Consider the following 110,678-nt stretch of genomic DNA (forward strand, 5'->3'; position numbering starts at 1 on the left):
GAGGATCCTGGCTCAACGCGGAAGCTCAGAGCCGGCTGGGTGCGTTGGCCGCAACGCAGTCGCGGTGCCCCTGGGGAGATGCATGCTTGAATTAAATAAAGCTAGACCGACTCTTGTCCTGTGCAAAGGACAATGCCGTCTCTTAGATATGCGCCCTCACTGACTACATCCAAGCACTGAACTAGCATTGTAGCTCAGTGGTGGAACACCTGCTTTGCATGCAGAAGGTCTTAGGCTCATCACCCTAGGCTGCACGAAAAGTATTTATACAGGGAAGAGTACCCCTGTGAACATGCAAAGGGTCATTCTTTCAGTTCTTTCTTCAGCACTGCCAGCAACAGGAACTGGCTTTGACACTATCTGCTCCACTTCATTAAACTGTGGGCTACCAAAAATCATACACATCCTCTTGCCACCATGAGACTGTTCCCTTATCAGATGATGCAGCGAGGGGCGGCTGGGGTGGGATAAAGCCTTGGTTCTTCGCCGCTGCGGGAGAAAAAAGTCACAGGATAGGGGACTACTTCTTCAGCCTGAAAAATCTCAGCTTTTTTCAAAACCGGGGACAAAGTTCCAGTCCTTAAGGCTGCAAATATATATCTGAAAGCAATATGGCTGAATAAGACTCCTGGCTCCTTCTCCCTTCCCAATTATGCTCGCAAAACCAGTCTAAGTTATGCAATTAAGAGAAAGCATTGACATTCTGCAAAGTCATCCAATTTGTGGGATTTATGGGGGGCAAAGAATTCTACTACAGTAACATAGTCAAAACCCCCCCCAATGGATTGCACATACAAAGACTTGCTTATAATCTTATTGGTTGCATCACCAAGTATGTGGTTTGAATACTCTTAAAACATTATATGAAAATGTGAAGTATGGCTGTTAGTGCAGATTAGCAAGTCTCTTTAACTGCACAGTACTGCATTCTGCTTCTTTTCTATGTGCAGGGAGCGTTTGTATTTGGAGAAGTGGATGTATCCCTCATATGAGCCCCCACTCACAGCCTGAAGTGCAGCAGCCCCAGTACAGTTTCATGACCTCCGTAAAAGGATTAAACCACTGGAGAGAAATAGAAGGGTGTGAAGGTCAGGTCTCTCCACTGTATTCTCACGCAAAAATAAATTATTCACCCTCTGATCAGCTTCTCACGTGCTGCGTTTCCTCACAGAACGAAACAGCCTGCTCTCTTATTCAAACTCACACACTTCTCCTCCAGGGAGTCTTATTTGTCTCAAAGCCATATGTTCACCCATATCCACCACCACACCCCAGTTGCAGGTAATTTGGCGCTGTGGAGCGCTTGTCCTGATCAGCTCAAAGCTGATGAGGTTAGACATGGTGGAGGATGGTCCATTTGGGCAAGTGGAGCACTGCCCCACCAACCTCAGAATGTTCTCAGCCAGCTTCCACCCTCCTGCCTTCTTATGTTAAACCAGTCCAGGTAGATAGCCCTGGCTGTCTCCTTCTTCTTCTTCCGTAGTCTCAGCGTCACCACTTTATCTGCCTTCCACCCAACTAGTCCCAAGGGGCACAGTCTGGAGGGATAAGGGCTCCCTGATTCACTCATTGTGGGCTGTTTACCTGTAATCTCCCTGGAAAAGGAGAAATGTGCCCACCATAACAGACTCTTCTTCCACGGTAATCTTGACCCCATTAACTTTTGGCTCCTGTCCACTCCTTTCCCCAAACTTGCAACTAGATATGCTGGAACAGGTGCAGAGGAGACCAGCCAAGATGCCCAAGGGTCTGGAAACCACACCTTGAGAAGAAAGGTTGAGGGAGTTCGGTATGTTTAGCCTGGAAAAGAGATGTGATAGCCGTCTTCAAATATACCTCAAGGGCTGTGCCATGGAAGATGTAGCAAGCTTGTTTTCTCCTGCTTGGGAGAATAGGACTCAAACCAATGGCTTTAAGTTACAACAAATGAGATTTCAACTAAACATCAGGAATAACTTTCTGGCAGTAAGAGCTGTTTGGCAGTGGAATGGACCTTGGAGGTTTTTAAGCAGAGGTTGGATGGCCATTGTCATAGATGCTTTACTTGAGATTCCTGCATTGCAGGAGGTTGGACTAGAGGACCCTTGATATCCCTTCCAACTCTACAATTCTATGATCACTGTCATAAATAGAAATCAACATATCTCTAAGCAGGCCAATAGGCTGATGAATCAAGGGAGCAGCAGCACATCACCCAATCAGTTGTGTGCAGAACACACAGCTGTCCCTTTTGCATGCTACATTTTCACAGTCTTCACATTTTCCCAGCTAATCCCAAGTACATCTTGGGTGCACATCAGAGCTAAACAAAATATCCCATGGGAAGTGTCCAAGACAGTCAGAGGAGATGTGATATGGAGCCTCCCCTTTGTGCAAAGAGGGGGAGCCCCAAAGAAAACCAAACATACCTGCCTTTGTTTTCATACAGAATGATCAGTGCAGGATATTTTAATTTCCCAACAAACAAACACAAAACAATTGGTTTCTGAGTTGTTGCACAGAAAAAACTAAGAGCTCCATTAATGGATCCAAAAATTATTTTATTTTTAGGTTCTAACAGGAAGGGCACTTGCTAATACTGTATATAGATAGATGCAGAAATAGATAAAGTATTTTTAAAGTTAATTTTATCATACATGTTATTTACTAATCATATTATTTATTTATTTCATACTGCTTGATTGTAAATAACAAACGAACCCTTAAAACAGTTTATGAAAAGAGAGACTATCTGTAAAAACATTTTTTTAAAAAAGCAGTTTAAAACAGTCAAATAATAATTAAAATCAGTGATAAGCTAAACAAAAATTAAAACATTCTACATATCTGGGTAGGCTTGTCTAAGCAATAATGTTTTATGCAGGCTCCAAAACGAGTAACAGTGAGGCACCTGCCTAATTGTCAATAGGTGCTGCCACTTATCGATTTCTTACAAATATGGAACAGGTATTATGTGGTGGCACCTGTAATAGGGCCAATTCTGCAGGTCAAAGCAGTTGAGTGGGCACATGTGGGGAAAGGCAACCTCTCCAGTTAACTAGTCCCAGGTTGTTAAGGGCTTTAACACCTTGAACTTGGCCCAGTAGCAAATCAGCAACCAGTGCAGGCCTCTGAGCTGTTACACCCTGAGGGGCTCACTCCTGTCAGCAACCTTGATGCAGTATTGTCCTCATATTACAATTTATATCTGGTTCAGCAATTGCACATAAAATGAAAAAAGATATTTCTACACAAATTTCCCAGTCTGACACCACATTTATAATTAATATTTTGACATACATACTGACTATATATATGTAAAGGGACCCCTGAACATTAGGTCCAGTCATGACCGACTCTGGGGTTGCGGCGCTCATCTCGCTTTATTGGCCAAGGGAGCTGGCGTACAGCTTCCAGATCACGTGGCCAGCATGACTAAGCCGCTTCTGACGAACCAGAGCAGTGCATGGAAACGCTGTTTACCTTCCCACCAGAGCTGTACCTATTTATCTACTTGCACTTTGGCGTGCTTTCGAACTGCTAGGTTGGCAGGAGCAGGGACCGAGCAACGGGAGCTCACCCCGTCACGGGGATTTGAACCGCTGACCTTCTGATCGGCAAGTCCTAGGCTCTGTGGTTTAACCCACAGCGCCACCCGCGTCCCTATATATAAACTTTAAATAAATTATTGTTTAAACATGGTGAATCCATACCTTTTGGGGGGAACAACCCCAAATTGTTTTTTTGGGGGGGAGGGGGAACCTAACCCAAAGCTAGTTTTGTTTTTTTAAAAATAATTTTTATTAAGTTTTACATTTTGACTTCAACACAATCATCATTATCACAGGAAAAAAATAAAGCATATGCAAGTCCCAATCTCTCTCCCCCCCCCCCACTCCTCCCCTGACTTCCCTCAACTTCCTCTTCTGGTTCTTTAAATATCAGTTTCTCCTGCTTGTTTTATTCTGCCTTAATTTTGTATTCTTTTAGCTAAATGTCATTGCATTCTTGTCATTTTTATACCACATTTTTCAAAATTACATCTCACGTTTTATTATTTTCCCAGTTATTGCCTCTTCGTTTTTATGCTCGTTTTCTTAATTGTAAGTGCTTAGTCAAACCCTGCTAGTGAGTCCACTTCTTTACACTGTTTCTGTAAGTACACCATAAATGGTTCCCATTCTTTTTTTTAAAGTCTCTGTTGTCCTTGTCTCTAAGTTTTCCAGTGAGCTTCGCCATTTCAGCATATTTCATCAGTTTTACTTGCCATTCTTCTTTCGTTGGTATCTTGTCATCTTTCCATTTTTGGGCTAGTAATATCCTAGCCGATGTTCTAAAGGTACTCTTGCCCGTACGGGCCAGTAGTGTCCGACTCTAAGGTTGTGCGCCCATCTCACTTAAGAGGCCAGGGGCCAGCGCTGTCCGCAGACACTTCTGGGTCATGTGGCCAGCGTGACGAAGCTGCTCTGGCAAGCCGGCACCAGCGCAGCACATGGAAACGCCGTTTACCTTCCCGCTAGAAAGCGGTCCCTATTTATCTACTTGCACTTAAGAGTGCTTTCGAACTGCTAGGTGGGCAGGAGCTGGGACCAAACTACGGGAGCTCACCCCACTGCAGGGATTCGAACCGCCAACCATGCGATCGGCAAGTCCTAGGCGCTGAGGTTTTACCCACAGCGCCACCCGCGTCCCTTAGCCAATGTTCTAGCAAACATAAATAAAAACTATTTATGTATGCTAGAACATCGGCTAGGATATTTTTTTTACCTGCAATGCCTAGCAATAAAGCTTCTGGTCTTTTAACAAATGACAAAGCTAGCTTTTTAAAAAAAATGTATTTTTATATTAAAGAATTTCTTGGTTTACAAAAGTATGTACAATGTCTCTCTCTCTTGAGCTGTTTCCGTATGGCAAGCCTAGTCTTGGTGACAGAGTGCCAGTCAGAATAGAACATAATAACATAAGGAGAGCCTGCTGGGTGAGGCCAATGGCCCATCTAGCATCCTGTTCTCACAGTGGCCAGCCAGATGCTCCTTATGGGAAACCAGCAAGCAGGACCTGAGCACAAGAGCAGTCTCCTCTCTTGCAGTCTCCAGCAACTGGCATTCGGAAGCACTGCTGCCCAGGACTGTGGAGGGAGAGCTTCGCCATCATGGCTAGTAGCCATCAACAGCCCTCTCCTCCAAAAACTGGTGTAGAGTAATCCTCTTTTAAAGCCAATCCATGTTGGTGGTCCATTCCCGCCACCAATGCGGTTTCAGTATGCACTGTGTGAGATCCAGCGCTGAGGGCCTTCTGGCAGTTCCCTCATTGTGAGAAGTGAGGTTACAGGGAACCAGACAGAGGACCTTCTTGGTAGTGGCACCTGCCCTGTGAACACCCTCCCACCAGATGTGAAGAAATAAGCAGCTTTCTTCTGTTTAAAAGACATCTGAAGGTTTAGGGAAGTTTTTAATATTTAATGCTGTATTGTTTTTAACACTTGATTAGAAGCCGCCCAGAGTGGCTGGGGAAACTCAGCCAGATGGGCAGGGTATAAATAAATTATTATTATTATTATTATTATTATTATTATTATTATTATTACTACTACTACTACTACTACTACTACTACTACTACTAATACTACTACTAATACTACTTCGTTTTATCTGTCCTGAATCTTCCAACAATAAATAAATTAGACTGTGCTAAGCGGACCGCTGGTCTGATCTATGGTGGCACAGAGGTCAGTGAACGGTGGTGTGGCTAGCCTGGGCTGGTGGTGGTGGGGCTTCCAAGCCCTTGGACTCTCAGTCAATGCCCGACCTAGCTGACCGCTGGCACCTGGCCTAGCCAGGACCCCACCAACAGACGAAGGGAGCTGCCTGAGGAAAGCTGTGCCAACCTGATAATCCGATGTAGCATTGCATGGGTCTTTCCAGGCTGCCTTCAGCACTGACCAGATCAGGGGTGCCTTGAATAAAGGGGGAGGTGAGGCGAGGTAATTTGAACGGCAAGGCTCATCAACTTTGGGGGGTCCCGGCGAGACCCCTTCGGCCCCTAGGGACCAGATTCGGCCCACTTAAACGTCAGCAAAGTGGCTGCAAGGGGGACTTTTGTTTCTTTGAATCGCTTATCCAGGACGACGACAACCACCAGAGCATCCGCATTGCTACCTGCCAGTCACAGCCGAAGTTTTCAGACAAATAGATCCCCGCCCGCTGATCAGGCTTCACGCCCCCTGAGCAGATGTTCCCCCAAGACGACCCGCCCCCCCCTTCGTTCCCAGCGAGGCGGCACGATCGATCAATCAAGGGCTGAGACGCGGCTGTGCTCCAAACCCGCTCATTAGCAGACACCCAAATATCATAATTGGGAGGGAATTATGCCAATCAGGGAAATGTGCGTCTGTTTACTCTGCATGTTGTGATTTTCTGGGTTGTTTCGGCGTTGGGGGAAGAGAACAGCGATGATACAGGGAGATGTGTCAAGGGGAGCGAGTGGTCTCACAAGGTCGGGTTGCCGATTTCAAAAATCGGGTGGGTGGGGCCAGAGGGCGGGGCCAAGGCAGAACAGGTGGAATGTGACAGCCTCGTGGACAGAACCTCGTGGGTTCTGCCACTTGAACATCCCGCTCTCCACTCAAAGCCATTTTGATCTTTTATCCTAGGATAATGAAAGGTAGGCTCTAATTACTGCCACCATTTTCACAAAAGGCCCCTATGCCTTTAACCTGACCATGGCACGATCGGCAGAAATTCAAAGGGCAAAGGCTTCTATCTGCAAAAGCTTTCCCTAATGAATTTCTGGCCCTTGCACAAGCTTTGAAGTCTTTGTTTTTAAAAACCAAAGGAACCTTGCTCACGCAATTTATGGCGCGCGGGAGTCTCTGTTGTTCTCAACCCGCACGAAACAGGACTCCATTATATACCCATTTTGCAGAGTGGGGACCAAGGTTGGCAGACAGCGATGTGCCCACACAAGTCCTACGTGATAGAGCTTGAACCTCAAACCAGATGTTGGAGCTCCAGGCTCCGGGCACTGACTTTTTTGCCCATTGAGCTGGTGTCAAAGGCAGAGCACCTAGAGCCACGTTGTTTTTCTGGTCAGTTGGCAACCCTCCTGTCTTATGCCTCTTCTGGACAAGAACATAAACATCTCTCGCCCTCTAAAATTGGCAGGATGGCCTGGAAGAGTACCAGCCCCTCCTCCTGTCTGGCGTTCCTTATATTTCTTTTCACTTACCCTCTTTCACGGTTTCCAAGCTCCGCTTCTGCTCTCCAGGGGAGAACGGCCAACGGAGCAATTAACTTGATCTCAGTCCTTCAGAGGATGAGAGGGAGGCGGGGAAGAGGAAGAGGAGGGAAGGGGGAGAGAAACCGTTTGCAAACGGGGGTCGCGATAGATAAGCAAAGTTATGTTTTCGTCAGAATTGTCGCCATATTACAGTGGTTATAAGCCTTGCCATGCACTCTTTGAGTGGTTCCGCATACCTGGAATGTGTCCCTGAGCTCTGATAATGCTTCTCGCTGCCTGGATAGAGGACTGAGACATGTGCGTGTCTGTAGAAACTAGCCTACTGTACAAAAGGGAAACTTCGCATTCTTCTTTCCACCTGCTTCTGCCTAACAACAGAACAACAACAAATTGATTTGCAATTAGATGGTATTGCCCCTTTCTTCCCCAATAGAAGCTCCTGCAGAGAAAGTGAACAGCTCAGGATTTTCTTAAAATTTTAAAGAAGCGTTCTGCTTTGGTCTAGCACAGGAATGGGGAACACCTCAGGCCTAGAAGCCGAATGCAGCCCTTCGGGTCTCTCTGTCTGGTTCTCAGGCCCCTCCCCAGACCACACCTCTCACCAGTCTTGCTTCACACTTTCCTTTAGTGTTTCCAGCCTGGCTGGGACTTGTCCTTCACTTGCCAGGACAGAGGTCTTTTTTGTGTTTGTGTGTGAGTGTTTTTTTGTTAAAGCTGCCTATCGTACAAAGGTAAAATCTGCATTTTTTGCTCTGCCCACTAGTCCCACCCACCCCTGGCATATGGCCCCCAGAAGGGAGTGCGGCCCCTCGGGACGGATAAGGTTCCCCACCCCTGCTTTGATTGCTCATATTGGGTTCAATCAGCTTGAAAGACAAGGAAAGAGGAGGTCACTGAGCCCTGACATAGCTGGCTTTTTATTGCCAGCAACATTAATAAACCTCCCAATGAAATTAAAAGGATAATGGGCACTGGATGCCAACATTGTTTTGATGGATCTCCTCGAGGATATATTAAGACAAGAGGACGTGGAAATAATTTTAAAATGTAATGACTGCAGCAAAATTATTAATTGCAGAGCGTTGGAGGCAACAAAAAGATACCAACAAACTGGAATGTGTTTTTTTTAAAAAAAACACACACAACCACCACCAGGAATCTCTCATGTTGACATCTTTGATTATTAGAAATGGTAGAAGAGGAAAGCCAAATAAGTTAAAATGAAGAGGTGCCTCCAGATGTTGCTGAACCACAACTTCCATCAGCCCTAGCAAGCATGGCCAATGGCCCACAATGATGGTTGTTGTAGTTCAGCAACATCTGGATGGCCACAGGCTCCCCACACCTGCAGTGAATTTATTAGCTTAGGGGAGGGCTGCCCCCCCCAGGTGTTGCAGGACTACAGATCTCAACTGTCCCAGCTGGCATGAGTGATGGTGAGAACTACAGTCCACCAACATATAGAGGACACCACCTTGGCCAGCCGTGACTTTAGACTATATAAGGCAATGGTGGATGGAGGAAGAGATCAGTTTTCTGAAATGTGTTTATGTGCATGTGTATTTAAATTTAAACAGGTTTCTGGTCCTCATGAAGATATGCTTACAGGTGCATCATGTTACATGCTCCTAGGCAGCATAGCAAGGTTGTGTGGTGTCTTGCGTGGGATGAAACGCGTCTATGGTGCAGCTTGACGAAACCGGAAGTCTTCAAATGCTGAACAGCAGGGGAACATTGTGTATGTGAGTATGTGTGCGTTTTCACAAAGAATATGGTACTTCAGAGATTATCAGTGTGTAGGCAATGGGGAGATGGAATTCAAATGTGACATTTCTTCCCACCCTAAAGAAACAGATGGATGAGTTGGGACACTGGCACAGTCTCTGAATATGGATAGATTTCACTCACGTCCCGATTAAATGCATCAGAGGGCAGAACAGAACCTTCCCCTAAGTCAAGCTGGCTGGTGCCACGTAGGGACGGCTGCAGTAGTGGCCAGTGCCCCTTGAGTCTGGTAGCACAGAAGGCAGGGAGCCTGAAGAGCAGGAGTCAAAGCCAATGATAAGAACGTAAGAAGAGCTCTGCTGGATCAGGCCAATGGTCTATCTAGTGCAGCATCCTGTTCTCACAGGGGCTGGCCAGATGCAACAATGGGAAGCCCACAATGGGCATGCAAAGAAGAGCATCTCTCTCCCCCTGTGGCCTCCAGCAACTGATCTTCCAAAGTATTACTGCTTCCAAAGAGTCAGAGCATATCCATTATGACTAGTAGCAACTGGCAATCTTATTACCCTCCATGGAGGTGTCCCAATTTGTTTTAAAGCCCTCCAAATTGGTGGCCATCACGGCCTCCTGCTGGAACAAGTTCCATAGTTTTAACTATATGTTGCATGAAGTACGGTAGGTGTTTTCTTTTATCTGTTCTAAATCTTCCAACATCCAGCTTCACTGGGTGCTCACAAGTTCCATTGTTAAGGGAGAGGAACACAAACTTTCCTCTCTCCACTCTTTCCACACCACACATCATTTTATAAACTTATATCATGTTGCCTCAAAACACTGCCACGTTTTCTCATGGGGGGCGGGGAGTCGCTCCATCGCCTTGATCATTTCAGTTGCCTTTTTCTGCGCTGAGGGCAGGGTGTTGCAGTTTTGAAAAGGTGACAGACAGATGACTTTGCAGCCTGACACAGCTTCTCATGCTGAAGGCCCCCAACAAAGGAGTGTATGGAAATAGCATTTTACTAATGTGTTGAGATCAGCACACCTAAAGGTGGAGGCAGGTTGCACCATCAGTGTAGCAAACTGGAGAGGGGAAAAGAAAAGAAAGGTAGAAGCTGGGATATTATTTCCACCACTGCATAATTTGGTTCTCTCCCTGCCCTCTGGAGCTTCTGTCTCAGGTGAGGCAGGTTCTCAGTTACAGAGAGAGAGCACCCTTTCCCACTGGGCAGCATGACAACTGCAGGCTTTGGGAAAAGAGGAATTTTTATTTTCCAGGGTTAATTTGCCTTAAGTTGCTTTTGCAGTTCCACTTTACATGCCATGGCATAACCAGGATTTATTGGGGACAGGCAGTTTTTATGTTGGGGTGTGTGGAACTCAGTTATCTACAATGCAATTGGTCAGTTAGTTAAGTATTTTTATTTATTTGCTTGATATAGGTAGGGGCAACTGCACCCCCTGGCTACGCCCATGTTACATGCTTCTATTTGTATCTTTAATAGTAATAGTAATTTATTATTTGTACCCCGCCCAACTGGCTGGGTTTCCCCAGCCACTCTGGGTGGCTTCCAACAAAGATAAAAAATACATTAAAATGTCACACATTAAAAACTTCCCTGAACAGGGCTGCCTTCAGATGTCTTCTAAATGTCAGGTAGTTATCTCTTTGACATCTGATGGGAGGGTGTTCCACAGGGCTGGTGCCACTACCGAGAAGGCCCTCTGCCTGGTTCCCTGTAGCTTTGCTTCTCGCAATGAGGGAACCACCAGAAGGCCCTCGGTGCTGGACCTCAGCGTCCGGGCAGAACGATGTAGGTGGAGACGCTCCTTTAGGTATACTGGGCCAAGGCCGTTTAGGGCTTTCAAGGTGAGCACCAACACGTTGAATTGTGCTCAGAAACATACTGGGAGCCAATGTACGTCTTTCAAGACCGGTGTTATGTGGTCTCAGCGGCTGCCCTCAGTCACCAGTCTAGCTGCCGCATTCTGGATTGGTTGTAACTTCTGGGTCACCTTCAAAGGTAGCCCCACGTAGAGCGCATTGCAGTAGTCCAAGCAGGAGATAACCAGAGCATGCACCACTCTGGCGAGACAGCCTGCGGGCAGGTAGGGTCTTATAACCAGCAGGTAGAGCAGCATTCAGTGTCTCTTGGAAGAGCAGGTGACTACAGTTTCTCCCTCTGATGCTCCAGGAACTCCCCACCCCCACCCCCACCTCTGCTCCACAGTCTCCAAAAGCAATGAGGGCCAGTGTGACGTGGAAGCATGAATATAGGAATTAAATTGAGATGAAAATTCAAATTTCTGCTTGGCTACAATGCTTGCTGTTTAAGTTTGGGGCTGGTCACCCTTGCTCAGAACTGGCCAACCTCACAGAATAGTGATAGGGATGCGGAGTGAACCGGTGCGGGGGGGGGGGGGAGTGAATAAATGAGGCAAGCTATATCTACTCACAAAGGGGCTGGCTCAGAGTACATGGTGCCTGAGGCAAGAGGGAATAAGTCCTTCTACTCTTCATTTTCTTTAAGATGGGCCACAGCCCTTTGGGAGGTTCTCCTGCAGAAGCCCAATGAACAGGAGCTGTGCAAGAGCCCTGTGGCTGAGGAAAGACTGCAACACAGTAGCTCTAGGTTCAACCCCCAGCATTTTCAGGAAGGGCTGGTCCCCTGGTCGAAATCCGGGAGAGCCACTGCCAGTCAGTGTAGACAGTACTGGCCTAGATGGACCGAAAGGTATAAAGCAGCTTCCTAATTTCTAAAGCAGCTCTTACACCTTTCAGTGAAGTTTGCCCTAGAGAATGCCCCTGTGGGTCTGATAAATCCCTGAAGCTGCTACCCTTAACAGCAACCCCCATAATATATTATACCACCTTAACCCACAGAGACCCCCCCTCCACCAACATGCCTTGCCACCCGAGGCTCAGGGCAGAGAGTGAATTTGGCCAACAGCACAAAAGAGGTTCAAGTTGTTGGATTTTTATTTTTTTTAAAAAACATCTGAACACACAGAGTGACAAGACAGCCCAACATTGCTAAGATGGAACAAGGTTGTCCAGATGGCCAGAGGCAGGAGTGCCCCCCTCTGTGTGGAAATGCCACAAGTGTCAAGTGAGCCAAGGACTCCCAGACGGAGCTTCAGAGAAAGGCAGAAGGGCAAGAAAAGTCCTTCTCCCTGCTCTGCTGTGGAGAGCAGGACCAGCTAAGGCATCTCAATCGGTGGCGTCTTCTTAGCGAGATTGCTTGCCACAACCACTGCTGGGCAACACAGCTCCCAACAGATGGTTTTGTTTTCACACCGTGTCGGAGTCGAGCAAGGAACATCCAGACTCATTCTGCATGCTAACATTCAGGCTTCTTACTAATTGCTGGCAAAACCTTTCACACACGCCCTCCCTCCCATTGCAGATGCTGGTTCAAGAACTAAATGGGGGGGGGACAGTAATTTAAGAGTGCTGAAACCCCCTTCTCCACCCACCCTTTAAAAATACAGACATGCACACTCGCTTTCTCTCTGTTGTCGCCATCTTGTTCACAAGGACAAACAGGCATACAAAATGCACTGTTCACTCCACACGCCCAGCCTGCAGGAATTCAGTGCTGCCCTGGGATCTGTTTGGGTCAAGCTGCTGGTGAAAGGTTTCTGGAGAGCTGCATTTGAGAAATGGTGGAAGGGGAGAGTTTAGCCATGGTCAGGAGCCCTTTCACTCTTGCTACCCATGCTGGGTTTAGGCAAGAAAGAAAGAATGAAAAAAAGGCACCACTTTCATCTCAGAACAAGGAAGCGTTGTAATGGCAAAGAGAGGAGGCTTTGTAATGAATGGGAAAGGATTTCCTGAGCCACTTGGGAGCCCCCCAAAGCAGCTCAGCTCAGCTCGGTACCACTGCTTCCTTGGCTGTCCTGGCTGATGATGCTGATACGCTTTCTGCGCCGGAGTTCTTGGTCCTGCTAGGAGCAAGAAAAGAAGACAAAAGGTTTTCACTCACACTGTTAGGCCCCAGAGGTCACTGACAAAGGGCTCCCCTCTGGGCTCTGCCGTCCAGGGCCAAAAGCTCACATGTAAGGGGGAGGAGCAAGCATGAGCTGTATGCCTCTTGAGCTTCCTGGGAGTGTGCTGTGTGCAATTTGGCATAGTTAAGACTGTAAAAAGCAGAACCCTGCTGGATCACATCCTGCCCCCCCCCACCAAGAGCGAGGAGCTGCTGAACCTGGCTCATTTGACATTCTCACCTGGGAAGTGGTCTTCCTGCCAAAGCCCTATTGCTTGGTCTTACCCCGCTAGAGCCAAGCAACTTGCCAGAGGAGGAGAAGCGGCAGTTTCTTTGCTGAGTGGGGAGGAAGAGAAGCCTCTTTCTCCTAGCACAGAGCAGGGGAGCAGAGCACGGGGGGGGGGAGGGAGAGAGAGAGAGAGCGCGCAGGGCGGAGGTACAAAGGTGGCCTACTTTTGCCTCTGCCCATGAGCATCCCAGGTATGTTGCTCCTGACAGAATAAATTTCTCAACGTAAGGCAGCTCCCTGGCCCCAATCTAGGTCAGCATCCTGATTTTTCTAGCTGTTGTATCAACCTGTGTTCAGTGGGTGATGCAGGGTAGAATTATTTGGAGAAAGAAGGGGAAAAAACTTCTGTCTCTTGCCACTTACTACACATAACACCTACCATCTCTATCATGTTTCCCTGTCAGATATCTTTTACCAAGTTCAAAAAACTTGCTTCAGCCTCTAGTCACTGGGAAGGTACTTCAAGCAGCCCACAATTGCAGATTTCATTTTTGTAAAAAAAGAACACCTCTCATAGGTACGCATTAGTTTCTAGTCCTCATAATTGCAAATGTAAATGCAGCCACATCTGAGCTATCCTACTGTTGCCTCAACTCCTTATAGGTTTAGAAGTGGTGTGCATGTGTGCAGTTTTTCACTAGATATAGCTCACACAGTAGCAAGTGTGTCTTCACAGCTCTAAAAGTCAGAAAGGAGTATAACAGGAACAGAATTCTACCCTTTCCATCTCGAATCCCACTCCTACAACATGTTATAAGATATAAAATAAAGATTACCCCTGAATGTTTACAGAGTATTTTTTCCCCTGCAACTGAGGAGCCAGTGGAAGCCTTCTAGTCACGTAATGATGTCTAAGACCCCTTTTGGCAAAATAAGCTCCACCTCCCTCTTGTATTGGCTCCACTGCATTATGGGAAGACAGTGGCCAAACCAGTAGGGCCCAGGGGAGCTCTTACGGAGTCGGAGTCGTCTTCAGTGTGGTTGCTCAGGAAATTGACATAGTCGTCCTTGTGGCTGCCGAGAACTTCCTCCTCATACTCCGTCTGATAGTCGGACTCATCTGAACAGAAGGCAGGTAAGCGGGAGAGACTCATTCAGCCCAGAGGTGGGGGAAGGCACAGCTGGTTTCCCCATGATGTGGGGTGAAGCACCTGCCTCAGGTGATGGAAGTGCAAGAGGCAGCCCTCTGCCTGCCCAACTGCTTCCACTGCCACCAAGAGGAACGTGTTCCAGTGTGTGGCACTGCCACTTGTCTTCAGCGCCAAATGAATTGCAACACTTTGAGGCGCACCCTGGCTCCCACTGAGCTTGGCAAGGGCTGGCGGTGGAAGTGGGGTGCAGTTTAGTGGGCCAGGAGGTGGCAATTCCTGTTTCATCTCAGGCGGCAAAATGGCTGGGTCACCTCTGGGGGAGGGGACAGCAGGAAAAGCAGGAACCCAAGGGCTACGTGGATGGGCATTGCCCACGTGCCTCAACCCTCTCCTAAAAACATGAACAGATTTCCTGGGGATCCTTGAGCAACAAACACAACAAAGAAAGGAACTGGAGTTTTGGTTTTTGGGGCAGCCGTGATCCCCACCCGCAACTCACCATCCACTATGACAGCCTTGACTGGCTCAATTCGGGAGACAATTTCCGCCAGGTCTGTGAAAGAAGTTGTGGGACAGGTCACCACCTGGAAGAGAAGAGATGGATGCTTAAGAAGAGCCTGGCTTCTGGGTCTGGGTCAGGCCAGTGGCCCATCTCATCAAGCATCCTGTTCTCACAGTGGCCAACCAGATGCCCCAAAGAGGAAGCTCCCAAGGGACACCTGAGTGCAGCCACCCTCTTCCCGCTGACACTTGTTCATGCTGCTACCGCCAAGGGTGTCTTCATCCATTACGTTCTTTATTGTTATTAATTCAATTTATTAGTTGCTTGACACACGTGAAGAGCCTCCAAGCGGCTTTCAGAATTTTAAAAGCAGAAAGCATGACATAAGATTGCAAGGAAACAGTACTGCATTACAATAAAATAACAAAAAAAACCAAACCCGAAGAAAGCCTGAAGCTGATAAAGCAGCAGCAAAAACAACAGCATCAACAGGCAGCAAAGTATTATGATGTGCCAAGTGCTTGTGAGATGAGAAGTTTCACCTGGAGCCAAAAAAGGTGTTTGTGAAAGCGCCACACTGACCTCCCTGGGGAGAGTGTTCTACAGGCAGGGGAGCCACAACTGAAAAGGCCCTTCCCCTTGTTGCAACCCAGTGTGAGAGCCAGTGATGGTGCAGCTGGACTAGGACTTGGGAGACCAGGGTTCCCACTCTGTCATGAAGCTCACCGAGTATGACCTTGAGGCAGTCACCGCCTCTCAGCTGCACCCACCTCACAGGGTTGTTGTGGGGATTAAATGAAGAGAGCGGAGAACGCTGGATGACACCTTGAGCGCCTTGGAGAAGAAGGTTTTACATAAAGGCAAGAAATGAAAATAAGATGATAAACCCTCCGAACCTCCCTCAGAGGAGGCACCTGGGGGAAGGCCTCATATGAATATATTTCCCCCCCCCCAGCAATTATAATAGCATGCTCAACCTCATGCTGGAAAATGAAGCCTAACAGGGAGGGCTGGGGCAGTGCAGGGGCTAGGAGACTGAAAGTGATGCATGAAAAATGCCATCTGCTACGAGCTCACTAGGATGCTTCGGGTGCAAGGCACAAGGGATAGGAGTTGCAAGCTGAAACATCTGGAGGGCACCAGGTTGGGTGAAGGCTGTACTCCTGACCAAGCTGCTCCTCTGCCCCTATCTAGGAGACTGGAAGAGGGAGTGCTTGAGCCAAGCCACACAGAGCCACGGCAATGCTGGAGGGCCAGGATCAGATGCCCTGCAGCGGAGGAAGGGAACATCTGGTTGTAGGAGCATTAATTAAAGGCTGCCAGCCCAAGAGTCACTAAATCTTAAAAATAGTTACAGAGGCCACTCCGCTGGCTGGCTAAGAGCTATTGAACTGAGCCACGAGGCAGTAAGATCAATCCCCTGCTACAAAGGGCAGGTCCTTTAATGAGATATGTTATCTCCGTATTACAGCGGACATTCAAAATGTGGTGACTCAACGCTCCAATCCAGGGCACATTGTTCACTGTCAAGAACTCAGAGGGATGCCGGAGAATGCTGACAGTCAACGGCATTCGCTTGCACATATAAAAAAATTGAAGACAAGCATGAAGGGTGCGGGGGAGGAGGATATATTTTACATATCTAGGTTTGAGTTGTCACTAAATTCATATTGGATTGTCAACATTCATGCACTGCATCCAGGGCTGTGTTATTCAGCAATTCTGAAGAAGTCATGGCATTTTTACTTCTTTGATGTAGAAGACATGGGAGATTGAAAGTAGATTCTCATCTTCCTGAGAACCCAGCGCAGCAGGTTCGAACATCTCCTTATTAAAAAAGGAGCAACTTTCTAGATCTCATGGCTGTGAAGATAAGCTTGGAAACACGTGAGGCATTTCAGAAGCCAAAGGGTAGCTCAAAGAGATTCCTAGTGACTAGGGCTCTAAGGCCTTGCCCCTCCCTCCATCAACTATTCAGGATAAATTATGCAAGGTAAGATAAATTTTAAAAAGTTGCTCAATGTGCTTAATATGTTATAAAATTAAGCATTTCTTGGGGTAAAAATCTGATTGGGCATGGAACTTATTTTTAGCATTAATTATGCCATGCCCTACAACACACAGCCAATGGAACCAGCTGCCACATGGGGTGCAAGGCAGCCCCCATGTCCCAGCTGGTGTGTGTAGCTAGATGTATATTGAGTGACTTTCCAGGTCTCCATTTCATTTCCATAGCACTCTGTCTGGGGCCTGCTCTTAACAGTCAAAGGGGTGGCAGGAGGCTGAGCCTGCAGGAGACCCCTAGCAACTGGATGAGTCACAACCAGCAGAGAGGGAAGCACACAGGAGATGCTGCAATCACTTAAATAATTATGTTCCCTAAACCCAGAAGCAGCTATGAAGAGACGGGGTGGAAGAGTGGGGAATCCACAAGACATTCAAGCCTCACTGAGATATGGTGCAAATATGCACCATACATTTAAAGCACATTGCTTTCCCCAAAGAATCCTGCAAACTGAAGCTTAATGGTGTTGGGAACTGTAGTTCTGTGGGGAGTAAACTACAGCTCATGATTCTTCGGGGGGAAGCCATGTGCTTTCAATGTGACCCTAGGCTACTCTAACCCACAGAGAAAACTAGATCACTTGGGACATCAGCCTCTTTCCCTGTCCACTTTATCCTACCATGACTGAAAGAGATCGAATGAAAGCTCTCTCTTCACAGCACCTCCTGTGCACCATGTTCAATTAACGGAGGTGCGTAAAGCCAGATGCTCTCAACAGCAGCCTCTCAAGCGTGCAGCTCCCTATGGAGATTCGGAGCCCTGAGTTCTGCAGGGAAGACTTGCAGCTAAATCAAGAGAAGGGTGAGGTGTTTATCTTTTGTATTTTAAAAACTCAGTTTTAAAATGAGATCTCCACCCCACCCCACCCATCATTCTAAACACAATTTATTGCTACTTGCTGTAAGCCTCTGGAGATAGTGCAGAATACACAAAGAAGAATTTATTTGTTTGTTTACTCTGAATCTCTGCCTGCTTTTCAAAACAGGACCATGTCAGAAGGTAGCTTGCAATTAGATGACTGTGATAACATTTACTTACTTACTTACTTACTCCTTTTATGTCCCACCTTTTTTCTCTAAGGAATTCTCCCCTTCCTCATTTAATTCCCACAACAACCCTGGGAGGTGGCTTAGGCTGGGAGGCAATGACAGTCCCAAGGTCACACAGTGACCTTTATGGACGAGTGGGGATTTGAACCCGGGTCTCCCAGGTCCTAGCCTCACACTCTAACACCACTGCACCACACTGGCTTTGTAAGTCGGGGATGTGTTAGTGCGTTGGTTCAGCACAGACTCTTGTGGCAATTAGTGACATGGTCCAGCAGTTGAAACTGGTCTGTTAAAGTGAATGGGGCATTGCCCCACCAACCACAATCAGCCCTCACCTGCCTGCCTTCTTACTTACAGCCAATCAGTGGCTGGCTCCACCTACTGTTGGTCTCCCTGCCTTCCACACTACCACTCTCAAGGGGTGCCAGTCACCATTGCAATCCAGGATCTTCTCTCCAGAGGACCCAAGGGGCATATTTAAAAACAAACAAACCCTCTGCCATAAAACCACTATGAACTTTGCGAAGCAATCATGTTAGGGGAGCAATAATTTGAAAAATGAAAAAAAGACAAAAGCTCAATACTATCACTAATTTGGAAGTGGAAGGAAAGAACATTCAGAATCCAGTGGAAATTAGAAAATGCTTCCAGAGGTATTTTAAAGAGTTATATACACAAGGGCCACAGAAAGAGTTTGATATAGACCAATTTTTAAAAACAAATGGATTACAAAAAATCTCTCATGAAAATAAGATAATGCTGAACTACAAAATTACAGAACAGGAGGTAGAAGGTGCCATTCAGAATATGCAGTTGGGTAAATCTCCAGGGCCGGATGGCTTAACCTCAAAATACTATAGATCTTTGAAAGATTGGTTAATTCAACCACTACAAGAGGTTTGTAATGAAATTTTGGAGGGGAAAAAAAGCGCCAGAGTCATGGAAGGAAGTCTACATTACACTTATACCGAAAACGGAGTCTGAAAAGACACAACTTAAGAACTACCGCCCCATATCCCTGCTCAATGTGGATTACAAAATTTTTGTTGATATTTTGGTTAATAGATTAAAAAAAGTATTAGTGGAAGAGATACATAAGGACCAAGCTGGCTTTCTCCCAGGTAGACACTTGTCTGACAACACGAGGAACATAATTAACATATTGGAGAAGTTGCAAGTGAACATTAATACCAAAGCAGTTTTAATTTTTATAGATGCGGAGAAAGCCTTTGACAATAGATGCGGAGAAAGCCTTTGACAATATTTCTTGGAATTTTATGAAGAAAAATCTTCGGGGGATGGGGGTGGGTCAAGGGTTTGAAAATGGTATAAGTGCAATTTATTCAGAACAAAAGGCTAAGCTAATAGTCAATAATGTGATGACAGAGGAATTTAAGATAGAGAAAGGGACATGAAAAGGCTGCCCAATTTCCCCATTGCTTTTTATTTCGGTCCTGGAGGTTTTGTTAAATATGATTAGAAGGGACCGTCTGATAAAAGGTATCCAGGTTGGAGCCAAACAATACAAATTGAAAGCTTTTGCAGATGACCTAGTTTTGACGTTACAGGAGCCAGAATCTAGTATGAAAAGAGTATTAGAACTAATTCAAGAATTTGGTCATGTGGCAGGATTTAAGCTGAACAAGTCAAAAACTAAAGTTCTTGAGAAAAATTTAACATCGATTGAGAAAGAGAGGTTTCAGAAGGAGACAGGTTTAACATTAGTTAAGAAAGTAAAATATCTGGGGGTTAATATGACGGCTAAGAACTTAAATTTATTTAAAGATAATTATGATAAATGTTGGACAGAAGTGAAAAAAGACTTAGTAATATGGTCAAATTTGAAGCTTTCCTTGTTGGGTCGAATTGCAGCTATAAAGATGAATGTATTGCCAAAAATGTTATTTTTGTTTCAATCATTGCAAATTTTGGACAAGATGGACTGTTTCAAGAAGTGGCAGAGAGATATTTCTAGATTTGTCTGGCAGGGCAAGAAGCCCAGAATAAAATTTAAAATATTAACTGATGCAAAGGAAAGAGGCGGATTTGCCCTGCCAGACCTTAAACTTTACTATGAATCAGCAGCATTCTGCTGGTTGAAAGACTGGCTGCTTCTTGAGAACACAGACATTTTGGACCTAGAAGGTTTTAACAATGTTTTTGGGTGGCATGCATATTTGTGGTACGACAAGGTTAAAGCACATAAAGCATTTAAAAACCATCAGGAAAGCATTGTTCAATGTCTGGATAAGATATAAAGACTTACTGGAAAATAAAACCCCAAGGTGGTTGTCACCAATGGAAGCGAAGGCTCAGAAAAAGCTCAATATGGAGGCCAAATGGCCGAAATATTGGGAAATATTGGAACAAGATGGAGATAAATTGAAATTGCAGAGTTTTGAGAAATTAAAAGATAAAGTACAAGACTGGCTTCATTATTATCAAATAAGAGAGGCCTATAATTTGGACAAAAAAGTTGGCTTCCAGGTGGAAAAATCAAAATTGGAAACAGAATTGTTAGATCCCAAAACTAAGATACTTTCAAGAATGTATAACTTGCTGTTAAAATGGAATACGCAGGATGAAACGGTTAAATCTGCTATGATTAAATGGGCACAAGATATTGGTCATAACATTATGTTTGCGGACTGGGAACAGTTGTGGACCACCGGTATGAAATTTACGGCATGTAATGCCTTAAGAGAGAATATTATGAAAATGATATACAGGTGGTACATGACACCAGTCAAGCTTGCAAAAATATATCATTTGCCCGATAACAAATGTTGGAAATGTAAAGAAAATGAAGGTACTTTCTTTCACCTTTGGTGGACGTGCCCAAAGATTAAGGCTTTCTGGGAGATGATCTATAATGAAATGAAAAAGGTATTTAAATATACCTTCCTGAAGAAACCAGAGGCCTTTCTCCTGGGCATAGTCGGCCAATTGGTGCCAAAGAAGGATAGAACTTTCTTCATGTATGCAACAACAGCAGCAAGAATACTCATTGCAAAGTATTGGAAGACACAAGATTTACCCACCCTGGAAGAGTGGTAGATGAAGGTGATGGACTATATGGAATTAGCGGAAATGACGGGCAGAATCCGAGACCTGGGAGAAGAGTTGGTGGAAGAAGATTGGAAGAAATTTAAAGACTATCTTCAGAAACACTGTAAAATTAATGAATGTTAAAAATGATATTGGATTGAAAATAAGAGGTATTAGCAACAAAGTTAATGAGAATATGCAAAAATGAGTTGATAATGGATGAAAATATAGAGTTATAATATGTTAAGATATAGAGTTAAGATAAACGAAAGAGGGTAAGGATTTGCTGATTTGATTATTTAAATGGGAATACAAAAAGGGGAGGTCACGGAAACAAGCTAATGAGTTTAAAGTTACAAAAAATGGATTTGTTTTTAACTCTTTTGTATCCATTCGTTTTTTGTACTTTGTATTTTTATTCTTCTTTTTTCTTTTTTATGTATTTTTGTATGTTTTCTTTTTTTATCTTTTTCTCTTATTTCTTTTATGTTTTTGTAAAATTTCAATAAATATTATACAAAAATAATAATAATTTGAAAAAGGACGTTAGGAAGAGCCACTGGGATACTCACTCCTGGAAGCTTGGATTTGCAGAGTTCCTGTCTGTCCTTCAGCATCTTGTCCAGGACACCACTCCTGCACCAGACATTAAATACTGTTCTCCCGTGCTGATAGCCCACCTCCTGGAAGGAAGGAAGGAAGGAAGGAAGGAAGGAAGGAAGGAAGGAAGGAAACCATCAGCCACTATAGCTGAGCTGATTTCCTGCGGTAGCCCAAGAGGACAGAAATGGAACCCATTTGCCTCATGGCTCTTCTGAAATGTGTTGCTGAACTATGTTAAGAAGAAATGTCTCTGTTGCAAAGACTCTCACTCACAATCCTGTTGCTATAAGCATGCCTTTTGCCTGTGTCTTTTGCATGGGGCTGGGACATGTGGAGTGGCTCCAATGCTTGCTGATGGCTCTTTGATGAATCCAAAATAGCTCCATTTTTTATAACTAGTTGCTGACAAGTTTCTCACTGGAATGTTTTTCAGCCAAAGACTGGTTTTATTGGATTAATCTATTTAAAGAATTTTAATCCTGATCCTCGGGGTTACTTTAAAGATCACTTTAAAATAAAAAGTGGGGGCATTCCCTCTCATCAGGCTAATAATCTAAAAAGGCATGACATACAAGGGGGAAAATATCTTGTGACAAGCAAGTAATTTGAGGCCGCCAAGCCAAGAAGGCACCCCTCTCCCCCCCACTGCCTTAGCTTCCTCTGACCCCAACGCACACAGATTTCATCAAACTTCCCGAAGTCCAAGGTGCCATAGCGATCGATGGGTGGCCGGATGTATTCGCAGTATTCGCTGCTCTTGACCATCTCCAGCTGCCGGACACAGCACACGTAGGCAAGCCGGGTCTGGATCTCGGCCATGTTCAGCACCTGCCAAAAATGTCAAGTATCATTAAGCTCCCACAAGAGAATGGGCAGCACCACCCATCTTGGCTGACCGAAATTCTAACTTTTATTACCTCCCAGGCCCCAAACCCTGGCAATTTGTTTAGTGAGTGTGCTATAAATCAGGCATGGAGAATATCAGCCCTCCAGATGTTGCCAAACAACCAGTCATTCCTGGCTATACCTAGTGTGGATGATGGGTGTTGCAGTTTATCTACACAGGATTTGTCATGGTAGAGCCTTAATCCCTTTAATGAAAGTAATTCTCAGAGGACTGCAACTCTAGGCATGGAGCCATGACATTTAAAGCAGGTTTGAAACTGGCTTGTGTGGGTGGGTGGTGAAGACATGGCTACTCTGTCAGATATTTATTGCCATGGCACAACTTACACAGGTTACAACCATGTCTGTCTGGCCTCATCATGGCATGGTGTGGAGGAAAACAGCACGTAAGGCCTTATTTTCCATCTGTGCAATCAAAGCTTTGAAGGGTCATTGTGAACTCTAATGCAGCCTTGCAAAATATGTTATCACAAATGGTCACTAGCTCAGAAAGAAATAATAACAACCAGCCCAAATCGGTGTTAGGAAAATTAAAAGGCATAGTTCTCTTTCAGGCTGTTAAAAACCTTTCCAGGTATAACACTAAACCCCCACACCAAACCTTTGCCTGATCCCCTGGAATCAACCACAAATTGCCACAGATGATTGGGCTAGCAGCTATTTAGGGGCAATTCTATCCTAGGCATACCTTCACTTTCTCCACCAAGGGGTTCCACCGCTTCCACAGCAGCCACCAGCCAGAGAGTGCGTCGCCATAATTGGTGAGGTTTGTCTCATCCCTGCTCCCCACATCAATGGCAATGACCACCTTTGCCCCCATAGACCTAGCAACATCCGCTGTCAAGGTGACAAAAACAAAGAATCATCCCCTGCCCCCTATCATCCCCTGCCCCCTTCCTAGAACACCTTCTACTCTGCTTGCTGGGCAGCCTACTGCTTGGCATGAGTTCATTATTCCTGGCAGGGTCTTTGCCACACATCATCCACGCTGGACATTTGTGGGCGCTGCTCCAAGGAGGGCAATATTACCTTCCAAAATGCTCTCAGAAGATTCTTTCCCTCTCAGCAGAATTAGGGTAATTTATAGGCCTTCTTTGTTCCAGTAATTCACTTCTAAACCCAAACATGAAAAAGCATTTCTCCTCCTGACGGGAGAAAGAAAAGGCCCTTTGCAGAGAACAGTGACTCAGTATCCCTCAGGGAGGCGAGGGTGAGAAGACAAGAGGAACAGCAAAGTGAAAGAGGCCCACAAAATCGTGACAGGTATGTCATTTTCGATTCCACTTGGTGGAGAAGATGCTCAGCAGGGTTTAAAGGCTACCAGGGTATGTTGTACCTGGAACATCACTGTGAGCGGTCAAGAGACATTTGGATAAGCCTACTTGTACCCTCACTTCCTTCACCTCCCTTTCCCTGCTCCTTTATTGGAGGGGGGTGGGAATCGGGTTTTATATAAAAAGGAGGAAACACTAAAAAAAAGTATTAATTTTAGATGCTTCCATACTGGCATGTTTCAAGAGCACTCAGCATTGCTATTTATTCCTCTTAACCACAACAAAGTTGAGGGCTGGTGAAAGTGTCAGACTGGTAATGCAGAGACCTGGGTTCAAATCTTCACTTGGACACATGAAGCTCATAGCATGCACCATTGGGACAATCACTCTGCCTAACCCACCCCACAAGGTTTGTTGTGACGATAAAACAGGGAAAAAGAGGGAGCCCATAGGGAGAGATTGGGAACTTCAGTAGCCCTCCATATGTTATTGGACTACAACTCCCATCAACCCCTGACCATTGGCTGTACTACCTGGCATTGGTGGGAGTTGTAGACCAACAATGACTGGTGTGTTGGTGATGGCTGGGTTAGAGTGTTGGAACAGGAACAAGGGGACCCTGCATTTGAATCCCAACTCAATCATAAAGTTCACTAAATGATCTAGAGCCAATCTCTCACATAAACACACAGTTTTTCCTCTGGCTAACCTTCTTTCATAGGGTTTTGAATACATCAGCAATAGCCGACCTTAGGATGAGCCTTATAAAGGAGCAGCAGTTCAGTCCCAGCTGCAAACCCTGCCTTCGTTGAAAGGTGCCTTTTGAGGGTAAAGGGGGCCTATTCTGCTCCAGTCAGATGGCATGGGGAAGACTCTGAACACAAAAAGAGCCCTCCTGGATCAAGCCAATGGCCCATTCAGTCCAGCATCCTGTTCTCACAGTGGCCAAGCTGGTGCCCATGGGAAACTCTGGTTGTACTGAGGCTTCTGTGATGGGAGTCCTCTGAGCCAGAGAACTGGGCAAGGAAGTACCCTTGGGCTGGAGGGGCACAGGTACCACACTCAACTTGTGTGTGTGTGTTTTGTGTGCAGCTGTGCTCCTTACTCAGAGCCTTCAATCTCATTCAGGAACCTGCTCTCATGTCCTGGCTGCAAACTTGTTTCTGAAAAGACTGGGAGTGGGTGAAGGTTAATGGGGACACCTATCGCAAATATTTGGGGTGTTGGGGATCAGCAGGGACACACAGCCCACACACTGAACCAGACAGCTTTAAAAAAGGATGCAATTAGAGCCTCTGTACAGTTTGATCTTCTCTTCCCACCATATGTAAGTCTCAAAATTTGAATTTATGTCTCTGCGAGTTGCAACCCCCCCAATAAATTCAGGAGTTGGGGCTAGAAGTAGGATCCAGCTGCAAATAAGCAGAAAATAGGTTGCAGTTACATCAGTACCTGGGAGGTTGTTGATGTAGCCGCCGTCCATCAGGAGATGCCCGTCTTTTGGATCGCAGAGGGGGGGCAAGTAGCCGGAAAGTGACATGCTGGCCCGGATGTACCGCCACAGGCAGCCTGGCAGGGGGGAAGTCAGAGAAAGGATCCATCTTCTCTGAAGGAAAAGCAGCAGCAGCCCAACTGCTGCTCTCTAACCCAACCAGCCCCGCTTTTTGAGTGCAACAGCAGCTCTCCCCACTTGTGATTCCTGGCAACTGGCAACCAGAGACGCACTGCCTCTGATAGTGGAGAGAGAACATAGCCAGCCCTCGAATGCATCTGTGGGAACTTCAAACCTATGCTGTAAGTACAGTGGGAAAGTGGTCCAAGGGCTACAGCTGCTTTAAATGAGACAAGCACTGTGAGCCCTTCACAGATATACTTACCATCTGTGTGGACTCTCATTGCTGAGGCAGTGATATCTGTTGTGATGATGAAGTAAGGAATCCAAAGATCCTACAGCACAGAAAACAACTTGTTTTAAAACGCCAATTCCCAAACTGTGTGTGTGAGCGCACCATGAGAAATAAATTAGTATTAAAAATATTTTAAAACCCGAAGCGGCAGATAGACCCAACCACACAGGAATCTGTTGGTTAGACCTCTGCATGAGTCGCAGGAAGCAGGGCAGGCCAATCAGCTTTTGCCAAAGTCAAATTGCTCCTACATATTTTTGGGACTGGGTACAACTGACTAAACACTTCCAGTGGGGAGATCCAGCAAATAAACTCATTTCCTCACCCCCGCCTCAAGCATCAACATCATTAATGAAAGTGACAAGCATGACACGGTCTCTTCAGAATGCCTGTGTATGCCTTCCAATCTGGAGGCACACCTAGGTTAGAGAGTCATGCAGAAAAATAGCATGCCCTTTGAGTGTTGGTAGTTGCTTCTTCTACACTTGTAAACTATTTCCAAGTATAAAAAACACACCTCCAGTTTTAATTCTATTGGGGAAATGTGTGCCTACCAAAAAACAGTGTGGAGCGTTCCTGCCGAGGGCTCCAGCAGCCAACTATGATCTCCTCTAGGATGCTCTATTCCATCCCCCATGTTTTCCACCACCCTTCTGTCAGTCAGCATTCTGTAGCCGCAGAGCACACTTAGGCCTCATTGGGTTGCTGTATTTTTGTCCCCAACCCACCCACCAGATTTTGTTGTTTCTGTGAATCTTGGGCCCTTGCTGAGCCTTCCCCTCTTGCACATGGGTGGAGCAGTTTCGGCTATGTTCACTTTGGTACTCACACATAAACAATAGAAACAGAAATAGAGGGAGGATTATTAAAGCAATCCTCTTGACATTTGCTGGCATTTCTGAATGGGACTCTGAGAAGCAACATTTATCTTTGCAAGCGATAAACAACTGAGAACTGGAAGCCACAGGAAAGCATCCTTGACAAGAGGAGATGGACTTAAAATGTGATCCTGAAATAAACTTGGATGGAGAAGCATTGGGAATGTGCATGCTGACTGCTCAAAATCTCCTTAAGCAAGAGCCAACTGGGGCAGGGGGAGGGGGAGGACATATATAAAGGAACATCAGTACAGAGCTGGATTAGTGCACACACAGAGGCACAATCTGGGTTGGAACAACTTAAATCCATCCCTGCATGATGAACTTTAGCCCTCTTCCAAGACCACACACCAACATATTATAAGGATTCTTCCTTACAGCTATGGAGAGGATCAAGAAATTCAAAGCTGGGCTGATTTAAGCACTGGCAGTGGCTACATAATCTGTAGCAGCAAAAAAAAAAAAAAAAAAAAGGTGGAAATGGAGGATACTATCTGTGGGCATGTTTCAAACACCACAGATGCTCCTGCAGGGCACATCTGCAACAGCAACCGTAAGGCAGAAGTGGTGTGTCTCCTCCCCATCCCTGCACACACATCTGAGTTGCATGTGCTTACACTGATAACAACACAAAGTGTAGTTTGCTTACTACCTAGCTTGCTGCAAAGGCAACAACTCCAACATAAAGTGGGTTAAACCCTTAAGTTTAACAAGGGCTCAAGTTTCATCTCTTCCCCCCACCCCCCACCCCCATGGAAACAATGACTGGTCTGCAACACGCTGATGAGTGTTGCTTGTTTGGTAGGGAAAGCTTCTAAAGGCGGGGGCAAAACAGGGCTTTCTTGGGTAAAAAGTTAAAGAGGGAATGGATGATGATGATGATGATGATGATAAGTGTGGCATATTGGCTAGAGTTCTGGACCAGGGCCTGGGAAACCAGGGTCCAAATTCCCACTCAGCCATGAAGTTCACTGAGTGACCTTGGCCCGGTCACTCCCTCTCAGTCTAACCTACTCCTCAGGGTTGTTCTGGGGATTAAATGAGGAGGGGAAGAAACATGTGTGCCATCTTGAGCTCCTTGGAGAAGATGGGATATAAATGCAATAATAAATAAATGAATGAATGAATGAATGAATGAATGATAGATAAAATATTGGGGGGGCAGCTCAGAGAGGGGATCAGCTGCAGTGCCTGAAAGATGTGTTGCTATCATATTGTGTTGTTGAAAGAGGCTAAAGCAGCCACTTGGTTCTGTGGTTCTAAAACAAACTTATCCAACATCAGGTCCATAGATGCTGTTGGGTCTACAACTTCCATCACAGGCGGGATGGCTATTGCCACAGTGGTGGGCTTTTTCACTAGTGTCATCTGTGTAGAATCAAAGGTGAAAATGTTCCAGAAGCCCTGCAAACACCATACTGGTAGTCAGGATAATCCTGAAAATAACTGGTAGTTGTTGCAAGGATTAGCTCACATTACTTGCTTTGATAAACACTAATTGGCTTGCTTTGATGACATGCTTATCTGTGGGCTTTGGAAGCTTGGTTTGTGGCCTAGGGAGGGGAGCTAGCTGTGAGACTTGGATACTTGCCACATCAGCAGGTGGAATGATGGAAGATTCTGGCTAAATTGACATATTCTGTCTTTTGTATAAGTAATGCTTAACATATTAGCACTTTGCAGACAAGTCAAGATGGCATTTCACTGCTGCAGTGACCGACCCGTGTATGAAACAGCAGTGGGGCTTTACAGGCTGCTTTGTAAGTTTCCACCCTTCTTTAATAAAGCACCAGAACTGGCCATTTTGGCATCCTTCTTTGGTATCCCTGCATCAAACCACCCACACAGGCTTGCGGTTCAGAACAGCACCCAACTCCCAAGACTGGTTGGAAAGTGAACTGGATTAATCAGAGGCTGGTTGTCTTATGCTAAGTCAGTCTATTCGTTCATCTAGCTCAGTATTGTTTACCCTGACTAGCAGCAGCTCTCAGAGGTTTCAGAGAGGGGGTCTCTTTCAGTCCTACCTGGAGATGCCATTGAGGATTAAACCTGGAATGCAAAGCTGATGCACTACCTGCTGGATGCAAAGCTGATGCACTACCACCGAGCGATGGCTCCTTCCCTTGCACAATAGCTTACTGGGAGATGCCAACCCAACCTCGTAAGCCTGTTGCAGTCTTCTGTTCGCACTCTGGTTGGCCACCACCATTTGCCATGCTTGCAGCACACATCACTTACTTCGATCTGCTTGTCTTTGAAGATGTTACAGACGCCATTATTGAAGGAAGCTCCGGAGAACATGGAGGTGATTGGGTATGTCAAGTCCAGGATTGTCCGGAACACCGAATTCATGTTCTAAAGAGAAGTCAAGGCTACCTTTTATATTGAGAAAGAACACCAAAAACCCAGCTGAGATAAAATCCCCTTCACCTAAACTAATGAAGTGCAAAGAGTTTGAAACATTCTACCCTAACAGAATCACGAGGCACTGATGAGTCTACAGAGGATTCTGGGACATATTTCAGAGCATCCATGCTGTTAGAGGGGCAGCCTATGACATCTGAATACCCCCATGTGTGAACCTAGTGCACCCAGAATACACTCAACCACCATCACCCCTTGCATGCCTGGCAAGCTGATACAATCTGGAGAAATTTGCTCTCTGTTACAGATATTTTTCATCGGAGACACTGTGAAAGTTTCCCCAAAGAACCCAAGCTTCTCTGGCAGACTGTTTTAGAACTCCAGGTCTTAAACAATATTAAAAGCAATCTATGAAACAAAACAAATGTAATAGTCAAGGGAGAGAAAGGAACATAGGAAGCTCTATTATACTGAGTTACCCCAATGGTCCATCTAGCTCAGTACTGTCTGCACTGAATGGCAGCGGTTTTCCAGGATTTCAAGCAGGCATCTCTGTTAACCCTATATCTGGGGATGCCAGCAGGGATTGAACCTGGGACTTTCTACATGCAAGACAGATGCTATACCACTGAGCTATGGTCCTTCCCCCAGATATATGAGAAAGAGGAAAGGGGCTTGCTAAGTGGTTCATCTCAGGTTTGTTACACAAAGGATAGTTTGAGCAGTTGGGAGGTGGAATTGCAGCATCTACAGCCACACACCCCTTTGGGGAACACTATTTATCTCCCAACATCAGATATATTAAGGGAAGGGTTATAGTTTGTTTACTTTTTTATTATTTGTATTCCGCTCTTCATCTATAGATCTCAAGGTGGTTCGCAGCATAAAAATACAATATAGAAACACAAAACACATAACAAAAACAAGAACAAACCAATAACCCCTCTCCCCACTCCCCATTCCCAAACACATTTAATATGGAGTTCATAGGTAGAGAGCATATGTGATGCATGCAGTTAAGAGGATGGGAGAGACTCCACTCTGGAGAGCCACTGGACGTAAGAACATAAGAGCCCTGGTGGATCAGGCCAATGACCCATCTAGTTCAGCATCCTGTTCTCACAGTGGCCAACCATAGATGTCTAGATCAGGGATAGGCAAACTAAGGCCCGGGGACCAGATCTGGCCCAGTCGCCTTCTCAATCTGGCCAGCAGACGGTCTGGGAATCAGCGTGTTTTTACATGAGTAGAATGTGTCCTTTTATTTAAAATGCACCTCTGGGTTACTTGTGGGGCCTGCCTGGTGTTTGCACATGAGTAGAATGTGTGTTTTTATTTAAAATGCATCTCTGGGTGGGGCATAGGAATTTGTTCATTCCCCCCCAAAAAATATAGTCGGACCCCCCACAAGGTCTGAGGGACGGTGGTCCAGCCCACTGCTGAAAAAGTTGCTGACCCCTGGTCTAGATGCTTTAATGAGAAGCCCACAAGCAGCACCTGAGCACGACAGCAACTTTCCCCACTTATGATTCTCAACAACGTAATGCCTCTGATGGGAGGCCAGACATGCCATCATGCCTAGTAGCCATTGATAGCCTTTTCCTCCATGAATTTGTCCAATCCTCTTTTAAAGCATGTTCTATAGTTTAACTATATGTTGCATAAAGAAATAGGAAATTTATTTTATCTGTCCTCAATCTTCCAACAAATGATAGCTTGCAGGGTAGATCCTGGCATTGTTCCCCAGGATCATGAAATCTGGCTCCCAGCTAGCACGGCAGATTTAGGGGTGGAGGAAGCGGGGTGCGGTGGCATTGGAACTCCCCAGGTGTCACCACTGAGGGGGGTGACAAAATGCTGGGCGGCACTCACCACGGGCCTGTCATGTGCCCGAGCCATGCCTCTCTCCTGGGAGTGACGTGATGGCTTGGGCGCCCGCAGGCTCTATACTGCCCGAAATGGTCCGCCCGCTGCCTCCCCCACAGCTGTCGGGCAGCTGAGTGGGAGGAGGCAGGCAGACTCCTCAGAGGCCCCACGGAGCATCCTGCCCTGGCTTGCCCCACCCTGCGGTCAGCTGGCCCCACCCCTGGGCGCAGGGCACACGCGCCACCCCAGGCGCTCAATCGGCTTGCTCCGCCGCTGCATAGGAAGCTGCCTTATAGCGAGTCAGACCATTGGGTACATCTAGATCAGTATTTTCTGACCACCACCAGCAGTTCTCCAGGGTTTTAGGGCAGGGGACATTTGCAGCCCTACCTGGAAAACCTGAGGCATTCCTGCATGCAGATGCTCAGTCTCTAAATTACAAAACCCTTCCCCATACACTCAGTTTCACTTGTAAGGGAAAAAACAGCAAGGAGACCCCCTGTGCATTTCACGTGTGTGTGGTGTGTGTGTGTGTGTTCACATTGCTGCTTCATGTGAAATTTAGAAAGGAAAAAATCTTATTACTGATGCAACTCTTGAGGGGCATCTTTTGCAAAGAATGCTCCTCCTTCTAAGCGCTTATGTTCCATACCATGCTGACAGGGGATGCCAGATTTACTATATAATGCTGGGCGATTCACAAGGGGGTGGACTGGATCTTTTCTGGCCCTCTAACTAGTAGCTGGGAAAACACAGCACCCCCTCAAGAAAACTGAGGTGTCACTCCCGGGAGTGAACCCATTGAGGCAGAAAAGAAGGGTCCACTTTCCTCTGCACCAGCTGAGTTTTAAGTCCAGTTCTGCAACTGGAACAAATCCACATGTACAGAGCTTCTGTCCCCTGGGGGCTTAGTGAGTGCTTCAGCTCAGCTTACCCAACCACTGTGTTTTTTGTTCCTGAGCCCTGAGCACTCAAGGCTTGACAAATGAAACCCAGATGACAGACGTTGCCTGGAAAAGCGTCAGAAATGGCCCTTCCATTTGTTATTCAGTAATCCCGTCAACCTGGTTTGTGCTGCTCTTTCACAAGTGGGCAGGGGGGGCAGGGAGGAAGCACTTCTAAAAATATCTAAAAGCCTTTTCAACCTGCAGTCATTTCTCATGGCAGTTTTAGCAATGGGGCAACAGGTGGGAGCTATTTAGCAAAGACAAGAGAGTGTGGAGACCTGAGGGCCAGGCTGTTCTCTGGCTGGCAGCCCCTGTTCTGCAGCCAAACCTCCACAGCAGTCTTAGGAGTGCTAAGTGCCAAAAAATGAGAATCCAGCACCCAAAATAAAGTCAGGAACTGGCTCCCTTTGGGCCCTGCTCCTGTCACGTAGTTTGCATCCCCTGCTCAGGTGGGTACAGAAAAGCTTCTGCAATGCATGACATGCTGGTCAGTTTCCAGTTTTGCGAACAGGGAGAGTTGCTGTTGTTCATTCAGCTACTGGGCCAAAGTGTGCCTAGCAAGCGAATCAATAAGCAGAAGCAGAGAACAATGCCCCTCTAAAGGTCTCTTGGGACCGATTCCCTTGTGTAAGATACATCGGGTTATTTCTTTTAAAATTTAATTTAAATTAAATTAAAGGCAGAAACAAAGAAACCTGCTGGGGTGCCTCAGTCCTCTCTCTAAGGCAGAGACAAAATGAATGGACACATTTCATCAAGATTTTTCACTCCCCTCATTGTGTGGTCAACTGTTTTGGTGTGATGGAAAGGTTTACCCATTCAGCGTACGGGTTAGAAAGCACTGTCGTCACTGAGATTTGGCTTTGAAATGGTGCTGCAAACCTGTTGGCTGATGTCACTGTGCCAACTCTGTGGTTTTTGATACGCTGAATAAAGTAGCCAGCAAGAACCATCTTTTATAAAACCAAACCAAACCACAGCTTCTAGGAAGGGTGAAACAGTGCCAAAAAGATAAGGATTTTTGGGAGGCGGATGTCTTTTGTAGAACTTACCACTTACCGGAAAAAGCCCTTTCTGCACTGGAAAAAGTTTTCCTAATGAAAACTAAATCTAGTGACAACTACACCAGGGATGGCCAACCTGGGACCATCCTAGCCTCTCCCGCTTTGTACACCTGAAAGTTATTGCTGGGGGAGGGGGAAGAGTTGCTCATTGAAGCTCCTTTATATCAGATGCAGAAAAGTTCTAAAGCAAAGCAGAAGTAGGAAGGGCTTGGGTGCCCCCCCTTCCTCGCATCACCAATATTAGAAGATGGGAAATGGTGAGAAGTGAAGGAGGAAGATCCTGTCACTGGCAATTCACCAGAAACATTTGAGTTCTGTTCCCCTGCCTCTCTCCATCTCTTTGGACAAAAAAATAATAATTAAATGGAAACCAGGAGGTTGTTCTCTGGCTCCCCATTGGTCCCCAAATCATTTAACTTTTGGACTGGAGATGCTCCAGTCTGATTAATCAGGATACAGAGGTGATGAATGGAATAGAATAGAACTGAATAAAATAGAATAAAATAATACTCTGGAGGAGAGAGTGGTGCAAATCTCTCTCTTTTCCCTCTCATTTAAGGCAGGCCTGACAGTCTCTCTTGGAAATCCCCTAGAAACTAATCCTCTCTCACTAGATAAATCAAAGGGGAAATGCTTCTAAGTGACAGGAAGACATAGCGCAACTGGATGCTCAATGGAGCCAGACACAAAGCATATGCTTGGTGGAAAAGCAACACTCCCAGTTCGGAGCTATCAGACGTAGGTTCCTTGTATGAAACCTCTTAATTTTGGCAGAAGACTGGTGGTGCTGAGAGACCAAAAAATCCCCCACACAGAGCGTGTTCTCAGCAACCCCCCCCCTTTTTTCTTGGAACTCCTGTTCACCAAGAGTTTTCTTTTAAGAAAAATAAAAACTACTAGATACAAAGAATTACCTCTGTCAATCACTCCTACCCACAAAATGACAGCATGTGGAATGAGAAAAAGAGAAAGTTATAAGAAACGTCACAAAAAGAAGAAAACAAACAGATGTGGACAAGACGTAAGCCCAGCCTTCCTTCCTTAACGTGGTGGCCTCCAAATGGGGCTAGACTAAAACTAGAATGGCTCTGCCAGTCCTTGGCTCTCTGGCACCACCTATCTTGGGCTCCCTGCCTTCTGCCCTACCAATCCCAAATGGACACCAACCATCACCACTTGGATATAACAACTTTTTGGTGCCCCATTTAGGTTATTTTCCTTTTGTAATATTTTATTAAGTTTCCATTTCATAATATTTAAATACATCCTTATTTATTATCCTTACTATTTGCTCATATCAGCTAATCGACTTCCCTCCCTCTCGCCTCATGGTTTTCATAATTCATTTCTGAGACATAGCATTTGTACCTCTTCCTATTTACATTTCACTTATTCTAATTATCAGAAATTTTAAATAAATATAAAAAGGTAATAATCATTGCCATTACAAGTCTTTTTATATCAACCCTACTAGTGTTATTAATTGTTTACAATGGTCCTTCAAATATTGTATAGATTTACTCCAGTCTTTTTGGAAAGCTTGATAACACTGGTTTCGGATTTTCCCGGTCAGCTTTGCCAATTCTGCATATTCCATCATCTTCATCTGCCACTCTTCTAACGTTGGTATTTCTTGTTGTTTCCATTTTGGGGCTAAAAGAGTCCTTGCTGCCGTTGTTGCATACATAAACAATTTTTGATCTTTTTTTGGAATTTCCTTGCCTACTGTACCCTATAAGAATGCTTCTGATTTTTTAACAAATGTATTTCTATACATTTTCTTTAACTCTTTATATACATTTCCCAGAAATCTTTCACCTTACTACATGTCCACCACATATGATAGAAATTCCCTTCCTTTTCCTTACATTTCCAACATTCCTTATTTTTTTGTTTTACACATTTTAGAAAGCTTAGTTGGTGTCAAATACCATCTATACATCATTTTCAACACATTACCTTTTAATGCACTACAGGCAGTAAATTTAATTCCTTCATTCCATAACCTTTCCCATGATTCTAATTGAATACAGTGGTATCTCGTGTTACAGACTTCAGGTTACAGATGCTTCAGGTTACAGACTCCGCTAACCCAGAAATAGTACCTCGGGTTAAGAACTTTGCTTCAGGATGAGAACCGAAATTGCGCGGCGGTGGCAGCAGGAGGCCCTATTAGCTAAAGTGGTGCTTCAGGTTAAGAACAGTTTCAGGTTAAGAACGGACCTCCAGAATGAATTAAGTTCTTAACCCGAGGTACCACTATATAACCAAAATCTTTAGCCCATTGTATCATAACCACTTTTAACTTCTTCATCTTTAGTATGCCATTCTAATAATAATTTATACATTTTCGACAATGATCCAGCAACTCTGTTTCTAGCTTGGATTTTATCGTTTCAAAGCCCATATGCTTTTTATCCTCATTAAACACATCATTTACCTGGTGATATTGCAACCAATCTGTCGTTAAATCTTTTATTTCATCTAATGTTTTTAATTTTAGCTTATTGTCTACTTCTATCAATAAATCTCTGTATGTGGCCCACTTTCCTTTCATATTTAATCTCTTTACTGATATTGCTTCTACTTTGAGAGCTACCAAGGAATTTGTTCCATTCCAACAAGCTTTTATATCTATTCCATACCTCATAAATTGATTTTCTTATCATGTGGTTCAGGAATCCTCTATGCACTTTAACTTTATCATACCATAAACAAGCATGCCAACCATATCTGTTATCATATCATTCTAAATCTAACAAATCTGTATTCTATAATAATATCCAATCTCTCAACTAGCATAGGCAGGACACTTCATAATATATCTTCAAGTCTGGCAATGAGAATCCACCTCTTTCCTTTATATCTGTAAGTAATTTATATTTAGTTCTTTGTTTCTTCCTTTGCCAGATAAACTTTGATAATATTTTTTGCCACTCCCTGAATTGTCCTACCCCACTGATCACTGGGATTATTTGAAATAAAAACAACATTTTAGGTAACACATTCATCTTTACAGCCGATATTCTTCCCCACACTTCTAAATCTCTCTTCACTCCATTCTAAACAGGTATGTACCGTAATTTTTCTTATACAAATTAATATTTATTGCAGTTAACCATATTCCCAAATATTTCACCTTTTTAACAATTGATATTTCAGTCTTGTGTTGCAACTCTTCTATCTTATCTCTATCTAAATTTTAAACTAACATTTTTGTTTTGGCTTTGTTAAGTCTAAAACCAGCTAATTGCCCAAATTCTTCCATCCTCTCCAGTGCTTCTGGTACACTGGATAAGGGTTCTTCTAATGTTAATACAAGGTCATCAGTAAAAGACTTTTAATTTATATTCTTTGGAACAAACTCTAATTCCTTTTACACTTTTAATCACTTTTAAATTCTTTGTCAGGACCTCTAGGACCGTTATAAGGGTGACAACGGGCATCCCTGTCTTGTTCCTTTTGTTATTTCAAAATTTTCAGTTAAAACATTATTAACTATTAATTTTGACTTCTGTTCTGAATATACAGCTTCTATTCCTCTAAGGAAAGACTGCCTCATGTCCATTAATTCCAAATTTTTCTTCATAAAATACCAAGAGATATTATCAAACGCTTTTTGGGCATCAATAAACATTAAAGCAGATTGCTTATCAATCCTGGTCTCCAGATATTCTACTATATCAATTATATTTCTTACATTATCTTTCATCTGTCAACCAGGAAGAAAGCCTGCTTGATCCTTGTGTATCACCTCCGTCAAAATTTATTTTAACCTATTTGCTAAGATACTAGCAAATAGCTTATAATCATTATTTAACAGTGATATTGGTCTATAATTTTTTACTTTAAGTAAATCCGTATCTTGCTTTGGAATCAATGTTATGTATGCATCCTTCCATGTCATTGGAATCTTTCCTTTCATTACTTCTCTTAAGGGTAATGTCAGTTGTTCACTCATTTTTTTGTAGTATGTTGCCGTAAGTCAATCCGGGCCTGGTGCTCTCCCACTCTTCACTTGTTTTATAGCTGTTTGTACTTCGATATTCATTATTAAAGAATTCAGTTGTTCCTTTTTGTCATACGGAATCTTCTGTAATTTGTTCTGGTCCAGGTAATCCACTATTTTTTCTTTTATAAGTCTTTATAACATTTCTGGAAATTCTTCTTACTCTCTCTCGGATTTTCAATTCTTTTATCTTTATTTAGTTTAGTTTATTCTACCATATTCTTCCTTTCTCCATATCTAAGCCAATCCTTTGCTTTTGCACTACTAAAGGCTTGATCAAAACATCCCACCACCCTTCCAATAAAAAGATAGTAGAGGCCTCTGGCTATAGGGTGGACTATAAATTCTAATAATAATAATAATAATAATAATAATAATTTTATTATTAATAATATTAAAAGCCATAAAAGCTTTCCTATTGATGTGCGGCATGAACAGCAAGGAACAGCTCCCCTGGGGAAGTGCCCTGCCAACCCCAACCCCATCCCCATCAGGTCTGACCAACGTCTCGTTCTCTGCCAGCTTCTTTATGGCCTCAGTAGCTTTCTACCACGAAGGGGTGTGAAAACAGACAAAGATATTTTAACTATGTCACCTTCTTCCAGCTAAGCATCTAAGTCAGGAGTGAGGAACTCAGGCCACGCCCTCTTCCCCCAAGGCCATACCTCTCCCCAGCCCTGCACTGCACCCTCCCTGGGTGCTTTCGCCTAGTTGAAATGTGTCCCTCAGCTTTGATTGTGCCTCTGGCATGCCAGAATGATGACACTGGTACGTGAGTGTGGGCTTGAGTGCTGACCCCCACTTCATTTAATCCACAGATGCATGCCCATAAATGTATCTATATGTCTTCCAAAGCATAACGGCACATAGCACATACCGTTAGAACTCGTCAATAAAGGCTCACGTCCGGCAGAGCTTTAAATTTAAAGGGGCAAGCTGTCAAAACATCTGCTGTCAAAATTGTTGTGCCATAGTGCCCCTAGAGGTCAGTTCAGCATAATAGCAGGCAATACCTCTGGTTTCTAAGATTAAGATAACTCACTGCACCAATGTAACAAGCAGCTCAGCAGGATGGGGATACTTTCTATCTTAACTGGAAACAATTAATCAAGCTTTTTTAACTAAGGAAATTGTGTATACATACATATATATATATGAATGAAATACTGTTTAAAACAGTTTGTAAATGCTTTATTCTGTATACAGTGGTACCACGGGTTAAGAACTTAATTTGTTCTGGAGGTCCATTCTTAACCTGAAACTGTTCTTAACCTGAAGCACCACTTTAGCTAATGGGGCCTCCCACTGCCGCCGTGCCGCTACTGTGTGATTTCTGTTCTCATCCTGAAGCAAAATTCTTAACCCGAGGTACTATTTCTGGGTTAGCGGAGTCTGTAACACGAAGCACCTGTAACCCGAGGTACCACTATAACTAACTTCCAAAATATCATGCATTCTGGGAAACTGCTGCCGTCATAATAACCCCCTGAGCACAGGAGCAGGTAGGCTGAAACCTGTCGGGGAAGCGTTTGGGCAGGGTTTCTCCAACACAAAGGATATTGATGGAGGTGACTGATAAGATAAGTAGCAACATTTGCCTAGAGCAGTGATGGCGAACCTTTTCGAGATCGAGTGCCGAAACTGCAACCCAAAACCCACTTATTTATCGCAAAGTGCCAACACGGCAATTTAACCTATATATCTCATTTTTTTCTGTGTGTTTCATGTTTCTTCTTTATGACTGCTGTTGTAATAAATAATCCTTCATAAAAGTTCTTGCATAACATTCTTCATTACATTATCTTTCCATTGATATATAATTTTATGGTATAACTCAGTGCTTTTTTTCTTTAAAAAATGATTAGGGGTACTCTCATATTGACTCAAGAAAATCACCACGAGGGGGAAAACAAATACAGTTCAAATTGGGAAAAATAAATACAGTTCAAATTGGGAAAAATAAATACAGTTCAAATTGGGGGGGGGGGGGAAATACAGTGGTACCTCAGTTTTTGAACAGCTTAGTTCTCGAACTACTTGGAGCCTGAACACTTCAAACCCAGAAATGAGTGTTCCAGTTTTGGAACATTTTTCAGAATCTGAACGTGCTCTGTTCTGAGTATAACTTCTGTTTTGAGTGCCACACTTCCGTTTTCCTAGTGAGGGAAGGTGGGCCGGGCGGCAAGTGAGCAGGCACCTGCCACCCTCCAGCGCTGGGTCCCTCCACTGCTGCCACAACAGCAACCACCCCCTCCTCCAGCTCTGGCGGCCCCGGCGCTGAGTGAGAAGGCTGGGCTGGAGGGGCAAGCAAGCAGGCAATGGATGCCGCCGCCACCCCAGCCTGCTTCTGCTTGCAGGCAAGTAGGAGAGGGATCAGGCTGCTCAGTTGGGGAGGTGCAGGCTCCCTCACACTTTCTGTTGAGCACGGCTGCACTCCCCTCAAGGGAGAAGTTTAAAGAAGCCCCCACCTCCGCATCAGATCCCCTGCAACCCTATGAAGGTAGCCAGGTTGAATAGTTGCTGGGGTTGGGGAAGGTGGAGGCAGCCCGAAAGCTGCACTGAGAGCTCCTGCACCACCTGAAGGCAGCCAAGTGCTCCTTAGCTGAGCTGCCCGCTCCCGCTCCCACTCCTACTTGCGTGCAAGCAGGAGTGGAGGCAGGGATCTCTCAGCGCGAAGCCTCCACTCCACTTCTGAGAGATCCCCGCCTCCACTCATGCTTGCACGCGAGCCCTCCTCTCCTCCCACCCCCCAGCACAGAAGCTACGGCCCTGCTGGGGTGACACCGCACATACCCACAGAGAGGGCTCTGAGTCCCCTCTCTGGCATGAGTGCCATAGGTTCACTACCACTGGCCTAGATGGACCGAGGAATAGGATGTACCGATCCTGTTGATTGTTCACAATATCTTCTGAATGCAATTTGCAGAAATTGTTCTGAAAGTCAATGTCTCATGTAAATTCTTTCTGGAAAAGTGTAAGACCTGCAGTCCATAACTGTCCTGATTGACACATTATAATTTTGACCTGACTTACCTACTGTAAACTGCCTCCCACCCCCAATTGGTGATGTATCCTTGATGTTTTCCTGTGTGTCACTGACATATGTGAGGTGGGATTTCTTGTCATTTCACAAGAAATGTAAACCTTTAAAAGGCAGAGTACACTTTGTCTGGACTTCTCCTTTCTTTACCTTTAGAGAGGTTGTGTCTTTGCTGCGCCAAATTAACAACAAAAGGCTTAAGAGCCCACTTTGCTTTGGATATTTCCCAGGTTGTCTTTCTACACAGATCGAGGAGCCTGGCTTCTAGCAAAGTGCCTCAGGTAACAGGCCAGTTCTAAAGTGAGCACTGATTTCATGTATCAACACAGAGGCGTGTGTGAGCATGTGTAGACACTGGCCTGCTGTACAATAGGGATCATGTCAATTTCTTGGTCTGCTTACTTTTGCCTCTGGCCCTGCCCACTAAGAGCATGTGGCCCCCAGAAGGCTATGAGAAGGAAATGCAACCCTTGGGCTGAAAAAAGTTCCCTCACTGCTCTCCTGGGGGTTCAACAAAACCAAGCATACACACCTCAGGACACACACACTCTCTAGGGTCTCATGCAGCCATTGAGAAACACTTACCATTGCCCACTGCCTGGCTTTGATCCTCATTTGGGTGTAGCTGCGCTCTTCAGCATATAGGGCACCCATGAATGAGCCAATGGAGGTGCCACCAATCATGTCAACTGGGATGCCAGCTTCATTCAGCGCTCGGATGACACCCACTTGGGAACATCCTCTGGAGCAATGCAAGATAGGAGTAGCAGGGGGAGAGATAAAATGTACATTAATAGAGGAACCAGTCAACTGTAGAGAAAACCTAAAATGGCAGCTGTCAAAAGAAATGGAAAGCTCCTCTAGCTGGAGGGGACTTCAAACGTTAGGCCTGTGGTCAATCCACTTTAAAAAAGAAATTTGACACCCAATACATGCTATTTCAGCACAACAAAAAGCATTACTCCAGGACCTCAAAATGATTATGCAAAACACTCACACATATAAGTTGTGTAAGATGGTGAAGATTTGTATAAAACTATTCTCTGTTCAGGAACCCCACCTGCTAAGCTCATACTGACTGGGTTCAATCTAGAGGAGGCTGGATTGGACAGCTGGATCAGTTGCCGCTGATACTGACATTTGCTTTTTAGTGATTTGTTATAAATTGTTGTGTTCTTACTTTAAAGATTGTGAGATTCTTTTCCTCCTATAGCTTTTTTTGGTATTGCTTCTCTTTTGTTTGAAAACCACACAGTGAGTTGTGCATAGGTGTATAGTATATAAATAAATCTCAATCTATAAAAATTAAAAATATTGCATTGACTTATCCTGCTAACCAAAAGAAGAGGGCAAGAAAGCAACAGCCCTGCTCTCATGAACACTAGAACCCTTATTCAGCAACTTCTCTGGCTTGTGAGATTTCGGCAGGTACACAAGCCCTCTGAGCAGAACTTCGAAATTTTGATAAAATCAAATTTGCTGAGATCAACATTCAGAAGCTGAAATCCACACTCAGCACAAGATTACTAGGCTTTACTTCTCTGCCCCAGTGGCATACAAAAAACCCAGCCCAGGATGCAATTAACTCAGTGGTGCGGAGTGGGGACACTCTGTATATGCTCAGTTTATCCTCCCTAGGTCTTGACATTGAAGATGGAGAACAAGGCTAAGCTGTGGTGAGCTTTGAGCCATCCTGGGTCCAAGATAAAAAGAGACACCACACCAGGTTTAGCCCAGCTCTTGTGCAATAAGGCCCAAGATGGATACACAACAGGTGCTGGGGTTAAACTTGGGACCTTCTGCATGCAAGGCAGATGCTCTGCTACTACAGCCGTACCTCTTAAGATTCTAATCCTCATAATTAAACAGGGAGTAAGATACTGTCTTACACCAAGACAGTTCTGTAGTCCATCTAGATCAGTATTATCTACACTGAATGACAGCAGCTGTGAATCAGGTAGGTAGTCTATCCTAGCCCTACCTAGAGAAGCCTAGGATTGAGCCTGGGACCTCCTCCATGCAAAGCCACAGCTCTACTACCAGCTATGGCCCTTCCACCTAAGACAGCTGCCTCATAGAAGGACCAGCCCTGAACATGTCCCTATTCCTCCTCATCCTGTTTTAGAGTAGTCCCAACAGGCCTATTGGCAAGACTGGCCTGACCTACGCTGACCTCTGGCCTGGCCATGTCGGTGTGCTCCCCTCTGCACCACACACCCTCACAGCTTCACAAACAATAGAGTTGGATAGACACCAAAATCCAGCTTGCTCCCCCCTTGGATAGTTGTTTTCGCTTAGCAGACATGAAACGTTGCAATTTGAGCACAGTTATGTGTTGGGAACTGTGACAGGGAAAGCGAGGGGGGGAGAGCGAAAGAGAGCGAGAGAGAGTGCACTGCTTCTGTTCTCTATCATGACAAATTGCAAAAAGGGAAAAAAGAGGTAATTACCATGAAGTGGCTGGCTGGAAGGAAGAAGAAGAAAGGAAGAACAGAAGAAAGTATCTCAACGGTAATTGTTACCTGAGACGCCTGGCAAAGTTGCCTGTTTCGGGAACATAAAGCAGCCCCCCCCCCCATCACCACGGAGAGGCTGTCTTTTGCCTGTCTTATGTGCCGCTGGCTATGGTTCAGCAGGAAAGGAAACCAAACAAAAGGAAAACGCCACAGTTCACTGTGAACGCCAAGTGCCTGTCAGAAACAGGCAGCCTCCCTTTCAGGGTCCAGGAACGGCTTTTAATGGCTTTTGCCCCCCTCTCACCCCAAATGCAAAAAATAATAATATGGGGGGTGGGGTTAGTGCTTGCATCTGAGGCCGTGTGTGGAGCATGATTCTCCAAGCAGAGCAGGATGTGGTGCTGGGTGTACAGTTCCGCTTCACAAGAGTCTGTGCTTTAAATTTTCAGTCTGGGGACTGGGGAACTTTCAGGGGGCAGCATGCCAACGGTGGGCAGAGCCAGCAAGAAAATAGGTGGGGCAATGAATGCAGAATTTACCTCTGTACAGTGGACTGCCTAAACCCACTTCCCCTACCTCAGTCAATCATCACTTCAGATAAGAGGCATTATCCGAGTCTCAAGGATACAGTCCAGCCAGGCAAAAAACACATGGAATAGGAAGCAGGGCCAGAAGGATGTGGGACCTGGGAAGAGTCCCAAGGGTCAGGCAGAGAGGCCTGGAGCTTTAATTTGCCTTCTGGGGACTGAAGTTTAGTGTCACTAAGCCCAAGAATGTGCAACTGAATTAGCTGCCTCCTGAATTATTCTTCCTCCTGCTTACATGGACTCAATTTTTCTACCCTTCCTCTGTGATGAATTTCAAATCAGAAACCTCTTCAGGGCAAGGGCTGCAGACCGACTATACATTTAAAGTACATGGTTTCCCTCAAAGAGTCCTGGGAAAAGTAGTTTAACCCTCACGGAGCTTAGAATTTCCAACCCCCTTAACAAACTGGTTCCTGGGGAGTAGGGCTTAAAATGTATGGTGCGTACACAACCTAGCACTTTGCAAACCTTTATATCGTAGCAATTATAAAGTCTCAATAAGTTCCTCAGAATTTATTGTTATGAGTGAGACAGCATGCATATACACCCATTGGCAGACATGAGGCTTTAACAAGCAGTAAAAAGGTAAAGGTAAAGGACCCCTGACAGTTCAGTCGTGAATGACTATGGGGTTGCGGCACTCATCTTGCTTTACTGGCCGAGGGAGCTGACGTTTGTCCGCAGACTGTTTTTCCGGGTCATGTGGCCAGCATGACTAAGCCGCTTCTGGCGAACCAGAGCAACGCATGGAAACACCGTTTACCTTCCCGCTGGAGCGGTACCTATTTATCTACTTGCACTTTGACGTGCTTTCAAACTGCTAGGTTGGCAGGAGCTGGGGCCGAACAACGGGAGCTCACCCCATCGCGGGGATTCGAACTGCCAACCTTTTGATCAGCAAGCCTAAGAGGCTCAGTGGTTTAGACCACAGCGCCACCCGCGTCCCTTAACCTAAGCACAGAAAGAAATAATGCTTCCTTCCCTAAGAAGTGCATTTTGTTGTTTAGTCGTTTAGTCGTGTCCGACTCTTCGTGACCCCATGGACCAGAGCACGCCAGGCACCTCTGTCCTCCACTACCTCCCGCAGTTTGGTCAAACTCATGCTGGTAACCTCGAAAACACTATCCAACCATCTCGTCCTCTGTCGCCCCCTTCTCCTTGTGCCCTCCATCTTTCCCAGCATCAGTGTCTTCTCCAGGGAGTCTTCTCTTCTCATGAGGTGGCCAAAGTACTGGAGCCTCAGCTTCACGATCTGTCCTTCCAGTGAGCACTCAGGGCTGATTTCATTAAGAATGGATGCGTTTGATCTTCTTGCAGTCCATGGGACTCTCAAGAGTCTTCTCCAGCACCATAATTCAAAAGCATCAATTCTTCGGTGATCAGCCTTCTTTATGGTCCAGCTCTCACTTCCATACATCACTACTGGGAAAACCATGGCTTTAACTATGCGGACCTTTGTTGGCAAGGTGACGTCTCTACTTCTCAAGATGCTGTCTAGGCCTGTCATTGCCCTTCTCCCAAGAAGCAGGCGTCTTTTAATTTCGTGGCTGCTGTCACCATCTGCAGTGATCATGGAGCCCAAGAAAGTAAAATCTCTCACTGCCTCCATTTCTTCCCCATCTATTTGCCAGGAGGTGATGGGCCCAGTGGCCATGATCTTCGTTTTTTGATGTTGAGCCTCAGACCATATTTTGCGCTCTCCTCTTTCACCCTCATTAAAAGGTTCTTTAATTCCTCCTCACTTTCTGCCATCAAGGTTGTGTCATCTGCATATCTGAGGTTGTTGAGCTATAGCAGAGGAAAGGGCTACAAGGTGGTGATGGTGGGAATGGGAAGAAACACAGTTACGTGTCTTTATTGCAGTTGAAAATGCAGAAGCAGCACTTGGCCGCTTTCTAAATTAGTTATTTATTTAAATATTTCTATTAACCATTTCCAGTGCAGTAAATCCATTAAAACACTGCCAGCACACCAGCAGTAAATCCTGTTCTACTATGGCATGGAGGAGGGGAATACAGAAAACAGAGGAGAAACAAAGGAATATATATGTATTTATTAAAGAGAGTGAAGTAGTACAGTAAGCCTGCAAGTTACATGCATTTAACTTGTGTGCATTCAGCTTTACGCATCTGGAAAAGAAACAAACAAATAGCAGGTGGGTGTCCACGGGAAAAGACCTGCCATTAAACAATATATAAATCTATATGTGATTTTGGCTATAGATGCGATCCCTGGAACGTAACAGCCACATGTTGCAGACTTGCTGTATATTAAACACAACTCGAGAAGGGCTGCATATCAGTGGTGGAGCATATGCTCGGAAAATCCCAGGTTCAATCCCCAGTGGCATCTCCAGGGAAGGCTGGAAGAGACCTGAGTCTCAAACCCTGGAGAACTGCTGCCGGTCTGTGTAAACCACTGAACTAGATGGACCAGGGGTCCTAATTCAGCTTAACACAGCTTCCTGTGTACCTCAGGGAACATCAGAGGGAAGGAAACAGCAGAAGGATAGAAGTAACCCTGAGAGCAGGTGAGCTATCACACAGGGGTATTCCAAAGACAAATAAGGCGGGAGAGAAAGACTTAAAACAGTTTGTGGAGAGTGCTAGGAAATATGGTCAACAAGATATGGGAAGAAGGTCTTCCAGGTCTTTTTGAGATTCTGATGTTCTCCCGGGTTGATTTCAGGGCCACCCTCACCCCCAATTTCACAAAGCTACAAACGCTGTCTCCCTCTCTCTCCTGCTCCCATCAGCTTGAAGCCAGAAGGGAAGTGGGATATTTAGAACATTTAACAAAAGGAGGGGAGGTATAAATACACATCTGGGCTGGAACAAATGTGTGGGCGATTTTTTACTTATGGCATTTCTCCCAAACCCTGGAACAATCAGTGAGGGACTTGCAGCTAGGTGTCAGGGGACTAATTACCCATGTGAAAGGAGAGGAGACAAGAAAATTCCAAGGTTCATTTCAATTTAAGGCGGGATGCATCAGCAAACACCCCCCACACCACTTCTGCAAGTGCTGCAACCTCCTCCCCCAAGGACAAAAGGGAATGACATTTACAACCCAGAGCCAGCAGCCCCAAATGATCCTGAATGGTCCACCAAGGATATAACAGGGGCAAACATCACCTCCACACACGGCATAGTTGCTGAAAGACATGGGGAGGCGAATGGGGTGTGCAGAGAACAAAAGGAAGGCATGCAGTTCCTGGAGTCGCAGGAGCCCAGAATTGCCCTTGCATGTCTCAGTGCCAGAAGAGACTTCTCCAAAAATAACCTGCACACCAGTACAGAACTCTCCGCTTGCACACAGAGGCATTGTTTAGGATCAGCTGTCATAAAGATGTGTTGGGAGGGATTTGCTAGGTTCAAGGTTGAAGTGTTAATCTTCAAAGGGCTATTTTATTTAATTGTAACACTGATATCCCACCTTTTCCTCCAAGGAGCTCATGGTGGCAGACATGGTTCCCTTCCTCCTCCTTTTATCCTCACAAGCAGCTTGTGAGGTAGCTTAGGCTGAGAGACTGTGACTGACCCGAGGTTACCCAGTGAGTTTCATGGCTGAGTGGCAATTTGAACCCTGGTCTTCCAAGCCCTAGTCCACAGACTAACCACAACACCACACTGCCCTGAAAAACCTGGCCCCAAGGCACTTTAAAGGGCTATCTGATTCCTTATACGGCACCTCAATCACAGAGAACTTCTGATGGGTACTTTTTGTGGTTCCCAGGGATAGAGTCTTCAGTGTGGCAGGCTCTGCACTGCAGAACTCATTGCCCTAAGAAGTATGGTGGAAGACACCTCTGCTTTCCATTCAACATCTTTTAAAGAACTGTACTGTTCCAACAGACCTTGGGAACTTTCCTTTTTTTAAAATCGACAAGCTTTAATGATATGATAGTGATGCTTTTACAGGCTTTATTATTGCGGCACTGTATATTCAATGTTGTAGAATCATAGAATTGTAGAGCTGAAAGGACCCTCAACAGCTATCTAGTCCAACCCCCTGGAATGTACACTGCCTTGTTATGTTTTCTATGGAAGCATTGTTTGTAAATAGTAAATTAAATTAAAATGTATGAATTATGTCAATAAATTCGAGCCAGGATATCTGGTAGTTATAAAGGTGGAACCAAACGGGGGGGGGGGGGGCAAAATCCAGCCAGTTGCTGCAGCCAGTGAGTTATCTGGAGGGCCCAGAGAGGCACCCTCCATTAAGCAAAATGGCCCAATGGATCTGGCAGCCTCCCAGTAGCCCAGCCCCAGAGGGATCTCAAACTGATTTGGCCAGTCTTACCGAGCTCCGCCTCCTCCAAGCACTAAAGCGACCGCATTCCCTGTCAGGACACGGGCCAGCCGGGAGAAGTCTGAATGTCTGTCCGGAAGCTTCTGAAACACCCTCTCGTACAGTTCTTTCTGAAGGTGAGAAAGAGAGAGGTGGTCAAGGCCATCTCAGATCAAGCATACGGAAGAGGGAACTTTGTGTATATTTGAGGAAAGGGAGAGGATAGCTCCCCACTGTTTCAGAAAGAAAATGTCAGCTTGCAATGTACTGTTGTCTTAAAAAAATAAACCCACAACTAACTGAGATAATCAATTTACGTCAAAAGAAAGAAAAATGAACCCCCAAATACATGGAGCTGTATTCAGTGTTAAGTCACAATTCCCAGAGTAATTTAACAACCAATCCCTCTTCCCAGGGGACCCTGGGAATTGTAGCTCTGTGAGGGGGATAGGGGCTCTCCTACCAAGTCTCAGCACCCTTTGCAAACTACAGTTCCCAGGATTCATTGGGGGAAGCCATGATTATTTAAAGTGGCACCACAGTGCTTTAAATGTATGGTGCTTTTTGGGCCTCTGACACCACCTTATACAATTCTATGCCAGCCTAAGCAATGAACTGCCCAACTACTTAAACACACACACCACAAAGTGTGTCGTTTTCTGTTAATTTGGGCTGCAATCAAAATGTTTGCTGAATCATTCACAATACCAGTTTTAACATGAACCCATCCCAGGGAAACCAGCTGTGAGACCAGTCCCACCCCCCATCATCTTTACACAACTGCATTTGAACATACTAGCCTTAGTCAGAATGGATCCCTCTAGTCCAGAATTGCCTTCTCAGACACTGGAGAGCCACTGCCAGTCACACACAAACCACAGGGGAAAGGGGAGGATCTTTCTCAACCTAACTGGGTGACAGAACTGGCAATTGAACCTGAGACTCTGCCATGCAAAGAACTTAGCTGTGGTCCCCTGCCTAAAGATAAAGTAAGAATCTAGTCCTCATGGTTCTGAATAAAGAGCTCGTTTAAATAGGGATCTAAGAAGCTGCCTTATCTCAAGTCAGAACATTGGTCCATCTAGCTCAGTATTTTCTACATTGACTGTCAGCTGCCCAGGGTCTCACCCAGGGGGTTCTTTCCATGGTCCCACCTGGAGACGCTGGGGATTGAACCTGGAACCTCTGGCATGCAAAGCATTTGCTCCAACACTCAGCGATGGCCACTCCCGTTTATTGACAGCATACAAAGTGCTCCATGTATGTCACTGCAAGTCATCTTTGCAACAGCTACCGTGATGCAGGCTGGTGTTATTAGCGACATATCCCAAAAATGTATTGAGCGGTTCAACTAATGTATCTACTGGGCTTACAGCCAAAATGAGATTTTGCACCTATGCTGCACAGCTCAGTCTTTGCTGCTGTGCACCTTGTCTTGCATCATTCCTAAGCTTTCAATCTCTCCTTCCTCTGTCTCCAAATCTAGCAGAGACAATACCACACATGGACTGTCCTGGCTTAACCCCAATGAAGAACTTGAACTCAGAGTGTGATTTCTACTCAAATGCTTAATGCTCAGGCTGGTGCGATACATGGGTGAAACGCTGTTCAAAGGCACAAGGAAAGACTTTGATCCAACAATGGCATGCTCCATGAGGGAAAGGGGAGGGGCACAACTTAGCGGAGCCAGCGGTTCTGAGTCTTAGACTGAGCAAGCAGCCTAGCACTTTTCCAAGAAGAAGGAACCAGACCCATCTATTCCATGCCTGTGCTGGCAGTCCCATGACGGGCTGGACGGGACAGGAAGAGTAAAACGCATGAACACACATGAAGGGTGGGACTAGACATGGTTTCTGCTAACCCCAGAGGTAGAGCTGGTGGGGCAACAGACAAAGACGATGAGCCCAAACCAGCCTCTGGCAACTCCAGAGATGAAGCCCATGCCTCACACTGTAGAGGACTGGTGGAGAGATGGGATGAAGCAAGGGAAATTCCCCCCACATACTAAGACCTTACCTAGGATCCTCTTTCTTGGGCTATCCCAGCCTGGGGAGAGACCTTCCGAGTCTACTAGATCCTTCCCAGAGTCATCCACTGGCCACTGCTCTTCTCTGTCCTGCCCTTGCCAGCCCCTCACCCTGCCCTCTTCCACAAACTCAGGGTCTACGGCACACACATACACAACGTACACACACTTTTCAGTTACATGAGTAATATTGTCCAAATAAGCAATACAATAATGCTGATTTACTGAAAATGAATTACTGTACTCTTTTATTGAATGTGAATATAGCTTGTTAAACTTGGCAGATTCAGCACTTTTCACCTGGCCTATTTGCCATTCTCTTACACTGGATATATAACCCTAATCACTAACATCTGTCATATAAAATCCATGCTAAGCACATCATATATCATTTCTCTGTGTTCTTCTCAGTGCTCTCTTTGCACCTTTTAATAAAGGACAGAACCTACATCAGCTTGAAAGCATGGGTTTGGACCTAGTGATCATCCTACTCAACAGCAGAGCCACTGAAATTAATAGGCATGGCTATCTTGGATCAATTCATTTCAGTGGATCTACTCTGAACAAATATTGCATAGTAATCCGATATTTTGCAATTTCTATATTGGTTTTAAACTCAACACACAGCATAGGAACATAACACTATCAACATTTTTTGCCATGAAGACTGATCCCTACATTTCTTCTTTGGCAATCACTCGTAGCCGAGTAAGATTGTCTTCCAAGAACACGGTCTTAACAGTAAGTGACTGTGGAGGCCAGTTCTGGATCCACACATCCTTCCACACTGGGCAGCAGTTGATCATGGTGAGGGTTTGACAAATGTGCCTTCCTCTTAGCACGTTTCTCCCTTTGGTCCTGAGTTCGAGCGTCTTCAAAGACCATGACACCTTTGGTAAAGGCCGTTCTCCGAATGGAGCACTCGCAGGCCAGTGTTTCTCTGTTGTGTGTTTATACATTTTTTTTAGATTTGCCTTGAGAGAGTCTTTAAACCTCTCTTGTTGATCACCAGCATTACGCTTTCCATTTTCAAGTTTGGAATAGAGAAGTTGCTTTGGAAGACTATAATCAGGCATCCGAACAACATAACAAAGTTGATGTTGAAGAATCATTGCTTCAATACTGGTGATCTTTGCTTCTTCCAGTACACTGGCAAGTGATATGTAAAATTTTTCAGAGATACAGTTGATGGAATCTTTCAAGGAGTTGGAGATGGCATTTATAAGTGGTCCCCCCCACCACCACTTGATGGCTGCTATAATCAGGCCAGCTAACAAGCATACAAAGGGGAACATACGTTATTCAGGAGAAGAGGGTCAATTGCTTCTGAGTAATTAAGCAGGAAATAAAACATCTCATCAAGGATGCCAGGGGGAAGTGGGGTGGGAAGAGTGCAAAGCTTGGTCTGATCGTCTCACACTGTGCAGTTGCCTGACATGACAGCAGGCCACCCTAGGGTGGGTGTGGAAGGAAGGAAGAGTGAAGAAAACAACACACACACCCCACAAGGATACATTTTGTCAGATGTCTGGGGAGAAAGAGGCAAGCACCTAGGTGCACAAACATTATCTCTCACACACATAATATGGGGAAGCGTCCCCAGGGAGCACTCAGAGCTCGGTGACAGAGCACATGCTTAGCATGCAGAAGGTCCCAGATTCAGTCCCTCCCTTCTCCAGCAAAAAGAAGAGGAAAGAGCTTTTACCTGCTTAAGACCCTGAAGAGCACCCAGTCAGAGCAGGCAATACTGGCCAAAGTGAAGATGGTCTGCTCTGTTACAAGGCAGCTTCTTCTGCACTTATGATGCCCACCTTAAGTAGTAGCTGATGGATCAGGCCAAAGACGGCCCATCTAGTTCAGCATCCTGTTCTCACAGTGGCCAACCAGATGTCCCAATGGGATACCCACAAGCAGGAAACATGGATGCAACAACAACTCCCTCAGCTTGTTCTTTCCAGCAACTAGTATTCAGAGGCATACTGCCTCAGACAGTGGGCAAGCCACGATGACTACTAGCCTTGACAGCAATGTTCTCCCTCTACCGGTGGAGGCAGTTGTTGTTGGCATCCGTCTGTCTCGAGAGACAATGGAGTGTGCACCCTGGGGGTGAAACCAAACTACTGGAGAATCACAGTACCTGCTGCCCCTTGCGTTGTTAGCAGCATTGAAGTGACCTCTCTGCAGCACAAGCCTGGGCAATGTGTAGAGAGAGAGGTCCTGGGCTGCCCAGACGAACAAGAATGCCCCCTCGACCTTGCTTGTATAGTCAAAAGGAAAGCAGAGCAATGTGCGTGGCACCAGCTTGGCTGCATGAGTTGCTGGAAGGAGGTGTACAAACACCATCCAATCACTTTAGGGTCTCCACTTAGCCTTGTCTTCTCCTGAAGATATCCCACAAGGCAATAGAGGTTTAGGATCAGAGTCTTCCTTCTCCTCAATGGGCTATCTTCCCAGGTTGATGAGCCCCATCTGCCCTTCACTTTCCTCTACAGCAGTGTTTCCCAACTTTTTTCCAACCATGGCCCCCTCCCAACTTTGTTTCCTTCCTGTGGCTCCCCCCATGGGTGTAGCCAGGGGGGCAAGGGGCAGCTGCCCCCCAAGTAAGTAAAAATCAACACAAATCAATACAAATCTGAGGTTCTGCCCCCCCCAACAAAAATCCTGGCTATGCCCATCCCCCTCCCATCCTCCCAGTAGAAAGGTAGCTATTTAAATGTTTTGTTTGTAAACAGAACATGTTTCATTTATAATTTTTATAATTTATACAAAATACAATTGCATAAAATGATAGGAACATGATGCAATATTGTTGAAGAAGAAAAACATAGAATCATGGAGCTAGGAGGGACCCCAAGAATCATCTTTATAGTGCAACCGCCTGCAATATAGGAAACTCAGCTAAAGCATCCATGACAGATGGCCATCCAAACTCTGCTTAAAAACCTCCAAGGAAGGAGAGTCCACAACCTCCCAAAGGAGATCCATCTTCCATGTATTATAAAAAGTAAACACTTATTTGATCCCAGTTATTTGACACAGAGGGGAAAACCTACACATACAGTCCAAAAGGTGCACAAGGATTTCTGTATATATGGGAGGATTTTAAAAAGCAATCGGTCCTCATTGACCTGATCAAAAATATATTGTCATCCAGAGGAGCCCTGGCTGCCTAAATAAAACACTATAGCCCCACAGCCTAAATAAAACACTATAGCCCCACATACTCTTACCTAGGAGTAAGGCCCACTGAACTCAGTGTGGCTTTCTTCTGAGTAGACAGTTATTTACTAGATGCAAGCGAGCAGCACCAAACGACCCTGCTTGGCTAGGTGCTGGGGTGGATTTCACCCCATGCCTTGCAGAGCTGAGCCAACACTGCCAACAGGCCCTGCGCCCCTCAGCAACATCCAAAGGCCCTGCTCTGCTAGGCGCTGGGGTGGATTGCACCTTGCACCTTGCAGAGTCAGGCCCAGGCTGCCATCGGGCCCAGCACTGGATTTCCCCCCCCCCCCATGAAGCTACCTACCAGCTTGGGGAGGCTCCGCCGGGAGAAAACCCGCCTGGGGCAGCGAAGATGGAGGTGGGCTGAACACCAGCTACGCATGTTGAGCCATTCCACGGTCCGGGAGGGAAGGGGGCCATCCTCCCTGTGAAGTAGGATCAGCTGTTTCTGGGCTCGGACAGCCGTGTTCTCCAGCATCCGCTCCAGCTAGAACAGCAATAGAAAAGGATTGTCCAGGTGAGCACAGCTGCCAGTGGCCCAGTCCTGCAGCAATTATCCCACATCACTCACAGAGACACTTCATGTGCTAGCACACTGATTTAGTTGCCTGCTCCTGCCCCCTGGCCTGCATCAGGCACACTGGGGATAGTTAGTTATGCATAACCTTCGGAAATGCTGTGCTGCTACACAGCAAAGGTACATTTCTCCTAGTGGCTATGGTGTGAATTCGGCACTACCATAGAATCAGCTTCTAGATAATACCAGTTTCTGTTTTAAAAAAAGAGAAGAAAGCATGTGCTTGAAAATGGATGGGAAGCAACTGGTTAATCTCGTGGGCCAAAGGGTGGTTTGAGTACGATTTGGGGTGCCTAGAATAAGCTTTCTTCCCTCTCTCACTTCCCCATGACCTGCAAAAGAATGGGGAAAAAATATGCAAGGATAAAAATATAGGTGTGTATCCAACTGTGTTCTTCCCAGAGTAGACCCCATGTAATTAATGGACCTTGGTGATGTGGTGGTTATATTGTCAGGACTAGAACCTGAGAGACTCAGGTTTAAATCCCTCCTTTGCCACGAAGTTCACTGGGTGATCTTGGGCTAATCATCAACTCTCTGCCTAACCTGCCTCACAGGGTTGTTCCTAGAAGAGACATCTGATTAGCAACTGCAAGAACAGGATGCTGCACTAGGTGGGCCAATAGCCCATGGGTAGGCAAACTAAGGCCCAGGGGCAGGATCTGGCCCAATCGCCTTCTAAATCCGGCCCGTGGACGGTCCAAGAATCAGCATGTTTTTACATGAGTAGAATGTGTCCTTTTATTTAAAATGCATCCCTGGGTTATATGTGGCGCCTGCCTGGTGTTTTTACATGAGTAGAATATGTGCTTTTATTTAAAAAGCATCTCTGGGTTATTTGTGGGGCCTGCCTGGTGTTTTTACATGAGTAGAGTGTGCGCTTTTATTTAAAATGCATCTCAGGGTTATTTGTGGGGCATAGGAATTCGTTCATTTATTTTTTTTCCAAAATATAGTCCAGCCCCCCACAAGGTCTGAGGGACTATGGACCAGCCCCTGCTGAAAAAGTTTGCTGACCCCTGAACTAGCCTAATCCATCAGGGGTCTTTATGTTCTGGCGCAGGTGCACTGAATTTGTATGACCATAAAAAAATTGGAGCGGTACTAGTTAGCCTAGTTTCAGTTATTTTAAACTGCGTTTAATATTGTGCAATATTATGTTTTAATATTAATGTTGTATTTTAAATTGTAACCTGCCCTGGGATCTTAGGGTGAAGAAGAAGTAAGAAACTGTAATAATAAGAAATAATCATAATAGTCATAAGAAAGGGAGAGGCAAGAAAATCATCCCAGGGAGCAGATAATATATCTGGGCGTTGATAACTTCTGTATCTCACAGCCTATTTATTATCTTGTCTCTATAAATAAGAAGCTCCAGGGCATTTCAATCATTTTCACCATCCTTCCCAAGCACCGTAGCTATGCTGGATGACTGAGAGACTGGTGTGGGGGTTTTATTTTGTTTTCCTACATTTTGCATAAGAAAGAGTGTGCATCTTGAGTTCAGATGGTCACATCGTGCAACACTGGAAAGGGCAGGGGTGTCACTATGAGGAAGGTGTTAGTAGTGCAGTCCTAAGAACAGGCTTGTGAATGCATTTTGCCAGGCTCTGCCATAATCAGAACAGAAAAAAGGAGAGAGAAAAGCAGCAGACCTCAGAATCCAACACAAAAGCAGCTTACATGGCCTGAATCTCATCTCGGTAAATCCGGTGCCTGCAGTTTAATCGGGAGTGCCAACCCTCAGCACAAGAGTTGATAAGCTCCAGCAGGCAGAAAGTTGACTTGCTTGCATAGTGGGGCTAAGTAGGCTGCAGCTGACACAGAAAGCAGCCCACAAGCAGAAAGCTGCTCTCTTAAATCCTCCCTCTCAGACGTCTTTATACTGTACGTGATTTCATTTCCTAAGTGGTATAGAATGCAGGATGGATGACATTTCAGTATGTTGCGCAGCTAGTTTGCAGACAGACTAGAGCATATCCACAGATTTGCAAGATACAATGTTGGTTTGCAAGGTGGGCTAGAAGTTCCAGATATGCAATATACCATGTTGGGTAAGGGTGCAGCAGCTCTGCGGCAGACCAGGGCTCAATCTCCGACATGTGCAGTTAGGGCTGGGGGCGAAACGGTCTGAAAACTTGGTGAGTCACTGCCAAGGATCAACGGTCCAGCTCAATATTAAGGCAGTTACAAAATTGCTCTATTATTCAAAATAATGATGAACAGAATCTTACTTTAAGTTTAGAGGAAGGGCAGTATCTCAGTGGTACTGCATGCTTTGCATGGAAGAGGTCCCAGGTACAATTCCTGGCATCTCCAGGAAGGGCTGGTAAGAGCCTCTGCCTGAAGCTTAGACAGTTGCTGCAAGTCAGAGTAGAAAATACTGAGCCAAGTGGGATGACATGGTAGAAGGTAGAGGTTTGGGAAAGCCTCACCTCTCCAACCGTCGGCTCCTGTTCCCCCAGGCCCACAATCAAGATGCAGTCGGCCTGCCGGATGCAACGCTGAGTCCAGGGCGTGAGAGTGCTGTCAGACTGGTAGAGCACGATGCGGTGCATGTCCTCCTGCTGGCCCAGCCAACTGGACAAGCGGTACTCGTGGATGCTGAAGAGGGGAGAGACACAAAGAGGAAGGTCTGGTATGAGGGGGCTCTTTGTGTCCAAAGGCCTTGGTCTTGAAGCATCAGTCAGAACCCAGGGGAGAAGAGCAATGGCAATGGCTACTAGCCAGGATGGCTGTGCTCTACCTCCACAGTTAGAGGCAGTGGTGCTTCAGAATACTGGCTGCTGGAAACAATGGGGGTGGGGTGAGTGCTCTTCTGCTCCTCCATCACTTTTAACTTGTATACCATCTTTCTATCTTATAATACCCAAGGCGGTTTACAAGCTGAAGAAACAAAGAATGTACACCTTATAACAATCTAATGCAATACAGTGGTACCTCCGGTTGCGGACGGGATCCATTCCAGAGGTCTGGTCGGATCCTGAGGTTTCCGCAACCTGAGGACCGCTTCTGCTCATGTGCATGTGGCAAAGCCTAGTAAAATACTTCTGGGTTTGCCACGTGTGCATCCCGAAATGGAGGTTTGACTATACAAAAATGTGATAATAAAACATAACTTTAAAATGGGCAACCTACATCAAATAAAGTAACATTCATCATTAGAATAATATAGAATAATATTAAATATCAGCATATAAAAATTAAACATAAATCTACTCTTAACAATTAAAATAAATAATTTCAAAACTACAATCAATAAAACAACAGCTAGCCACAGTGTATAAAATAATACAATACAAATTGAGAAGCAGAGACTGGAGGGTGGGGCAAGGCAGGTGGAAGAAGGCCTTGCCCCACCCCCTGGCCCTGGGAGTCCTCATAAGGAAGCTATGCCTGGAGGAAGAACTGTGAGGTGAGAGACTTCATCAGGCAAGGCCTTCTTCCACCTGCCTTGCCCCACCCCCTGGCCCTGGGAGTCCTCATAAGGAAGCTATGCCTGGAGGAAGAACTGTGAGGTGAGAGACTTCATCAGGCAAGGCCTTCTTCCACCTGCCTTGCCCCACCCCCTGGCCCTGGGAGTCCTCATAAGGAAGCTATGCCTGGAGGAAGAACTGTGAGGGGAGAGACTTCATCAGGCAAGGCCTTCTTCCACCTGCCTTGCCCCACCCCCTGGCCCTGGGAGTCCTCATAAGGTTTTCCCACAGGCATCTAGTTGACCACTTTCAGAACAGGATGTTGGGCTGGACAGGTCCCTGAATTGACCCAGCAGGCTCTTTGCATGTAGCAGGGGTGGGGAAAGGCAGGATGTTGGGATTCTGGGACAAAGGAATGGGACTAAAGGTCCATCTGGTCCAGCATCCTCCTTCCCGCAGCAGCCTGCTAGATTGCTGTCCAGGAAGCCCACAAGCGGGGTGTGAAGTCAACAGGTTCTCATCTGTCCTCAGCTTCATGCCTTGAGCACCTGAAACACACACACTGGCTCAGTTTCCTGCACCTGTCTCACTTCAAAGGGTTTCCCTATAAGCATTGATCAGCTGATTGGTGCTGAAAGCACACATTCAAAAGAAGATTGCTGCAAGGGTCAATCAGTGGTTACAGGGAACCCTTTGAACTTTTATAAGTGTCCCCTGACATTATCCCATTAGGTAACTGACTGGGGGATGGGTATGTTCTTGCCCACCTGTCAGAGCTGGGCAAGTGGAGGAATTGTCAATGGGCAAGTGGAGGAATTGGAGATTTGGCTCACCAGTTTTCCCCACCCCGCGAGTGATAAAGCCTGCTGCATTTGACCCCCTCCCTTGTCCATTCTGCTGAGAGGGACCCAGGACATCTGCCTCAAAGTCCCACCCTGAGGGCACCTCTATCAGTATCTTCTCCTGCACAATCCCTGCTGAAATAAATGGGGGCTGTGCAGGAGGAGCAGTAATGTCAATAAAGCTCCCCTGTTTCATAGCGTATCCCTTGGGATATCTGAGTTGCCACCTCTCCCGTTAAAAGCAGCTCTTTCAGAATAGAGAGGGGTAGTGGTGGGGGAAAAATTCTGCATCAGAATGAGCACGGCACAGCACTGCACTGTACCATTTGGACATCTGCTCTCTCTGGATGACTGTATTCTTCATTCCCAACTAAGCCCTCTTAAGAGCAGATCTACTTAAGGGAATGAGCCAAAGTAAGTCATGTCCATTGATTTCAATGAGTCTGCTCTGAATAGGCCTAGAAGTAATTTGGCTTTATCAGAAAGCTTCCTTCCTACACTCTATATGGCCCAATGCTATTAACCCTCCTAACCTCAGGATCCAAATCGTCTACCTTAGCACAACCCATCCCCTTCAGCAGAGGGTTTCCCCAGCTCACTTCCTATTTGTGTGGGTTCTGCCTTCTTTCCATTCCACCCAGGAACTCTGTGTCAATAGACACAGGATGTGCAGATGCCAGCCATTAATCAGACATTTCATGACAACTTTTCAGAAAAGGAGGCAAAAACATCCAACGCCTTCAAAAGCAGGGCTAATTAACCTGACAGCTGCCTGATATTTCAGGGGCTTGATGAGCGAAAAATGAACCCACAGGAAATTAAGGGTGTTTCCCCCTCCTCTTTTCTTTTCTGTTTAATGGCAGTTTAAAATATTCAAGCTCCCTGCCAATCCCAGACTGGAGAATCTTAAACTTGTGCAGTTAGGGTTTATTTTCATTTTTTTAAATCCCATTTGCACTTCCACTGATGTATACTGTGTTGGTGGGGTCCACCTTGTTTTATTCACACAACATCCTTGTGAGGCAGGATAATTGAATTCAAATCAATTTTATGTATCGTTTTACATTGTTTGGACAACAGCATACTAAACATAATGAGGGGAGAAAAACCACATTAAAACAAAATAAATATTTTTTAAATCACCCAAAAATCACGTACAAAAATTACCCAGAACTATAAAATGCCCATCCCACCCACATAAGAATGCCAAAAATAAACCATCAAGAGACAGACTGCTAGGGCTATCCAAATGCCCAGGTGAATAAAAAAATCTTTGTCTGGTGCTAAAATGATGAAAAGCTCAAAACATCCGCCACAACGCTAAAGAGACAATGCAGGAGTTACCTGTCCAAAGCTGCAGAACCAAGTTGCTGTTTGATGTTGTCACTGGTGAGGACCAGAGCAGGACCTAGAAGAAGAGAATATATTTATTTATAAATATATATATCACTTTTCATCAAAAATATGTATCAGAGTGGTTTACAACAACTGTATATAAACTCATGCATTAAGAACCATATAAAAAGTTGAAATCAGAAATCAGCTAACTGTTGTGGAAAAATGTATTCTTGATTGCTTGCATAAGCCTCACAGAACAGAAAAGTTTTCAGCAGGCACTTAAAAGTTGAAGCGGAAAGTGCCTTCTGCATCTCTGTTGGCAAGGTGTTCTGCAGGAATGGGTCAATGATACAAAAGACACTATTTCTTGTTGTTATCAGATGAGCCTTGCCAACTTGAAGAATTAGTGACATTCCTGCAGATCATCTCAGTGACTGAGCTAGGATATAAGGATTCAGGCAGTCCCCAATGTATTGTGGAGCTAAGCTGTTCAGGGCTTTTAAATGTAATACAAGGACCTCAAACCAGGCTTGGTAGTAGATGGGCAACCAGTGCATATGATGGTGCCCCAGGTTGTTGGTCAGATGCCACCTCCAGGAGTTTGGCTGCTGCCTTCTGCACCAGCTGGAATTTCTGAACCTGGCCCAAGGGCAGCCACACACAGAGTGCTTCACAGTAATCCAGCTTCAAGTTTGCCAACACATGGACTACAGTGGTCAGCACAGCTGAGTGTCTTCCGAGCATCTAAAAACTCCAGAATCGCTGTCCTGCAAATCATGGCTTTTCCTTTAGCAAGCATACAAACCAAGAATGGCTCATCCTCATCGACTACCCCAGAGAAGCTGCAGAACAAATCAGCTGTCATTTCAGTATCCTGGTATAGCATTGAAACATCTTGAGTGTTCCTTCTTTTAAGTTTGAAAATAAAATGGGCTGTGGTCCAAGAAGCAGGGCAACATGTTTTGCCTGGAGAAGACTGCAGGTTCTGTCACCCGCTTACAGATACTGGGACCTTGAAGGATTTCTGTCTAAGCACATGAAATACTACTATCCTCTTTTGGAGAGCCACACAATAGAGACTGTTGCACTGTCTCAGATTTGCTCTGGCTGCTTCTCAGTATTGCTCATCAGTTGCCCCCTAAATCAAGAGACTGGTGCACCACTTTGGACTGAAGCGGGTGGTTTTTTAGAAAGTGGTGCTTCCACACAGAGACTCTCAGTACCTTCCTGCAAGGCCTCAGCGGAGGAGATTTTCTAGCTTCTTAGGACCACACATTCTGATTCACCCCTTTACTGACAGTTTCTGGATTCTGCCTACCAGGGCAAATACTAGCAGTACTGAGCCCTCATCTCACTTCTGGTGGGTGGTGTTACTGCTCATCTTCCATGCCCCAGCAGCAGAAAAGGTGAGCAACAAGGCCTTGAGGAATTTGGGGGAGCAGGGGACATTCTGGCAGCAGCGAAAGTGGTGGGGCAGACGGGACACAGCAGCGGGGGGAGGGCAAGGGGCAACACATTCCTGGTTTGCCTCAGGTGGTAAAACAGGATGGGCCACCCCTGGGAAAGGACACAGCTCCTTTCCAGTTAATATATGCTCCTCTGACTGGTTGCCTGGAGAAGGCTCCTAACTCGCCATGGGTGCGTGCATTTACAAGCATTTACCCTCCTAATTAGTAAACCTGAAAATCAGTCAAAAAGAAGCAGAGCTACACACGCAGCTCTTTATCTTGTATCTTTTGTTCAGCTCACTGACTCTGTAGACACAGGCCTCTGGATATATTTTTTTACCCTTCTGAACACTCCACAGAGGCCCTGAACCCTGCTTCTGAAAAAACAACTTCACCTCGTGCCCAAAGCCGCTTTGCTCGCTGCAGCTGCCTTTCGGCCCTATTTTTATTTGCTGCTATAAATGTCAACAAAGAACCAAAGCTCTCCCCCCAGAGTAACTGCGGCTGTAAGGCACATCAGATGGGAGGGGGGTGAGAAGTGAGGGAGAGAAGGAGAGAGAGAGAGAAAGCAAGGGATTAATGTCATGCCAGAAAGAGAAAGGTCACGGGTGGTATTGACAGAAGTGCTCGCACCGAGCAAAGTATGAAATATAAACCCTGCCAGAATCACAGCACAGAGCAAAATAACTCATTTTCCTATTAACGAAAGGCCGGCCCAGCTGCAAATTAGAGGAACAAGTTGCTCAGCGCCTGAATGAGCACCATGTGTATGGGATGTGGATGGCAGAGGGAAGAGGAGGGCACATGAGGCCATGAGAGTGATGGTCTCCTGGCCATAGTGCAGCAGTGTTCTTCTGAAAACTTGTTTCTGATGCTCATGTGTCACCACATCAAAGCAGGAAAGATCTACCACCATTCCCCTGAATACAAGTTGCCGAGGATCACAAGTGGGAAAGGGTGACTTTAATTATTGCACTGATATCCCACCCCTTTTTCTCTAAGGAACTAGAGGTGGTGTACATGGTTCTCCCCTTCCTCATTTAATCCACATACAACAACCCTACGAGGGAGGTTAGGATGAGAGGCAGTGATTGGCCCCCAAGGACACACCCAGCAGGCTTCATAGCTGAGTAGGGATTTGAAACTCTGGTTTCCCAGGTTCTAGTCTGACACTCTAGCCACAAATGAGTAGGTAAATATTTGCATTGGGGTGTATGTGTGATGCAAAATATATCTGTGGGAGAATTTCTCCTGCAAGTTCCAAAGGTCTTAGAAGCTAGCAGGGCTTTCATTGTAGCTGCCCCTATTTTCCGGAACAGCATTCCTCTTAAGAAACAACAGGTGCCCACTGTCCGCACTTTCCGGAAACAACAGAATATGTTATACAGCATTCCCAGCTATATAAATGGGTCTTTGCTACAGCTGTCCCACTTGTTAGGTTTTTAGTCTCATCTCAAATGTATTGCTGAATTTGTATTTGTGTTTTTAACTGTTTTTAATTATCTTATGTGTAAATTGTTTTGAGAAAGTGATTTATAAATCAACAACAATCAAAACACCACACCTTTGCTGCCTTCACATTCCCAGATGCCTGGTCTGCTCCTCTTCAATATCCTTATTCTCATTCTTCCTCTTTTTCTATGCAATTGCTACTGATTTTAGATTTGGTGGCACTGCAACTTTTCAGCTCATTTTCACCAATCTGGTGCACTTTCCACAAGACCCATCACAGACAGGAATCTCCTGGGGTAGATTTGCTGCAGGGCAGGCATGGGCAAGCAATAGGATCAACTTTGTTACAGTACTGAATCCCACACTTTAACCGAATGGCATGAAATGATGTCACTTTCCTCTTACACATTTTGTGAACCCAGAATGTCTCTCAGCTGCAGATTAGGAAAGCGATAGCACTCCCAAAAAGATACTAAGCATCAGCATTTTTTGCAGTGAAGTTATATTATTTTGGGACATGGGTGGTGCTGTGGTCTAAAACACAGAGCCTAGGGCTTGCTGATCAGAAGGTCAGCAGTTTGAATCCCCACAATGGGGTGAGCTCCAATTGCTCGGTCCCTGCTCCTGCCAACCTAGCAGTTTAAAAGCACGTCAAAGTGCAAGTAGATAAATAGGTACCACTTCGGCGGGAAGGTAAATGGTGTTTCCGTGCGCTGCTCTGGTTCGTCAGAAGTGGCTTAGTCATGCTAGCCACATGACCCGGAAGCCGTCTGCGGACAAACGCTGGCTCCCTCAGCCAGTAAAGCGAGATGAGCACCGCAACCCCAGAGTCATCCGCAACTGGGCGACTGTCCCTTTACTTTTACCTATATTCTTTATAAAAAAAACCAACCATACACACACAACAGGACAGGCACCTCCTCTACCCATCTCACAGCATCCATGTGGCTGTTTAAGTCACTAAACTCTTAATCAGCAAAAAGAGAAAGACGGGGATCTGTCTTGGCCATTGACACCAAGCAGTTTCAACAACGCACAGCAGACAACTCTTCCCCTAACAGCATCTAGAGGACACAGAAAATCATCCTTTCCTGGTAAACAACCTTCCCTGCCTCTCTCTATCACACACAAATACACTTCTCGAGCCTGCACTGGGATGAGTCACAGATCCTGATGCTTGAAGCAAAGTGGTGCATGTGCCTCTCGCACACTCAACTGCATCCTCATTACAGTGCAGAGGCGGTTTTGGCTGCTGTTCTGGGACTTTGTTAGAAGGAAACCCAGGTCTGCAACCTGACTCAGAATTTAGGACCCCACACTGATTTCTGAAAAAGGAGATACAGAATATGTGAAGTTAACTGCCCCAGGGAAGATTATTTCTTAGGTGTTTTGACCATTACCCTCTTTTAAGAACATAAGAATAGCACAGTCACTGTGGATAGCAGCCATTGAAAGCCTTATCCTCCGCGTATTTGTCTAATCTTCTTTTAAAGTTGGTAAGTCATCACTGCCCCCTGTGGAAGCAAGTCCCATAATTTAACTAGGTGCTGCATTTTAAATTTATATTCCCCTCCACATTCTCATAAGATTTGTTAAAGCAGGTAAACTCTCAAACACCTCTCACCACAAACATGTGACACACACACCCCAACTCTCCATTTTGGGATTTGTGAGAGTCTCCCATAATAATAATAATAATAATAATAATAATAATAATAATAATAATAATAGGTCTTCGAGGGGAAATGGGCTGACAGCACATCCAGAAGAGAAAAGGAAGCTATTTCAACCGGCTGGATGGTTACGTGGGAGCTGGTTGAAGTTAAATCCTTTGAAGAAAGAGGTCCTTTGGCTGGGTCGAGATGATATGGGGTTGAGGAGACAACTCTCATCCCTTGTGGGGGTGTAATTAGTGCCAGCGCCTTCCGTCAGGAGTTTGGGTGTAACCTTTGATGCCTCCCTTTCTATGGAGGCGCAGGTTACAACTATAATAAAGGTGGCATATTTTCATCTCCGCCAAGCTAAGCAGTTGGTCCCCTACCTCTCTCGCCCCGACCTCGCCACTGTGATCCATGCGACGGTCACCTCCAGGTTTGATTATTGTAACTCACTCTATGTGGGGCTGCCCTTGAAACTGACCCAGAAACTCCAGCGGGTGCAGAATGCTGCGGCAAGACTCCTTACGGGGTCCTTACCGCAGGATCACATTCACCCAGTGCTATACCAGCTGCACTGGCTCCCGATGGAGTACAGGATCAAGTTTAAGGTGCTGGTTTTAACCTTTAAAGTCCTATACGGCCTAGGACCCTCATACCTACAGGACTGTCTCTCTTGGTAGGCCCCACGGAGGATCTTACGGTCTGCAGATAACAACATTCAAAAGATTCCGGGCCCCAGAGAGATCAGACTGGCCTCGACCAGAGCCAGGGCTTTTTCGGCCATGGCCCCGGTCTGGTGGAACACTCTCTCACAAGAGACTAGGGCCCTGCGGGATTTGACATCTTTCCTTAGGGCCTGAAAGATGGAGCTGTTCCGCCAGGCCTTTGGTCAGGATTCAGTCTGACTCATTTTCTCCTTGTTTAAGAACAAGAACGAAGGAGGTTCCCAGCCCACTCACAGGTGCTTATAATATCAGTGGAAACAGTTGGTAACCGCCTTTAATTTTAACCTGAAGATTGCCACTTGTCCAGTTTTAATTTTAATTTGTTTGAATTAATTGTGGGGTGTATCTTAATTTATTGATCGCTTGTTTTATGCATTGTCTTACTTCTATGATGTTAGCCATTCAGAGCCCGGCTTTGGCCAGGGAGGGCGGGATATAAATAAAATTTATTATTATTATATTATTATTATTATTTGCACAATTACCCTGTGGAATGCGTTGCCACAAGATGTAGGTGTGGCCACCTCAGGGAAGGGTAGCAGCTCAGTGGCAGGGCATCTGCTTAATCTCCAAGTAGGGAGTGTCTCCTGTCTGAAAGCCTGGAGAACTGCTGCCAGTCAGTGTGGAGGATACAGAGCTAAATGAACCAAGGTTCTGACTCGGTATAAGGCATGTTCTTAAGTTCTTAAAGAGGGATTTGGCAAATGGTGAAAAGGCAGGCCAAGAGGTGAAGTAACAAGCTGTTTTGGTCAACAGCTATTAGCACTGATGGTTGAATGGAATCTCCACATTCAAAGGCAGGATGTGACCTGGCGTGAGAGGTATCTGGCTTAGGGAGAGTCTCAAGGGCCAGACAGAGAGGTGTGGAGGGCCACATGCAATCCTGAGGTTCCCCATCCCTGAGCCTGACCATCAGAATCATGGAAACATAGAATCATAGCATTGAAAGGGGTCCCAATTGTCATCTAGCCCAGCCCCCTGCAATGCAGGAATCTCAGCTAAAGCATCCATGACAGATGGCCATCCAACCTCTGCTTAAAAACCTCCAAGGAAGGAGAATCCACAACCTCCCAAGGGAGACTGTCCCACTGTCTCTTTTGATGCTTCTGATCTAGCTTAAGGATCCATGTAGAGTGCATAGAGTGAAGAGGCACAGGAATATTAAGGACTGGAGAGCAAAGAAACCAGCATTGCTGAGGCTCGCTGAGGGCTGTCTCCGCAAACACTGATTTGTGCCCCCCAACCCCCTCACAAAAAAAGACGTCATCCATCCACGCAAACAGTGCTGATGACAAGGCCCTCTCTGCACGAGAATGGCACTGTGCTGCTTGCCAGACAACACTCAAAAGGGGTGGGTGGGTGGAACCCTGCATGACTTCACTAAACAAAGCAGGCTTTCAGCCTTTTGAAAAAATTGACGGGTAGAAGGTTTGCAGGACAGGAGCTATGGCTCTTTTGTGGGAAAAGCCGTCAGAAAGCCAGAAATTGGATGAAACAGAGTGGGGCTGCTGTGCTAAGAGGTGGATGAATAAGATAAAGGAGAAAGGCTGGAGTCTTTGAGTTGGGATTTGAATGTGGCTAAATATATCAGCCCAGCCTTTGCCCATCTAGCGTCCCCCTCCTTCAATAATTTATTATCTGCCCTTCACCCTCAGTTCACAAGGTGGGTTACAACAATTAAAATGCAGAATTAAAAATAGTTCACAACAACTTACAATCACAGAAATAAGGTGGGTCCTTTAAAAAGTGTTAAAGGCCAAGCAAGGTAAAGAAGCACAACTTCAGCATTTGCCGGAAGGTGTATAATGAAGGTGCCAGATGCAGCTCTGTGGGAAGGGATTTCCACAAATTGGGGGCTGCCACAAAGAAGGCCCTCTTCCAGGCCACCCCACCCCCAGTCTCTGAGGATGGAGGGACTATCAAGATTAAAAGAAATATTAGATTTGCATGTTTGGGTAGGCTTGGCAAAACAAAAACTGTTTTAAGCAGGCAATGAAAGTAGTACAGTCCAAGAAGGTCTGTCGGGAAGAAGGTGGTCTTCCAGTCTGAGTCGCTTAAGGCTTTTAAATACAAACATGAGCAACCTGAATTGGGCCCAGAAATGAATTGGATGATGATTCCCATAAGCCCCAGCCAGTGCCTCCCTGTTTCTTGGTGCTTCCCCATTGTTGCTCAACAGCCAGTCTGCCTTCCTTTATCTTCTGCTTCTTCAACCTGCTGACCTGACTTCCTGCCAGAGAGGATGCTTTCCTGGCTTTCAGGCACTGCTTGGACATTGCCTTATGAGCTGATCATCACTTTCGTCAGTGTTGTCTTCGGCTGTGGCCCAGGCAAGCCTTATTCCTGGTCAATGTCCCAACAGAGGCTTTGCATTGGGTCTTAGCTGGGGGCTAGCCAGGATTTGCCACTCTGACCTGCAGTGCTTCAACTGCCCAACACAGATCAAGGGATAGAAAAGAATTGAACATGGAGAGGAAAATATTGGGAAGAGAGAAAAGTTCAAGTCACACACACACACAGTATCTTTCTAATTCACCCTTGGGTCTTGGAAGCCAGAATATGAGGCCCCCTGTCAAATATTTTGGGATGTATCCAACTAAGCTCTACTCAGGGTAGACCCAATGAAATTAATGTTAGTCACACCCATCAGTTTCAAATGGGCCTTCTCCGCGTAGGATGTACATTGGATGCTACATAATGTAACACTGGCTAATACAAAATATTTATCCTGTGCTGGTAAGAAAGAGAACTTTCAGCATGGCAGCACCTACACTCCGGAGGCAGTGCACAGGCAAGTACTTTCACTGTACTACTTTCACCGCCTGCTTAAAACAGTCTTTGTTTAGCTAATCCTACCCAAACATGCAAATCTAATTGGTACTGATTGTACCAAATCAGTCGGCAAAGGCCAACATTTCTTTTAAACTGATAATTTAACTTTGGCTTTCATTGATAGTTTTAATGTATATTTTATGTGTGTGTTTTGCAAACTGCTTAAAGGTTTTATTTGGAGTTAAGTCATATACAAAGGTTTTTAAATCAAATAAATAAACAAATACAGCCTTTGGATGCCCCCCCTGCCCCTTCCTCCCATCCATTTAATGGGGCCAACAACATCACCTGCTGAGACCTCTTACCGATAGCGCAGAGGGCGTGCTTGAGCTCCAGGGTGAAGGTGGAGAGAGGCACATCTTCTGACACAGGCATGATGGCGACTGTGGAGAGGTTGCTAGCAGGGTTGCTGGCATCCCATTTGCTCCCAGAAGCATGCAGTCCAAGTGGGTGACCTGCTGTGAAGAACAGCCATTCAGAAAGCTGCACATTATTCACACCACTCCCAAACACACACAAACACATGCACTTGCCAGGGCTGGCTCTACTGTTTGGGCAGGATGAAGCCTTAGGTGGCTGCTATTTTATTTTATTTTTTATTTATTGGTTTTCAAAAGTGTATAAGAAAATACAAACACCAGGCAATTAATTCCTAGTGTCATGAAAGGGACAAGCTGTTAGTTGCAGAATTTACCATTATTTATTTATAGGAATACTTCAGAAGTGCTATAACATAATTCTATTTTTAAAAATACATACAATCATTCAGGCCTGTTGGCAGAAACCAAGTCTTCAAGAGATGTCAGAGTGTCAAAGGCAAGGGGGCCTGTCACATCTCTGATAGAAGTGTGTTCTACAGTACTGGGCTGGCAACACTAAATGCTTGATTTCTGCTTGTGGGCCAGTCCAGACTTCCAGCCTCTGTAACAATTGTTGTGCAATGTCAATGCCTGGAAATAAATTCCTGAATGGAAATATTCTTAGCCACATATTTAGGCTCTGTTGTTCAGAATGTTAGCTCATTTCTGCTCCAAGTTTCCAGTCACAGAAAAAGGAAGAATAGAAACAGCGGAAAAATGGGTAAGAGTGGAGGGAAATGTAATAAGCATGGATCAGTCAATGCTGGACTGTACAAAGCTCAATCACACACACACAGAGAGAGAGAGAGAGAGAGAGAGAGAGAGAGAGGAGGGGGCAGAACTACAGTGTAAGGACAGTTCCAGCAGTGCAATCATCTCTCCAGCCAATAGCAGCGCTCCAATCACCTTAAAGAAAGAGCCAATTGGCTGGTTCTTCCACCCCAAGGAGAGTGTGGAAGTGGAAACAGCCAATCCCTCTCCACCTTGCCAAGCCCCAACACATGGGAAAGGGAAAAAGGGGAGGCAAGGATGCATCGTCCTACCCCCTTGCTGAAGGCTGCCAAGGATCTTCTCGCCAAGCAAATGGATAAGCCGAGTCACAACCTGGCAAGAGACACACAAACATCAGACCAAACAGTGCTGAGGGATGGCAGAAGTGTCTTTAACAGGCAGCCGCATTGAGATTTATTGGGGTGGGGGGACGACACACAACGGATTGTAAATGGAGCATAGCCAAGATGCTCGGAGGCTGGAGGCTCCTTGATACAAAAGAAAAGCTTCAAGGGAAACAATGGTTCCTTTGCTAAAGTTTTGCAATAAGTTAATTTCCCCCAGAAATGCATTCTTCCTGCTTTGAAGGCTCTGTTTTAACCCTTTCAACTTTGTTCAAAGGGCATTTATCCGTTTGTGTGTGAGTGTGTGTGTGTGTGTATAAAGACAAGAAAGCATTTCTTCACACAGTGCAAACTATGGAACTCTCTCCCACAGGAGGCAGTGATGGCCACCACCTTGAATGGCTTTAAAAGGGGGTTAGAAAAAAATGTGTAGGTTAAGGCTACTCGCCATGATAACTATGCTCTGCCTCCACAGTCGGAGACAGTAATGCTTGAAAGCGAGTTGCTGAAAACTGCAAGAGGGGATGGAGCTTTGACACTGGAAACTGAATGAGGAAACTGAATGAGATGGGCCACTGGCTGATCCAACAGGGCTCTTCTTATGTTCTTATGGAGCACACATGGGATACACTGCTCATTTTAACCTAACAATTCCATGGTATAAGTTAGACAGAGAAACTGTGATGAAATATCTGGCCCAGAGTCAGCTTTGTGGCTGTAATTTGAACCTGACTTTGAACCTGGATCTTAGGCTTGATAGTTATTCCATTGTACCATAGAGGGAGGAAGAGAAGGTCAAGGTAAACTTATGGTGGCCAAAGGAAGCTCCCTTGTACCAAATCAGACCACTGGTCCACCTAGCTCAGTATATAGTCTCTACACAGACTGGCAGCAGCTCCTCAGGATTTCTCCCAGGTAGGGATGTCTCTTCCTCCTCTGCCTAGAGATGCTGGAGATTGCAACTGGGACCTTCTGCCTGCAAAGTAGATGTTCCACCACTGTACAGTTGTACCTCGGTTTTTGAACAGCTTAGTTCTCGAACATTTTGGCTCCCGAATGCTGCCAACCCGGAAGTGAGTGTTCTGGTTTGCAAACTATTTTTGGAAGCCAAACGTCCAATGGGGCTTCCGCAGCAATCAGAAGCCGTGCTTTGGTTTCCAAAAGTTTTGGAAGTCGAACAGACTTCTGGAATGGATTCCGTTTGACTTCCAAGGTACTACTGTACTATGGTCCTTCCCAGGAACGCAGGAAGTTGCCTGATACCAAGTCAGGCCACTGCCCCATTTAGAATAGTATTTTCTGCACTGACTGGCAACAGTTCTCCAGGGCTTCAGGCAGTCCCACCTGGAGATGATGGAGACTGAACCTTCTGCATGTCATGGAGATGCTTTCCCACTGAGCCACAGCCCATTCTGTACACTCTTAGAGCTGCCCTTGTTCTTTCCCCTGAGGTAGCAGCTTAAATTATGCAGGACAAAACTGGAAATAATATAGGTGGATAGACCTCTATAGGTGTGTGCATATACATGTGTACACACACACACACTGTTGTGCTATGCTCACTCTACTCACCAATCCACCCACTCCTGCCATTCCCCCATATTAACCCTTCCCCCCATTAACCCCCTAGGATTTCTTTCCACCTCGTGCAACTTCTTAGCTCACTTTTCACCTTGATTGATATGTTGGTAGGGAGGCAAAGAATTAAAAGCGCAGCATATTCACAGCCCTGCCCATTAACCTCCCAAGCATGACCTTGGGGTCATGGAGGAAAGAGTTTGCAGCCCTCTGCCAGAAGCTGCGCTCCTTCATGTGACTTGCTATAAAAACAGGCGCGCACACAAGCACACACACACAAATCCCAAATGCAGCTCTGAGTGAGCACACAGCAGGTTGCTTACTGCCACTGGTTGAGTCACACTGGCGCTGCCATGGCGACGCACCAGGAACATCAATTTCGGATTTGAACAAGGCGAGCAGCATACGATTTCCTTGGAGTTTTAAAAGCATGCTGAGCACTTCGCTCGTACACACACACACACACACACACACACACACATATGGGTACACAGGGTTTTTTTTCTATATAAAGAGAGAGAATATAGTTCTACTATATTTCTATGATGCCAGTAACCAAAACAAACCAAATTGCTTGAGCTCTTCTGATATTGGCAAGAAACGCCACTATAGTAGCATGAGAGATTCCCACTGAAGCAAATAATGTCTTCAGACAAAGCTGCGGGGGAACAATCTAAAGCCAATTGGAAAAGAGAGAGTGCCAACCTGATGTCACTTAAATTTCCTATGGCTGTTTTGAACATCATTATTGCAGCTTAGACTTTTTAGTATTTCATTATTTAGGCCTTATGAATGGAACTAGGAATGGAGGCTGAGATATATATATTTAATATTACGTGATGTCTGGATTTGCTATCAGCCTTGAGCTTCCTTTGAAAACTGGGGGTTGGCAATATTAGAAGTTATTAAAACAAACAAATCTTTCCAACTTAGCTACTCACTTGAATTCCGGCACATTTTTGCACAGGTGTATGCAAGAAAGTTTCTGAATTGGGTTCCAAACCAAACAGTGGCCAACCAGGTACTCTGGGAAAGTTATAAGCACGGGACAAAGGAGATTATTCGCCTCTGTTGCTTAAACCCGCCCCCTCCCGGTCAACAATTCAGTAGTACACTGCTGCTATACATGTAGGTTGCAGTTCACTGCCATGATTAAACAGCTGCGATAAGCCAGCCGTCTGTGCATTTATCACCTACGCTTTTTTAAAAGCCAATGCATATCATGCTACTGGATTCTCTAAGTCAGGAGTGGAGAAGCTCTGGTCCTCCCATATGTTGCTGAACTACAACTTCCATCAGCCTTAGCAAGCATGGCTAATGGCAAGGGACAATGGGAGTTGCAGTTCAGCAACATCTGGAGGCCCAAAGATTCCCCACACCTACTCTAAGTCAAAATACTTTTTAGACTAATGATCTAGTATTAACACATGCATACATTTGAGGACCTACTTTTGAATGCTATATTTGTACTGTGCTGAGAACCACCTTAGCTCAGGTCACAACTCAACAGTGGGCCTTGACCCACCAGCTGAAGACAAACAGCTTTAAGGGACTGATGGTTTGACAGAAATGGTAGTTCTTTCTGTCTGGCCCTGAACCAAGTGCTGATCAGCTTCAATCTGGGCAATTCCAAATTCTAGCTTTTATGAAGTAGGAGGGGGAAATCCATAATTCCTAGCATCCATAACTTCATAAACATCTCCCTACTACCTAAAGCCACTTACAAGAATAGATCCACATTCATTCTTTTCATCCACACACACATTCCAGAAATCCTGGGATGGCACCCACATTCTGATTATCTTTACTCCCACTTAAAAATCAAAATGAAGTTTCTAGTCCCTTACAATTGTACAGGCTGAGGGTGGGAAAGAAGTGTCAAATCAATTTGCTTCCTTTGCAGTAACAGTGCTCTGACCCCTTCATAGTTTCTACCGCCCTTTTCATTAAGGGTGGATTGGAAGCAACGGATCACTCTGAAGCCAAGCTTCACTTTTCCCACATACGTCTGCAGTGACAAAACTGAGGCTGCAATTGCAACCACAGTGCCTATGTTGTAAGACCCAAGCAACCGTGCAGCACTTCAAGGACACAGCCCCTCGTCCGGGGGCGGGGAACAGCAGAGGTAATTTATCACAATCCCCAGAGACGCCTCTGGACTTATGCACAGCAGCCACAAAGTACTCAAAGTGTAATTTTTAAAAAGATTAATTGTTAAGCAGACCCCTTTACAGATCCAGAGGTGGGTCAAGTCCCCAGCTTCAGAAAAATGCAAATACTGCAGATGAGAAGCCATTCATCACTCCAACTGAGAGCCAAAGTACATCACCATGTGAAGCAGAAAGTACATGACCTGTCAAGCCCCCAGACCCAATGTCTCTCCTTGCTTTCTTGAGGGTGGACTTGCTCCGCACCAAAAACCCCTCTTGAACTGACCATGAACAAAACGACCATGAGAAAAAAGCAAGACTTGTTTGAAAAGAAAAAGATATTGCTTTGGAGTAATTGGAAGAAAATCAGGACACCACCCATAAAGGATTGGGCAATTAAAATCTGGGATGCTGTCTACGTGATAAAGCTTACGAAGGTTGTGAGAACCAGAGAAGGCAGGCAATTTGATAACCTCTTAATAGAAAAATGGAATCCCATAATAAGCAATTTGGTGTAACAAGGTTCAATACAATGTAAATCCGTTCATACTGCTTGAGACTTCATGATTTCAGTACATCTGATTTAAATCCTATTTTTGCTTCCATTCTCTGTTCTGGGTAGTGCTGTCATATTACTGTTTCTTTGCCTTTGTAAGCTTTCAAATGATAAATTTAAGAAAAAATATTGCTTTGGAAAGACCCATTAACATTCAGGGTGCAAGGTAGAACATACTCACTCTGTGAGGAAGGGGATATCAATTGGTAGTAGAAGGGTTTTGTGGTTTTATTTCCTTTGATTCCTTCTAGTTTTCCTAGCCCATAATGGGAATTTTGTTGAAACTATTTTTTTTTTTTATAATATTTTTATTGAACAATTTTTTATATAACAGAAACAAAACATACATAAACAAACATTCAACAATAATAAAGCATAAAACAAGTACCATTTCATAACCCAATTTCTAAACCTTACTTCCTCGACCTCCTCTTACTTCCCGTTTCTGTATTCCAAATTCTTACAGTTATTCAGCGAAATCTTGCCTTATTTTATTATAAATTTATGCTAATCACCCTTATTCTCTTTGTCATAACCATTACTGATAGTAACCATTTGTTTTAATCCAACATCATTCTAACTGTCTCCAATTTTATAATGTTTCTTTAAATAGTCCTTGAACTTTTTCCATTCTTCTTCCGCCGCTTCTCTTCCCTGGTCTCGGATTCTGCTCGTCATCTCTGCCAAGCTCATATAGTCCATCACCTTCATCTGCCATTCTTCCAGTGTGGGTAGATCCTGTGTCTTCCAGTACTTTGCAATGAGTATTCTAGCTGCTGTTGTGGCATACATAAAGAAGGTTGTATCTGTCTTTAGCACCCCCTGGCCGACAATACCCAAGAGAAAGGCCTCTGGTTTCTTGGGGAAAGTATATTTAAATACCTTTTTCAGTTCATTATAAATCATTTCCCAGAATGCCTTAATCTTTGGGCATGTCCACCAGAGGTGAAAAAATGTGCCTTCCTTTTCCTTACATTTCCAACATTTATTGTCAGGCAAATGGTAGATCTTTGCCAGCTTGACTGGGGTTATGTACCACCTATAAATCATTTTCATTATATTTTCTCTTAAGGCGTTACACGCCGTAGACTTCCGGGTTAGCGGGACTTCCGGGTTAGCGCCAGCGCTGAATGGCGGATTTCTCCCGGAGCTCCGGGAGAGATCTGCTTCGCGGGTTCGGGTCTTGTTGCTCACGGCGGAGCAAAGACCCTTTGTTGAAACTATTTATCCCATGTGCACTCCTGCAACCTCTTCCTCCACAGAATGGCAGCAAGCACAACAGCTGTCTCTTATTACTATCCTGAAAACCCTGGGAAGATAGGAATAGGGTGCAACAGATCCAAGGTCACCCAAAGACGTCCCATGTCTGGATTTGAACCCAAATCCAAAGGCTACTCTCTAAACCACCGCCATTTAGGTACATTAAGAGATGTATATAAATTTGACTCAAGAGTAGACCCATTGAAATTAATTGACCAAAGTTAGTCACTGCAGGGTGTTGAACTAGATTTTCCCCAGGGTCTCTTCCAAATCTACAATTCTATGATTCTATGTATATCAGTTTCAATGGGTCCACTATTTTGGGTCCTGGTTATGTCTGATGTAGTTTTATCGTAACCAGTTAACTGTGTTTTATTTCAAAAATTACACATCCCTTACATGGGAGTAAAGAAAGCTGCCTATTACCAAGCAACACCACTGGTCCATCTAGATCAGTATTGTCCACCTATGGGCATCAGCTCTCCAAGGTTTCAGGCAGGACAAATTCCCAGCCCTTCCTGAAGCACTGAACCTGGGACCTTCTGCATGGAAGTCAGATGCCCAATGCCCCTTTCAGTAACCCTAGGGCTGCCTGTGGCCCTCACATTCCTTTAGGTGCTATGGGGGTAAAAGAGAGATAGAGAAAAGGGGTTAAAAGAGAGGGGGGTTGTCCAACCTATTTTTGGATTTGGTTACCCCCCCTCCCACCTTTGATTCTAGCCCTGTGCAGCACTGGTATTCAGTCCCCCTGCCCTGACAGAAAAAAGGCTACTCACCCCTGCCCCTAAGCTAATCTAAGATGCTTGTCAGTACACAGGCTGATTGACAGCCTGCTTTTCATAGCACCTGTAATTCACCTACTTTTAAAAAACCAAAAACAGACCTGGTTTGGGGCAAAGAATTTCCCCAACCTCCACTGCCTATTAAGCTAAAAAAAAACCCAAAAAAATTAGTTCCATGGCCCTATTTCCATATGAAGACAATAACAGTGTTGCTGGCAAATAATACACAGATGGAGCTATATTCTAAATATAGAGGAGCAAAAGAGGCTTTAAACACAAACGAAGGCAGGGGGGAGGCAGAGAGGGGGAGAGAGAAGAGAAGGGAAGTCTGCACGTTAATAGTCAGGACAGCAGCAGGCAGAAACTCCGAAAGAAGAGGAAAAATGCCATCAAGTGGGGTCAGGAAGAGTCAAAAGGTCAGACAAGAGTCAAAAGGTTACTGCCTTCCAGATCCAATATAATCAATTTTGGTCCTGCATACTGTGATCAATAAGCCTTTCATCAATGAGGGGACCAACAGAGAGCAGCTCTTTAAAACCAACACATAATTATGTACAAGTGACTCCCCACTTATGCAAGGATTACGTAAATACTCGTAAATAAGGAGCCCCATCAGAGTGGGGAACTAAGGCGATTTCGTCTTCTTTTACAACAAAAGTGGTTCAGAGCTCTTCGGAACCCTGCCTAACAAAAAGCAACCCATTGCCTCAAGATCGCCAGAAAGGGCAGGGAACAGCTCGCTTGAGCCCACTGTAATACAGCTTCTCGCCCAACAACTGTTGAATAGGGTAGTGCAGGAAGCAGCAAGAGCTTCTGTGTGCCATTTTGGAGCCCATAAGTCCTTTTCTCTCTTTTTTAAGCCTTTAAAGCCTCTTTGTGCTCTGGGGAGGGTATCCTTTCAAGCCACAAGGACTTTCCAGCTCTCTCCAGCCATTTGAATTGATTTGAACTGATTGATTGATTTCCCAGCACCGCACAGTCGCGTATGAGTCAATTGCGTGTAACTGGGAAGATGCCTGTATTGATAGACAAACTGAGCTAATTCCATGGGGGCAGTGGGAGAAAAAGTCAAAAGTTTTTTGGCATCAAAGCAGATGATCTCAACAACTCCTCCTGCCCACGACTCAAGTGATGGGCCTGGAGATGTCCACAAAGCCCATCACTGATTGGTTACTGCACCGGCTGTGCATGCAAAAGGTCTCCAGATTCAATCCCAAGGATCTCCAGAAAGGACTGAGAAAGAGTCATGCCCAAAATCTTGGAGAGCTCTTGCCAATCAGCACAGACTGAGGGTGGAGAAATCTGTGGCCCTACAATGGATGTTGGATTCCAGCTCTCATCAGTCCAAGTCAGTGTGGTCAATAGTCATGGATGATGGGAGTAGGGTCACATTTATGCCATACATTTAAAGTAATTGAATAGTAATTGTTTCCCTCGAGGAATTACAGGAGCTGCGGTTTGTTCAGGGCTGCTGAGAGTTGTCAGGAGACCCCGCTATTCCACTACTAGAGCTACCATTCTCAGAGTGGCTTCACAATGAATCCCGCTTCACAGGAAAAGTTGGGAACTGTAGCTCTGGGAGGGGAATAAGGTGTCTCCTAACAACTCTTGACACCCTTAATTAGTTATACGTCTCAGAATTCCTTGGGAGAAGCCATGACTTTTCAAAGTGATACCATAGTACTTGAAATGTATCATGTGAATGTGGCCCTGGAATCAGACATCATCTGGAGGACCAACTCTGGCACAGACGATACTGAACTAGATACATGTGCACATGTGTTTTTATTCTGTCTGACAATATTTTTTTTTAACAATTAATTCATTTATTATAGTCCAGATGTTAATCATTTGCTTTTGCTAACCTAGATTCCAGCTGAGGAAACATAGCAGAGGCAGCTGTAATCATCAGCAGATTCAAAAGTACCATGATTATGGTCCAGTGGACAGAGAAACAATCCCTGACTTGTGATGGGGAAGCAAACCCCTTCCAGGGCCAAGCTTACAGTTCAGGGCTGCATTCGGATAGCCCCATCAAGCCGGATCACCTCACCATTGAGCATGGGGTTCTCCACTATGCATTGCACCAGGTGGGCATACTCCTCCGGAGCACCAAGACGACTTGGGAAGGGCACCTGCCGTGCCAGGAATGTCCTCACTTTCTCAGGAAGTGATGCCAGAAGAGGTGTTGCAAAGAGACCTGGTGCAATGGTAACTACTCGGATCCCCAAAGGTGCAAGATCCCGAGCGATGGGCAGTGTCATTCCCACAATGCCTCCTTTGGAAGCGGAATAGGCAGCCTGGCCAACCTGCCCCTCAAAGGCAGCCGCACTGGCAGTGTTGATGATTACCCCTCTGTGCCCATCTGAGTCAGGCTCATTCCGTCCCATTTCACCTGCTGTCAGACGGATTACGTTGAATGTTCCAGCAATATTCACATCAGCCGGAGCAAAGATGCATCTCTCTCCCAGCGATTTGGCCACGCTCTCCCCCTCGGACTTGGGCAGATCCACAAGCACAGCGCTGCCTCCCTGTTGCACCAGCCGCTCTGCCGTGGCCCAGCCTAGGCCTGAAGCCCCACCGGTCACCAGGCCAACCATTCCCTTCACGCACCTCAGCGCCGCCGCCATGTTTCTCCCGGAGCCCCGCCCCCTATCTGACAATTGTGTAACACACTGTGCCGGGATGCAGAGGAGGAGGAGGAATCTAGAGCCTGACCACCCACCTTGAGCTGGAATTTTTTTGCATTCCTGGCAAGGTTGGCTGGGCCTACATCATCACATCAAGCAGGTGGTTTTTGATAGCCCAGCTGTTGAATTTCACAGTAAGTTGCGCTTCAATTTAAAAGCACAAGGCGCATACTAGACCCAAGGGGGAAATCTTGGATTCCTTTTTTTGAAAAGCACAAGTGTGCCTCCACCGAGTCACCTTTTAGAAATAAAATTAAAAGGAACAGGCAAGCCAAAGGAATAGACCCTTAATATAAACCGAACATAAAGGTGTATTGCCAGAAGGATGTAGACATTTGACTCCGATATCAAGCAACAAGCCAGGCCCAGGAAGACAATGGTTCAAATCCCTGCTTCTGCAATTTGTTTTGGAAAGTTCTCTATTTGTTACATATTTGGATGCTTCTTAAGATATCATAATCAAATGATGGCCTCTGAGAGCAAGGATGAGGTTTTCATCTACATTTGGATACAACTGGGTGCCATTTTGAATCAACATGGCAGGCTGGACCTCTCAAAAACTTCACTGATTTCAAAACTGAATGTTTTTTGGTCTTCTTAGAATTCTCAAGTGACACCAGGTACTGGCCTCCTAAGAAACTTCAGTGCATGATTATCTTGGGCCAGTCACTATCTCCCAATGTAACCTACCTCACAAGGTTGTCATGAGGGTTAAGGGGGGAGTGAGGATGAAGAATCATTAGATGACATGCTGAGTTCCTTGGGAAACAGGTGGGACAGCAGGATTAATAAAATGCAAATGTAAAAATAAATAAATTCTACAGTCCAGAAGATACTTCAAATTCTGCTTTAGAAAAGCTGGATTCCACAAACTGCATGTATTTAAATACATTAATTAGTAGCCCTGGCCCATCACAGTCCAGCATCCTGTTCTTACAGTGGTCAATCAGATTCTTCTAGGAAGCCCACAAGCAGGACACAAGGGCAGTCTCATTCTCCCACTATGTTCCCCAGCAACTGATATCCAGAGTACCAGTGTGGTGTAGTGGTTACAGCGCTGGACTAGGACCTGGTGGGAGACCCTGGTTCAAATCCCCACTCAGCCATGAGGCTCACTGGATGACCTTGGGCCAGTCACTGCCTCTCAGCCTAACCTACCTCACAGGGTTGTTGTGAAGATAAAATGGTGAGAAAGAGAACTATGTGTGCCACATTAAGCTCCTTGGAGGAAAGGTGGGATATAAATGCAAAAAAGAAAAAAAAGAAAAAAGGTTGGAAGGCATTAGAGGCAAAAAGGGCAATCCAGGCTACTCTAAGCCATGCCCACAAGACAAACTGGTGGTTACCTTGCTGAACAGGAGTGTTTTGTGCTATGACAGAGCCCATTAGCTTACCTGGGGGAATTTGCGTTTGATCGAAGTCAGCGCTCCCTCTGGAAGTTTGGCCAGCTCAGAATCACGAACTGCATGTACTGTTGTTGCCCTAGGCTGGTGGGTTAAGGCTTCAACCTAAGATAGAGAGAAGGGAAAGTTGCTGCTGAGATGGCACTGGTAATCGCCGTAGTGCTGCTGTGGTACCAGCAACTGCCATAGCACTGCCAAACCAAAACATAGCACAAAGCAGGGGTAACCTCTGCTTCTAGCTGAACTTGTTCAGTTCTCTGTTTTCATTTGCCCCATCTTTGATTGATTTCATAAGAGAGCAGGAAGTGAAGTTTTGTTTGATTTCAGTAATATGCACAGCCCTATCCTACTTCCCAAGCCCAAAGTATTCATACAGTGTATTGAAAGGGGGAGGACTTACTTAAGTAATTCTTTCTTAATAAACCAATGCTCCTCTTTCCTAAAAGAGTAGTCTGCCTGCTGCCTTCTGACATAGTTCACTGCTCTGGGCTTGCCTCTTTCCTATCAGAACTTTTAGATTCACACAAAAATGCAAGGATGGCTCCTCTGAGTGCAGAGTTCTTCCTGTTTCATACAAGAAGAGACCTGCTGGATCACACCAAAAAGGTCCATCCAGTAAGCATCCTGATTCCTATAATAGCCACCCAAGCACCCTGGCAATGCACTCCTGCTGTCGCCCCCTCCCCCAACACATCTGGTGTTTAGGCTGCCTGCCTCTGGACATGAATACTGCCTACAGCCATTGTGATTAATAGTCACTGATGGACTGCTCCTCCTTTGTCTAATCTCTGCTACAAAGCCATGGGTCACCCCACATCTGAGGGCAGCAAACTCCATACGTTTATTTTGCACTGTAAGAAGATGTCACTTCTTTTGGCTGTCCTGAATCCTTCTTCTCATCACAATTCATAGGGTAAGTCTTTCATGGGGTAGGGCTATAGCTGAGGCTATACAAAACACCTGCTTTGCAAGCAAAATGTCCCAGGTTCTATCCCTAGCAACATCTCCAGGTAGGTCTGAAAGAGATCCTCTGCCCTAAACTCCAGAGAGCTGCTGCCAGTCAGTGATGAATATTGAGCTAGATGAACCAATGGTTCTGACTCAGTATAGAAGTGGTTTCCTGTGCATTTAATCATTATGGGAGAAATTTATCTGTACACTTCCTACATACTATGCACAATTTCTACAGGTAAACCATCTTGAATGTAAGAGCAAAGTGTGACTTGGAAGCTGAACTGAGATGGGAGAACCCCCCACATGCATGTGAGTATCCTTCAACTATTAGAAGTTTGGAAAGCAATGCCCTAAACCACAGGCCTTCAACTGATCAGGATGCACTAGGGGCTGTGGCCTGATCCAAGCTGGGTCAAAACAGGAGCACTGCCACCGTGCAAATATATGGTCAAAGATTAAGAAATGGGTCCCCAAATGCGTTCCTGGGTTAACAGTGGGTCCTGGGTCTGAGAAGGCTGAAGATACCTGCCTGAAACCGCAGGAAACTGTATGTTCTGAAGTTAGGAGAAACAAGATGGAGCAGGAATACTAGCCCCTGGGGCGGCTGGAGAGGGCTTTGATTAGTTGATAGGGGACGTGGGCTGGACAGGAGGTGGTTATGACTGAACCAAAGTGTGAAGCATTGTCACTTAGAACCTGGCACCACCTTTGCAGATGACAGCAGACTCATCCACCCTGACAGAGAACACACTTGCAAGAACAACATTCATGAAAGGTGAGAGTCTCACTATTGAGAACCTCTTCGTCTTTAAAAACTTTAAAAAAGAGGGATGGAACTTGATGGGACATTTTGTGTCACTTTTGTCCAGTTCTGAACTTCTTGCCCTGCTTCTGAATCATGACTGTGTCTGCCGCTGAACCTACACCATTACGTTCCTGAATAAAGATCTATTTCTTACTCACAAGTAAGAGCCTCTGTTTGACAGGAGCCAGCAGAACTGCCTAATTCACCTCACATTTGGGGAGGCCTCTCTTCTCCAAGAGGTCTTCAAGAACCCAACATTTGGATCAAATGGATCAATTTTTAAGGAAATGAAGAGATATGGCCATGCCTTCTTTCGACAAAAAATGGCGCTCCCACTGCCTGTTTATCACTTTCAAACCTAGGAACAGAGTGAGTCATCATTTAATGAGACCTCGTGCTAAGTGAAGTGACATTGCTCCCTGCCCTGAGGGAAGCGCTGACATTTTCCAGTGCCGGAACCTGACCTGGCTTTTGGTGGCAGGCTGCCCCATGAGAAGCGGTAGCAGCCCAGAAAGAATGTAGAGAAAGAACACTTGAGCCAGTCCAGCGCTTAGCAACTAATGGATTCTGTTAAGTGAATGGACGTCACTTGCCATTTGGGTCTGTTTACCCTGTTCCAACAGGAGCTGAAGACTAATTTGATTTATTATATACATACATTATTTCAAAATCCTAATCCAGCCTTCGCCCACTTGCCCCCCCCCAGTTGTATACGCATTTCACCCTAAAAAATGAGCCCCACAACTTTCCTGCATTACAAACCCCCGCACAGAACCATATTCTGAGTGGCCACAGCCCACACTGATTCTCTCACCAACACTCTAGTAGTAGTATTTTGCACACCTGTGGAATTGTGACAGGGGCAGCAAGACCAGATGATCAGATGTTGTTGCCCAGCCAGTGCAGCTGATGGTCAGGGATGATGGGAGCTGGCAGTCCTACAACATCTGAAGGAACACAGAAATTCCCCACCTATCCTTCTCCTTCCTTGGAGGTTTTTTAAGCAGAGGCTTAATGGTCATCTGCCATGGATGCTTTAGTTGAGATTCCTGCATTGCCAGGGGTTGGACTAGATGACCTGAAGGATCCCTTCCAACTTTACAATTCTATGATTCTCCATTGAAATCAGGACGACAATGGACAAAGAGGATGAATTTGGAAGCAATTTTTTAAAATATAAAAAGCCCTAAAAACAAATATGTTCTTTGGATAGCAGGGGCACAACTTTTGCAACTGCCTACAGTATCACCTCTGCTCATGGGTGCCAAGCCAAAAACAGAAAGATAAATATATATTTTTAAATAGGCACACAGAGGGTTGAGCTAATCTCCCCATCCTTTCATGAATAAGATAAATTGACTGTTTGAGCTACTGGTCCTGCTTGGATTTCATCAGAAATTAGAAAAAATGAATTAATACCACAATTAGTTTATCATGGATTGAATTGGAATCATAGATTATCTCTAAGGCTGTACACCTTAAAAACTTATTTTTAAAAAAAGGTAAGATCAGCAAACTAGTCCGCTAAAGGATCGGCTGATTAACCAGCAGGGACAACTCTTCATTAGCAAAGTTCTATTGTATACTGATGGCTATATTTGTTCTTGGCCATTACTGGAAAAAATGATTAAAAATAAAAAAAATCTCTCTAAAATTAGAAGTAGCTTGTGCTTATCTTAATGTTCTCCCACATTTCTCAAAAGTACCATCTCTACTGAAGTTCTGGCTTTATGCTAGTTTATTTAGACAACAGAAATAAAACCAATCAGTTACAAATTCTTTAAATCAGCTAACAGCCCTCTCTGCTTCTTGAATAGTGAAAAAGATTGTCAATTTTTTGAGATAATTAGCTAACAGATTTAGAAAAGCATATTCATGCCTTCTGCTTTTAGCTTTATCTAGATTTTGTGATGCTTTAACTGACCCTCAGGGTGAGAGCTGCTACTGTGATTGCTGTAATAACCAAAGTATGGTTGATCCAACTTTTGTATCAGTTTGTGAGATACAAGCTCATCAAATGTTTTATACATTGTACATTTGCACTTCTGTTAGGATGTCATAGTTCTAAGCTGAAGCTAATTTGATCATCTTGTATCTGCTATACCAGAAGCCAAAGAGAGGACAATTCCCAAAGTTGTTTTAACTGTCAATCTCTCTTTCCTGAGAACTCTTGGAATTATTACTCTGTGAGGGGTATAGGAATCTCCTAACAGTCTCAGCACCCTGAACAAACAAAAGCACTTTAAATGTATGGTGTGAATATGGCCCAAGAGAGGTGCATTCAGAAGTGATATAAAAACAGTAATCAGATGAGAGGTGCATGATTTAATTTAACCATTAAGAAAAACAAAAACATTCCACAGCCTGGCTCCAATGAACTACTTTAGACCCAAACAGTGCTGACTCAAACTTAATTCTTAAATCCCACTTCAGTGGCAGCCGTGGAAAAAAGCTCTGCTGGATGAGCTAAGGAACCTCATCTTCAGGGCATAGACCTAGCAGTGTGGATCTTTGCATTCTGGCCAAAACAAGTTTGAATGGCCTGATCTGCCAGTTCTTGCTCTCTCTGCACTGTCCCATCATGCTAATATTTATGAGTTGAATTAACCAGAATGTTTAGAGCAGGCTATAATACTCCTCTATCTCTTGAAGCGTAAAATGAAATTCACTGCCTCACAAGCTGGCTCAATGCAGTATTTGCTAATTTAATTTAATCTTTGTGGAAGTTTATCACCAGCTCCTGGGCTGAATACTGCTCTGGAAGTGCCTTTCAAACCTTTTGTTTTCCTTCAGAGTTTGCTGTCAGGGACAGCAGTACTTTGCGCTTTGAAATTATATGAATTTTACACACATACACACCAAAATTCCACAGCAGTATACGATAAATTCCGCAGCCCGCTAAAGCAAAAGAAAAATCGCCATCCCTGCTTCCAGTGCATAATTAATTCTGCTACCAGCAGAGTTGAGGCATTTAAAAGATCATGACGCATTATAAAGATTGCACACCTCTTGTTGGAACAGATATTATAGCCAGAATGTCAGGCTTGAGCTTGTTATTTTTGAAAAGGGGTTATTAAGATGTAAGAGGCATGCCTTTTTTAAAAAAAACCAAAGTTTAATCGTAGATTCCAGCAGCCAAGCAACATTAATTGGATATATCTCTAGAAGTCTAATGCACATCTGAGAACACAGGCTATAAGAGGTATGATTTTAAAATATAAAATAAAAATGTTTTAAAACCATGCAGAAAGCCACAGGTTCAATCTCCAGCATCTCTAGGTAGTGATGGGAGAGATCTTGTCTGAAACCCTGGAGAGCAATTGCCAAGTCAGCACTATGGGGCAAGATGGGCCAACTAAATATAAGGCAGCTTCTATTGTTCCTACAAACAAAATGGAGACTTCACTCTTACAACCCAAAGAGGTTCACCTCTAGAACGCAAAAGAGGTAGGCTATTACTTGGCACAAGCCCTGAGTTTCTTTATGTCACTCTTCTGGGAATGCCTGACTGGAGAAGAAAAGCCCGGAACAGCAAGCCATGCAGAGATACAACGAGCAGCCTCCTCTCAAGGCAGGTTACTCAGCTGCCCATTTGTTCTGGAAATGACTGAATGTTCCAATCGTACATGATGCAAAAGTACCCATTCGTGCTCAGCCAAGGTCAGTGATCAGGGATGAGCACTGTAGCCCAGCAACATCTGGAGAGCCACAGATTCCCCATCATTGTTGGGGGTTGGTCAGGTGGCCCAACGGGAACCAATAGGATTCCATTTGGCTCTATAAAGCAGGTGGATGGGGTCCTCAGCCTGAACAACTCGTTCCTTAGGGAAAGGCCAAGCTGCTTAGGCTCCTACTGCAACCTGCTGCCTCCAGTGCCATCAACAACTCAGAAAATGGGTTTGGTTCAAACAGGTCTCAATCCCAATCTAATTCACAAGCCAGGAGGAACTTACCACGCCAATCAGGTCACCGCGGCCATATTCCCCCGTCAGCTGCTTTTTCCCATCATCCATCCTGATGACAGAGCGGAGCCGCCCGTTCAGCACAATGTAGGTGCAATCTGAGTTGTCCCCTTGCCTGTGGAAGGACACACCAGTTACAGGAGGGAAAGACCCTAAAAGCACAATCTCCATTTCTGGCCTGATTTTTGGCAGGCCCAGAGCAGTCTAGGTCTACAGAATATTCAACAGACTGGGCCAGAAAAGCCACAAGAAGCTAACCTGCAGAGACTGTACTGCTTTTGACCACTGCGTGTCTGTGTCACCTTTCTCCCTCCTCCTATTTTTGTTTAAAAACATACATGGGAGTATTTGAACTCCCTGCACATGGAAAATCTGGATGTCAGAGAAAAGACCCAGGCAGAATCCTACAAACAGACTAGCTTTCCACGCACAAGTTTATTTTAATTTCCAATTTTTATTACAATTCCCTTAAATGCACAAAATGCAAAAGGCTTGAAAACAAGAGCAACAAAAATAAGCCAAAACTAATGCACCTTTTGGCATTCAGCATATCCCTAGGCAAATTTGCTCAAAGGTTTTAAAGCAAGGAAGTATTTCAATACATGCTTGTGTTCATAGCAGTCCCCTCTCTATAGACTTTCGTGTGGAAATGCTCCTATTCTGCACAGCTTTCCCCCACATCTACTCTACTGCCTCCTGCAAGGGACAGAAAAGCTTGACCACTGGGTAGGTTCCCCCACCCTCAATTTTGCAGGGGGAGGGGGCAAAGGGGTACACAAGCTTTCCATTTTGCATGCACCCTACCTATAAACAGCCCGTCCCGCTTCTACTTCCATCCAATCCAGAGCAAAGTCGATTTGCCTCACAAAAGATGACATCCGCTTCACAACTGTATGAGCCACACCCAGCACGACGGTGGGTTGCTCCCGCATTATCCTGAAAGGCAAGGTCTGGCAGTTAGGAAGAGTGTTGGGCCTCAGAGGGTACAGAGATGGCTAACTGCACCATTTGCCTAGGAAGGAAGGGAGGATGGGAGGGAGAAAGGGAAGAGAAGGAAGGAAGGTCCAAAAACCCAGTCCAAAACTCTTCTGCTAGCTTTGTTGGGTAATTTGATTCCACTATTCACCCACCCCTCAAAAAGTTAAACTCTGGCAGAGTCACCCTGACTTCTGTTTGCTGGATTGCTTGGGAGGCAAGTGCATTCTGAACCGCTTTGGAAAGGGCTATATTTATTTTCCTTTCCTTTCCTTTCCCTGTTATTACTCTGCTTTTCAAACTGAATGGGGCCCTTAAGGCAGATGCAGTAATAAAATATTTAAAAAAACAAGAATCGTTTTGTTTTGCTTTTTTAAGGTCAAGCATACAGAGTGGAATGAGAAACCAGCCAACAAACATTTCAAATAATCAGGGGCTTGTTTTATCCTTTTAAGTATGCTTGTCTCAAATTTCACTCTGTTACAACCCATTTATATTAATTGGAAAAGCAAAAAAGGGTTTTGGCCTGTAAGATTGTAAACATACACATGCTAGAAAACAAGGCAGCAGCATCCTTTACCACAGGAGATATGGGAAGAGCCATAGCTCAGTGACAGAGGATCCACTTTGAATTCAGAAGTTCCCAGGTTTGATTCCCAGCATCTTCAGACAGGACTGGGAGAGACTTCCCTGGAGAGCTGCTACCACTACTGGTCAGGGTAGATAATACTGAGCTAGAGATGGACTGATGGTCTGACTCCATACAAGTCAGCTTTTTTTCATGGCCACTGGCTACCAAGAGCTTTTTTTCACTGGCCACTGGCGTGAGCCACAGTCTCAGTGCTCAAATTACGAGAGGAAAAGGATGCGGGGGGGGGATCATGATCCTCAATGCACAAAAAGGAGCAGCAGTCTCCAATGAAGAAGAAAAAATCAGGAGTAAATGAGTTGGGTGCAATTATTAAATTATAAATGAGGTATAAAAATGCAACTTACATTGAAAGAAACAGGAAAACAAAAATGGAATCAAAAGTTCTTTGTGTTTAATTTATTAGTATTATGCTGTTAATGCTTTGGTTGTTTTTCCTGTTCTGCATATAGTCTGTTTTCGTTGTTTAATAGAAAGAATTTTAAAAATAAAAAGGCAAAGCTCCCGCCAGTCGGTTTCTGGGGAAGGCATGATCCAAGGCTTCCTGATCCTTTTGCTTGCAACTCACCACACATCTCACAACTTCCCGCCTTCCCTGGTGGCTCCCACGCCCCCTGGTGATGGCTTAATTAGATACTGGGAAGGGGGATTCAAAAGCCCCCTGCCCTATGCTACCCAGCATTTATTTATTGAATCACAGCTGTGAGTTCAGGGAAATGGTGTAATTAGCTGGCATCTGCCCGGTACTTAAATCCCACGGCAGGGGCACACCCAGTGGCAGAGCTCCCTGACAAGAGGGTGAGATGGGCCGTGGCACTGCTAACAGGCTGCTGCCTTAGTTGGTCCCACAGCTGGGCTGGAGACAAGGGCTGGCTTTGAACTGTTTCCTGCCACTACCCCTCATAGCACTTAGCCTTCGTGGCATTGCCTCAACTGGGGGAAGAAGGAAGGGGGAAGGGGGAAGCTTTCTGGGAGAGGAATGGGTCATCATTCAAGCTCTGGAGGCAGAGCATTGGCTGCAGCTAGACAAAAAGGGGAGCCAAGCAAAGCTCCGATCAGATTCATATGAAATGCATTGTCCTTCAGTACACGTATGGAAAACAACACTGCATACCGAATCTGGCATCCTGGCATTTAAATAAATAAAAGGAAGGTGCTAGTCCTTAAGGTTGGAAAGATAGGTTAGAAAGTGCATAAGCAGTACCTGGCAAAAACCTCAATAGTGCTATGTGCACAGAAACAACCAGGATTCCTCCAAAGTGCACCTTGCACCGTCACTGAATGGTTTTTGATAACTGGTCAAGACACAACTCTTTACCCGTGCCTTTGGTCACGTAGGTGACTTTCTTCGCTCCTGCCCTGCTGTTCTGTGCTGCTGTTAACCTCGACACTGATTATTTTAGGCCTTTAAGATTTTAATGTAGCCATTGTGATACCCTCAAGATGCTACAGGAATCTCAGCTCCCATCATCCCCAACCCTGGTCATGCTGGCTGGGACTGATGGGAGTTGCAGTCTTAAGCATCAGGAGGGGACTGGCCTAGAGGTATGATTCATTCAACCAAGGCTTAGAATTCCTAGCTTCTTCCAGCAATACTTGCAAACACATCAAAGGAGATTGGGGGGGGGGCTCACTCATAGAAGTGCGACTTGGAGATGGCCAGGAAGCTGCAATCACGATTGGCCTTGATGGTGAAGATGAGGGGCTCCCCCGTAAGGGCAGCCAGCTGCCCCACCAGCTCCCCAGGGTGGGTGATGAACAGGCAGGTCTCCTCCTCTGAGTCAATCTTCCGCTGATATACATGAAGCATTCCTGAGATCACAAATCGGATGTTGACATCCTGCAAGGGCAGAAGCAGAATCTGTTCCTCTGTTTCTATGTTTGCAAAGTCAAAGCCAGGGGTGGATTATATGGGGGGAGTGATGTTACAGTGGGAGTTGCAGTCCAGCAACACCAGCAACACCTAGAGGGCTAAAGGTTACCCCATATCTATTCTAAGAGTTGAAGAGCCATAGCTCCATGAAGAAGTGCAGGTTTTTCATGCTGAAGGACTCAGGTTCAACCCCAACATTTCCACACAGAGCTGGGAAAAGACTCAGTGCCTTAAACTGTAGAGAGCTGCTGCCAGTCAGTATAAACAGAACTGAGCTAGATGGATCAATGCTCTGGCTCGAGATGAGCCAGCCTAAGAGGTTCCTATGTAAAATACAGGCCTGTGGGGACTAAATTATTACTTCATCTTTAGGCCAAGGCCCACAGCTGAGTGCTATAGCATCTGCCTTACACACAGATATTCCAAGGTTCAACCCACAGCATCTCCAGGATAGCCTGGGAAAAGACTCCCTGCCTCAAACCATAGAGAGCTGCTGCTGGTCAGTGTAGACAACACAGAACTAGATGGACTGATGGTCTGACCCTATACAAGGCAGCTTCTTATGTACTTTGGAAAAGGGTCAGAGCATAGTGGTGGAGCATCTGCTTTTCACGCAGAAGGTCCAGTTCCCACCGTCTCTCCATTAAAAGGACCAGGAGGCAGCAGACGGAAATCCCTTTCTCTTCTAAAGATTCTGGAGAGCAGCCACGTGTCAGAGTAGCAAATACCAAGCAAGATGGGGCAGCAATGTGATCTGGTTGAATGGAGCTTCATGTGGCTGCACAGTGGCAGCTCAAAATGAACCCTAGAGATCAGAGGTGAAGCTCCCCACAAGCCCTGTTTTGACTCACATAGGAAAGTGGCATGCAGGGACTCACCTGGTCACCTTGCCTCGACACCACTGTCCCAGCGGTAACCTGATGCAGGGTCACTTTCCCATGCAAAAGGCAGGGGTCCTAAGTGGGTGAGAAAAGAGACACACACAGTCAAATTGAAAGCTGGAAAATCAAACGTGATGTGGAGAGGTAACAACATCCTGGCTAGTAAAGTTCCCAAGATGTCCTGGTTGCTCGCTGTGGTGTGTGTACTTGGATTAAAATAATCTATCATATATAAGAAGTAGGGGGAAACACCCACATTCAACATTCCTAGGCACTAAATTTTAATCTGGGGTTGTTGCAGACAGTGGCATTAAAAGCCATAGCAAATTGAGTAAGTTCTGGGTGCTGGCTCAGATAGTGACAGGGAGTGATGCAACACTGGGTCAGGCCATGACCCACTAGTGGGTCCCAATCCACCAGTTGAAGACCAGGGCAAACTCCCTCTTACATAGGTAAAAAAAACCCACATCTGTGCAGAGACTGAGGTATCAGTAGGCCTGGAGGAAAATCCCAGAGTTTGCAGGTAATATTTTAGAAAGTCATTGGGTAGGGGAAGAAGAAACGACTCAAAGCATGTCAGTGAGGACTAAGCATGCTCAGTGGTGAAGAATGCTGACTGTGTGTTGCTGGAGGAAGGGAAGGAATGGAGTATACTGGAAAAGGGAATGAAAAAGCTGAAACCCTGAACATTTTATTGCAGGTCATGTTTCTTACAAAGTTTCAAAAAGAGATTGAAGGATGAAGCATGGCAAATCCTACATTTTTTGGAGGTTGAAAAGATCTCCTCCCCGCTTTTTAAAATCATTACTAAAGCCACTTTTTGACAAAGCTCATTTCCCCATCCAGCAGAGGTTGGATAAACATTTTCTCCATGGCTGCGCTCGGGACTGCCTTTCATTACAGTGTGGAATTATGCAAACCCAGTTTGGCCCTCCCCATGACTCACATCCAACTTCATCAAGGTTAAAAGGTCCATCTTGGCAGCTTCTAAGATGGCCTCAGACTGCTTCCTGGCACTGGGCTCCTGGGCTGAGAGGTGGTCCTGTGTATAGTGGAAGATGGCCGAGGGCATTTCTGTCACCGTCACCGTCTTCTTCAAGATGGACTTAAAAGAAGCAGAAACACCAGAGGTTAAATTTTCCATGCTGTGCTGAGTACCACCTGGCACACTGTGGCCACATAAGCCAAAAACCCTACATGGGACTTCTTAGCAACTGCTTCATTCCTTAACCTTCACTTCCCCCATTACATGTAAACCCCAAAAAGAATGCTTAATGTAGGGCTGCCATGTGTCCAGATTTTCCCGGACATTACCGGGAATTGATATCTGGGGGGAATTTCTGAAGGGTGGCACTTTGTCCTGGGTCTTAGGCAAGTCAACTTTCGTGATGTCCTGGTTTTTACTTTTTGAAATACGGTGGTACCTTGGTTCTCAAACGCCTTGATTCTCAAACACCTTGGTTCTCAAACATCAAAAACGCAGAAGTGTTCCAGTTTTCGAACGTTTTTCAGAAGCCGAACATCTGATGCAGCTGTAGCTATTGTTTCCGGGGCCTCTGCACCAATCAGAAGCCGCCTTGGTTTTCAAACATTTCAGAAATCGAACTGACTTCCAGAATGGATTAAGATCAAGAACCAAGGTACCACTGTATGGCAACCCTACTTAATGGCAAAAGGATTCAATCTTTCTTTCACTCAATCCAATTCAAGAGGCAATGGCAGCAATTTCTCACCAAACATTGTGAAGGAAGGCCACATAGGGACTGGCTCTTTCCAGTCGGTGCAAATACAGAGGGCAGCTTAATGGGTATGCTATTGTTATGGCTGCGTGATTTATTGATATATCGTCCAAAACCGGTTTGAATTCCATACCGTGATATCAGTTTCATAATTTTTGACCCGAAAATATATTGTGAATCATGATATGTGTGTGTGCTATGCAAAAATCATGATGCAGGAAAAACTGTGAAGCTAGCCAATGCCTTTACAGGAGGAGGAGGAAGGCTCAGAAAATCTACCTTGCATGTGACATTGCTGGAAAGCACTTCTGAAGAGGAGGAAGAAGAGGCAACTCTGGCTCTCTCGTAGGCCATGTCCAAGTCCAGCTTGCTGCTAGTCAAGCTTCCTGCAGAGGGAAGATGGAGGGAAGACATCACCCTCTACAGCAGTGGTTCCCAAACTTTTTCTGGCCACAACCCCCTAGATCCCATAGACCCATCCCCAGTGCCCCATACCCTGTTCAGTGCCCCCCTGCCTCTTAGTGCCCCCTAGGTAAACCCACTACCACCCAGGGGCAGTACTGCCCACTTTGGGAACTATGGCTCTACAGCATCTTGGCCCACCCTGCTAAAGGCTGTGGCAGTGGTTTTAGGATCAATTTGGTCTCAGAAGAGAGGCCCACATTGGTCCTGCCCACCATGACATTGGGTTCACTTCAGCACATATGGCAGATCAGTGATAAGGTGGTCATGTTCTGGGATGAAGTATTCAAAGAAATTGGAGAGGAAACTGGGCAGAACGTGGTTAAAGGTCCAGAGTTGGCAGCACTTAATCTTAACCAAGGAGACAATATGAAACTTCATTGTAAGCATTGTACTGGCCATCTATTATGAACAGCCAGGCTACTGATGGACAGTTATTGTAAATATTTAGAGGGTGAAGCATTGACCGCAATGTATATACCGTATTTTGCGCCCCATAGGACGCACCGGCCCATAGGACGCACCTAGTTTTTGGGGGGGAAATAAAGAAAAAATATTTTATTTTCCCCCCAGGTGCGGGGCTGGAAGAACCAGGTCGGGGAACAGCGGGAAGGCGCGCTCCGCTTCCCCGCTGTCCCCCGGGCTTGTGGGGCTGGCGATGGGGAGAAGTGCGCTGAGCCCAGGACTGGAGGCAGCTCTGCGCAGCCATCGGGCGCCGGGTGGGACTTTGCGCCCCTCTCCCGATGGCCGCGCAGAGCTGTGCTGAGCCCGGGACTGCACGCAGCTCTGCGCAGCCATCGGGAGCCAGGCGGGACTTCGCACCCCGCTCCCGAAAGCCGCGCAGAGCTGCGCTGAGCCCGGGACTACAGGCAGCTCTGCGCAACCCTCTGAGCCGGTCTCCCGAGGGTTGCGCAGAGCTTCCTGAAGACTGGAAAGCGAGAGGGGTCAGTGCGCACCGACCCCTCTCGCTCTCCAGGCTTCAGCGAAAGCCTGCATTCACCCCATAGGACGCACACACATTTCCCCTTCATTTTTGGAGGGGAAAATGTGCGTCCTATAGGGCGAAAAATACGGTATATTTAAAAATCTGGCAATTACCGCTGATAGAAAAATTAACCACTAAACTGAAAATAGCAAGGGATGAAACTAAAAGGCACATGGTTTGTGAACTGGTAGATTTTTATTATGCTCATTGCAAAAAAGGAGAAGGTGGGGCTCCTCTGCACTGCAAAGGTCTTTGGTTGCTGTGATTCTATGTGGGAACTGGAACTGCCATGAACCTGGAAATGTGACAAATTAAGCAATTTGAACTCCTATACAAGCCAACCTCAAATCTACAGAAAATGTGTATATTTTGTTCTATACTGTATCTTGTTGCTTAGTAATATGACAAAATAGTAAAATCTTAATTCTTTAAAAAGAAGTGAACTTAGGGGGCATTCAGTGCCATGGTGAAGCTCCCCACACCCGCTGTTTCCCCCTCAATGGTTCACACTCACCTTCAGAATATCCAGAGGATGATGTCAAGGACAAGCTCCTTTTGAGAGGGTTCTCAGATATGGAAGGCCTCCCTGCATCTGCAATACAGAACACAACAATAGACAATATACTAACAAATTGCTTTTTGCAATTTGAACTAAGAGTCACAGAAGAGTCACATGTGGAGCCCCTACCAAAGCACAGTTCTCGGAAGGTGCCGGATGATGCCTATCCTTGGCTCCACCCTTCCCTAGTCTATGGTGGAAGAACACTCCCAGGGCCTGCTCCTAACAGAATGGTTTTAATTGCTACCACTGAGGAATTGGAACATTTTTCAGCCTGAGGGTCATATTACCTTCTGGGGAAAACGTCTGAGGGCCACATGCCAGCAGTGGGTAGGGCCAGAGACAAAGTGGGCAGAACAGCAACTTTCAATTTTACCTTTTTTATAGTAGGCTAGTTTCTACACACACAATCTGTTCTCTAGCAAGGCAAACAAGAGGCATTATCAGAGCCAGGAGTGCCAGCTTAGCCCTGTGACCGTGGGTGCCTGAGGCCGTGGGTGCCACGCAGCATGCATGGCCCTGGGACTGAAATTTGTGGGTGTTCAGCCCCTTCATGGGGAAATTTGTGGGTGCTCTGGCAACCAAGGCCCCAGGAAGTTGGCACATTAACATCAGAGCTCAAGGACACATTGCAGCTCAAGGAGGGCATGAAGGAAGGCTGGTGAAGAGAGGTGGCATGAGGGGAGGAGCCTGACCTGAAAAGAGTCCTGAGGGGCAGATAAAGAGGCTTGAATGACCCCAGGCCCCAAGCCTAAGGTTCCACACCCCCAATTTAGAAAGGAGTATTTGCTGACACAGAGCTGAAAAACCATGTCCCTCAAGGTTGTTCCCAAGAGCAATTCCCACTTAGGTAATCCTTACCCGTCTCTGCAGAACCTGTTTTCTCCAGCTTCTCCAGCCGGTCCTCCTCTGACAGATTGGACATCTGCCTCTTCACTGCTCTGCCGGCATTTGCCCCAGAGGTCACGCTTGCAACTGACACCAGTGGGATGGCCTGGCTCTCCTATCAGGGGCAGAATGCAGAGACCCAAGAAGGTACCATTCAAATCAGAAAGCACCACAGTCCAATAGCTTAGGGATAGAGCACCTGCTTTGCATGCAAAAGGTTCCAGGCTCAACCCCTGGAGAGAGACTCCTGGTCTGAAATGCCATAGAGCTGCTGCTCCTGGTGGTCAGTATAGACATTACTGCACCTAATGGACTCTTGTGCTGTGTTCCTAAACTCAATGCTACTACTGAAAACTATTATGGAAAATGTATCTCCTCATCTCACATCAGTAGGATGTCCCACAGGCGTTGATGGCCTGTGCTCAGAGGAATGGGTGTCTACATCACTCTCTGGGCTAAGCAGCAGATTCGGCCAAAGCTACTGTAACACAAATTGGGGGGTGGGAGTCTCTCGTGGGCCAGGGTCCCTTGGAGGTAATCTGCTTGCTGGTGATGGAGGGGGAACCACGGCCTTCTCTCTCTCTCTCTCTCTCTCTCTCTCTCTCTCTCTCTCTCTCCCTCCCTCCCTCCCTCCCTCACCTGCCCTGCCCAATTTGCTGCCAGGGGAAGAAGCAGATCATTCTTGCCAGGGGTCTGAAATGATTGCTTGAAGTGGAGCTTTTCTCCACTTGCATGAAACTAGGCCAAGGAGGAGAGCACATGCAGAAGGTATGCCACCCCTGGATTAAAGGAATATAGGAGTCATCATGGGCTCTGTAGCTCACTAATGGAAGAAAATGGCTCATTAACATTTCCTATGAGACCTTTTTCCTAGCACAAGTCTCTACATTGGTTTGTTGCTTGCATTTGAGTTTCACCCCCAGTGAGTTGGGAAATGTAAGGGGGGACATGACCGGCATTTCCTAAAAGCACATGTCATGTGAAGTGTAAAGTTGCATTCTTCCTTAGGATGCCAGAACCTGGCATCATCAGACAATGAAATTGTTTGGTAGCAGGTTCTGGATGGACAAGACAAAGGACTTATTCACACAAGGAAGAATTAATCTATGGAACTCACAGCCATAAGAATTCAAGATGACCATGGGCTTGAGGACCAAGAAAAATTCATGTAGTATTCAGTTGCCAGGGTGCAAAACTGAGAACGGCTGTTGCTTTCCTGCACTGCTTGTGGACTTCTCAGAGGCTTCCTGCTGACCATTGCAGGAAGCAGAATGCTGGATGAGCTGGAACATTGCTCTGATCCAGCAAGGCTCTCCTTATTTCCTTAACGTCCTCTGGGTGGTGGTGATGGTACTATTTTATCCCCATAAAAGCTTTGTGAAGTAGACTAGGTAGAGAAATAAGGTCTCCAGGGTCACAGTGTGATTAGAACCCAAGTCTCTTCCACCCGAGTCCAACACTAATTCTAAGAACAGATTCCAAGTTTGCTTCTTATCCTCCCCATCCCACCCCCAGCACCGATTTTCTTTTTGCATTGTGTATTTTAAAATGCAAGTTTGTGGGCAGGCACAGTCTTGACTGCACTTATTTTAGGCAAGCTCTTTCAGGAGCTGGTTTGACATAAAAATGCTTTAAACAAACAAATAACAACCACTGAATCATGCTGGGTCTCAGTACAAAAAATGAGACTAAGCTGGTGTTTGCCTAACTGGAAGTATATAATTCTCTTTGCTTCTAATTGAGCAGTCTTCACTTACAGAGCTGAAGAGTTCAGTAGTCAGTCCAAGGTAGTTGTGCAACGCCAGGAAGGTCACTCTTTGGAGCCTCACCATGATTATCTAAGAGCAGGAGGATCAAATACAGACAAATGGTTAGCCACACCTGGACTCAAGGAGAACCCTGACTATAGTTAGGTTCAAAGTCTGTTCCTGGAGAGAGGAATTGAGATGGATGCTCAGAAGAGCACAGGGGCATTTTCATATCTCACCTCCCTGCCCCCAAGAGGAAAAGGGGATAGAACTTCCCAAGGAACTTGCCGTACTTTTCTGTGTATAAGACGATGGTTTTTTACTTTAAAATAATCTTCAAAATTGGGGCTCGTCTTATACACGGATAGTGCAGAGTGGGGACGGGTGAATGGTTGCAGCCATGAGCAGGAAGTTGTCAGCGGCAATTGGGTTGGTGATTGGTGGCTGCAGCAAGGGCTGCTGTGGATTGGCTTCTGCTGTGGCAATTGTGCATGTGTTTGCCGGCTGTTGGTGGCGATCGGGCAGACCCTTAGCGTGCAACTCTGTGCAACCCTCCCCCCAAAAGCCTCAACAACTCTGGGCAACCCTCCCCCCCCAAAGTTGAACAACTCTGGGCCATCTCCCCCCATTTTCTTAAATTGGAGTCCCCAAAAACAGGGGGTGTCTTATACATTGGGGCATCTTATACACAGAAAAATACAGTACATCTTTGTGCCGTTGCCTCCAATCCGGACACCTATGGCAGACACCCTGCCTCACTCTCAGGCCATTTCCACACCCATTGTTCTAAAGCAGGTGTGGAAAACCTGTGGCCCTTCAAATGTTAATAAAGTACAATTCCCATCACCCCTGGCTATTGGCTATGTTTGCTGGGGTTGATGGGAGCAGCAATTAAGCAACAATGATGGGAAGGCCAAAAATTCCTCATACCTGCCTTAAAGCTAAGAGGACTCCCTCCCGTAACAGCACCAGCCTCACCTGCACAACTCTAACAAGGGTCTCAGGATATTTCTGGAAGACGTCCTGGAATGCATTGGCTGGGAGGCGCAAGATCGTCGAAGGCATCGCCGCCCGAGCAGAAACTGTTTTATATGGGGCAGGATGACCCTAACAAGGAAGACATTTCATGTAAAAGTTTACGCTTTGCCCTTCCAGGAATTTGAGAGAACTCTAATTAAAATGAAGTATTCCCTTAACGAGTATTCCACTTAACACTTTGGTAAATCTGGGAAACAGGTTCAGTACCATTTAAATGTTAATAAATATTTATGCAGTAATTTTGTATTTTTATTTATTGCAAAAATGTACATGCTGCTTAATTGTAAATAAAACATTTACAAATAACATAAAATATACATTACAATTATTGACAAAAAGGAAATACAGTGGAACCTCTATTTGTGACCATAATCCATTCCGGAGGTCTGTCCAGAGGTCGAAACAGGTCGCTGGGAGAGGCGCCGTTGTGCACGGGTGGCGATTGCCTGCTTCTGCGCATGTATGAACGGCAATCGCCACTCCTGCGCATGTGCGAACAGCGATCAGTCCAGTGCAACTGGACTTAACGGTCAGAGGTCCCTTTACCTTTAATTGTTGTTATCATAATTATCATTATTGAAATAACTGGGGAGGGGTCATAGCTCAGTGGTACAGGATCTGCTTTGCATGCAGAAGGTCCCAGGTTCAATCCCCAATGGGATCTCCAGGTAGGGCTGGGAAATGCCCTTGCCTGAAACTCTAGAGGGCTGCCACCAGTCCATGTGGAGTTTATGTATCGAGGAATGGATTTTGAGAGCTGGTGTTGTGCAATGGTCAGAGTGTCAGAATAGGACCTGGGAGATACAGGGCTGTTGTGGGGATTAAATGAGGAGGGAGAGAACCACGTGTACCACCTTGAGATTCTTGAAGGGAAAAGATGGGATATAAATGCCATAAAGAAACAAACAAACTTTTTAAATAGTTTGTTTTCTTGTGTATGTTAAATTAAGGAAGTTTTAGTGCCCCCAATGGAATTGTTATCATGTATTTTAATTGATACCATAGATTTTTTTTTTTAAAAACCTGCTTAGAAGCCATTTTGGTATATAAACAGTATATAAATTAATAAGGAACAGAATAACAATACAAATAATAGCAACATCCCTTCCCCAACCCAAAAACTGTAATCAGCGGGCACTACTTGAAAGCAACTTCCTTTGTACTTATTTGTAAGCCCTCTCTCCTTTCTGCCCCCACTATCATCAGACCTTCCTAGCATCTAACCCCTGAATCCCCTAGCATCACACCCCACACCAAGAAAAAAACTCTCTTCACAGCACATTCTTCCTACAGCTAGTGGAGGGAAACAAAAAGTAATCCAGCTGAGTAATACTGCTCAGCTCCCAACTGGCTGATCGATTCTTAATTACAGAAGGTTTTTTTTGTTGTTGTTTTTAAAGCACAACCCAGGGCAGGAACTTGGGAGGCTTAGTTTTTAAGCCCTGCTGGCAGCTCCAAAGGGAGAAAGAGGCGAAAGATTCTGGCTTGCAGAGGGCTGCTTAGAGTAATGAACTTATCTTAAACACACCAGGCAGACATTTGGGCTATGTGATGTAGTCTGGAAGAGCATCACTTGCCTATGGTGAGTAGAGGCTTGCTTTGTGGCAAATTTATGAAGGGAAAATGCAAACAATTAAAGAAACTGGGTACATGTTCTCCCTTTCAAGTCGAAAAGGAGCCACAAATGACCCAATGACTACATCTAGGCAAGAAAAACATTCAGCTGTCTAACATTTTTTGCAAATTAACACACAAAGTCAAAATAAACCTCCTAAGTGATCTAGGAGGAGGAGGAGGAGGAAGAAGAAAAAAAGGGGGGATTCTACAAGCCTAAAGTTCACTCACAAACACACCCCTCTCTAGACTCCATGCAAGCAAATGAAAAGCATGATCAGGCAAAGGCACTCAAGGAGAGGGTAACACAAGGCTGGTGAGGGATGTGGCCTGAAACAGTCCCCAGAACCAGAGAGATTTAGAAGGCCATATTCACCTCCTGGGCCTATAGTTCCCCACCTTTGTATCAAAGGATAAAGACATCCAAGAGCCAGAGTCATGGGCTTTGGCTTACCGTGATGACATCCAATATGCTGAGGAGGCTGTGGACACTGTCTCCCGCCAAGACTTCTTTGACCACCACCTCTGTGCCATCCTATTGTGGATGGGGGGGGGGGGAGAATAATGAGACCACATTTCAGCTACACAATTACAAGCTAAGTTCAAAGACCTCTGTGTGTGTCTCTGGGAGTGACTGGCCTTGAAAAGCAAGTAATAAAAAAGCAGAAGAAATAAGGCAGACACAAACTCTGTGTCTGAGGCAACTTTCAACACAAAGCTCAGCTTGGCATACGCTTATGGGACTGGCTCCCACCACCCACACTCTGCAGGATCTAGGAGGCATAACCACCACCCCAAGGATGGGAAGACGCCTCATTCTTATTAGTCTTTGCCAAAAGCTATATAATGAAGGTGCCAGGTACATCTCTGTGGGAAGGCTGCCACAGAGAATACCCTCTTGCAGGCCAAAACTAAAGAGCAACTAAGGGAGTAACCCCTGTTGATCTTATCACCTGAGAGGGTCTGTAGGGAAGAAGGCGGCCTTTTAGGTATTTGGGGCCTGAGTCATTTAGGGCTTTAAACACTAACCTACATACCTTGAATTGGGCCTGGAAATGAACTAGCAACCAGTGCAGCTGGTTTTAAAACCCTTTTAAAACAAGGGTTATATGAGATCAAAACCAAGACAGGCAGAACTTTGGTAGCTACCGATCATACAGCTAGCGGGCCTCTCAACAGAAAAATTAGAAGTTTCTTTACACTAGGTCAGAGCATGCCTCCACCTGCCACAGCCCAGTAGTGTCTACTCTGACTCTGCCAAGCAAAGAGGGGACTTTGTTATTATTTGCTCCTTATCTTATATGTTTTACTGCTCGATACTGTGTTAACTGGCAGTTTGGCCATGTATGTTGATGACCTGTCAGCTATCCTTACACTTTCTTGAATGCAGACTTCCAGCTTTCCATCCTGCACCACGTAGATGCTGTTGTCCAGCTGCCCCGGGCGGAAGATGTACTCCCCTTCGTGCAGCTGGACAAAAACCATATGCTTGCAGAGCTCCAGGAAGAGAGGCTTCTCAAAGTGGCCAAGGACCCTGCAGGGAAAAAGATGAGAAGGAGCTTGCGCACCAGACATCCTGCTCCTGGCCTAAAACAGCAATGAGTCCATAGAGGGGGAAACTCACTGCTACAGGAGGTTGCCACAGCTGCTACTTTGAAAGTACAGGTGGTGACCATTTTGCATGTGTTTTGATTGGCGAGTGACGGCCAATGCGTGCACTATTTTTAACCCCCAGAAGAGGGCAGGGACAGTACAGGGCAGGGAAGGGTGGGGCAGGCTTGCACATGCTTTGCCAACATGTGTGATGACCCAAATCACAACCCCTGTGCAAACAGAGTTGCCTGTAACAGGGGCAACAGCAGAAGGATTCACCGGCGGACTCTATTAGTCTAAGTTAGAGAGCAACCCAAAGCCTATTTTTAGAAGGAGAAAACCAAATGCAAGGGGTTAAGATGCAGACATTGCTGCCACTGTGCCTCACTAATGAACTTCTTAGAGGGGCTGGCCTGCTCATTGCTAGTAAGCATGGCAAGCTGGTTAAATGGTCCCGGTGTGTCAATCCTTATTCTCCTCAAACTGAGGACATGTCAAATCCAATCTTTCTGCAAACTCTTTAATGGTAGGGAAGTTGCTTCTCTTCAGCCCCCACCAGCCCAGTTCTCTCATCACGTTTGCCCTTACCTGACATTTTTAAGCATGTAAAGGACTTCGGAGGGCAAGTGGGAATTCTTCACGTCAAACTCCGTTAAATCTGCCTCGAGCAGAGAGGGTGGAGGCTCCTTCGGCTGCAGGGTGGGGGACTCCTTCTTGAACCGCAGGATCCTATAGGGAATAAAGCAGAACTGGTTCACCTCACAACAAGGCCATTGGGGGAAAGAGGTCCCTGTTGAGGTCCCTTCATTTTCTTCCTCCCCATTTAAACTCACACAACCCACAGGTCCCTGCATCCCCCAATACCTCTTGGCCAAGGACAATACTTTGGCCCTCTTCCGCATCCGCTGCCGAGGGACAGTGTTTCCAACCAGAGAGTTTGGTAGAGTTGTAACCTGGAAAAGAAGAAAGGTTTCCTGAAGGAAAGAGATCTCAACCCACAGAGGAACATACAGGAAAAAGGCAACCAAGCTGGGATTTTACCACGGGTTCTATTCAGTGTTAGTTTCAATAAATCTACCCTAAGTAGGTCTAACTAAGATCCATTCATTTTAATGTGTCTACCACAAGTAGAACTTAATTGGAGTCAACCCCAAGGCATTAGAGCCTCTGCTTGTCCCTGGTACAAATAAAGAAAGGACTGAAACAATGGTGGTAAGCAAAAAACAGAAAACAGGACATTTCCTTGATCTAAAGTTCCAGACAAAGAAATGCATGCAACTCAATTCTACTCAGAGTAGACTCACTAAAAGGAATGGACCTAACTGAGATATGCAAAACCTGGTCCAAGTTATAACAGAAAGAGGGAAAAGGAGATGGCAGAAAACTGCAGAAAGAAGAGATGGTGGAGCAAACTGGAAGAATGAACATAGGAAGCTGCCAGACTACTGGTAGAGCTTGCTCAGTATTGTCTATACTGACTTGGCTACAACTCCCCAGGGTTTCGGGCAGGAAGTCTTACCCAAATCCTAGCTGGAGATGCCGCTAAGGATTGAACTGGGGCCTCATGCATGCAAGGTAGATGCTCTACCACTGAGGTACAGCCCTTCTTCAAAGAATGAGAAGCCCAGCGACGGAATGGTAAAAGTTTTATAGCTGTGATAATTCAAGAAATAACTCCCTGGTGAATGCTGTGGCTGCTGGGAGTTGTAATCCAAAACCTCTGGAGAGTACCAGGCTGACCAAGGTTGATTAAGGCATTATATTTGCAGTGTGTTTGATTTTGACATGTTCCTCCCAATGCTCTCTATCCATGGCTTTGGAGGCACAACTGAGTTTCCAGTATTAGAGGACATTTCTCCTTCATGTGTATTATTGATAGATATTTCAGCAGCATGTTGGCAAACTGTTACCTGCGAAGGGGGTCCTTTCACAACCAAGGGCATCTGCTTGGAACTGCAACAATGGCAATATATTGAGCACCATCTATTGGAGTGCCATGTGTACTGCAAATGAAAGCAGGCTGCCATGGCAGATCTACTAACCTATTTTCCCAGGCTCATTCTGCCCTAATAAAAAAAGATCTACCAATAGAAACACTGATGTGGATTTCAGAAGTGCTTCATGGTTGACTGCTGAGCTCCCAGATTTAACAACTTGGGGGATTTAGTAGTTGAAGCAGCCGTCATTCCCTCTAGCTGCCAATTTGAGTTCCATCACATTCTGCATTCAGAGGGCCTGGGAACTCATGGGAATCCCAGGGATACATGTCTGTGCACGATCCTCCTGTATTCTCCCCTGTGCCACTGTATGTGTGCAATCAGATTAATAATGTTGATGGTTACTTAGCAACTACAAACTCCCTCCCCTTCATAATTCTAAGAGTTCTCTGTGATGCTTTCCCTAGTTAAGTTACAAGGGCTGAACATAAACTCAAAAGACTCTCCCCACCCTCCTTTCAGAGGTGTCCTACAGAAAAGCACTTTACAGGGCTGGGTGCTAGACTGTTTGCAGAAGTATTATAGCAGAGTCAATGGAGAGCAAAGTGCAATTCACCAGGACAGCACACAGACACAAAGCCAATCTTTCAGCATTTTTTTACCTCTAGAAGAGATATGGAGCAGGGACAGAAACATGCATGATGAACCCAGCCAAGGCCAGCCCCATGTCAAGACAAGAGCATCATCAGTCTGAGCTTGCTGTTAGCCTCCAGCTGGTCACCAGCAACCTTTACCTTGCGCATGATCTTGCGGCCGTAGAACATAACTTTGTCTCTCTTACGGAACCTGTACTGAGGCACATGTGGCTGAGGTTGCTCTGAAAGAGAGAAGGCTCATCATCCTGTAGTCCCTTTGTGAAGAGTGAGAGCCTATAACACACAAGCGCAGCTTGCCCACTTACCCCTGTACAGCTAAGCCACTGCCCTTGATGGAGAGAGATGTCAGGCCAATACACTCTAACCCCTCCCCCTGGGGCAGAATGTTGGGAGGCCCATTTATGTTTTGAGATGTTTGTAGGCTCCAACATTTGGGGGGGGGGGGCTTCTGACAAGATGCCCTCAATAGACATCCTCCTCACCACTGTCATTACCGCCTATTTGCTTGCTTATTTCCTCTGGACCCAATCCATAAAACTGCCCAGATGGAGAGACCAAGGCACATGGAGGGTGCTGTTTCCTCGCTCTTGTCACCACCTACATGCTCAGAGAAGGGCAGGTAAACAGGTGCCATCAGCAAAGCAAAGAGGCAGGAGGACCAGCATGGAGGAGTCATGAGCCAAGCTCCAGGTGCCCAATGAGGCCAGACCCTACCACCACGTTTCCAGAGTTTATGATGAAAGCTCACTTCCAGGGCATGCTCCTAATAGGATGGTTTCTAATGCTACCACCAGAGGTATGAACTCCAAATCCTAGCAGCCCCAGCCAGGATGGCTAAGGGTCAGGGATGATGGGAGTTGTAGTTCAACAACATCTGGAGGGCTACAAGTTCCCCACCCCTATTTTTTATCTTAAAGGGAGAGTAGATAAGAAGACAAGAAAGTAAGAAGTAGTAGTATGCTGTTTGCTTTTTTATGTTACCCCTATAGTAAGAATTCACAGCATGTTTTTGTTAGCTGCACATCTTGAATAGATAAAAAGCACTGGAGGGGAACACTGAAACCTCCTCTGGCCTGAAGAGAAGCTGGACTCAATCCCACACTTACTCAACAAGTGGGTGGTGGAGCTCCGTGCTTTATTGACATGCTCTTTTGAGCATTAATATGGGATCACACTGCACACGAACCCCCCAAATTCTATGACAGCACGTCAGCTCTCAACCAAAGTGATCCAACTTACTTGATTGCTTCACCTTCCTGTAAACAAAATACACAACGATCCCAATGAGCAGCAGGGCAACTGTTGCACCAATGATTATTCCAGTTAACTGTGGGAAGAAGAGACAAGGGGAGTCTTAGGCATTGACATTCTTCTCCACCTAAGCCCTTTCCTCAAGCCGTACTAGGAACACAACGTTTCTGGGGAGGAAAACATCTGTTGCAGCTGGCAAAGTCAACCAAACAACTAATTATTATTTGTTCCATTTATTTAAAGTGTGATTTCTAAACCATCCTTCATCAAGAGAGGTGCCAGGGTCATTTACACATCTGTCTTTCTAAAACATGGTGGATAACATTTTTCATCCAGAGGGTTGCATTTCCTATTGGGCAACCTTCTGGGGATCAAATGCCAGTGACATGCGACACTTAGGCCATTATTGGATACAACCCTATATTTATTGTTTTGTCATCTTGAGTTTTGCGGTTCCCCTCTAAATACCATTTCATAACTGACTGTCAGAATTGACTGTGCTGTTGTGCTTTTGTGAGTGTGACAAGTTTCAACCATCCTCCTCAGCCTTGAAACTGGAGGGCAGGGCAGGGATGTTGGTTTACTCAGGACAGGAAAAAAGAAGCACTCCTTCACACAGTGTGAAATTATGGCCTTCATAACCACAGGTTGCCAATTTGAGATAGCTTTAAGAGGGGACAGAGAATTTTTCTCTCCTCTCATAACACTATAACTCGTGGACATCCAATAAAGATGAATGTTAGGACATTCTGGGCAGATACAAGAAAGTACTTCTTTGTGCAATGTATAATTAAACTATGAAGTGTGCTCCTGCTGGAAGCAGCAAAGGCCACAAACTTGGATGGCTTTAAAAAAGGTTTGGACAAATTCATGGAGGATAATTCTATCAATGGCTACTAGCCATGGTGGGTATGTTCTGCCTCCACGGTAAGAGGCAGTATGCTTCTGAACACTGAACAGCAGAAGGTGAGATTGCTCTTTTCCTCAGGTCCTGCTTGTGGGATTTCCCACAGGCATCTGGCTGGCCACTGGAAGAACAGGATGTTGGACTAGACAGACCAATGGCCTATTCCGGCTGCAGACTCATGTAATGTTCTTAAGATTAGACATATTTAGCCAAGATGGTTGTGTGTCACCACCATGATCAGAAGCAGTATGCCTCTAAATATTTATGATTGGGGTACACTGCAGCAGGAGGGCACTGCTACCCATATGCTGCTTGCGGGCTTCCCACAGGCATCTGAACACCATGAGAATAGAATCCTGACCTAATGGGCCTTTGGTCTGATCCAGCAATTTTCTTAGGTTAGTTCTGAATGTGATTCAGGGGACTGTCCCTGACCCTGTGCTACATTTTGAAAGCCCCAGCTTGAAGGCCGCACACAAGCCTCCTCTTGGTAGAATGTCATGACTTAAACGTTTTGAGTTGGCCACCAAGCCCAGTTACAATGTGGGCCACAAAAAAAAGAGTAAGTTATAACACTCCTCAGCTTTCCCATAAAAAAACTTCTGATTAGGTTACCATAGTAAAGGCTGCTCCATTAGAGCAAATGAGGCACAGCCTCATGAACCTCAGTCTGCCCAGACAGCCCTCATGTGTCCTGCCTTCTTACTTACAACCAGTCCAGGGGATGGCACTGCCTGTCAGCTATCTCATCCTCCTAAGTCTCAGTGTTGCCCTTTTAGAACCAATTCAGGAGGAGAAGGACAAAACTAGAATTGGCTGGTTCTGTGTCTCATTGGCTCTGGCTCCACCTACTATTGGGCTCCTTGCCTTCTGCTCTACCAGTTCCAATGGGCACCACCCACCACTACACCACTGAGGAGACACAAAAGCAACATAGCTACCTTAATACGTAAGATGGCATGAAAAATGGGGAGTGCAAGACACTGCATAAAAGAAATCTGAAGCCAGATCAAGACCCAGTTAAGCTCTTTGGTGCCTTTCAGAAGCATCCAAATTAAACAAACACACAGGCTCAAACGTTACCATAGTAGTCTGCATTCGATCTTGTACGAACTGAAGAACTTGCGTTCTTAGGTCTAAACTTGAGGAGTTGACCTAAAGGACAAGAACACCAAGGGTATAACACAGATTGAAGGCAACAGCTCCCCATCCCCCAGAGATGTGTCTAAATGAGAGTTTACAAAGCACATGTTGGTTGAGCTCTCTAGTTAAAGAGAACTAGAGCCATTTCCTGAGAGTAAAAGAATCCAAGTAGTTGGAAAATCAGACCCTGTGCTAATGCTTTCATAGTTGCTTTAATGTTGTGTTAGGGAGGGAGAGAAGGGAACCATCTGCCTTAAATGATGTTGTCCCCCTCTCATGCTGGAGCCAGGATGAAAAAAATAATAATGATGGCTGGTACTCAGCTGTCTTGGAGTTTAGAACAGTCACTGTGGTATTATTATTATGCTATGATCTATACCAAGGATGCCTCATCAAAAATGAAGAAGTGATTGGATTCTGGAACAAGGAGGTCAGCGAGTTTAAGATGTTCTCTCCTTCCCTTCCAGCATGGAGACCTGGGACAAGGTCTAAATAGCTATTTTGGACCCACCCAAAGACTTGGTACAAATTAGCATGGTAAATATACACACACTAACCCTCAATGTGTATAGTACTAAACACAGAGTGAATAGCTTCAAGTTGTTCATATAAAAGATGGCAAGCAGCAGGTGGGGGTGGGAGAAAAGCCTCAAGATTTTATATATCAGGATGTTTATTTAGAAACCATATATTCCTCAAACAGTAAGTTGGATCTAAAAGATAACACTCAGAAAACACACTCACACCATTAGGTTCATTCATTTGTATGTTTTATTATCATACAGTATCACCTCTGTGCATGGCACTTTATTAAATGTAAGATATCAGGTCCCTGCCCTAAAGGGCTTACAAATCTGTAAAGTCACACAAAGAAGACAACAGAGGCAAGGGGGGAGGGGAAAATGGAAGCAGCGTTGAACCAGGGAAGAATAGGCAATTATTCCAGTTACATGTATACGAGGGAAGAATAAGCAAATATTGAAGTTACTTAGGTTTAGCAAGCATAAGACATAGTATTTACTAGTAGGTAAATACCAAATTATTCACAGAAGAAGTGGGGTTTGAGGAGGAATATGAAAAAGGTAAGAGATTGGCCAGTCAGAGGCATTCTCAAAGACAATTCCAAAGAGCACTAAAGGGGCAAGTACAGTTTTTTGAGTAACATGAGTAAGCTAACCATCAGTAAGCAAAGTTATGAGTTCCACTTTCGTGGATGGCAAGACATTCTGGCCACCACACCAAGACAGTTAGAAAGCAAACTTCAGTTTTAGGTTCGTATGTGATACACATCAGAAGCAGGTTCATACAGCATAGGGGGAGCATTTTCAGTGTAAACAAAAGTAGTCCCTAACAGATGAAACATGGGACATTTGACATATTAAAATACAAGAGCAAAAAGATTAGGACCATCTGAAAGTTGGGTGGAAGCAAGAGGGGAACAAGAACCAAAATAGGGGTATCAACAGTGAAACCAATAAGCAAGGGATGGCGAAGCTGTGGCCCTCCAATTATGTTGGGCCTATTGCCCACATCATCCCTGACCATTGGCCATACTGATAGGGGCTAGTGGGAGTTAAGAGTTTAACAACATCTGGAGAACCACAGGTTCCCTATCCCTGCTCTAAGACACCTAGACAGCAGAAATGCCTCTGGACAGTATTCAAATGTGAGAATGGAAGACAGGGGTTACTCTCTATGCTCTCACAATGGTGAATGGGCAGCCAAGTGTGGATGCCTCAGGATAAGTGATATAATTGCAAATGAATTGGTATATTAAGCGGTGTTATAGAAATAAACAACAACTCCCTGGGAAGTGACAACTTTCTGGCTGTATGAGATCCAAATTTCAACTAGAACACCAGCTTTCTTCTAACAGAGACCATACAAATGCCTTCAATGACGTTCACAAGCAAGGATTGAATGCAATATTCTCCCCAGGATCAAGTACTCTGAGTTGAACTACTCCACATTAGACCATCATGAAACATGGACGTTTATTTAGCAATCATGGCTAATGGCAGCTGATAGAGCCACCCTTTAAGGACCTAAGAGAATCATGAATCAGATCTAAAGTCCACAGAGACATGAAAAGCTTCCTTACACCAGGTCAGGCCATCTGTCAACCCAGCTCAGTAGTGCCTACACCAAGTGGCAACAGATCTCTGGGGTTTCAGACCAAAGGCTTTCTCAGCCTAAATAGAAATTCCAAGGATTGAACCTAAGACCTTCTGCATACAAACAACAAGGTTGTAACTAGCCACTCAGAGTGAACCCACTGAAATCAATATTAGTCATGCCCATCAATTTCAATGAACCTATTCTGAACAGAAGCAATATTGGATATAACACACATTCTATAGCACTAAGTTAGGGCGCTTGCCTCCAGGAAAATCTTAAAGGAGGACCTGATGGCAACTTCCTCTCCTGCTTCTCTTCAATAACTTGCATTAAGTAGCACATAGCCTCTGAATTTGAAAACTGTATACAATAGTATAGTAAGCCTGCAGCTTACATAAGAGTTCGTTCCAGCGATCTTGCCTAAAGCCAAAATTGTATACTGTTTTGGGTTCAATGGCAGGTGGGATTGCCAAAGTCATTTTTCGCGGAACCCCATGCCCTTTTCAAAAAAAATTTTTGCCACATATGTAAAGCTGAGACTGCCTGGTTGGCATTCATCCATAGCAGGGCCTTCTCTGTGGCAGTTCCCCATTTGTGGAATGCCCTCTGTGGTGAGGTGCATCTGTCTCCCTTGTAACTAACTTTCAGGAGGAGTTTAAAATATGTGCAAAAATGCCTATGGCTGAGTGATACTATGCCTGAATGATGTTATTCATAGCAACCCAAACATAACTAGTTCAGAGAGTGTTTTTAACTGTTTTTAGAATGTTTAATTGCTTATATAATAGGCTGATGTGTCTGTCACCGTGGACTCCTTGAAAGGAAGGGAATGATATCTGCCTTTTAACATCATGGTTTTCAATTATCTTTTCAATGCTTTTAAACAGTCATTTTAAATGTTTTACTGGTAATAATATTGTTTTACTACAAACAAATATTGTGAAATAAGCAGGATATAAACGGAACAACAACAACGTAACTTCCATGAGTAGTGATCTCCCCTCACCTTTCAGCCAACAAACACATGCACACTTTATCCCCACAACAACCCTGTGAGGTAGGCTAAAAGAGAACGACTGGCCAAAGGAAACCCAATTGAGCGGCTACGGCTGAGTGAGGATTTGAACGCAGATTTTCCCCGGTCCAACGCTCCTACATAACAACCACCACAACCTCGACGACGGCTGCCCCCCTCCGCTCTCTCAAGGGAGCCCTTTAAAGCCGTGCGGGTGCGGAGGGGGGCGAGAAAGCCTGGGAAGGGAAACGAAGCGCGTACAAGGGCGCCGCGCTGAGAGAGGAGGCCACGTACCTGCGGAGGGGAGGAGCAGATGTCATCGCTCTCCATGGCAGGTCTCCACAGGCAGCCAAAGCAGCCTCCGGGGAGGGGAGAATGGAAAGGTGGGGGGTAAAAGGGGAGGAGGCGCTAACGGTTCTTTTCCCTGAGGAGAGAGCCCTGCGGGCGGGGGCGGTGTCAAGGGGCAAAGTTCACAGCGGAGGTCAAGTGGGGTTACTTCCGTTTGGGGGTTTTAACGTCATTTCCGTTCAGAAAGTTTCGTACTACACTAGTTACCTTTCCCAAGCTTGGGCGCTCTCTGACATTTTTTGGACTACATTTCCCATCAGCCCAAGTAGAGCAATCACGTTGGCCAATCAAAATGGCGATCATCCTTAAGGTTGTAATCCTTGTGCGTCCCCTCCTTCCAAGAAACTTCCAGGCCGAGACCCTTTTAAGTAAATGTTGACTCTGATTGGTCCCGAGCCTCCCCTCCAATAATCTGTTAGAGAATTGGACCTCCCCTCCGACCCCCTAATTGGTGAAATGAAAATATGGAAGACAGCGATTGGCTATGCGCTTATTAGCCAATGAGAACGAGCGGCATTGATGTGTGCCTGAGAGAAGGGGGAGTAGTGCTGTGAGGGAAAGTAGGCAAGAGATCAACGAGGCTCAGGTACTTTCATTTCTCCTTTGCAAGCACCTGCCTATCTATCCATGGGGCTGTTGAGCGAAGTGACGCGGGGCCTGGTGCGCGGCGCAGACCGCACGGCCGCCTGGACGAGCAAGCGGGGCCCGCGCACTTTCTACAAGAGCCGCGGCGCGCACCCCTTGGGCTACCTAACATGCAACCGGAAGTTTAAGCTGGTGCCGGAGAAGGTGCCGCGCCTGGTGGTGCCGGACCTGAGCGGCTTCAAGCTTAAGCCTTACGTTTCCTACCGGGCCCCCGCCGGCAGCGAGCAGCCCCTCACGGCCCGCGCCCTCTTCCAGCAGACGGTCGCCTCCAAGATCGAGAAGGACGTCAAGGACGGTACCTTCAGCCTGCAGCAGCTGGAGAAGTACGGCTTCGAGCCGACCCAGGAAGGCAAACTCTTTCAGCTCTTCCCCAAGAACTTCGTGCGCTAGGACGGCGTTGCAAGTGGAAGGAAAGCTGGTGAGAACATTTCTTCCACACATTTATTAAGCAACAAAATGTTTAAGAAAAGTTAAAAAAAAAAACTTGAAGTATTCACTCTTCGCAAAACATTTCAGCTCTTAAAAGGAGCAAGACACCAAAGGATTGGAACTAAGTGGAAACTCTGGGGTATCTTCAAGAAGTTCCTGCTTTCTTTTCATTGATGCTTGAGTCATCTCAGAGGTCTGGACGAGCAAGCAAGGAATGTAGAAAGCCAGAAGAGCACCGCAGTTTTGCCAGCTGCTGTGTTGGAAAACTATAAGGGATACATCACACACATACCAAATCTTGTGGACACAGTCATGCAAGCAGAGCAGGAAGAATTTATGCAAGCCCCAAGTGTTGGTGGTTTTCGTTTTCGTTGTTTTTGGAAATGCTACTCAGCGGAACAATTTTACTGGATTGTTTGGAAGTTGACATGTATAGCTTGTGAATCTAGGCCTATCATGGATAGATATTAAAGAGACTGAGGAAGCAGGCAGCAAACACTGGTCATCTTTTTGTTTAAATAAAGAGTTTATAAAATGTGGAGGCTCATTCTCTTTCTCTGCACAAAATGGCTGTATAGGCGTTTTGCTACATAGCAGACAATAAACTTTCAACTAGGTAAGCTGCCTATTCAGTAAAGCCCTTCAAGGTATGTCTTCCTGACCACTGAATTGATTGAAGTGACACAATCTACTTAACAATGGGATAATCCTGCTCTAAAAGCACTGTTCCTGAAAATAATTCTTGGGAGTCCATTATTATTGTTATGGGAGGACTTATTTTTAATGTGGAAGCATTGGCCTCACCAAATATAATTTATTATCATTTACAGTTAAAATACCAGAGCTATCTTATAGTAAGTAGACTGTTGAATGTAAATTAGAATTAAGGGGAGAACTGCAAAAAAACTATT

At 45.4% G+C, this 110,678-nt stretch overlaps 3 protein-coding genes across 7 annotated transcripts; 1 reads left to right on the forward strand and 2 right to left on the reverse strand.

Annotated features, from left to right (window-relative positions):
- Positions 1–11,902: 11,902 nt before the first annotated feature.
- Positions 11,903–108,833, reverse strand: PNPLA7 (patatin like phospholipase domain containing 7). Of its 5 annotated transcripts, none has more exons than XM_053373231.1 (35): positions 108,640–108,833; positions 105,153–105,224; positions 103,151–103,238; positions 102,050–102,132; positions 100,183–100,271; positions 99,907–100,047; positions 99,100–99,259; positions 98,180–98,260; positions 96,052–96,180; positions 95,083–95,163; positions 93,299–93,440; positions 92,393–92,470; positions 90,711–90,817; positions 89,639–89,797; positions 88,690–88,767; positions 87,573–87,778; positions 85,119–85,250; positions 84,306–84,429; positions 78,585–78,698; positions 68,103–68,163; positions 67,006–67,155; positions 58,592–58,655; positions 55,425–55,593; positions 52,717–52,899; positions 47,177–47,295; positions 40,417–40,573; positions 28,780–28,896; positions 25,634–25,703; positions 25,209–25,325; positions 23,171–23,319; positions 22,252–22,404; positions 21,546–21,656; positions 14,809–14,893; positions 14,175–14,278; positions 11,903–12,885 (listed from the first exon to the last, which is right to left on the reverse strand). In XM_053373231.1, exons 1-35 carry the CDS (start codon positions 108,673–108,675, stop codon positions 12,805–12,807), a joined length of 3,990 nt encoding a protein of 1,329 aa, XP_053229206.1. In that variant the 5' UTR covers positions 108,676–108,833; the 3' UTR covers positions 11,903–12,804. The 5 variants fall into 5 exon arrangements, with proteins under 5 accessions (XP_053229206.1, XP_053229204.1, XP_053229202.1 ...); XM_053373229.1 differs by having other exon boundaries at positions 11,903–12,888; XM_053373227.1 differs by having other exon boundaries at positions 67,006–67,158.
- Positions 76,310–77,133, reverse strand: LOC128406171 (3-hydroxyacyl-CoA dehydrogenase type-2-like). Its single transcript, XM_053373232.1, has one exon. It carries the CDS (start codon positions 77,128–77,130, stop codon positions 76,510–76,512), a length of 621 nt encoding a protein of 206 aa, XP_053229207.1. The 5' UTR covers positions 77,131–77,133; the 3' UTR covers positions 76,310–76,509.
- Positions 108,834–108,990: 157 nt separating the features above from the next.
- MRPL41 (mitochondrial ribosomal protein L41) lies at positions 108,991–110,309 on the forward strand. Its single transcript, XM_053373233.1, has one exon. It carries the CDS (start codon positions 109,321–109,323, stop codon positions 109,726–109,728), a length of 408 nt encoding a protein of 135 aa, XP_053229208.1. The 5' UTR covers positions 108,991–109,320; the 3' UTR covers positions 109,729–110,309.
- Positions 110,310–110,678: the final 369 nt, after the last annotated feature.

The sequence above is a fragment of the Podarcis raffonei genome, chromosome Z (assembly GCF_027172205.1).
Source record: "Podarcis raffonei isolate rPodRaf1 chromosome Z, rPodRaf1.pri, whole genome shotgun sequence".
NCBI lineage: Eukaryota > Metazoa > Chordata > Lepidosauria > Squamata > Lacertidae > Podarcis > Podarcis raffonei.

What these genes read in the sequence shown, in the direction of transcription:
- PNPLA7 (XM_053373226.1), bottom strand. Translation starts at nt 108,675, where the DNA reads ATGGAGAGCGATGACATCTGCTCCTCCCCTCCGCAG. An exon ending in AAGTCTGCATTCAAGAAAGT is followed by an intron (nt 98,261 to 99,099) that starts GTAAGGATAGCT and finishes CATCCACAATAG; the next exon opens with GATGGCACAGAGGTGGTGGT. An exon ending in GGAAGTTTGATGAAATCTGT is followed by an intron (nt 21,657 to 22,251) that starts GTGCGTTGGGGT and finishes CCTTCCTTCCAG; the next exon opens with GAGGTGGGCTATCAGCACGG.
- MRPL41 (XM_053373233.1), top strand. Translation starts at nt 109,321, where the DNA reads ATGGGGCTGTTGAGCGAAGTGACGCGGGGCCTGGTGCGCGGCGCAGAC.
- LOC128406171 (XM_053373232.1), bottom strand. Translation starts at nt 77,130, where the DNA reads ATGGCGGCGGCGCTGAGGTGCGTGAAGGGAATGGTTGGCCTGGTGACC.